Below are 126421 nucleotides of genomic sequence, written 5' to 3' on the forward strand. Positions count from 1 at the left end.
CCATGAAAAAATTCTCCTGAAAGATATTATTAACTATGGGTGGTTATTATATTACTCTTAAAACCTAGGTCTTGCCCAATGTGGCAAATGCACTAAGTGTCATGTGTGTAACACAGTTAGATGTAAGTTAGGAAGTTCTATGCCTAACATAGTGTATGAGTAAATGATCCATCTCAAAATCCAGGGCTTTCAATATAATGATTGGCTTCCAACGTGCACATCTCAAAAAATGAGGTCTAGTTAACTATCTTGTAGAAAACAAGTGATCGAAACATCTGCAAGACATTGTTGACTTACATTACAAAACTTACACATATCAAAAGAACGAAACAAGGTCTAGTCCTGATGTGTAGCAAAATTAGCTATCTTACCAAAAACAGGCGACTAAACCATGTTCAAGACATTGTTGACTTACACTACATAACTTACTATGTTTTGTGCTAGTTTGAAAATCCAATTGAGTGCTAAAACACAAACATCTTAGACTTCTTAATTTGGATATTGAGTTGGTGCTTTGAAAACTATTATAAGAGTGGTTTTCATGTAAGTATAATCCAAAGACCTTGTTGTTGACAAGGACGCAAAGCATGGTAAGGGCCTTTTGCTCAAGCTCGTAGCCTTACATGAAAGAGGCCAAGGGAATTTCCCATGCTTAAGATTTAGTTTTTGCCTTCTATATGACATTTTCACCCACAAGCTTGTAAAGGGCTTAACTTAATGGTCACAAGATAACGTGAATCACCTAGACAAGATGGTAAGGGGGCTTTTGCACAAGCTTGTTAGCCTTACATGAAAGAGACCTAAGGGTGTTTTCACATCAAATATGGATGACTATTACTGGCGAGGGAGATTTCCCATGCTCAAGATTTAGTTTTTGCCTTATGTATGGCATTTTCACCCACAAGCTTGTAAAGGGCCTAACTCAATGGCCTTGATAACATGAATCACAATAAGCCTCATCTACTTGATAACTCACTTAAATATAGGGAGGCTTAAGACGATTATGGGAAATAAAAGGCCCATAATGAAATTCGATATGAGAGAACAAAGATGCTATAAAGGAAAAAGCAACAATAATGAGATTAGGGTGAGTTTCATGTCAAGATGGGCAACAAAAGAGGAAAAAGGATGTTCATTTATTTAAAATTTTACATTCCTCTAATAACCATGTATATTTTTTTGAAGTGAGTTTAGAGCAAGCTTTTCTTGTCTTGACTACCACTCTCTCTCTATACCCATGCCTTCACGCTTCTTCTCACTCTTATTTCCTCCTCCCTCCGCCTCCTAGCTTGGCATGTGGCCTCTCTCTCTCTCTCTCTCTCTCTCTCTCTCTCTCAACCTCCGTATCCTCTCTCCTACTCTTCTTCTCTCCCTCCCTCTCTCATCTTACCGACTGTATATGCAATCACAAAACTCTCCTTAGAGTGCTTCTATCCTCTTCTTCTTCTTCTTCTCTCTCTCTCTCTCTCTCTCATTGTCATTGCAATCACAAAACTCTCCTTAGAGTTTTTCCATCACAAAGAGGATATTAGTAACCATTGAGAGAGAGAACAAGAGAGGCCAACATTTAGTGTTGATTATATGTTCTGCAATTTGATATTAAGCATTGAATGCGAGAAGAATATGATACAAAAAAAATGAGAAAGAGAGGCTAGCAAAAAATTAGAGAGGAGGGTGGGCGGCACACACAAAGAGAGAGAGAGAGAGAGAGAGAGAGAGAGAGAGAGAGAGAGAGAGAGTTATGGAAATGTGAATTGTGGAATTATTTGATATTTTATGTGGTATTTACGGTACGCTCATTTGTCGCACGGTTATGACTGGCTACGCACGAGAGCGTGGAGCAGTGGTCGCATCGTGATGGGCAAATAAGCGAGATTTAATGTATCTTGTGTTTTTAGTAAGCAGATTAGTGCACGGAGTAGCATGGGTGTGATGGATTTTGGCCGATGCGCGGCCGTTGGCTTTTGGTGTCCAATGGTCACCCACCCATAGTTTCATTTAATTACATTGCTACAATTTGAATGTAAATAGCCAAGCTTGGAGACCAAGTTACTTTTTGATATTAATAGCCCAAAGTGGAATGTATTAAGCTATTCTTGAGCACTTGCTTTTTGCTACTACCAAAATACATGCATGAGGATTTCACTCCAGATTTGAAAGAAGACGCTCTTCAATCCGAGGTGAACAACACAGAATCTATTGATCCAGGTATGCCTCCCTCACTACATGCTTTATTATGAATGAAAGGTCATATAAATGGTTCTTAAGTATGTGTTTTACACGACGATGGTAGTTCACATGACTTCATCTTTGAAAAACTTATTACGAAACTCCAACTTAAAACTTCTCCTTCTGCTTATAAAGTTAATTATGCTTTTCAAGGAACTAGGTACAATGGCACATGTGAAATAAAAGATCTCAAAATTTTTATTGGTCCTTATAAGGAAAAATGATATTTTCTTATTGCACCTCTACAATCCACAGATATCATTCTTAGTATGCCATTCAGACACTAGCATAATCGACAGATTGATTATTATACACACACTATGTCTTTAAATTTCAATAATCAATCTATCTCTTTATCCAGTCACTCTTCTCTTGAAATGTTTCCACTCATCTCTCACACCCAAGCACGTCGTGCATTAAGGAAACATGAGAAAGCGTACATGATTTATGTTAATGAAGTGGAAAAGAAAGAATCTGCTCTCTCACCACAACAACACAAATTTCTTACTTCATTTAATGATTGTTTTATGGATGACTATCCTCCCCATCTACCCCCTTCTTGTGGTGACTTAGACCATAAGGTAGAACTTCTTCCAGGCATTCAACTGCCTCACAAAGCACCATATAGACACGCCCTTTGCACCAACAAGAAGTGCAACATCAACTAGCTGAATTGCTTGACAAAGGTCTCACCTAGTAGCTCCCAGTTTGGTGCGCCTGTCTTGCTTATGCAAAAAAAGAATAACACCTTTAGGATGTGCATAGACTATAGAGCACTAAATAAAGTGACTGTTAAGAACCTATTAGATAAATTGAAAGGTACAAGTGTATTTAGTAAAATTGACTTAAAGTATGGGTACCATCAAATCCGTATGGATCCTACTAATATCTTCAAGACTGCTTTCATACACAATCACGACATTATGAGTTCATTGTCATGTCCTTCGATCTCACTAATGCTCCTGCCACATTTTCACGTACAATAAACAAAACTTTTATAGATTATCAAAACTTCGTGATTGTTTTCTTTGATGATATTATAGTTTACAGTCATTCTGAAGAAGAACACAAGGATCACTTACGTATTGTCTTCGATTTATTTACGAGAAAATCAATTATATGCTAACCCTGACAAATGCTCTTTCTTTCAAACTGAGATGGAATATTTAGGCCATATTGTATCGGCCGATGGTATTCGAGTAGACCCTAAGAAAGTCCAGACCATTCAAGACTGGCCTTCTCCTAAAAATGCCCATGAAGTTAGATCTTTTCTAGGACTAGCAGGTTTTTACCGCAAGTTCGTAAAGAATTTCTTGTTCATTGCTTTCCCATTGACTATCTTGCTTTGTAAGAAGATAGTTTTTTGATGGGGTGACAGCCCGCAGAAGTCCTTCGAAACTTTGAAGTACTTATTAACCCATGCATCTATCCTACAACTCCCAGACTTTGACCGTTCTTTCTTTTTAGTTGTCACATATGTTAGTGGATCTGGTATAGGCGCAGTCCTCACATGTAAGATGACCATCCCATAGCTTATGAGAGCCGCAAACTCAAACCCAATGCCTATGACGAGGAACTTTTGGCTGTTGTTCATGCCCTCCACATATGGAAGCATTATCTCATGGGATATGAGGTACTAATAAAGACGAATCAACAAGCTATCAAGCACTTGTTGACTCAATCTTTAATATTGGATCGCCACATCAAATGGGCTTCTTTTATCCAAAATTTTCACCCTAGATCCAATATCAACTAAGCCGCATTAACGTAGTTGCTGGTGCTTTAAGTCGCAAACCTCTTAATGATAACCAAAGTTCTGTTTACAATTCTAATTCATTTGATGATCTAAAACATGCTTATTTGAATAACGTGTCTGCTATTCAAGTGCAATCTTTTGATGCCATGATTGACTCATATGCTGATGATCCTGATTTTTCACTTGCATGGAATGCCATACATGCTAACAATTCTTTGTAACTAAATGATTATTCTTATGCAAATGGGTTTTTGTTCTTTCAAAAGAGACTTTGCATCACTGCACCATTTAGAGAATTAGCCATGACTGAGATGCATGCTTCTGTATATATGGGACATAGAGGAATTCAATCCACATTAGCTGCATGTAAAGAATATTTCTTTTGGCCTAACATGAAGTATGACATTGAAAAATTTGTGTCTGAATGTATTGTTTGTCAAAGAATTATACGTCATCAGGTAAATCTTTCAATGCCCCTACCTATTCCCAAAATGGACTTTATTACTGGTTTGCCGACTACGTCCTCTCATAATTATATGATATGGACCATAGTTGATAGATTTAGCAAGCAAGCATACTTTGTACCTTGCAAGAAGACTCTGTCTGCCCCTCAGGTTGCAAAGCTGTTCATTAAGACTATCTTTCCTCACCCATGGCTTTCCCAAAGTCATTCTCTCTTACCAAGATGGCCACTTTTGCAATCATTTTTGGGTTGCTCTATTCAAGAACTTAGGTTCTAAAATGGACTTTACATCCGCTTTCCATCCAGAAAGCAATGGCCAAACTAAAGCTACCAATAGCACTATTATGGATCTTCTTAAATCTTACACTATTGACCGACCCTCTAATTGGGATCAACATTTTCCTTTACTTTAATTTGCTTAAACAACACCCCCCATTTGGCTATTGGTCGAGCTCCTTTTGAAATTGTCTATGGCAAGAAACTTCCCATTCTGGTCTTCACCATAACTAGTGATGTTCTAGCTATTGACACTTTAGCTCTACTATTCTAGCTAAAGTCACTGAATCTATTAAGTGAGCACAATTGAAATGCACCGCTCAAGCCAACAAGAAACGACACCCAATGAAATTCAAAGAAAATGATCTAGTTTGGCTTCTCATAGAGAAAAGATGCTTAAAGAATATTTCCAAGCATCCTAAGATCAAGTTGGCTTCTAGATTTTATGGACCGTTCATAATTATCCAACAAATCAATGAAAATGCATTCCCATTGGGCATTCCCACTCACTGGAAGGTACATAACTCATTCCACACGAGTTTATTGAGATCCTTTACCCTCCTCTCCTTGAGGATGACTCTAAAGTTCTAGTACCTGAAAGTATTATTGACCACCATGACCAAACAACCACCCGTACTGGCATTGTGTATCATCGTTACTTGGTGAAGTATAAGAATCATTCTATTGAGGAATCACAGTGGATTCCTGAAACATTGCTTACCCCGCACTACCGACACTTGATGCTAGCATACCACTCACATTCACATTGATTCTTTTATGGACACCGATTCGCTGACTGAGGCAGTGTCATAGTTATTCCACATGTTTTGGTGTTGATTCACCAACTGAGGTAGCACATTTGTTTAGTGCTGATTCGTCGACTGAGGCAACACATTCATTTAGTGCCGATTCGTTGACTGAGGCAACATATTCATTTAGTGCTGATTTGCTCTGCGAGGACGACTGAGGTAGGACGTTAGTTTAGTGCCGATTTACCAACTGAGGTAGCACTATAGCATGAGGTTGGCCACCCATGATTTTGTTTATTTCACACAACTGGGGACAATTGCTTTTAACCCCACGGTATGTTATGGAAATGTGCATTGTGGAATTATTTGATATTTTATGTGGTGTTTATGGTACGCTCATTTGCCACACAATCGTGCCTGGCTACGCGCGAGAGCATGGAGAAGTGGTCGCATCGTGATGGGTGGATAAGTGAAATTTAATGTGTCTTGTGTTTTGGATGAGCAGATCAGTGCACGGTATTGTGGCAAGTCTCTTCCTTGTTGCGGTCAGCTCATTTGGTGGAGAATGACACGGCTATATATTGGATAAGGATACTTTGAGATACACCTGTGGTTTGTGATAGAATGTGCAGGAAGAAGAGAAAGTGGAAACACATGAGAGAGAGTAAGAGAGAGAGATGGAGAGAAAACACAGGTGAGAACCTGCTCTCAATATCATTATCAAAAGGAATACACGTCCCGAGCAAGAGGGGAGTAAACCTCGTATGTGAGGGACTACAGCAAACAATGCTAAGCAAGCAATGAAGAATAAGAGAGGCAAGCCAGCTATATATATGCCCATATGTAGGCAGTCAACTAGGGAATAAATCCTCCACGACTTGGAAAAATACCCGACTCCATAAAATGGGGAATAATATGGGAAAACATATGTGAGGGGTGACCAGCCCCTCTAGCTAACATGATCAGCCCTAGAGGCTAAAATAGGAAGCCAGCAAGAAGGAGATGATGTCTAACACCCCCTCTTAGCACATCGATCAACGATGAAAGACTGCAGAAACAGGTACCAAGAAAGCTCCACAAGCAATCTCCTCAGCAACTCAGCTACCAAAGCAATAGAACAAGCTGCCAGGTACACTGCTCCTCTGGAAGAAAACAACCATGTAGGCTGCGACGTGCTGCTCCAAATAATGGTTCCAAACCCAAGTGTAAGAACACTCCCCGAAGTCGAATGTCGTGTATCTAGCCTGGAGAAGGTATGAAAAACCTCATAACCAACCAAGATTAGATCCTATAGATAATCAATCATGGGAGAAGCAAACTGCTCCTCACTGGAACCCTCAAAAGAAATAGAGTCAATATGCTCCAACTTTGTACCAAGAGTAGCCAAATGTTGTACAAAAGTATCCTTTGAAAAGGTCGACATCGTAAGATGCAAAGACTATAGAGACTATAGAAAAGATGGGGTCCATCTGCTCAAACTCCGTACCATGAGCTGCCGAATGCTGTACATAAGTACACGCCACGGAGGTGGGCATCACAAGATGAAAGGACTCCACATCCCCCTCTGAAAAAAAATGTCGTCAAATTGGTACAAGCCCACCTGATTCTGATCCAAATCCCAAAAACTCTGGAAGTACCACTATGCCCCAAGCACGGTTAGCAACCACAGATCCAAAGCATCCCACTGGGTCCAAAAAACCATCCTCCAAAACAACAAACCTGCAGAAGTGGCAGGGGGAGCCATAACACTTATGCAATAACAAAATTCCATGAGGTGATCTCACCACCTCTATGCCCAAGAAATACTGCAGCTCATCCAAATTATTCATCTCAAACTTCTACTCTAATAGAAAAGCTGTAAGAGGGAGAGATAGTGAGAGGGGGGAAAGAGGAGAGAGGAGAAGGCTGAGAGAGGAGAGAGGAGAAGGGCGAGAGAGATAGTGCAAGAAGAAGGAGAGGATAGAAGCACACTAAGGAGAGTTTGGTCTTTGAATAAAAAATTTATAAGAGGGAGAGATAGAGGGGGGGGCTGAGAGAGGAGATAGGAGAAGGGTGAGAGATAGTGCAAGGAAGAGAGATAGAGAGAGAAGAAGAAGACATGTATTATGCAAGGGGGGTGTGTGTGTGTGTGTGTGAGAGAGAGAGAGAGAGAGAGAGAGAGGGTAGAGAGAGAGTGGTTGAAGAGGGGAAAAAAAGAATGATATATTAAGCATCTACTAAAGACCCAATGGGCCTATGAGACCAAAGTGATACAATAATGTCCATGGCATATCTCATCATGGAATGGAAAATAAAACATAGCTATCTCACTAGGGTGATACAGAATTATCCATGGAAACTCATCACATGGAATACTAGGAACATGGAACATGGAACATGGAACATGAGAGAATCATCAGCCTCCAATAGATGGTATACCACTCTCCAAAATATCAAGCATGGGGCTAATGAGCATGGGAGAGAGAGAGAGAGAGAGAGAGAGAGATCTTGGTTTATGAAAATATTCAGTTGGAAGGGTTTTCTTACTAAGACTTTTATGTATGTTAATTTATGCCATCAACTAAGACACTAGATTTTACAAATATTGCTTAAGTTTTTCTTATGTTGGTATCTACTTTTTGATCGAACATAAGATCACTAGCTGCATAGAAAATAACTCAAAGAGAAGATTGGGTCCTCCATTAGTGTGAGATTTATAGAAACCGGATAAGTGTGAGGTAAATCATCAAGGGTTTTGATTTTGAATGAATAAATGATTTAAATAGCAATTTGTGTGCAAGTCTTGACTGAGTGATTATAGCATGGCCCACAAGGTGGAAGAACTTCATTGATTGAAACCCATGAGAAACATATAACAGAAGTAAACATCTAAAGTGGTTAAGGATAACTTGAACCTAGTTTTTGAACTTTTGCGCATGTGTGAAAGCATCTCGTGGTAGGGAGCTTTCACACTTGACAAGGTGCAAACGAGTGATCCATGAGAATAATGTATTCACAAAATGGACTTATCAACAAATCACATCGAGTTGTAGTGGATAGTTAAAGCACAATCGTGTCACAAAGAACATGCAATAGTGCATCGTCAAGACATCTTCGTCTTTCACAACAATACCAATAGCATATTGATTAGCAAATCGCATGCATGGTGCAATCCCTTCCAATACCAACAACTTGAATAAGCTCCTTGATTTGCATGTGGTGTTGAACGTCTCTAAGGGATGTATTTATACGAGCCTATGCGATATGGCTCAAGGGGGCTTTTAGGGCCTCGCATGTGACCTAAGAGCCGTAACATCATTTATGCAAATGTGGTCCAGAGTGTGTGGAGAGGGGCTTAGGTAAAGGAGGGTCTCTCGTGTGAATCCCTTGTCAACTTTGGACATAGATTAACTTCAATCTCTTGTGCCCCATGTGAAGTGCACATTCGAAGATGACTTCTTCATCCACGAGTGTTGTTGCAAGGTTGACTAGGTCTGGACGGGTGCCACGTGGCAGGTGCTAGGGTTTTTTTTCCATGTGAAATATTTAAATTGGCGTCTAAAAATAAAATGTGAGGCGTGAAAAGGCTGCCTCTTTGCCTCTCTTTTCCTCTTTGTCTGCACACGATTCTCCGCGCACCCTCCACACCCACACACACACTCACACACGCGATTCTCTACGCACAACACACTCGCACCGACGCACACACGGAGCTCTTACTCCCTGGCTATGGAGGATTCTTCTCTGCACAGAAGCCCAAGTTTCCATCTCGGCAAGTTTCTTGCTTATATCCGCCTTCGTTTTCTGCACCAATCGACCTAATCATCTGCTGATCGCCTTCATCTTTTGCGCCGATTAACCTAATCTTCTGCTAATCGCGATCAAATTTCCCTTTGCCTCTCCCTTCGATTTCGTGCCGAGCTGCCCTGCCATCGTACGCATTGCCGGCAACGCAATCCTTTAAATGGTTATGGCCATAGATTTCTGAGAGCTCGAATTCCAGTAAGTGTCAGTTTTCGTTTCCTCTGCTTTGCCCTATTTGCGTACACATTCTGTGCAGAAATTTTTCTTCAGTTTTTGGGTGCTGTTTTAATGCACTGACGAACAAGACACTCATGCGGAAGTGGATCGAAGGCATGGTGGAATCACATCGTACGCAGATTTTCCATGCAGTGGCCGGAGCTGGGGCAGGTATTCACACAGCTCTCTATATTTTCATTTTTCTGAAATAGAAAGAATGACTTTTTTCAACGCTCATGCCTTCTTAAACATGATGCATGTCAAAACATGGCATTCTTAAACATGATGCATGTCAAAACATGGCACTCCTCCTTAAACCAGTTATTGTAGCATGTTTAGATGCATCTGATTATCTAACACTTAATTAATTCCATAAATCAAAATGGTACTTATGCTTACTCAAGTCAGATTTGGGTACATCTGTTCATCTATACACTAAATTCATCAATACAATGGAACTGATGCTTACTCAAACCAGCCTAATACACGTCAAAATATTGTGAGTTAGCTCTCTCCTAGATAAATCTAGGAACATGCTTATAAGAAAGTGCAATTTATAACCTCATGGTAGTCATCCACAACTCCATCATGCATAGTATGGACCATACAATATGACATCCCCACTAGCGTCATCAGTGGCCAATAGTGGGTGTGGAACTTGGTATCAATATATGCTCCCACACACACACACCCCCACGCACGCGCACACACACAGAGGATACAATGGTTTATATAAGCATAAATAGATTCATTTGAACATCAAACCAGTCACAATACATGTCTCTAAATTTTCAACAGCTAAATGATACTTAATCTTTATTTGAACCAGTTATGATTCATGTGATGACCTGTCCTGATGCCTATATTTAGTACTTGTGTTCACTAAACCAGTTGTATTTTGCTCCTAATGTCCTAATGGTGCTGAAATTCTAAGCTACTAAAACTAGTTACCAGTAGCTTATAAGGTACTTATGCTTATTTGAACTAGTCCTTAAACCACTTATAAGGTGCTTATTTGCCTGCAAATTAGTGTGCTTATTTTCGTGTAGGGCTTTACAGCTCGGAAGTAGTGTATTGCACAGATGATGATATTGTTTTTGCTTGGTCTCCCTCATTTGTTATGTCTGTGCGCCATGCAGGTGCAATTGCTGCCACTTTTGTCTGCCCTCTAGATGTCGTGAAGACACGCTTGCAAGTGTATGGAAATTCTGGTGGAGCTTATCCAGGTGCTCAAGGTAAGCCAAAATGATGGGAATATGTCCCTTTCCCTCATGTCAACGTGAATTAGGAATACATAAGAGATGGGAGTATGTCCCTTGTGAAGGTGAACAAGGAATACATAAGAGTTGGAAACACACACGATTTATGCACAAACTGATCTCTCTCACACACACACACACACACACACACACACACACACACACACAGGGGAGAGAGATTCACCTAATATACTGAATGTATTAATTGCAGGAATGAGTATTTACAATGATTACGCAGATTTGGGCTCTTAAATGATGTGCGCTAAGCCACTGATGCATGTGACTTGAATTTACTTGCTTATCCAAGCTGTATAGGGCTGCTAAAACCTGCTGTGCTAGGGCTGTTAATGGCTGATCCAAGCTTTGCTCTGCTGCACGGGGGCTTGGCACTGAAGATGTACAACTGAATGCTGAGATCTACGTTTCTAATCCTAGCCGTACTATTTATAGGGCTCATGATTGCTCTAGCTGGCCAGCCTTTTGCAAGTTCAGAAATGACCCCTTGGCCAAGCTAGTTTACACATGCTTAGCTGCCCGAAACTGCTCGTAAACTTATGATTATGTTCACTTGTAACTAAATTAATTGGTGCGCATGACATCTTCTCCTGGGTAACTTAGAGAAGGAAACATAATTCAGCTGTGCTCCACCTCCACCTGGGTCATCCACTCCTTGCTTGTGTCCTCTTTTCAATCTTCGGGTTTTGGATATCATTCTGATCATCACCAAACTTATTGAGATCTAGTCATTATAACATGTGGCTCCAACTTCCAGAATTCTGATTGTTCAAACTGAAAAATCCTCTTTCTTTCAGATCAAAGTGTAGGTACTGCACCATATCTTCAGGCTCATCTTTCGATTGTGGATCTTGCTTTGCTAATTCCATTGGAACTGCTGACATGTGAAACACTATTAGACTCACCTCATTTGCCACTGGAATGAACTTGGAGAATGAAATCTGATGAATTTGGATTATTGATGTTGCCACGAACACTCGGTTCTGTAGTCTCTTAGAGACTGATTTTGATACTTACATTGACTCTGTTGTGCATGGCTATTGTGTGAGTGCCGCAATGCGGCATTCTTTTCTATTAATATCTCAGGATTTGGTTTTTACAAGTACTTGGCCACGTTTACAAGATAGCATATCTGTGTACCTTTTTGTGCTTTTATTTGTCTCTTCTTTTTATATAAACTTGGTCAATCACGTCCACCATTTTCTATTCAACAGATTGCTCTGTTTTGAAGTGCCATTCTTTGATGTGCACAAGGCACTATTGTACATGGTATGTATTGACGTGCTTTGTATCAATAAACTTTCTATTGTCTGATGCAGGAGGCATTATCGTAGGAACTTTGCGGCAAATCTTGAAAGATGAGGGGTTCAGGGGTTTATATCGTGGTTTATCACCAACTATGTTTGCATTGCTTCCAAATTGGGCAGTAAGTTATCTTTAAATATTCTATTGCTATGTCTTGAACCTTCACAACTTTGCTGTAGTTGTACACCATTTTGCATGCTTTTGGAAGAAGTTAAGAATGTGTACATTTTTTTACTTCAATGGTATTTACTTTGTGCACAAGCATTTGTTGTCAATCCCCTTGTGATCAAATTTGAGGTTCGTTTGATTGCAAATGGGGGTTTCTAGAACACAGGAGGAGATGGTGGCATCTCAGGTGGGAAGTGTGGGCTCCAAATAAGGAGGGAATTGAGGGCTCGAAATGCTTGGGCAAGGTTATGAGAACCATTTTGAGTTTTGGAACCAAAGTGGCAAAGTCTTGCTTATACCATAGTTCATATCATACGTTTCATATTGCCATTCTTGAGGGAGAATGAAAGGTATGATTCAGCCTTTGGTGGAGTTCCATATGTGGCCTTAAATTTGGGGCCATATATGCTTTTGGGAGTTCGGACTTAATGACGCTTAGCCATTCACATTGGAGTCTTGGATAATTTCAAAATTGACACTTGATAGTAGTTTGGACAGTGGACTCTGTAGATACATTAAGGCTGAAAACTTTAAACTTGAAAGTAGAAGCCTAGGCCCTTGATGGCCTGTAAACTTTGAAGATAAAAAACTTCAAACTTTGAAAGTTGATACTTGAAACACGAGAGAGGAAAATTCATTAAACTTCAAAGTTTACAGAGATGATTGCAAACATTGTACATCATAAACCAGAAGACAAAATTCACACAACTTCAAACTTCAAAGATTGAAAGGCTCAAACCTCAAGAAGCAAATCCAATGACTAAAGATGCATCATGCCATGACTCCTTTGTCATCATTGTGCTTCCTCATCATCATCTTCTTCCTCCACATGAGAGGGAGATGAAGCATCCTCATTAGCATCTGTCTCATCATCACCTTGCTCTGCAGTGGCAACTTCCACTTCTGCGTTTTTGCCTCCTAGTCTCTCATCCTTCTCAGGCTCTTGAATTTCTTGCAAGGCAATCAGCCTTTCATCATCTTTCTCTTTATTGATCATCTCTAAAGTCACCTCCATCTGGGTATATAAACTAGCTTCTTGGTGTTTGTGGCCTTCAACATGTTTCTTCTTTTTGTATGAATGAGAGAGAAAGTGCTCCGATTTCTCTCACATGGAGAAGCTGTTCTTCCTTGAGAAAGCACACAAATTGCAAGTTGCTTCAATTTGGGAGTACTTGCACCAAATGCCTCCCACCACTTGACTGTCTGATGCATTCTCTTCTCAACTTTGCAAGTGCACGAGAGAAGAAACCCCCCTCTTATTTGTACACATCCAACTCACTTCTTGCTCATTCACATTATATACACAATAGCGTTGTATGAGGGTCATCCATCCATTATGAACCTCTCCATCTGACTCTTGTCCCCTTCCTCTCCAAATAGGATGCAATACAAAATCTGCAACATGCAAGGGAGAGTGCATCATGTCCCACTGTTTAACACACAAATCCTTTATTTCTCCAAGCTTGGCAGCATCAACACCATCCATATTTTGTATCTTCTCTACCATGTGATCTGTGAGCTCATAAATTAGCCACATTGTTTCTCCCTCCGTGTCAACCAAGCGAAGAATCTTTAAGATTGGGGCAAAAAGCTTCACTTCAACTTGACATCTTGCCCTAAAAGAGCTTCCCAATATGATACTTAACACCTCCTCTTCAGCCATTGGGCAGAAAGTCTTCCATGAATACCACACATCACATACCACCAATCTTCTCAAGCCATTGTATACCCTGACACCTGTTATCAAACAAATTTGCAAGTACTATGAATGTGTATGCAAATCGTATTTCAGTTGCCTTTAAAAGTTCCTTTGTGCTATGCTTTCTAAACAAAGCCATAGCTTTTTGCTTCCTAGTAATAAACTTGACTATCTTCTTCCCTTTCTCTAACATTGGAGCAATCCAATCAAACTTGCTAATATTCTCGAACAGCAAGTCCAAGCAATGGCAAGTACAATGGATGAAGAAGATAAATGACGATTCTTCCTCTATGAGCTTTCTTGCATGCACACAATTTGAGGCATATGCATACTTGAACCACATTTGCAGGACCAAGTTCAAGAATAACATCTTTCAAGATGCCAAAAATATATCCTCCTGACTTGTATTGGCCACTGGTATCCACAGACTTGAGAAACACCGTGCCATGGATAGAAGAGGCAAGAACATTGATAATAGGCCTCTTTCTTTTGTTCGACCAGCTATCACACACAATAGAACCACCATTTCACTCTTCTCTAACTCCAAGCAAATCTTTTTCCACGCATTTAACTTTTTCTTTGAGGTCCTTTATACGCAAAGTGTCGTAGAAAGGTGGCTTGAAGCTAGGTTCCACTTCCTCAATGGCTCTTATCATGTCAAGAAAGTAGGGACTCTGGATCTTATAGAGGAGGATATCCTCTACATAAAAGAATCTCTTTGTGGTCATTGTGGCATTTTTCCTTGCCTGTAAGTGGCAAGTTGCAAGATTGCCTTGCATTTGACTGCATTTAGAGACTTTTTGTCTCTTTGCTTGCATGTCCTGCACCGTCGCTCACATTGCAAGAGCCACTTGCTTCTCCCAAATTTGCTACTTGAGCTTCAATATCATGAGCTCCATCTTTTGGCAACAAGCCCACATGCAATGTTCTGGGTATATCTTTGGCATTTTGGGGGGCACTAGTACATTTGTTAGAAGTCATCTCCTGTCTTTATGTTGACACCAGGGCCTTTGTTGTGGGTGTGTGTTTCTCGTTTTTCCTCACTCCCCGTATTTTTTCTCCATTTTTCCCTACTTTTTTGTGGCTTGGGTGGCAGTTCTGTGGTGGAAGAAGGACCTCTGAAGCTGGCCGACTACATTTGTACATGTTGGTGCTGGCTGATTGTGTTGCTTCAGGTCCACGACCTCCCACATGAGCTGGCCGACACCCCTGCGGCTGGCCAACTGGTTTTTGGCTGGTCGTGGAGGTTTGGTGCCAGTCAGCTGCTTCTGAAACAGGCCGACTGCACTTTGGGGGCCATATAAAATGGCCCCCCAGTCCCTTGTCACATTTGTATCACTTCGGGATCTTCTTTGTGTATATAGAGTAGAGTTACACGCCTCTCTCTCTCTCTCTCTCTCTCTCTCTCTCTCTCTCTCTCTCTCTCTCTCTCGCGCTGTTGTTTTTTGCATTGCGTTTGCTTGTGTTTCCAGATTGGTCATCATCTCCGCTGCGCATTCTGACATGGTATCAGAGTCCTAGGCTCTTGATTGTTCTTGGGATTTGTGTGAGCAAGAGGGGGACTGTTGTGTTGCTGATTGGTGGACTGTACGGGACTGTTTGGGAAGAGGAGAAGCAAGAGGACGGCGGGCTGATTTGTTGGATAGCCACTTGCAGGTCTAAGTTCTTCTTTGTTCCCACCCACCCACCCTTTTTCAGAGTACATCCTTGCAATGCCAGATCTGTTAGAGATGGCCAAGAGGCATGTGAAGATCCCTACACTCCCCACGTTTCCGGTGGACCGTCAGTTGGACGGGAACAACTACGGCATATGGAAGGTTATGATGGAATCTGTTCTGGAGTCTTATGACCTCGTTGATTTCATCGTTGTTGGGGTTCCACGGCCGGAAGTAGAGGAAGGGGAGTATCGTTGATCCGAAAGGACCGGGAGGCACATGCACAGATGTGGGATCGTGTCAACACCAGGGTTCGTTCGTTTATCTTCCTCAACTTCACACTGTAGGTAATCAATCATGTAAAGCATATGACGCTGGCCAGAGGTATATGGCAGCATTTGGCTTCTCTTTACAACAGGGAATTGCCCATGAAGAGGATTTCCTTGGAAGTACAAATGCGGGTTATGAGCCCTGCAAAGTCGTTGACGGTGCGGGAGCATATTAACAAGCTGTAGGCTCTTCAGCAAGAAGTTCTTCAGGCTGGGAAGGAGATATCGTCAGAGGACATGGCCATAACCTTGCTGTCGCATTTGCCCTCTCAGTACTTAGAATTTTACTCGTCTTTGATTACCAGTGGCAGGCTCAGCACCATCACGTGGGAGGAGCTTGTGCCCATGGTCTTGGACCAGGAAGAACGATTCACGAACCCTCCTCAGGGTGGAGGTTCGGAGGCCTTAACTGGCCAACAGTCGAAAGGCCGTAACACGGGCAAAGGGAAGGCTTCATTGGGGAAGTCTTCTGAGAAGAAGTCCGTCGCTGACCGCGAGAAACTAAAGGCAGAGAGGACTTGTAATGACTGTGGCAAGAAAGGCCACTATTGGAGGCAGTGTCCCAAGCGGAAGACCGAGAAGGGTGAAGATTCCTCAGTAGCAATCATGAAGACTTCGGCTTTTGTGCACTTGGAGGTGATGGACATCTATGTTTCATTTTCTTCAGGCAAGGAGGAGATTGGAGACTGGAGGATTCTCCGCAACGGATACTCGGGAGTGGATTCTAGACAGTGGTGCTTCCAGGCACATGACTCCTACCCGTTCTGATTTACAGGATCTCTGCAGGTATTCTGGTCACATTCTTATTGGGGATACATCCACTATTCCAGTTCGCAATGAGGGCAGGTTGGAGATAGTTCTCGATGGCAGAGGGGAGAAGCATTCCTCCCAAGTGTTGTATGTTCCGTCACTTGGTTTTCATCTGTTGTCAGTGCATCAAGTTTGCAAGACTGGCGTACGGGTGGAGTTTGATGAGCATTTTGTTGCTCTCCAGGACAAAGCAAAAGGCGAGGTGGTTTGGGAAGGCGGAGTGGAGAATGGAGTTTACAAGCTTTCAGCACTCTCTCTCCCAAGTCCTTAGGTTTGTGATAAGTGGCAGTCTGGTAATGGCCACTTAAGTGTGGATACGCTGCAAGTGCAGGCTTTTCGGGACCAGATGGTGGATAGCTTGTCAGTTGATGGCAGCAATTGGCAGGAACTTTCCAGTACTGATGTGGTGGTTCTTGTGTTTGTCAGCCAGAGGAAACTGAACAGGTAACTTATGCTCTGATGTCTCGTAGCATTTGGGACAAAGAAACTCTTGTAGATGAGGATGTTCTTTCCACGGGGACCTCTCGGAAAGCCAGGCAGGTGGCAGTTGATTACATGCAGTAGGAGGTGGATTCTCCATGCTTTGTGGTTCTGGATTCAGAGGGGGTGGTTGACAGGTTCCAGAAGGCCTTGCGTGGTCTTCAGCAGGTTTCCAGGACTTAGCTTTGCACCGTAACAGGTGTTGATCCTTGTGAGCAGTGTGATGCCTCTTTGACTCGGAAGCAGAATGGTTCATTGATTTGGTTGATGGACACCAGATTGGACGGGAGCTTCCTGATGAGGCAGTTGAGCTCATGGTTGCAGATGACTCTTTGGGAGGCAGGATTGCGTATCTTGTGGTTTCTGCGGCATGCGAAGGATCATGGACTCTTTTACACAGGAGGGGGATTGATTGATGGAGTCCGACTCCACGGTTGGAGTGACTCAGTTTGGGGAGGAGATCCGGACACAAGGAGATCTACTTCAGGCCCAGGAGCAGTTTTATGGAGTAGTAAGAGGCAGTCATCTTTTGCCTTGTTGTCGACAGAGGCAGAGTACTGGGCTGCTTGTGATACTGCTTGTGAGGTGGTGAGGTTGCAGAGGTTGCATTGCAAGATTGGGCTTCCACTGGAGGAACCCATGGTCATCTAGAGGCACTTTGTTCGTGAACAGATCGTTGTTGATGACATCTTGCTGGAGTTTTATTCGACGGAGGACAATACGGTGGACCTCTTCACAAAGTCGCTATCTCAGGATTTGCTCAGGCGGCACCCCTGTGGTTGGTTTCACAGCCAGGAGTTGAGAGGGGGTGTTAGAAGTCATCTCCTGTCTTTATGTTGACACTAGGGCCTTTGTTGTGGGTGTGCCCGCCCTTGTAGGTGTTTTCTCATTTTTCCTCACTCCTCGTATTTTTTTCCCATTTTCCCTATTTTTCAGTGGCTTGGGTGGCAGCTCTGTGGTGGAAGGAGGACCTCTGAAGTTGGCCGACTGCATTTGTACATGCTGGTGCTGGCTGATTGTGTTGCTTCAGGTCCACAACCTCCCACGTGAGCTGGCCGACACCCCTGGCCGACTGGTTTTTGGCTGGTCGTGGAGGTTTCGTGCCAGTCGGTTGCCTTTGAAACAGGCCGACTGCACTTTGGGGGCCATATAAAATGGCCCCCCAGTCCCGTGTGACATTTGTATCACTTCGGGATCTTCTTTGTGTATATAGAGTAGAGTTACACGCCCCTCTCTCTCTCTCTCTCTCTCGCTGCTGTTTTTTGCATTGTGTTTGCTCTCGTGTTCCCAGATTTGGTCATCATCTCTGCTGCGCATTCTGACAACATTTGCCCACACCATGGCCAGTAATGCATAAAATATGGGCCCTTATACGCAAAGGGCCACCGTTTTGCTCATGCCCACAATATTTGCATCTTTATGTAAACATACTCTTGCTTGTGGGTCTCACAATAGTCACGTGCTTTCATTCCAGGCCTTTGGGTCTCGGTCTCTGCAGCTTGAATTTGGAGTTTGTCCCAATTTTACAAAAACTAAAAAAGTCCCAATTTCCAATGTCCAATGTTCACTTTTTTTTTTCCTGGAAACAAGATTCTTCTATTAGTTAACAAAAAACAGCCTTGAAGGGTGAATTGCCTTGTTTCCACCCTCAGAAATGCCAAACCCTTCCTCTCACAAAGGGCCAGAGGAGCATCTCCGAGACAGTCTCGAGTGAGTGAAAAGAGAGACTCTTCACGCCCTGTTCAGTCGTGTGTACTCTTGCAGTTCTGCACCTCCAACAGCCACCTTCAGTGTTGCGCTGCCTTCCACGAGAGAGAGGGAGATGAGAAAGCCCTGCTCGGTTGTGCGCCGCCTTCCACGGGGGGGGGGGGGGGGGGGGAGAGAGAGAGAGAGAGAGAGAGAGAGAGAGAGAGAGAGAGAGAGAGAGAGAGAGAGAGAGAGAGAGAGATGAAATGTTATATTAACGTCTTCAAAAGGCCAAAGTGACCTATGAGACCAAAGTTACAACCATGTGACATCCGATACACTGTCTGGAAAAGAAAAGAAAGAATTGAAGGTAAGTATCTAGTCCTACAATACATCAGTAGGGAGCACCCGGAAGCAGCAACTAGGGAGAGTGGGAAGCTAATGCTACTAGTCAAAATGGGGTACATGAATACATGAATATGGGGGAGTACAAAAGTGTCAGTGAGTACAACAGTATATGGCTGGAGTCGTAATCATCCTAGGAGCTCTAGCAGGGGTCTCTGCCGGATGGCCTGGATATCTACCATAGTGAGATGCCTGGTCGGACGAGCCCGATGCCTCGCAATGATGCTTTGAATCCTCCGGTGTAGGCACCGTCTCCTTTTCCCTCTAAAGAAGTTAGTAATCTGTCTTTGTGTGGACTCCCTGCCAGTCGGGCGTCTGCTCCTGATAATGGACTCTCTGAGCCTGTGGATCTCTAGGAGATAAAAACCCAAGCATCGCTGATCACAATAGTCCATGACTCTAGCCAGTGGTCCAAATCCCTCTCCGAAAAGGCAATGGTAGCGCCCTCGAATCTCATAATATGCTGTGCAGCGACAGATGTAGTGCTCCTCCGTCTTTGGCTCTATCCAACAAATCTGACAAATCCTGTCCCGTAGAGGTATGCCTCTAAATCTGCCTGTCTCCATCTCTAACTGATGTGAAGAGGTGCGGATCTGCCCAATGGTTTACCTCAATCCATGAGACAGATGGGTATCCATGTAGCTCAGTCTAAGTATAAAGCCATCCTCAGTGGTGCGGAGAAGATGGTCTCTATAGAAAGCCATCTTCGTCCCCAACTCTTGTGAGGGCTCTAGCCATGTCCTCCTAGTGTCCAACTGAATGAGGTCCTGTCTGATGACTACTAATCTCAGAATGTGTCAAGGTGAGAGAGGGTGCCTCCAGAGAGTATTGGAAGGGTGGAAGTCCGTCTAAACTGAACCCGTGGAGCTCAAACCAGGATGCTATGTGCGCATACCAACATGAAGTGTCTCCCTCCATGGCTAACTGATGAGAGGACTCTAAAGCAAGTCGTGCATACCTGTGTCGGGGAAGCTCCCAGGTGCTATGAATGAAGGACACTGATCTGGCAAGAGCCTCGACTACGATCGGTGGTGCTCCCATCTCGGCTCTGATAATCTCATGGGGTACCAAGGCCTTAGCCCGAATCATCCTAGGGATCATGGACACAAGTGGTCTCTCCATCGATCTCCATCCATCGTATGTGCGTCCTGATCGACTGTGACGATCTAGGCTAGGCCCCCAGATCTGTACTCCATATAGCATAGCTGATGTGACCAGCGTGTCAAAAAGCCACAGCTTAGTGCGTGGCTCTTGAAATTGTACCTGTGAGCACATCCTCTCTAGACCTCCTAGTGCTGCATATCCTCTAGTCAATCTGGCCTCTTCTGCCCCCCCCTCATGGAAAATGTGGGCCCAGTGAACACCACTCCAAGATATGTGTATGAGTCAATGTCATGGCCCTGTGAAAATGGAGCAGGACAAGTGTGGGCATGGTGGTTGCAGAGTCAGAATATTTTATGATTCACATGGGGGGTGCCCGGACAGTGTTTAAGATGTGTGGACATCCCTAGGTGTGAAGGGGGGAACTAAAAACATTAAGTTTTAATGTTTATTGAAGTTTGCCCCTAGGCCTTAGTGGCCCTAGGAACTTATTAAGTTGGGGCCCTAGGGATTAAATTGAGAAGGAGTTTTCTCTCTCTTCTCTCTCTCTCTCTTCCCTTTTTGGGGAGTCGTGTAGCAAAAGTGGAGAAGCCCTCATGCGCTTGTGTACTAGCGTGGAAAAGCTCAAGAGAAAGGAGAAGGCGGCTGTTTTGCTGTGGCTGTAGCTGTTTTTCTGAGTAGAATCAGCCGTACAGCACTGTACGGCCAGAACTGGGCACTCTCTCTCTCTCTCTCTCTCTCTCTTTCTCCTCTGTTGCTGGCGGCGCACAGGACAGCTGCTGGAAACTCTGCGCAGAAGCCCTGTACAGGCTGTACAGACTGTTTTTCAGCAAGTACACCTTGTACAGCTGCCGTACAGTGTACGGGCAGCAAGGTACAGAAGGTACAGTTGCTGCAGAGGTGTTAACAGGTGCTGGACAGGTGCTGGACAGGCCTGTTTTCTCAAATTCAGGCGACCAGAATCAAGACAGCCAACTGTTTGAGCAAGTACAACGCCTGGCACGTATCTCGAGGCGGTACAGACGGGTACTGTGCAGATTTTCAGATCTGTACTTTCAAGGACAGCATAGGAGTGAGCATCAGGAGGAGGATACAGGCAAGTGCAAGCACACGTGTGAAGCAGGATTGTGGATTCAAGTGCCTGCAGGCACAGATTAGTGCTGTTGCTTCCTCCAGTGTTGTTTCACGAGCTGAACTTGGTAAGCCTTGACTCTGTTCATCTATCTCTCTTTCTATTGCTTGATGTCTGCTACAGGTATGTGTTATCTGGCTCCTTGTGAGAGGAGGAGTATGGCAGATTGACAAGGGATTAAGACAGAGATTGAACAGCATATGTATGTTGAGCTGAGAAGATGTATCATGCTCTTGAGTTATGCCAGATGTATGCCCATGGCTGGCCTGCTTTGTGAACTTGGCTGATCAGAGGGAGGCACAGTGTGTTGCTTGAGGACACAGATCTGTGTGCATAGATCCTCTGTGCTGAGAAGGATTTGTGGGCAGTCAGATTGGACTTACAGGTGTAAACTCTTGGCTGGTCTTTGTGTTGTACTCAGCCATACATATCATTTTAATTGAATAAAGAAATACCGCAAGGGGCGCCAAGCTTTGGGGCCAACAGGTGTCGTTGTGTTTTCAGATTTGGGCACTCTAGCTCCAATCTGTGTTTTGTTTATCATCTAGACTACAAGTGGACGGGTGATTGCTCTCACCGCACTCTGGTTTTCTATCAGAGGGCGGTTTCAAGGTTCCGTTGCCGGGACTAATCATCAACTTTCTGAAGGGGGTGAGCTCGTGGATTGCTTTGGAGAAAGCCATCGCTGAAAATTCAGCAATCATGTCTGATAGAGAGGAAGAGTACTTCTATCAAGAAGAAGAAGAGCAAGAGTCTTCTCCTGAAAGAGATGTATCTGAGGATATTTTTGCAGGAGAACAAGCTGCAGATGTTGAGCCTTATGAGGATGTAACACAGCCAGAAGATGTGCATGGTAAAGAGGATGATGATGCTCGGTTCAAAGATCGCTTGGCTAGTGTTATGGATACTTTTATGCAGCTCACTCAGAGTGAGAGGTTTGCTGAATTTATGAGATCTCGCACAGAGCCCCGCACAGAGCCCCAGAAAAAGAAGAAGAAGGTTCGTTCGAAGAATCTTTCTCAAGGTCATAGTGGTACCACTCCACAGGATCCATCTCCTGCCCAGTTTCCGAACATGCAGCATGCTTTTGGTGCTAACCCACAGAGTTCCTTCTATGGACAGCCACCTATTCCTCAGCAGAACATGCATCCAGGGTACTTTGGTGGTGGCTCGGTGTTCCAATCCATGACTGGGGGTTATCCTCAGGGAGGCATGGGTATGTATGGGCCTTTTGGAGCCAATTTTCAGCCTGGCATGCAAGGGAATATGTATGGTGGTATGCAGTCCGGTATGCAAGGAAATGTGTTTGGAAGCATGCAACCTGGGATGCAAGGCAATATGTTTGGTGGCATGCAGCCAGGTATGCAGCATGGAATGTATGGAAACATGGCTGGGATGTATGGTATGCCTGGTGTTGAAATGGGAAATGTTGACCCAATGATGGGTATGAATGTTGGGGGCAGCAATCTTACGAAACCACTTCCATATGATAATCTAACGCCTATGGGCAAGGCGAAGGATTACAAGGAAGGGGGAGCTGCAGTGAAGTTTGACACTTTCAGTGGAGCCAAGGATAAATTGAAGGCACTTACCTTTTTACAGCAGTTTGATGCTGCTTTTTCTGGTGGGAATTACACAGAGTCCTCTAAGGTGAGGAAAGCTGCCACTTTTCCCAAGGGCAATGCTTTGCAGTGGTGGTCTACTCTTCTTTTGCAGGGCATAGCACCCACCACATGGGTCCAATTCAAATAGGTTTTCTCTTCCGTATGGCTCACATCTACATTTGAGGTGGATGTTATGACCGCATGGCACAAGTTGGATGCTTCAAAGTGTGATAGTTTGGAGGATTATAACAAGAAGTTTTGGGAAGCTCTACTCCCAGTGACTTCTTATCGTGCCGTGCCTTTATCTGAGCAGGTAGAGAAGTATTGTTGTGGGCTGCCCAAGGAGGTACGAGATTACTGTATAAAGACAAGAGTAACGAACATGTCACAGATGATTGAAAATGCTATGACAGCTAATGCGTTACTCACAGGTGGTTCATCTGGATTTAAGGGCAGTAAGAAATTGAGCAAGAAAGCTGAAAAATTTGGGCATGCTTCTCATGATGCTAAAGGGTCTACAGAGACAAAGTATAAGAAGTTGCCAATGCCCAAAAGGACTTCTGAGGAAAGACAGGCTTTGAGAGATGCTCAAAAGTGTTTTTACTGTACTGAAGAGGGGCATATGTCATTTAATTGTCCCAAAAGAACGTCCAAAAAGGACCCTGACAATAAAGGAGAGCCCAAGCCAAAGAAACCAAAGCCTTCTGCAGGCTTAGTTCCTGATCTTGTGGGGGAGCAGCTAAGTGGTGAAGCTACAGAGTTGTGCAGAGCATGGGGCAAAGTGAGAGATCAGAATGCTTTGATCTTCTTTGACACAGGTGCTAGAGCCAATTTCATTTCACCAGATTTGGCTGGCCGATTGGGGATTCGCGCAGAGGACATGGGGCCGTTACATGAGGCAAATATGGCTTGTCCAGGGTATGCAGAACCCGTTACTCCTATCATTAGGAAGCTTCGGCTTCATTTGCAAGGTTATGTGGCAGCGAGGAGTTCTTCATCATGCCTTTGGATGGCTGTGATGTTTTGTTGGGGATGCCATGGTGCCATAGGGTACATGCGGTGGTGGATACTTACAATAGGAAAATTACTCTGACTCATAGAGGGAAAGAGCATGTATTGGATGTAAAACTCAAAGGGGAATCTGTTCCTATTGTATCCGCTTCGGCGATTTCATCAGTAATGAAAAAGCATCTTTCCGCGTACTTGATTTATGTAAAGGATGCACAGGATGATGAGTCTAAGTCTAATTTGTCAATGTTAGATAAGGACAGGGCTGATTTCTTAAGTGGGTTTCAAGACTGTTTTTCCGAGTCATTGCCAGGAGAATTACCTCCTGAGAGGCCAGAAGATCATGCCATAGATCTGATTCCTGGTAGTACTCCACCGAATAGACCGCCATACCGAGTTAGTGTAGCCCAACAGGAAGAGATTATGAGTCAGGTGCAGGAGCTATTGAATAAGGGATTGATTCAGCCTAGCTCATCACCCTTTTGCTCACCTGTGCTCTTAGTGCAGAAGAAGGATGGTTCTTGGCGCATGTGTATTGATTACAGGGCGCTGAATAAGAATACCATCAAGAATCGATTCCCCATACCGAGGATCGATGACATCTTGGACCGCTTACAGGGCTCCACAGTTTTTAGTCGTATTGATTTGAAAAGCGGGTATCATCAGATACGCATTAGACCTGAGGATGTGCATAAGACAGCATTCCGAACCACATTTGGGTTGTATGAGTTCTTGGTTATGCCCTTTGGTTTGACAAATGCGCCTGCCACATTTAACAGAATGATGGACAGGATTTTCAGGCCTCATAGAGAGTTTGTGGGCACATTCTTTGATGATATGATTGTGCATTCACGAACTGAGGAAGAGCATAGAAGGCATTTGGCCATTGTGTTTGCAGAACTCAGAAACCATAGGTTGGTGGTTAATGGCAAGAAGAGTGAGTTCTTTTTGCAGGAGATACATTTCTTGGGGCATATAGTGTCTGGTCATGGAGTCCGTATGGATCCAGCAAAGGTGGAAGCAATACTTAATTGGCCAGCTTTGAGGACCGTGCATGATGTACGCAGCTTTCTAGGATTGTGTTCCTATTACAGGCGTTACATACGGCACTTTGCTGAAATTGCTTCACCTCTTCATGCTTTGACGAAGAAAGCAACTCCGTTTAGATGGGCTGATCGGGAAATTACAGCATTCAAAAAGCTCAAAGAAAAGCTTACTTCGGACCCAGTATTGGTGTTACCGGACCTCCGAAAGGCTTTTGTTGTCCAGTGTGATGCATGTGGAAGTAGCATTGGTGCAGTTCTCATGCAAGAGGGACATGTGATAGCCTATGAGAGTAGAGTTTTGCAAGATGCCGAGAAGCATTTGCAGGTGTATGAGAAAGAGATGTTGGCTGTAATTCATGCTCTTTCTACATGGAAACACTACTTGCTTGGGGCTGATTTCACTGTGCAGACAGATCATCAAACCTTGCGTTATTTCCTCACGCAGACTAAGCTTTCAGAGAAGCATATGCGTTGGGCAAACTTTTTGTCCATGTTTCACTTCCAGATTGTGCATGTGGAAGGCAAAAAGAATGTAGTGGCAGATGCTTTGTCACGCAAGCCACAGGTCTCTGCAGTTTCACTTGCTTATCATCATGAGCTTGATGAAATGAAAGAGCAGTATGCCCATGATGAGGATTTTGAAAGATTGTATGATCAGATGTCTGAGGGTCAGCGGCATGAGCATTATACTCTCAGAGATGGGTTTTTATTGATGCATGGCAGACTGTGTGTTACCAGGCCATTGCGACTCAAGGTTATGATTGAAAGTCATGCTCCACCGTATGCAGGTCATAGAGGGATTGACGCCACGGTCAAAGCAGTGGAGACTTTCTTTTATTGGCCAACCTTGAGGAGAGATGTTGATGCCTTTGTGAGGCAATGCATCGTATGTCAGAAGGTAAAGTTTGACCGTTAGAAGACACCAGGGTTATTACAGCCTTTACCTATTCCGGATAGACCTTGGGAGAGCATTGCCATGGATTTTGTATTTGATCTTCCACGGACACAAACGGGAAATGATGGCATCTGGACTATCATATGCAGGTTCAGTAAGCAGGCTCATTTCATTCCCGTGAGGAAGACAATTAAAGTGGATCATATGGTGAAGTTGTTCATGGCGAACATCTTCAAGTATCATGGCTTGCCTACGTCTATCATTAGTGACCGTGATCCACGGATGACGAGTTTGTTTTGGAGAGGGTTGTTTGACAACATGGGTACAACTCTCAAGTTTTCATCGTCATTTCATCCACAGACAGATGGTCAGTCAGAAGAGGCTAACTCTACAGTGTTGGATCTTCTCAAGTGTTATGTGTCAGAGCACAAGCAACAATGGGAAAAGTATCTTCCTTTGGTGGAGTTTGCATATAACAACACTGTACATAGCTCGACAGGCAAGGCGCCTTTTGAGATTGTAGGAGGAGGGAAGAAGGTTCCACCCATTTTGCATACAAAGGATAAGATTTTTGAGGCTGATCAGTATGTGGAGAGCTTGGATGAAGCTTATCAGAGAGTTAAGTTGGCCCTCCAGAAAACTCAGCAGAAGCAAAAGAAAGCCGCAGACCGTCACAGATGTGATTTACAGTTTGCATTGGGTGATTGGGTTCTTTTGCGCTTTGAAAAGGCTAGACTCAAGAAGATGAAGGGTAAAGAGCGCTTATTCCCTAAGTTGAGTATGCGATATTATGGGCCTTTTCAGGTTTTGGAAAAGATTGGTGAGGTAACCTATCGTTTAAAGTTACCAGATCACTGGAGGATTCACAATGCTTTTCACGTGAGTCTTCTTAGACCTTTCCGTGGGGATGTGCCTGAGGATGTATCAGATGAGGCTCAGCCGGAAGTTGAGGAACTTGATGAGGTTCTGATTCCAGAGCAGATACTGGCACATAAAGAAAGGAAGGTACGAGGTAAAGTTTCCCGTCGCTATCTTGTGAAGTTCAAGAACTATTCACCGATGGATGCGAAGTGGATGGAGGAAGGTGACTTAACAGATTCACCTCAGGTTTTGCAGCTTTATCTCGATGCCTTTGAGTTAGAGCCGACTCTTATTGTGGCTCATTCAGGTTCAGCAGAGCATGGGTCTGGAGCATTACCTGATGCTCAAGAGGGGGGTAGCACCTCCACTCCCTTGATACAGACAGGCTCAGATGACACCTAGAGGTCGCTTGGTGCAGATTTTATCTCATCCGAAGGTACTGAGGCTGACAGTACATCTGTTTATGGGACTTCTATGATATATGTGTACTAGTCACATGGAGATTTTTGGTGGATATGTATGGTTCACAGTGGTATACAACTTGGACTATTACTATGCCATTGGATTGCAGTGAATGATGATACATGTGTATGGCTCAGAGAGATTGGGACGCTGATCTTGCCATATTGTATATTTCACTTTGGATATTTTGATGCATCACCAGAATGCAATCGAGGACGCTTGCCATCTTTCAAGAGGGGGGTATGTCATGGCCCTGTGAAAATGGAGCAGGACAAGTGTGGGCATGGTGGTTGCAGAGTCAGAATATTTTATGATTCACATGGGGGGTGCCCGGACAGTGTTTAAGATGTGTGGACATCCCTAGGTGTGAAGGGGGGAACTAAAAACATTAAGTTTTAATGTTTATTGAAGTTTGCCCCTAGGCCTTAGTGGCCCTAGGAACTTATAAGTTGGGGCCCTAGGGATTAAATTGAGAAGGAGTTTTCTCTCTCTTCTCTCTCTCTCTCTTCCCTTTTTGGGGAGTCGTGTAGCAAAAGTGGAGAAGCCCTCATGCGCTTGTGTACTAGCGTGGAAAAGCTCAAGAGAAAGGAGAAGGCGGCTGTTTTGCTGTGGCTGTAGCTGTTTTTCTGAGTAGAATCAGCCGTACAGCACTGTACGGCCAGAACTGGGCACTCTCTCTCTCTCTCTTTCTCCTCTGTTGCTGGCGGCGCACAGGACAGCTGCTGGAAACTCTGCGCAGAAGCCCTGTACAGGCTGTACAGACTGTTTTTCAGCAAGTACACCTTGTACAGCTGCCGTACAGTGTACGGGCAGCAAGGTACAGAAGGTACAGTTGCTGCAGAGGTGTTAACAGGTGCTGGACAGGTGCTGGACAGGCCTGTTTTCTCAAATTCAGGCGACCAGAATCAAGACAGCCAACTGTTTGAGCAAGTACAACGCTTGGCACGTATCCCGAGGCGGTACAGACGGGTACTGTGCAGATTTTCAGATCTGTACTTTCAAGGACAGCATAGGAGTGAGCATCAGGAGGAGGATACAGGCAAGTGCAAGCACACGTGTGAAGCAGGATTGTGGATTCAAGTGCCTGCAGGCACAGATTAGTGCTGTTGCTTCCTCCAGTGTTGTTTCACGAGCTGAACTTGGTAAGCCTTGACTCTGTTCATCTATCTCTCTTTCTATTGCTTGATGTCTGCTACAGGTATGTGTTATCTGGCTCCTTGTGAGAGGAGGAGTATGGCAGATTGACAAGGGATTAAGACAGAGATTGAACAGCATATGTATGTTGAGCTGAGAAGATGTATCATGCTCTTGAGTTATGCCAGATGTATGCCCATGGCTGGCCTGCTTTGTGAACTTGGCTGATCAGAGGGAGGCACAGTGTGTTGCTTGAGGACACAGATCTGTGTGCATAGATCCTCTGTGCTGAGAAGGATTTGTGGGCAGTCAGATTGGACTTACAGGTGTAAACTCTTGGCTGGTCTTTGTGTTGTACTCAGCCATACATATCATTTTAATTGAATAAAGAAATACCGCAAGGGGCGCCAAGCTTTGGGGCCAACAGGTGTCGTTGTGTTTTCAGATTTGGGCACTCTAGCTTCAATCTGTGTTTTGTTTATCATCTAGACTACAAGTGGACGGGTGATTGCTCTCACCGCACTCTGGTTTTCTATCAGAGGCCGGTTTCAGTCAACATACTCCACTGTCTCCTGCCCATATGTGAAAATAGGTGCTGATCTCCAGACCCACTGAGCTGTAGTGTTAAACACCATAACCTTGGTCTTACCAAGGTTAACTGAGAGCCCACGGTCCTGTGCATAAGCATGTAAAGTATCCAAGTGCCTCTGCATACCCTCGGGTGAGTGCTATAAACACAATATCATCAGCATAGAAGAGTAGAGGTATCCAAGTGCCAGCCAACTGGGCTCCTCTGTCCCCTCGTGTCCCAATATAATGAGAGATCTCATTGGAAATCCTTAAAGCCACAGTAGATCCTCCTCCCATGTGCTCTACTCTCCTCAATGATAGCCCTGAGGGTAAAGATATGATCCAAAGTAGAGAATCTCCTCCTGAAACCGGCCTGTCCTTGAGCTCGGACCCCTTGTCTCTCTGCCCATCTGCTCAACTCCCACTCAAGAATAGAGGCATATAGCTTGGTCAGCAAGTGACCAATCATAATGGTGCGGTAGTTAGTCGACAGGCTCGGATCTCCAGACCTGAGTACCGGCACAATCGTGGAAGTACTCCAAGTCCCAGGAAACCCCTCACACATGGCTCTATTAAACATGAGAGCTAGCAAGTCTGCAATCATATCTCTAGCATGTATGAAATGCTCGGCTACAATGCCCTCATGATCCTGTGCCCTCCCTGTATGTAATCTCATGATGGCCCTCCTCACCATCTCTGCTGTGAAGAAGGTAGAAGTGGGTGGACAAGGCTCTGGAGGGTTCGGTAGTGGTGGCTGCTTTGGTACTGTGTAGAGGGAGGCTGCATACTCGCCTCATGTATCTGGAGAGGTAATGGCCGGAGGCGGGGGGTGCACTCTAAGCAATCTCCAGGCCTCCCTGTTGGCATTATCATCTCCAGATTGGGCATATATGTGCATATTTCATGCTGTATCTGGCCAGATTTATGAGGCCATGCATTCATCTTATTTTAGATATTTGTCTGCTATTTTTGTCTATTTCTTAGACATTATTCTAGTATTTTTTGCATAGTCGGCCAGCCCATTGTTTTTATGCTGGCCAACCAGCTCTTGTCCAACCTATAAATAGTTAGCATCATTAGCACTTCATTATTTAGCCATTGCTGTTGGTTGTATGCACCTACGGGCAGCCCTCGTGCTCTACTTCAGCAGATAACAAGTTTTCTACTTCAGTTCTTTTGCGCATGTGCTTCTTTGCAAGATCTATTTGCTGTTTTTTCTGATTTACAGCCATTCTTTCATGGTATCTGAGCCTAGTGTTGCAAAGGGACCTGCGTTTTCTACATCTACTGCTGTAGGCAAAGATCCACTGCATCTACATCTTCAAAGGAGCTGCGTTTTCTGCTATGGACCTGAGTTTTCCATTGAGGAGCTGCGTTTTCCACTGAGGAGCTGCGTTTTCAGCCTGAGATCTGCGTTTTCAGATCTCAGCCCCGTATTTTGGTGCTACAACAGGGTTTTAACCGAGGGGAGTCATTTCTTACTTCTCCTATTGGTTTCCCACCCTCCCATCCCTTCTTCTCCTCCTTTCTCTTTGCTGCACTCAGCTTTCGAGGAGGAGTTTGTTGATTTTCTGATCAGCTCTTTTGAAGAGGAGGATTTTGCTGCGTTATCGGAGATATGGCTTCTAGTCATAGTCATTCTTCTCACCCGGGGATTCTCTTTTCTTCTCCCCGATCCCAAGCCCCAAATTCACAGGGATCTTCTTTCCAGCTTCTTGTTTCTCTACCTTATTCCCAAATACCTGCTTCTTTTCCTTCCATATTCCCCACCACCACCACTTCTCTTGTTGCTCCCCTCCCACAAACCCTTATCCCAACCCCTTCCATGTGCCATCCTATTCACCCCCTCAAGTGAGTGATTCCATGAAGCTGATTGCTGCCAACTACCATACTTGGTCGTTTTATACGCAATTGCTTCTTGAAGGAGCAGGTGTGTGGCCCTCTGTCACCACTCCTCACTTGGTGGATCCCGCGTTTCGTGGAGTTTTGGATGCACGGGCCTGTCTCATCATCATCCATTGTATGACACCATCTATCCAGGCACAATTCATATCTTCCCGGAGTGATGCCAGTCAGATGCGGAATGAGATTCAGAGGAGGTTCGGGAGAGTATCTTTCGTGAATATTGCTAAGTTGGAGGCGGATCTTGAGAAGATTACCATCAGTGACTCAGATAATATCATTGATAAGATTGGGGAATTCACAAGGATTAATTGTTAGCTTGAGGAGTATGGGAGCTTGATCAACAACCCGATCCATAAACTGCTTGGTAAGCTGCCATCATCCTTTGACCCTTTCAAAGATCACATCTACTTCCGTGAGCCTCTACCCTCTTTGGAGGAAGTTGTGACTTACTTACATGACAAATGTTTATTGAGAGGCAAAGGGAAGACAGATTATGCTTTTGTTGCCCAAAGTAAGGGCAAGTTCAAAGGAGGCAACAACAACAAAAGTGAGAAGGGCAAAAGCAAGGGTTCTAAGGAACCCAAAGGTTCCAAAGAAGAGGAGTGTGCCTATTGTGGCAGGCCTGGCCATACGGAGGCTCGGTGTTTTGCAAAGCGTAATGATTCCAAAGCCGCCAAAGCCAAGGATGCTGACAAAGATTCCAAGGATAAAGGCAAGGATAAGGTTCCAGAGGAGGGCAATGCCAAAGTGGCATACATGTTAGTTACAAATTCTTCCGTTTCTTCACAGGATTCCTTCCTTGTGGTCACAGAGATCACTTCTGATGCAGAGGTGAGTGCCACACATGAAGAAATTGAGTGGATTGGTGATAGCGGCGCTTCGACACATATGACCTGTTGGGGTAAAGGCATAATGCCCACCCTTATAGTGTGTACAAGCCCATAAGTTATAGTACATAGTACACTTAGTACTTTTAATGTACTAAGTGCACTATGTGTACTAGTGCAATATACATGTGTGATAGGGGAGTCACACACACGTCTTGGTGAGTTGACTTATCCCACAACTCTCTCTCTCTCCCTCTTGCTTCTCTGTGTATGTCTCCCACATGAAACTCTAACCCTATCTCTCCCATTCAACTGGTATCAGAGCCTTGAGCTTGGCACGAGCAGAGGAGCTTTCTGGTGCTCAGCAAGGAGCACATGCGCTGCAAACAAACGAGCTTGCTGTCGTGTTGGGCGCTGCAAGACAGTGGAAGTCGCCTGTGTGCAGTGTTGGCCACTAGGCGAAGGCTTTCAAGCGTTGGGCGTTCAACTGGCTACTAGGCGGATAGGCGAAGGCAGCAAGCATGCGTGAGCGAAGGAAAGCACCCGTAGCGCGAAGGGGAACCCAGGCGAACACACGAACCCAGGCAAACACAGCAACGAGCACTGGCGACGTGTAGCGGGCGCTGGCTACCGGTCGGAGGCGGCAACCGGCGTTGGAGTGTTGCGAGACGGCCACTAGGCGGAGGCGGCATCGCATCAACAAGGATTGCCCGCCGTGCTGCCGATCACGCCTGTCTCTTCTCGCCGTGGAGCTCCGACATACAGAGCCCGACGGAACCACGTGGTAGTATATGCAGAAGAGAGCAAGAGTAGTAGCAGTCCCGGTGGCGGCAGCAGCAGCACCTCCTCGTCTGGAAACAAAGAAAGCCCTAACATCGTCCCACGGGCAGCCTGGTATAGAGCTGAGGCTCTAGGCAACATCGTGGCCACATTCTACCCCAAGCCGTCCGTCTCTCTTTCTGACAGCGTCGATGCCATCCAAGGGCCTCTCAGCCGGGATTATGTCGTACAAGTAGTGGTGGACGATTATGACAAAGGGTATTTTGTCACAGAGCATGTAGTCGGGCTTGGGCTGGTCGCAGACGTGGCCCTGTTTGGGTAGGCGAAGGACCAGACGGCACTAATAAAAAGCAATAGGCAGCAATAGCTTTCTGCAGCAGCACCAAATTCAGCAAACCCCCCTTTCCTGCAACAAAAAATCAGAAATTACAAGGTATTCTGCTTCAAATTTTTTTTTTGGGATTTGCAATCGAGCAAGCACAATCATCAATTGAGCAGGTACAGGTGCCGAATTGCTTAATTTTGAGCAAAATTGGCAAAATTGGGTGACATTGGTCACAATCAGGATCAATTTGCAGGAAATTGGATGTCGAAATTTGGGGCTTTTGATGTAATTGTGCAATTAAGCATTCATACATGCTGTATGATGTGAGAAATCGCACATTCGGGCAAAATTGCAGCAAATTGCAGTGCAAATCAAGGGGCTTTTGTGCCGATTGGATTGATTTGCATGCAGGCAATCGCATTTGCTGCTTTGGGCAATGTGTTGATGCCTGACAAGCACTCAATGTGCCTGTAAATCAAGGGGCTTTCATGTATTGGATGTATATGTGGCCAGGGGGAAGCATCACGAAGACTTTGGATGCCTTCATGTGCGTCAATGTACCATGTATGATCAGCAATTGATCTTAAATCAAGGGGCTTTTCAAGATTTTATGCTTGTTGACTTGGCAAAGCAGCAGGCAAGACTCTTATGCCTTGAATCCTCAGAAATCAGCTTGCAGTCAAGGGGCTTTTGCCCAATTTCTGTTCCGGATTGTTGTATGCAGTGTTCGGGACTGTAAAAGTCTGATTTTCACTCATTTGGACAGCCAGGAGAGCATTTATTGCTACTGTACCTGCTGGTACAGATTTGGCACAGCTTTGTGCAAGTTTTGGCATGGCTGAACACTGATTTGAGTGAGGAAAAGGTTCAATTTCAGCGGCTGTACTTGCCAGTACAGGTTTGGTACATCATTGGTGAGCACTTGGTACTGTTGTACAGTACTTTCAACAGAGCACATTTAAGGTGCTGTCCTAAATCTGCAGCAACCAGATTTTGGTGATTTCATCACATAAAGTGGGAGTAGAGTTGCATTCGTGCTTCCGCAGTGGGAGATAAAGCTTGGGAGAACAACTGTGAGCACTTTGTGTGCTTTTGGTGCAGTGTTTGCACATTTTGCAGGGAGTCAGGCATTGACAGGTTGCATATTGCTATGGCAACCACAGGTGAGAGCTCTTCATTGCTTCACATCAAGAAGCTTGAAGGCTCACATAACTATGATATTTGGCAAACCCAGTGCTATAATGTGTTGTTGCTCCAGAAGAAGCAGCACAAGCCTATCAAAGAAAATAATCTCATTGAAATTTGATTGCTTCTGGTGTTTCTAAACACCACACTCTTTGGAGATCCCTCAATTCTAAGGTTCCTTTTCCAAGTGTTCTTTGGCGTTATTATCCCATGTTTTTTACTTCAATGTCCCTCAAATTTGAGCATATATATCATGATTTATAATCTTGATATAGTGTCTAAGATGGGTTTTTATTTGTGGATCAATCGTAAACTTAGCACATTGTTACTATCATATTGAGATTTACTTTTTATTTTGTTGTTTCTAACACCACACCCTTTAGAGAGCTCTCATTTCTAAGGTTCCTTTTTAAGTGATATTTAGAATTCTTTTGGCAAATTAAATAATTCCATGTTTTTACTTCAATCTCTCAAAGTGGAGATAGTATTTAACATTATCTTCTTCATATGAAAGGTGTTGTATAATCTCAATTAAGTTTAGTGTCATGTTTCCCTTGTCCTTCCAATATTGTTGCGTATGTATCTATACAACTACAAACAAATATGCCAAATAGTTGCGTCAAGATATAATCTAATGGCACAAAGACTGCACCAACAAATAGATGTTAGCTCAAACTACACAAAAATACCAAGTTTCCAACCAATCCTATAAGAAATGGGACTCGAATAATTCCCAAAATTCCTAAATTTGTCTTAGAAGCAAAAAACTAGTTTAAAAAAATCCCCTAAATATGCATTCTATGCCTGGGGTTGGTGTTCCTTTTGTTTAGGGCTTTGCTCATCATCAAGGGCAATCTAGCCATCCTAAGGGTGTAAAGCCCGCTTCTCTTACTGCTGAAGAGTGGGAAGATATGGATGAGCTGGCAGGATCTACTATCATGTTATCTGTGTCAGACTCTTTACTTTTCAGCATTCGTGAAGAGAAGACAGCTTGGGGAATGTGGCAGAGATTGCAGGACTTGTATGCCCAGCAAAGTGCCTCAAGCAAAGTGTATTGGTTGAAGAAACTCATAGGTCTTCAGATGAAGGAAGGGGTGTCTATGGCAGCCCATCTAAATGAGTTTAATGGTATTGTCAGCCAAGTTATAAATCAAAAGTTGGCAATGGACGATGAGTTCAAAGCCACTTTTCTCTTATGCACTTTGCCAGAGAGTTGGGACACATTCAGGACAGCCACTAGCAATTCGAATGCTATGCTGTCATATGCAGATGTTGAGGGTGCTCTTCTTCAAGAAGAGATGAACAGGAAAAACAACTCTGTTGGAAAGTCCAATGCAATGAATGCACGTGGGAGATCCCAGCAAAGGGGTAAAAGCCAAGAACGGGGAAGGAGCAAGTCTCGCTTCAAAAAGGACTTGGAATGCCATTATTGTGGCAAGAAGGGACACATTAAAAAGCAATGCTACAAATGGAAAAATGATCAAAAGGAAAAGGGAAAAGGCAAAGACAAAGACAAAGATGAAGCCAAAGATGTAAAGCCAAAGGGCAAAAGTGGAGTCAAGATTGAAGAAATCAATGTGTCACATGCAGGTGACAGTGAGGATGAGGTTCTATTTACGTCTTCACTTGATGCCCATTCACTTCTTATAGGTGGTCATGGTATGCACTCATGGATCATTGATTCAGGTGCCTCCTTTCATGTCACAGGTTGCAGAGACTTGTTTGTCAGGTATACAGCTGGCAATGAAGGAGTAGTTTATTTGGGTGATAACCATGCATGCAAGATTCTTGGCAGAGGTGATGTGAGGCTTGTGTTTTCAGATGGCTCACAGCTTATGCTCCATGATGTCAAGCATGTGCCTGAGATCAAGAAGAACCTGCTTTCTACTGGACAGCTTGATGATGCTGATTATGTTACCACATTTGGTCGTGGAAAGTGGAAAATTAGTAAGGGCTCACTGGTTGTTGCCAGAGGCTCTAAGGTGGACACTCTTTACTTTATGCATGCAGGTGTTTGTCACCATGCTAATGTAAATGCAACCGAGCTGCCGGAAATCTCTATGTGGCATAGCCGATTGGGACACATGAGTGTCAAAGGAATGGAGCAATTGTCTCGTTTGGGTTACTTGCCTTCTCTAAAGTTTTCAAGTTTTCAGTTTTGTGAGCATTGTATATATGGTAGGCAACTCCAGTGTCCCCACAAGAAAGCTCTTGGACAGAAAGATGCTGAGTTAGAGCTTGTGCATACAGATGTATGTGAGATGCCTCAGCTTTCTTTGGGAGGGGCAAAATACTTTGTGTCTTTTATAGATGATGCCACACGCAAGGTGTGGGTTTATCCTCTTCGTTTGAAGAGTGATACATTCTTAGTGTTTCAGAAGTTTGTTGCTCATGTTGAGAATCAAACTGGCAAAACACTGAAGGCTTTGCGTTCCGACAATGGTGGAGAGTATATGTCCAAACAGTTTCAGGACTTTTGTGATGCTAAAGGCATCAAGAGGGAGCTCTCTACTCATTATGATCCTCCACAAAACGGGACAGCAGAGAGGATGAACAGGACCATTCAAGAGAAGGTCCGTTCTATGTTGTCACATGCTGCATTACCTCATGGTTTTTGGGCTGAAGCTGTTATGACAGCCGTTCACCTTATAAACAGGTCACCTAACACGAGGCTTGGTGGGAAAGTGCCAGAGGAAGTATGGACAGGGAAGCCTCCGTCATACAAGCACTTGAGAGTGTTTGGTTGCGTTGTGTACGTGCACATACGCAGGGAAATGCGCACCAAACTTGATCCTAAGTCTCACAAATGCATATTCCTAGGATATGGTGACAGAGGTGCAATGGGGTATAGACTTTGGGATCCTCTGAATAGAAAGATTATACGCAGCAATGATGTCATTTTTGATGAAACATGCATGTATAAGGAGCCTGCAAGGCAACAGGAGCCTGGCAGAGTCATCTTTGATGATGATGGACATATGGACAACAACCAAGGGCTGTAAATCAGCCATTACAGCAGGAAAACCAGCCCTTAAATGGTGCTGAAAATGGTCCAAATGGACAGCCAGAGATGGCAGAAGATATCCCTATGGATATACCACAGTTAGAGGAGATACCGGGCATGATTTTGTAGCCTTATGGCATGGAACAGGAGCCACCAATGGGTGATATGCAGGCTGGACAGCAACCTGCAAATGATCGTCATTGGGTACGGAGGTCCACAAGACCCTCCAGAGCCCATGACAGGTTTGTTCCAGGGGTTGACTACTTGATGCTTACTGACTGTGGGGAGCCCTCATGTTATAAGGAGGCTTTACAGAGGGCAGACAAGGCTCTTTGGGAGCGTGCCATGAAGTCAGAGATGGATTCTCTGCACAAAAATGGAACATGGAAGTTGGTGCATTTGCCTGCAGGCAAGAAGGTTTTGCCATGCAAATGGGTTTACAGGCTCAAAGTTGCACCAGATGCAAAGCCAAGATACAAAGCCAGGTTAGTGGCTAAGGGCTTCAAGCAGGAATATGGTGTGGACTTTGAGGAAATCTTCTCTCCAGTGGTCAAAATGACCACACTTAGACCTGTGTTAGCTTTGGTTGCACATGATGATCTGGACTTGATTCAGATGGATGTGAAGACTGCTTTTCTTCACGGTGATCTCCATGAGGAGATATATATGCAACAGCCAGAGGGTTATGCAGTAAGTGGAAAGGAGAAGCTTGTATGCAAGCTGAAAAAGAGTCTTTATGGACTCAAACAGGCACCAAGGGAATGGTATCATAAATTTGAACATTCATGAAATCCCAGAAATTCAGGAGAAGTGACATAGATCACTGCTTATACACCAAGAAAGCTTTGGATGGCAGTCTATTGATCCTCATCTTGTATGTTGATGATATGTTGGTTGCCGGGAAATCTCGTAAGGAGATGGATGCCTTGAAGCAGAGGCTGCATCAAACCTTTGATATGAAGGATTTAGGTGATGCAAATCACATTTTGGGTATGCGGATACTTCGGGACAGAAATCAGCATGTGTTGTATGTCTCAGAAGGAATACATTGGCAAAGTTTTGCAGAGGTTCAATATGAACGGAGGGAAGAAGACTAGTACTCCTTTGCCTCCATATGTGAAACTCAGTGCTATGGACAGTCCACAGTCAGATAGTGGCAGGGCTGATATGGCCAAGATTCCGTATGCTTCAGCTTGTGGCAGTCTCATGTATGCCATGGTTGCTACTAGGCCGGACATTGCATTTGCAGTGGGAGTGGTTTCTAGATACATGGCCAACCCTGGCAAGAAGCATTGGGAAGCAGTGAAAGGTGTCATGAGATACCTGAAGGGCACACAGGATATGTGCATATGCTTTGGCAAACAGGATGCATTAGTGCATGGTTATACGGATGAAAATTTGCTCCAAAAGTCCCTGGCATACCCATGCCTCCCTGAGGATAACCCCCAGTCATGGATTGGAACATAGAGCCACCACCAAAATAACCTGGATGCATAGACTGCTCAGGAATAGATGGCTGTCCGAAGAAGGAACTCTGTGAGTTAGCACCAAAAGCATGTTGCATGTTAGGAAACTGTCCAAAAGATGGATCCTGTGGGAAGGCACCACTATGACCCTGAGGTAGGTTCTTAGAACGCACCTTCTTCTTCTTCTTCTTCTTTTCAGGCTCAGAACGGGATCTCATAAATTCAGCAAACTTCTCACTTTGTGTGAGCTGCATAAACACATCCATTACTCGGCATATCCTGGCCTCCGCTGGTATACCTCTATATCGGCCAATCTCAATCTCAAGCTGGTGTGAGGATGTGTGAATCTGACCAATAGCACATCGTACTGCATGAGACAAGTGTGCATCCATGTAACTGGGTCTGATCACAAAACCATCTGCTGTGAGTTGAAGAAAATGCTCTCTGTAGAAAGCCATCTTTGTGCCCAGCTCCTCAGTCGGCTGTATCCATGTTCTCCTAATGTCCAGCTGAACTAAATCCTGACGGATGAGTCTGGTAATCTTTGTCCGTGTGAGAGTGAGAGAGGGTGCCTCCAGAGAATACTGGAAGGGAGGCAATCTGTCCATGCTAAAACCATGTGCCTGGAACCAAGATGTCATCTGTACATACCAACAAGCCGTGTCTCCCTGTAAAGCTAACTATCGGGAGGACTCCAGGGTGAGGCGTGCATATCTGTCTCGGGGGAGATCCCACAAGCCATGTATGTAGGAGACTGATCTCGTAAGAACCTCAATCACCAGAGGGGCAGCCGCCAGCTCTGCTCGAATAATCTCATGAGGTACCACGGCCTTGGCTCTAATAATCCTAGCAATCATAGATACCAAAGGCCTCTCCATACCTCTCCACCCGCCTGCGCTGTGATGGCCCACTGAAGGTCCCCATATCTGCACTCCATAAAGCATAGCCGATGTCACCAGTGTCAAAAAAGCCAAAGTTTCGTTCGAGGTTCCTGAAAGTGAACCTGCGAACACATCCTCTCCAAACCACCCAGGGCTGCATGTGCTCTAGTCAATCTAGTCTCTGCTACTCTCCTCATCGAAAACACTAGCCCATTGAATACTACCCCAAGATATGTATATGCATCTGTATACTCCACAATCTTCTGCCCATATGTAAATGTGGAAGCTGATCGCCTAACCCACTGTGGTGTGGTGTTAAACACTATAACCTTGGTTTTGCCAAGGTTGACAGACAATCCACTATCATGTGCAAACTCATGTAAAGCATCCAGATGACGGTGCATACCCTCAGGGGAGTCAGAGATCAACACAATATCATCAGCATATAACAATAGTGGGATCCATGTACCTGCTAGCTGGGCTCCTCTGTCCCCCAATCTCTCAATGTAGTCAGAAGCCTCATCCACATACATACCAAACAATGAAGGAGATAACGGGCAACCTTGCTTCACTCCTATAGTGGAGTGAACCAAAGTAGAGACCCCCTCTGGGGTGTGTACCTGTCCTGCAACAACTGATCTATATAAAGCCATAATCCCCCATATGAGCTCTGTGGGTACCCCCATCTCCTGTAATCGCCTCATCAATCTGGCTCTGGGCACTGTATCAAATGCTTTGCGGAAGTCCACAAAGCTACAATAAATCCGTCGCCCATGCGACCTGCCCTCCTCAATAATGGCCCGCAGAGTCAAGATGTGGTCAAGAGTAGAGAAACCTCTCCTGAACCCCACCTGTCCCTTTGCTCGAATGCCCTCTCTCTCTGCCCATCTACTCAACTGCTGCCCAAGAATGGATGCATACAATCGTGCTAGTGTGTGACCAATCATAATAGTGCGATAATTCCCTGGCTCCATAGGGTCCCCTGACTTGAAGATAGCCACGATGGTGGACCTACTCCAAGTCTCGGGTAAGCCTTCGCACATAGCACGATTGAACATCACTGCTAGAAGCTCTGCCAGCATGTCTCTTGCATGAATAAAGTGCTCAGCGACCAATCCATCATGATCATATGCTCTCCTAGTCTTCATCCTATCAATGGCCTTCCTTACCATCTCTGTGGTAAAGAAAGTACATGTCTGTGGACATGGTGCTGGCGGGTCAGGAAAAGGTGTCTGTCCAGGAACTGTATATAGAGATGCTGCATAACTACCCCAGACCTCTGTAGAAGTGATGGCCAAAGCAGGGGAGGACTCATGAAACAGACGCCAAGCCTCCCTCGAATCCTGGCTCAAGAACAACTGGTATAATTCCTGCTCTAGCTGAGCAAGGAAGGCCCCCTTCGCACAAGGCGTCGGAAGGCAATACGTGACTGTCGGTGAGTAGTGACTCCCAAAGCAACCTCCCGCTGCAGTCGGGCTCTGGTCTCTCTGCACTCCTCATCATACCAGCTGTTCTGGGGCATACATCCAGAACGCTGTCTCTGTCTAGGCTGAGTATGTGGATATGCCTCTCTTGCTGCATCCTGTAAAGTCTCTGTCAGTATATGGGTCAACTCCTCCAAAGGTCTCCCTGGCTCCTCTGTGTACAGACGTCTATAAATCCCATCTGTGTAGACAGCATCAGTCTCTGAGGTAAAAGTATATCAAGTGTGATCTGCCCCTCGTGTCCTCTGAGCTGTGGTAAAGTGAAAAGAGATAGTCAATGTCAACAATGCATGATCCACTACTACCCCAATGGGCCGAGATCCAACTGTGAAGTGCTCAATGCATGAAACAAAGCTCGGCATAGCCATAACATAATCCACTGTGCTAGCACCATGTCTATGTGGAAAGCAAGTAAATCCAGTTGCTGACGGAAACCTCTGCAAGCCATTAAGTATGGCCAACCCATGTGCAGTCCCCATATCTACCAAATATCTCCCATACTCTGTGCACTCCACATCTTGTGAGCGTCTGTCTAATCCCATATCCAGAGTGTCCAGCTCTCTCAGCATCTCCTCCGAGGTATCATAAAAGGCTGTCTGGCGGTTGCCCGTCCGGGCATTAAAGTCCCCTAACAGGATGATGTCTCCATCCCTAGAGAACTCCCATATGTCATCATCTAGCACAGAGAAAGGAGACTGCCCTCTAGGTGCTGCATATGTCGATGTACTAGGAGCAAAATAGCATATGGCAATATACAGGAATCTGCCTGTGTCGGCCCTCAGTCTCACCCACATATATCTGGCCTGATCATCTCTCCGAACGATGTGTAGAAGCGGTTGCAGCTCCTCCCTGAAAAGAACTGCCACCCCCCCTGATCCTCTACTACTGTGTACCGCTCTCCTCCCTACTCTGCAAGCTGTCTCCCATCTGTATCCTGTCACCTGTGGCATCATCTGACCAGGGGCCTGGTGAGTCTCCGAGTAGAAGACTATATCTCCATCTCTAAAGCTGTCCTCAAAGGCACCTACATCAAGTCTGAGGGATCCATTGCAGTCCCAGGCTGCCAGCTTTAATTTGGTCCCATAGGTCTCGCACCGTCATGTAGAGCGTCGCTCCACGATGACCACCCTCCCTTCTCTATAAAATGCTATCTTTCCCTTTTCTCTTGACGCCCTAATCTCTGGCATGACTTCCTTCATATGTGCAAGCTGTGAAAGAGTAAGATCATCACCAAGAAAAATGCCTGTATTCTTTAAAGTGGGTCGTCTCTTCAAGAACTCCTCCTTCGCCTCAATAGAGGGGAAGCGAAGTATGAGAGCTCTTTCCTTTGATGTTTCCCCGTTGCTTCCGCTTTTTTTGCCCACTCTCCAGGCTTTTGCGTGTGCCGGATTGTCAATCCCCATAAACAACATAAGCTCTTTCACCTCCTCTTCAACTTTATCCCCGTCTTTAAGGCCGCCTCCTCACATGCAAAGCACGTGTATGTCTTCGTTGTTCCTCTTCCAAAGTCATGTTAATGATTGTAGGTGTAGGGGTTGTTATCTCCTTACCTTTACCCTTCTTGGCGACCTCTATCCACTTCTCCGCTTCATCCATCTTCTTTTGAGTCTTGGTGATGACTTCCACCCATGAGGAAGTCTTTGCTTCGTGTTGCTTCTCTTCTTCCTTGATTGCCCGTACTTGTTCCTTGATAACCTTGAGCTCTTCTATCATGGATGGCTGAATTTCACCTTCTTCAAGTCCACCATTTGCCTTGGCCTCTGCAAGCTCCCTCTGAAGAGCTGAAATTACGCCTTTGAGCGTGTTGACTTCCCCGTGAAGGTCTTTGACTTTTGCTATGAGGTCCTCCTCCTCCTCTTTCCACCGCTTACCCTCATTGAATACCATTTGGAGAAAGTTGGCTTTCTCCTTCCACCATCCCTCCATCTCTGCCTTCCATTCCTTCATCTCCTTTTCCACATTTGTTATCCTCTTGTTTGTGACCATAAAGGTCGCCTTCGTCGGGTTGCGCAAGGGGGAAGCCATGGAGGAAGCGAGAGAGAGAGAGAGTTATGTTGCTGCCTTGGGGGCCTGAGCAAGGGTGTGTGGAGAAAAGCGGGCCCACAGCCTAACGGATAGATAGGCTGGCCAGCATATTGCCTGCAGAACTGTGCGGCGAACAGCGAACAGGGCAGCGGGCGGGAGGGGGTGACAGCAAGTTCGAACAGAGAGGGGGCGGCGAGCAGGGCGAACAGCAGGCGGGAGGGAAGGCGGCGGAAGCGAGCAGCAGGGCGGCGGAAGCGAGCAGGGCGAACAGCAGGCGGCGGAAGCGAACAGGGCGGCGGCGGCAAGAGACTTATATCTCTTTTTTCAATCCAAATTTAGGGGTACTTGGAGAGAAAGGGAGATGAGAAAGCCCTGTTCGGCTGTGCGCCACCTTCCACCGGAGAGAGAAAGAAAGAAAGAAAGAAAGAAAGAAAGAAAGAAAGAAAGAAAGAAAGATTTTATTAACGTCTTCCAAAAGACCGAACTCGGCCTATGAGACAAATCGGAGTACCTGTATGGGGTATCCTCTGTCATCCCAACAAAATGAAAAAGTACTGAACAAAAAAAGCTGAATCTGGGTGTGCAGGGGATGGAGCTCTACTACTAGGAGAATGCAAAGCTATATGCATGGAGTATACAATCATGATATGCAACCTAGCTAGCGCCATCCTGTACCATACTGGGGGTATAAAATGGTATACATCAGTGAAGGGGGTGTCCACAGCTCCCTGAAGAACATGCCTGGGTGTGCTCTGAAGCGAGCCAGTCGCTCCGCACCCTCTCTGTGAAACTGAGCTCTGATCTCTGTCATCTCGCTCTGGTATAGGCGTGGTGTCCGAAAGCCAGGTGTCCTCTGTCTCCTGCGGGCTCTAAGTGTCTCTGCTCTCTGGAGAGTAATTCCTTGCCGTGTAGGGGTTGGGAGGGGGATGGATCTCTGAAAAAATGTAGTAATCTGTGTCTGTCGCCCCCCCTCTGGAGCTGTCTGAGCGTGTAATAATGTCTCTCTGTGGCGCTATATGTCTAGAATGTATCTCCCCAGTATGCGCTGGTCTGCTGCCTCAAAGATCTGGCATAGGGAATGTGGCTCTCTGAATAAAATGGGATCTCTCTCTCTGATGGCTGTATATGCTCTGCATCTGCATACATAATGCTCCTGACTCTCCACCTCCTCTCTGCACAATCTGCATACCCTCTCCGCTCGGGGGATCCGTGCTGCTCTGCCAGTCTCAATCTCCAATCGGTGTGATGAAATTCTGAGCTGACCAATAGCCACTCGGGAGCCGTGTGGTAAAAAGCCCTCCATGTATCTAGGCCTCTCTATAAATCCATCATCAGTGATACTCATGAAGTGATCTCTGTAGTATAGCATCTTCGGTGGAAGAGGCTGTGTAGGCGATATCCATGTCTCTCGTGTATAGAGCTGCCATAGATCCTGTCTCAATACTCTGTTCCTCTCACTATGAGAGAGACGGATATGTGGTGCATCCCTGTCATACTCGAATGGTGGTAGATGATCCATGTCTAGGCCATGTTGTGAGAACCAATGTGTGACCTGTGCATACCATGATCCTCTGTCTCCTGCCTCAGCCAGCTGTCTAGATGCCTCAAAAGCTCTGTATGACAATCTGTCCTGTGGCATCTCTCTGAATCTGTCTAGAAGGCATATAGTCTGAAATATGGCCTCTACCATCATAGGAGGCGCAGCAAACTCTGCTCGGATAATGTCATGAGGCACTGATGGTTTGCTGCGTATCATGCGTGCCATCATGAGGGCCTGTGGTCTCTCTATCTGTGTCCACCAATGGGTAGCAAGGCCTGGCGCCCATACCGCTGCTCCATACATCAATGCCGGTGTGACTAATGTGTCAAATAGCCACCCCTTCGTCCGGGGCTCCTGAAAATGCGCCTGGTGGCACTGTCTCTCTAGCATAGCCAATGCTGCATATCCCCCTGTCAATCTAGCTCTGGTTGCTGAACCCATGGTGAAGCGTGTGGCTGCTGCAGAGAAGGTAACCCCTAGGTACACGTATGATGTCACCACCTCCACCTGGCATCCTGCGAGAGCGAATGTCAGCTGACTCTTGCCCTGTCTCGATGTATGAAAGACCATAACCTTGGTTTTCCCAAGGTTCACAGTAAGACCCCTCTGTGTGCAGAAATCATCGAGTGCATGTAGATGCTGCTGTAGACCACCTGGAGACTCAGACACTAATACAATATCATCAGCATAGAGCATAATATGTACTGAGGTACCTGCTAAATCAACTCCATCTCCGCCTCCCCGTGTAATGAAGTCAGCCACCTCATCAATGTATAACCCAAATAGCATGGGGGAAAGTGGGCATCCTTGCTTCACACCAATGGTGCTAGCAATAATCTCGGACATACCTCCTGCTCGCTCAGCATATAAGCTAAGCTCTTGCTCCAGCACTGCACCATAGAGTTTGGCCAGCACGTGGCCAACCATAACCGTCCTGTAGTTGCTCGGATCGAGCATATCCCCTGTTTTGTGAATCGGCACAATGGTGTGCATCGTCCACTCCGCAGGCAAACCCTCTGCTAGTGCCCTGTTAAACAGGTGTGCAAGAAAAGGAGCTAAAGAATCTACTCATATATGAGATGCTCACCCTGTAGGCCCATATGGTCGGCGGCCCGTCCATGCTGTAGGCGGCGGATAGCTTCCTGTACCATCGAGTGGGTAAAGAAGCTAGCTGTGGTAGGTCGAGGCTCCTGTGGCTGAGGTATAGGTGGCTGCTATGGGGCATGGTATAGGCCCTCTGCATATGTGTGCCATGTCTGTAGGTCTGCAATAGGTGTCGGGGTCCGGGGCTCTTTGAAGTGACGCCATGAGACAGGGCTATCTCTACTCATGAAGAAATAAAAGATCTCTAGTTCCTGTATCTCTACGAAGGCCCGCCTTTTGCGGCGAGTAAGTCTCCTCATCTCTCTCCTTGACTCTTGCTCTGTGATGGCTCCCAAGGCTCTCTGTATGCGGAGCCGTGAGTTTAGGGCTCTGCACTCATCATCATACCATCTGTTCTGGGGCATAGTCCCAGGTCTCGCAGGCTCTCCTGAGTGTACACGATGTGAGAAGCTCTGTAATGCAGCCGTGTGTAGGAGTGATGCCAGCTCGACTGTAATGGTATCCATAGGTGCCAGGGGATCCATGAGTAGGAGCCCATCCTCTACTCTGCCAGTGTATATGTCTGCCATGTCATGTGTGAAGTAGATGGTAGTGTGTGGCGTCGGTATGTGGGGGGCTGGTGATACTGGTGATCCGGCTAGTGAAAATGCCAAGTATGTATGATCTGCCCCAATAGGACGAGGTGGAATGGAGAATGAGGTGACAAGCTGTGATGCCTCCAAAGACCCCATAATGTAGTCTACCACCATGCTTCCGGTCCGTGTATGACCCCCATGTGGGAAGCATGTCAGCCCTCCTGATCCCGGCCACTGTAGCATCCCGTTATAAATAACGAGACGATGCCTGGCTCCCAACTCTAGTAAGTGGTCCCCTTAATGTCCTCTGTCTGGTCCAGTATCCTCTGATGCCCGACTAGCCCCTATCTCCTCTAGATCCACAGGGTGGAGGATCTCCATGTCATCATAGTCATACACCTCACACTGTCTGCTCTGTGTGTGGGCATTGAAGTCGCCCGTAAGAAATACTTCCCCTAGTGTAGAATGATGCATAATCCCCTCTGACAGACACGAGGCTCCTATCTCCTCCTCCTGTGGCATGTCCTCTGTAATGACATAGGAGGATCCTGATGGAGAAAAGTAACATAAAGCTATGTATATAACCCTGTCATGTGAGAGCTGTAAGCTGATCCACATGTATCTGGCCTCTGGATCCTGTGCTACCACTCTCAGTTTCCCCTGTAGCTCCCGTCTGAATAGGACTGCTACTCCCCCCGACCCTCTCGAGGTACCCTGGCGTGTGGTCCTCCTGTATGCTGACTCCCACTGGAATCCCTCTACTCGAGGTAGTCCTCTCTCTGGGCTCTGATGTCTCTGTGTCAGAAGTATGATGTCTCTCCCCACCATAACATGCTCCAGTCGTCCAGGCTGCACCCATAGTGAACCATTACAGTTCCATACTGCCATGTGTATCTCTGTCAGTGGCCTGGTCTGTGTCCCATAGGCCCCAAATCGCTAATCCATGGGCCGGCCATCAATGATGACCCGACCATCTCTATAGAAGGCCTTCTTGCCTTCTCTCCTCGTGTGTAAGACTCGTGGCATGCAAGTTCTCCTATGCTCAAGCTGCATCCTCGTGAGATCATCATCCAAGAAAATAGGAGCTCCCTCTAAACCCTATAGTATGACCCTCTTCCTCATGAAGGTGACCCTCTTCGTCTCTCCTGCAAACTGTAGGATGAGGGCTCGCTTGCGTGTTGAGTCTTTCCCGGCTCTCCATGCTTTGGTGAAGGGGAGAGGGTGCTCTTCCTTGTAGCCGAGCTTCATGCATAGAAGCTGTCCATCTTTCTCGGGGGTGGAGTCGGGTGTCTCGGCTATACCTGTGACTCGAATGTTGAGGCGGCGGGCATGCCTCATCTTCTCCTCCTCAATGGTGGTGTGAATGATTTGGTGTTCTTCCCTTTGAGTCTCCTCCCTCACTTCTTTACGGATGTTCTTCTTCACCACCTCGACCCATCCTGACTGCTTGGCTTCGAGCTTTCCCTCCATGTCCTTTGTGATCTCCTTGGAGATCTCTTCTTTGATGGCCGTGAGAGTGTTGTCATTGATCTCCCCTTCTTCCTTCTCAGCATTCTTGATGGCTACCATTTCCACTTTCAAGGGGAGGTGATGGGTGGGGAAAGGGGAGGCGAACGAAGGAAGAGGCGAAATGGGAGAGGCGGGGCAGAGGCGAAATGGGAAAGGGGAGGTGAACGAAGGAAGAGGCGAAATGGAGGCGAACGAAGGAAGAGGTGAAATGGGAGAGGCGGGGCAGAGGCGAAATGGGAAAGGGGAGGCGAACGAAGGAAGAACCGAACTGGGCAGAGGCGAAATGGGAAAGGGGAGGCGAACGAAGGAAGAGGCGAAATGGGAGAGGCGGGGCAGAGGCGAAATGGGAAAGGGGAGGCGAACGAAGGAAGAAGCGAACTGGGCAGAGGCGAAATGGGGGAGAGAGAGAGAGAGAGAGAGAGAGAGAGAGAGAGAGAGAGAGAGAGAGAGTTCGGTTGCGCTGCTTGCGGTCTGCCCGCCTGCAATCCTGCGCATGTAGCTGCACTCTTGCAGCCGCCTGCAGTTCCTTGCCCCCTTCCAAAAGAGAGAGGAAAAAACCTGTCTGTGTGTTGCAGCCCTTCCCGCCAGCCTGTAGCCAAGAAAAAGCCAACGTGCTGCAGCCCGACTGCTGCAGTCCAGCCCTGCACTTCCTGTTGACCAGCCTACCGGCCTGTTGCAAAAAGGGAGAGAGGAGAGAGAGTGAACAGACCATCTTTCCTGCAGCCTGCCAGTTACCAGGAAAGAAAAATGTGCAGCTGCAGCCCAATTCCTCCAAAAAGAGAGTCCTCCAAAAATAACGTAGGTCTCCCCCAAATGGGCCACGATGCTCCCCAAAAAGGGGTCTTTTATTTTATTGGGTTTTTAACCCTTTGTCCCCTCCAAACCATCGTCCTCCCCCCACATGGGGTTATGGAAAAAGGGCCTTAATAATACCTCGAGTCCTCTTGACCCCAAGTGTGCACATTTAATAAATGTTTTGCACACTTGTGTCCCGCACACTGACCACCATGCCCAATGTTCGGATACGCTGTACAAATACACAAGGTCGTGACACCCCCACCTTCCTCCTCATAAGCCATGATAACCTCAGCCTCAGTGGCCCAAGCAACAATGTCCCATGTAATAGTGCAGGAAGGGGCCCTGTACGTAGTGAAGATGCTGAGAATCTGTTGCCAAATCTGCTGAGTCTTCGAGCAATCCCAAAGACAATGTCGCTGAGACTCCTGGGGGTGGCCACATCTCGGACATGTTACTGGTCTACCGCCAATGGCCAACCACGTGCCAACCGCCAAACTCCTAGCTCCTATGGGCCAGCAACCACAAGAAGAGGGTGATCTTTCGAGGTCGAAAACTATCCCAGAGCCTCTTCAAAAAATTTGAGAGAAAATGCGATGAGAGGCCTTGAGACTGCCAGTGTCCTGTTGTTGCTAGAGTGTCCTCGGCCTTGGGCATGTGGATCCTATGGCCAAGCCTTACGGTGTATGTGAAAAACAGGGTACCCAGAATCTCCTCCCTGTCTTGCAGGATCACACCAAGTCCACTCCCCTGGGTCCCACTAGAGGCGTGTGATGGGCTCTCCCAAATCCATAAACGCCAGTCTCTCTCCTTGGCCGTCTTGGTCGGAGGTGGGTCAATGCACTACTCACGAAATTCGAACACCCTCACCCTATGTAAGGTGCATCCATTGAAGTCATCCAAGGGGGGCTTTGATCTCTCTAATTTGCCATGAGTTCCAATCGACAAAGTGAGCAAGGTGGAGCTCTCATGTAGCATACGCCAAGCTAGGACCGTGTGAAACAACGAGGCCTTCTTTAAAGCTGGGTTTAGCGAGTCTTTAGCAATCCTGTCAACAACATACATGAATCTGAAAGATGTAGTCGAGACGACACTAGATGGGGTCCCAAATTATCCATACTGAAGGGCCCCCTTTCAAGCAAGAGTATTTGCTTTATTTCTTTTGGAGAACTGAATACAAGCTGATCTGTGTCCACAAGATTGAGTGGACAAATTGACTGACTGACCGCCAAACGCAAGGACAAAGTGACCAAACGTTGGGTAGAACTTTTTTGTTTTTGTTTTTCGAGCCGGGGTTAGAGACGAATGGACTCGTTCTGAGACTTGAACAGAGAAACGTTTTTGTCATTAGCTTTGTCGTCCTCAACCATAGAGACGGTTTTGCTACTTCCTGAAGGCATTACCCCAGAAGACCCATGTTAAGGGCACAACATCAACAAGTGGAGGAGCCTAGGTACTGTGGGACTTGCCACTTGGTGCACCCACTAAAAACTTTGTATCCCCGGTGGATTTCCAGATAGGAATTGCCCTACCCAAGCTGGGCAAAACTTTGCATAAGATGTAGGCAATTGGGAAGCTATCTTCAAAGAGAATACACCGGCCCGAGACTGAGGGTTGGTGTGCTGAAAACTCTGGAAGAGGCAGAGCTTTGATTTGCCTTGGGCTGAAAGCACAAGAATGTAGGCTGGCCCTTGCTATATGAATGCAACTATCATGCCTATGATGCATACTACTCATCCTCATGTATCTACATGAGGACTACTTGCTGAATTCTCCAAAGTGGGTTAAGAGGATTGACCTGACAAGCCTCGAAGACTGGGAGACTGACGTACGTAGCTTGTGCCTGACATGTCCTGGACTGGGCTCACAAAGGGGTCACGGTGTACGATAAAATATCCAAAAAAGGTACATGATTCTTGCATTGTTTATGAGCTAGTTTGTCACTGTGATTTTTATTGCTTGTGTTAATCATCATTAAGCACTCTAGTAGTCATGCTACATTGGAATCATAATGGATATTATGTTGAAGGGTTGTGAGGAAAGGCTGGTAGCATACCAACAAGAGATTCAAGCAAGAAGGGCAACGAGTACAATGATGAGTCTACCCATGATGGAAGTGCAAGTAGAGGGAATGCAAGAGTGTGTTGTGCAACTCTCAAGAGAGGAAGTGGCATCAAAGATAAGAGTTTTTAAGAAAGGAGCAGACTCCAAAGGATGGTCTTGAGGTGGAGACATTACCAGTTTCCAAGTTGACAACCGCATAGACCATGGACAAAGGCACAACAGACAAGGATTCACAAGAGGCTCAAACTTAGCAGGAGGAATTTTCCAAGGATACCATAGAGCTTCCAACATTGGAAGTGGACCAGGAAAGAGTTTCCTCAAGTAAGTAGTGAAGACCAATGGAAGATCTTGAGCATTGTTGATGTCAGTGGCAAAAGATTCAACGGAAGTACCAGATTCCAAGGTAAATCTCTTGAGGAGGTGGATGAGGTTTTAGCATATCCAACGTTCCTCTCCAAATCCGTTGAGGAGGTGGATGCGTGGAGTGCTACAACAGTTTCCAAAGTGTCCATGGAGTCTACCATGCCAACAAAACATCTAGAGTACAGGGACTAGTTCCAGTGCCCGTAGTTTTCGAGGAGATAGTGGCAGAGACTTCCAAGAAGCAAGCAGCTTTGGTAGCCGTGCTACCTGCGTTAGTTTTGAAGATAGTGCAGGTTCTCTTCAGCATCAAAGCTCAAGCATTCTCGAGGACCCATACTAGGGAGGAGCAAAGGTGCATCATGTGCACCCCTGCTCCAAGTTACGTAGGAGGGAATGCTATGTGCACACTCTTCCGAGGTGTGACGTGGACATGCTCATTTCTTGTAGCCGCCTAAAGAGCAAAGTTAGAGGAAGATTATGGGCAGTTTGGAGCTAATTTGGCAGCCCTATAGTTTCCCGGAGGTGCCCAGGACATGCATCAATGGTTGGGACATATTATGGGCACAATATGAACACATTTTATGACATTTTTGATGATTTTTGTGGCCCAAAAGGGGCTGGCCGACCTGATTATGACTTGCTATCAAATCCCTATATTAAGATAAGTCATGGTCATTTCTATTCATTAAAAGACAGAGATTGTAGAGCCAAGACCAAGGACATGCAGTCTAACAGTTTGGATCAGCCAAGTACATCTCCAAATCAGCATTTTCCATTAACGCACAGAGGAGAACAATAAGCATTAGTTCAAGCATAGCTTTCATAGTCTAGATCTACATTGGATCTATGACAATCATTGTAATTACTCATTCATTCAGTAATATAGGTCGATCTTGGTGAAGTACTTAGCACCGTTGAGTCTTTCAAGGTTGTACTCTATCCTTGGCATGGGGAACTTGTTCTTGATTGTCAACTTGTTCAAGGCTCGGTAATCCACACACAGATGTGTGGTCTTATCTTTCTTCTATACAAAAAGAATCGGTGTAGCAAATGGAGAGGATGAAGGCTTGATGAAACCAGAGCTAAGCAACTGTTGGAGGTGGCAATTCTCGTAGCTACTCTCGGGTTATCGCATGACTGGAAGTTGTGGTGGATTATCCCACATGCAAGAGCATGGGTGTGACATGTGAGGGATTGACTGTCATAAACGCAACCTTAGACTGACTAAGCTGCACTTAATGATGCTTAAGAAAAGACAGATAGTGTCAATGCAATGCAATGCAGCTATATTAGATGAATGGGTTACAATGAGATCTGAATAGATCTATGATGCTGTCCTAGATGACTATCCTTCTCGGGATGAGAGGAATAGGCTGAATGCTGATGCTGAGGACTGTTCCTTGCTCCAATGCTGAGGTCCACCCTTCCATGCCGGCTTCTCTCTATGTAGGAGATAGGAATGATGAACTATATGCTGAATATGCTGAATGGACTGCTGTCCCACTGTCTTTCCCTTGTCTCTTGGGAAGGAAACGCTGAAGGGATGGCTTTGGGACTGATGCGATGCTGATGTGATGCTGAAAACGCAGATGCTCTCCTGTTGCCTGGGAAGGAAACACCGAGGAGATAGATGCGTTGGCTGAAGTGTACTGGACTGAACTAGATGAGATGGCTGAACTGAACTGGATGCGTTGATGGCCTGAAAACGCTGATGTCAGATGCGATGATGGACTGAATGGTATGCGCCCCTATGTCTATGAGTGAACTGGTACTGGTCGGCCAGCCTTGCTGCAGTCGGCCAGCCCTGAATGCTCACGATTGCACCTGGATGCCATAAATGCCATCAAATGCTGGTCGGCTGACTTGAAGGCTGTCGGCTGATGTAGATATGCTGTCGGCTGATGCTAACAAGCCCGACTTGATGCACATTAATGCCTTATATGGTCATGATGACTAAAATGCTGATGTTGGTGATGAAACACCTCCATATGATGCTCATCCTGATTATATGCGTGAATGAATATCCTGATTATATGCCTGATGATGCCATGCCACTTGTACACCTGATGGGTGTGCACGTGACAATGGGAAGTCGAAGAGCCATATACAGGGTGTGGTGGCACCTTGTCATAGATATCTTCTCCGGTTGGGTTTTTGGGGGGAGCAACGGTTGGGAGATGGGAGCCCAACCACCGACGTTGCTCAGTGCCCTGCGGTGGTGTGTGTGTTGCTGCTGTGTGACTCTGGCATGGTATCAGAGCTCGGCTTGTGTGGTCCTAGGCAGTCCTAACCTTTGTTTGATCGAGGTGCTCGAATTGAAGGAGGGTGTTGGAGGTGGCACTTATTGTAGCTACTCTCGGGTTATCACATGACTGGAAGTTGTGGTGGATTATCCCATATGCAAGAGCATGGGAAGTCGAAGAGCCATATATAGGGTGTGGTGGCACCTTGTCATAGATATCTCCTCCGGTCGGGTTTTTTGGGGGAGTAACGGTTGGGAGATGGGATCCCAACCAGTGCCTTGGGGTGGTGCATGTGTTGCTACTTTGTGACTTTGACAGTAATTGCGCTAGTTGCGTCTCTAACTCAGCTTCCAACGCCTTGGGAAGACGATACAGAAACTTACTGGGTGGCTCAGCTTTAGCTTCAGGTACCAAATCGATACAATGGTCTTCAGGACGAGAAGGTGGGGGTTTGGGTGGGAGATCATCCCGCAACATGATGTCCTGAAATTGCAAGAGCAGTCTTGTCATATGTGGCTCTAATGGGGTCGCGGTGGATGTCGATATTTGGACATAGATCATCACACACTCAGCTCCCTTTTTGATAGCTTTGGCTTGGAGGTGGGAAATAAGCGGAATACCCTGAATGCTTCGATTCCCGCGAATGATAGTAGGCTCAGGCAAACTTTCGACGATCGTGAAGGTGTCTAGCCTCCAATCAGGAATGGGTGCATACTGGTAGAACCACTGAATCCCAAGTATCATGTCGCACCCGAGGAGGGGGGAGAGAATGAAATCCCTCTGAAACTGAGTCTTCTGGACTGTGAAGGCAAACTGTTGAGCTTTCTAGGTGATATGGATACGCAGATCGGGAGTGAATCCATCCACGTCCAAATGATACGTACTATGGCACATCTCATCATGGTCTCCAACTGTGGAGAGATGGCATCTTCTGATTTTCCCATGTCGAAGTGAACAACAAATGGTTGCCCCTTCATTGTGCAATAAGCTCTCATAAGACCTTTTTGAAGCTCCTCAACTCTGTCTTCCTGCTTATTATCGAATACCATTGTGGGTACTGCATCCAAAGCGAGCAAGAGCTGAACAACATTGGTGGTTGAGGGTGAAGCATGGATGACGGTTGTAGAGGATAAGGCTGGGGTTGTGAAGGATTGAGCAGTGTGAAAGAAGTTACCAGAGTTCGCAGTGTCTGTTGGAACTAGTCCCTCAAGTCTTCTCAGGCCTGTTGCCCGTGGTTTGCCTTCGCTTCGAGCTCTGCCCGCAGTCGCTCCTCTTTGGCCTTGCGATTGGCTCTCTCTGCCAGCTGTTCGGGTAGTCTTGCTTCACCATCTTGCTTTTCTTTTTCGGTCATCCATCGACACCACTACTCCATTGAGAAACTTTGTTCTTTGGGTGTCTCTTGTTGGGCCAAGGTTGCATGTAATTCTGCTAGTTTTTTTTTCCATTTGGACTCTTTCGAGTTTAATCTGGAGTTGCCTTATCTGCCCTTTTACCTTTTGGTTGTCTTTGTCTTCTTTTGTGGAAGCGTTTCTTCGAATGGTTCTTCTTCTTTAGCAATGTCTTCAGAGCTCGATGCCATGGTGGATGGGCAAGTGGTTTTTCCCGATCTCAGCTTTACCATCCACAGGATGCTCTCACCCTAGGTTGTCGGGTTGAATCACGTCCCAGGCTTTGATACCAATGTAGCATATGCCAAGCTAGGACCGTGTGAAACAATGAGGCCTTCTTTAAACTTGAGTTTAGTGAGTCTTTAGCAATCCTTTAAACAACATACATGAATATGAAAGATGTAGTCGAGATGACACTAGATGGGGTCCCAAATTACCACTAAAAAAGGCCCCCACCTCAACACCCCCCCTTCCCCCCCCCCCCCCCCCCCCCCTTCCCCTTGCAAGTATGAGTATTTGCTTTATTTCTTTTGGAGAACTAAATACAAGCTGATCTGTGTCCACAAGATTGAGCGGACAAACTGATTCACTGACCACCAAACGCAAGGACAAAGTGACCAAACACTGGGCAAAATTGTGCAATAACTATAGGCAACTGTGAAGCTATCTTCGAAGAGAATACACCGGCCCGAGACTGAGAAGAGGCTGAGCTTTGATTTGCCTTGGGCTGAAACACAAGAATGCTGAAAGTATGCAAAGGCCTCCATGGGGCCCTAAGCACACATGCTTGACTTGTTTGCTTGAGACTTGATTTGTTTTCTGATGATTTATGGACTGAGGTTGAGGCGCCTTTTTATATGTCCATAAGGGCTGGTCGGCTGGTTCAAGATGCTGTCGGGTTGTAGATTATTTGCCACAATTGGATTTAATCAACATTTAATGTTGGGAAAAGTGTGGGCTTTGGATGGCTGCCGACTGGGCCTACTGAGGTGGCTAAGGGTTTTAACACCCCTTGCAAGGCTGTCCCTTCCTTGGGACTGCTTTGGGGCTGGCCTTAGGGTTGGCATAATTCAAGTAGTCCTCGTGTAGATGCATGCAGATGTCAGCCTTAGGAGTAGTATGCATCATAGGCATGATAGTTGCATTCATATAGCAGGGCCAAAGTGGGTTAGAAGGATTGACCTGACAGACTAGGTTGGGAGACTGACCTATGTAGCTCGTGTGTGACATGTCCCGGACTGGGGCTCACAAAGGGGTCATGGTGTATGACAAAATATCCTAAAAAGGTGCTACTTTTGTGCATGATTCTTGCATTTTTTATGAGCTAGTTTGTCACCGTGTACCACAGTGCATGGGTGCACGTTACATCTCATCCGAGCCATGAATTGCCAGGAGAATATTATGCCTGGTAAACACTCCCAGCCATTGTGGGGGAATAGGGTCAGGAATAGGGGTCGGCCACTCCGAAGGAATAGCAGAGTCGATGTCGCAGTTGAGTCTGTCTTTGCCCCGGATCCCTATCAGGCGTTGCTCTTGAGCCTTTGAGGAAAGTTGTCTGAATGCAAGCCAATCTCCAAGGGACCTAGCAGGTCCTATGCTCTGAGGAAGAGGGGCTAGCTGTTGCTTTGGGGAGATATCGATGTCCACCTGGCATCCAAGATAACGGAGTGGAGTGCCCCTCGGGATCCACTGGAAAGCCTCAACTGGACACCAAGTCGAGGCAGGTGGAGAGCGAACCCAAAAACCTTACGACTTGTGCAAGTTGATCTGAGCTCTTGATGCGTGACAGAGGATCTCTATCACCTCTGCAAATCTTTGAAGATTCCCCACATCCTCGAATAAGTATGCTGCTGTGTCATCTGCAAACTCTGAGTCATGCAGCTCCTCTTGAGTACGGATGGGAAGATGCAATCCTTGGAGCCCAGTCTGCTGAGTTGAGAGAAAATTGCTCATGGCCTTGGCGATGAATAGAAAGAGGTAGGGTGCTAATGGGCAGCCGTGCCGGACCAAGCGAAAAAGGAGAAATCTATCACCTGAATCAGAATTTGACTGTGACAGGCCAAATAGAGTCCGGATCCACTCCACTGGAAAACCCATCCGGTACATTTTGTCCTCGAGAAAGCCCCAGTCCACTCTATCATAGGCTTTCTCGAAATCCAAAAGGAGCACAATGAGGTCTTGTTGCCACATCCTGGGGGCCAATGTCCACTTAGAAGCCCCAATTTTTTAAAATTTGTAAAAGCCCCAATTTTTGTAAATTTGTAAAAGCATTAATTTCCGGAAAATTTCAAAAGACCCAATTTTCCCAAATGTTTTAAAGCCCCAATTTTTGCAATTTTGAAAAAAATTCCTGCAGGCTGGGGCCCTGCATTGTGCAGGGCCTAGGCATTGGGCCAATGGGCCCTATGGCAATGGTTTATGAAGCTTTGGGCCATGGGCAAGGGGCCGGGGAACCTATGGCAATGGCTGCAGCCAGCCATGGGCTGTGGGCCAAGCTGTACAAAGACCAGCTGTACAGGCCGTACACACTGATTGGAAGTTGGAACATCATGGGTGACGGGCATACCTGGCAACTGGCTGACGGCAGTGACGGGTGCAGAAGCGCGCAAGTACAAAGGCAGAAGGCCTCGAAGTCGGCGCAAGCAAGTACACCCCTCAAATCCCAAATTTTTTAAATAAAAAAACCATTCATGTACGAAACCCCAATTTCATTCTCCTTTTTATCAAACGTTTGTTTCACTAGCCATTCACGAATGATATGAACTATGGCTTACACGAGTTAGGCTTGTGTAAGGAGCAAGGTGAGAGCATCAAAAGATCAAGGCTCATACTTCTAACCTGCGACTACAGGGATATAAGAGGTTCCATTTGATGAAAACTTAGGTTATACAATGGGGATAGATAAACACAGCCATGGAAGGCCATGTCATAACATAGGTTACTGCTTTTGTCCCTCATTGCTGCATGTATTTTATCCTACAGAGCGACCAATCTGGCACCACTGCATCATGGCTAGATTGCTCCCTTGAAGCTTGTGATGGAGTTAGAAAAAGGTAGCTGCTTCTTTTGCGTGTTGGGTCTCACCACCTTTGCTCTGAAGGGGAGATTGTTGGGTATTCGGAGTCCCGTGTGTGTGAACCATCCCTTAGATGTGTTAGTGTGCTTTAGTGTGTGAATAGCCTTTTATGGCTAGATTCTATGTGTGTGTGTGTAAGCAACGATGTTATATCTTTTTGCCATGTGTCATTTGCCCTTGTGAGTGTGACTAGGTCAAACATAAGGCTCTAAGCCTATATAAAAGCATTGTACTTGTGTGTTGGACATGTCATCTCCAGCTCTCTTTTAAGCTATTTTATACCCCTTTTTATCCAGATGTTTATCTGATGTCATTAGGGATTTTTCCCATATTTTCCCACTATTTTATAGCTTATTTTTAGGTGTTCATCACTTTTTCTACAGTCATGTGCCTTTTGCTGCTCTCCATGAGATGTATATAAGCATGGCCATTGTGCCTTCATATTTATTCAATACTTTTCAGTTTCTGACTCTCCTTCAGTATCATTTGCTAAATCTTAGGTTAACCCTAACCCTAATCTTGGGTTAGCACACACCCCCAGCCCTAATCCTAGGCATGTTGGGACATAACACCGCCCATTCCCAAAGTTTGCATGTCCATATCTTTTGTGCACATATATGAGAACATGGAAATTTCCAAGCTGGTGATAGTATGCCTAGGGGTGAACTTCATGTTTATGCATGCATGAGAGTGAATGCCATTTTTATTCCAAGTGCATATGCACTTATCTCTGCCTATAGTTTGATAGAAACAATTCATATGCATTTGATTGTTGAGAACTTGCCTCGCTAATCAAAATGCTTGTGGTGTACATTTGCAGGTTTATTTCACAGTCTATGGCCATTTGAGAAGCCGCTTGGAAACAGAACACATTCTAACTGATCGTAAGTAGCGTTGTGGTGCTTGTAGGACGTGTGTTTTTTGTTAAGGATCATCTGTCTTTGCAGCACGTCTTTTGGGAGTGGTTTGATTAAAAGGGAATACTATCGTTTTTTTCTGTGGCTTGGATGCCATGTGTACTACTTTTCCTGTGCAGAAGCAAACGTGTCGTGTTGTTATATGGCCAAATTAAAACAAATCAAGCCAGGATTTGCCTATAGAAAATCCTATACAGAGCACACATTTGGCAAATTTTGTTAACAGTTTGGTATTCAATTCAAAAGAAACAGGGCATGGTTACTGGTGTTAGTTGTTGCAACATGTGGTCACTGATACCATGTTCGACTGAGTGGCAGAACCTTGGTTGAGGAGCCTCATGAGTTGATCCTGGCGTAAGTGCCAAGTGGAAGACAACAGGTTACTGGTGCGCTTCTGCAACAATAGTTTCTACTGGTCTACCATGATGCGGAATAGATTCTTGGATCTTCATTAGATCATTGATCCACGAGGACGGGTTAGGCTTGACTGATTTATTTATTTTTGTTTGGCTCCCCATCACCCTGAACACTGCTGAAGAAAGTCTAGGCTAAGGCAATTGGCATTTTGCTTCAAACCTACACCTTAGATCTGATTTGCTTGAGTTTGTTTAGGATGGCAGTTTCTAGGACCACATCTTCGTGTCTGGGTTAATCAATTCTATGTCTGCATTGTTTCCATGTGAATAAGTATTCCAGTTATGTGGACTTGATTGTTGTCTCATCATGATTGAGTTTCTCTTTTACCTGAACTGAAACAAACAGTGTCGGATAGTCTGGAAGCTTTTTTGACCTTAAGTTCATGCCTTTCAAGGAAGGAGGTGACTGTGAAACTTTACTATAGAGGCAGATGGGTAGGGTTCCATTATTATAGTTTTGAACTGGTGTGAGTAAGATTGTTCCCTAGAAATGTGTGTATACACATGATCAGTGTGACTATCCAGCATGCAGCAGAATCAAGGACGAGTAACAAAGTAAAACTTAAAAAATTGAGTGCTTAATTGGACCTTGTTAGGGTTAACTCGGTTTGTCAACAAATGTGAATTGTGTTTACAAGAACCTTCTTTTTTTTTTTGGTTTGTGTGTGCAGAACAAGGCCATCAGGTGAAAGTCACAAAAATGTCAGTGGGTGCCACATTTTGGCTGCAGCTGGAGCTGGAGCTGCTACAAACATTGCCACCAACTCTCTGTGGGTTGTTAAAACACGATTGCAGGTAGATATGGAAGCAGACTACTTTCCAACTTGATTGGGTGGCATAGTGTTCCACCAAAATATGTCTTGAGTAAGTTCGGCTTTATTATTGAAGATCTAATAGTTGTAGTTAGTGTGGTATCTTTATATCCTTGTGTCATGCCATTGTGCACATACTCTGTAGAAACCATGGTTATGGGAGTTGAGGGGCGAAATAGGGAAACACCACATCAGCAAGGGAGGTGCAAGTAAAAGAGATGATTATAAAGAGGGGAAAACAAAGGACTTGAGAGGACATGAAAGAGGTGAAGAAACTAGCAAGACTGTCAAGCTTGACAAAGATGTTTAAATCCATAGAATTAACACATTAATGAACACAATTAAGAGTCCAATCCAGTATATTACTTGCATTAATCCATTATAGGTGCAACTCACCCATTAATAGGATGGTACATGACCCATTTTAGGAGGTGGTGCCCCTAACATCTAGGATGTAAAGTGCACTTACCCACTCGCCTCCTTGACCCTTGACCCAATGCTAGAGACACTTGCTCTTTTCCCCTTTTACACATTGACCCATTGATCACAAGACCAGTTTACATGAGACTAATGACTATGGGTAATTGTGCATTATTCCCAACACCCTCCCATGATGACAAATTCTACAAGACATACCTTAATAAGTACATGAGCTCCCTCCCCCAAGGTGTTCAGAGCTGAGTGTCACATAGGTCTTCAAAAGGAGGACTAGCCGCCTCCTACTCCTCCTCCTCCTCCTTCTAGGAAGCTTGCTCTATGATAGGCAAGAAGAAGTGATGATAGTCATCTGAAATAGGTGATTCGAGCACCTGGAATCCTAGTTTTCGAGCTTGCTTTGTGGCCAATGATCCTAGTGCCCGAGATCCTAGTTTCACGCGTTCTGATGCGCCAGACTTGTGCCTGGAAATGCTAGTGCTGTATATGCTTCACGCCCGTACATTTGTTTCCGTGTGAACATTTTCGTGTGATTGCTTGCTATGAATGTCTAGTTCACGAGGCTGGGATGCCTACCTGTGAATTGTGCGAATGCCCTGTCATATGATGTGTGTTGTTGCATGTGAACAGGTGGTAAGTGCCCTCTAAATCTTTTAAACAAAGGTGGCTTGTGAACATGCAGTAAGTGCACTCTAAACCTTTATTTTAATCTATTAAAATAAAGGTGGCATGTAAAGAAGTGGTAAGTGCACTCTATTAAAATGCTTTGTAATGTTTATTACCTTTGCAGCTTCACACTCATTAAAAAATGGGAGACACTTTATTAAAGTGTCCCAGGCCCAAATCCTATGGGTACCCTATTGGCCAAGCTATGTGGGTTGGACACCTCGTAAATGAGGGGTGACCACCCATGTGGCACAAGGTAGGCGTGGGTACCTAAAATCCCATGCACGACGACTTCTCCTCTCCCTACAAGCTTAATCGTCATTTTTCACACAAGCTCTTCATTGTTTTTGCTCACACAAGGGGGCTACACTCATCCAATTTTGCAATTCCAGCTGCATATTTGACCCTCATCTGAAGGGCGTCCCTCTCCATGTGTTGGTTGCTGTCCATTTCGTTGCCCAGTTGCACGGGCGCCGCGCCATCAGTCCGTTGGCCTTATGCTGTATGGTTAGCTCCCAGGAAGCCCTTGCGAATTGGCGGCTGTTCTTGGAGAGTCCCCTTGGCTACGTTTTGCCATTTGGAGCTGTAGCAAGCCTTCTACGGGCCTGTTTGTGCTCATGGGCAGTGCTTGTGACCGGTTGCGTCCTCTCAGTACTTTTTCATTTTGTTGGGATGACAGAGGATACCCCACACAGGTACACTGAGTTGTCTCATAGGCCGAGTTCGGTCTTTGGAAGACGTTAATAAAATCTTTCTTTCTTTCTTTCTTTCTCGGTTTTATCTACTCAGCCTACACATACGCCAAACTTGGGTGTCATCATGAGGGATTGGAATGAAACATGAGTTCCATAGAGACCTTTTTTGAGATTAGCCAGGGATGGATTCTTTGAGATCCCAACATGCAGATCCACATGTCACATGCTATGCGTATCGTGATTGGTCAGCTCAAAGTATCCTCCCACCGCCTCTGAGTAGAGACTGGGAGAGCAGAGAACATCCTACCAGAGGAGCGGATATGCAGAGTATTCACCATGGGGGAGGTAGAGGACGAGGCCCACACTACATGTTGAGATGCCCGATGTATTATGAGATACATGGGAGATTTCGTTGCCTCTTCCAGGAGCGGTTCGGGCCACTGGCATGGGTGATGCAGTATGAGGATCAGATATGTCTCCGAATATACCTGATAGCTCTCATACGACATGGGGACGGAGTATTGAGAGGACATACTGAGAGACAAGGCCAGCCCATACAAGACGTTGCCCAAAGATCCAACAATGATTTCTTCACGGCATGGGCATCCATAGCAGCCACCCATGTTGACCCAGCTGCATCGACATCGGCTCATACCAGCCATGCATAGGGGCCATATTCGTGTCCTGGAGGATTCTTGAGCAAGCAGGTGTGCTCCACCGTATGTGCTAGCCTGCTAGGTGCCCCCGACCCTAAGCATCGATGATCTCCAGCACATAGAGACAGATCCATGAGATTCTCTGACGACATGACATGCCCTCACCATAGCCACCATGTGCCATCGGGAGGCTTATAGAGTTCTGTTTCGGTTTTCATGTTCTTTTTCAGTTTTTCCATGGAATTGTATACCCATGGTATCATTGTACTATTCATGGTCTCATAGGCCCTTAGGGTCTTTTCTAGATGTTAATCTCTCTCTCTCTCTCTCTCTCTCTCTCTCTCTCTCCCCCCCCCCCCCCCCCTCCTCCTCCCTTTTTCGAGAGACTCAGCAGCAGGACTCATCTCAGTGTATCGTCACAGATTTCTTTGACATGCACCCCCGTGCGTCAGAGGCCACCACTCAGACACACAACCCCTTGGTCCCATGCACCCAGGGGGTCAATAGTGAGAAGGCTTGATCCATACTGCAGATGAGATGTCCGTGGCCCTGAGCATCACGATCCTCCGCCCACCAGACGTAGATCCAAGCTGCTCTTCGACACAATGGCAGACTCCCATCGTAGAAGCAAGACATCTTTTCAGCTATCAGATCTGTACTGGCCAACGGTGATACCGAGTAATGGTGATACCGTCCTCGGTATCACCCGCAGCTGATCGTATTGCGAGGCTGTACTAACGTGAAAATGAAAACTCAATTGTATCCAAGGCTCTAAGTGTGTATGGTTAAACAAAGAAGAGAAAGGCTGCATGATCTAGATCAATCACTAGATTAGAAGATGGGTTCTTCAAATGTGTGAGGTGATGTGAAGAGAAACTGTAAGAGTGTGGAAAAAACACCACTCGTCCATGTGATGCTTTGTCAAAGGCTCCTTTTTAACCACTCTGAGTTTGGGTTTTGGGGGGGGGGGGGGGGGGGGTTTGAACAACCTGACTATGCAGTAGCTTTTGGAGCCCCCTGGCTAATAAATACGGTCTCACATGACTCACTATCCAGCAGCTTGCTAGTGGTGCCTTTTGTTGGCTAGGCTGTTTATTGTGGTTGTCCTTTGTATTATGTGCAGGGCATACTCAAAGGCTGCGTTTTTTTGTTTTGTTGGTTCTAACAGTTTTTTTAAGAAGTGTATCACGGTCATTTGGGCCACATTCACCACTTGATGCTTACTCTTGAACACATGTTGATGTCTATGGTTTTTACTTGTTCTTGCAGACACAACAACTAAGGCAAGGCCATGTTCCCTACACCAGCACTGTTGGCGCTCTTCATAGAATATATGCTGAGGAGGGTATTCGTGGCCTCTATAGGTATGTTCAAGATATTGCTTCTTGTTTTATGGTCCTTAGCAAAGGGTTTATGATTTTGATACGCAACGGCCAACCTCATGTTGTGTTATCCTTTTCTTGGCAGTGGGATTGTACCAGCGCTGGCAGGAATAAGTCATGTAGCAGTCCAGTTCCCTGTATACGAGTCATTAAAAGAACACTTTGCTGAGAAAAGTAAGCCAACATGTCTGTAAGATGTTGCAATTCATTGAAAGTTGTTTTGTTACCACTGATTTAAGTTTTCTGTTTAAGTGCTGGCATTCTATATATGAGTTGAGAGCAAGGAATACAATCAAGATGCGTGTTTTTAAATAACATCAAGCTTGACAAATTTTGTAAGTGACAATTGAATTAATAGCAAAAGGTGTAATGGCTTACAGTCAAGGACCAAAGGTTCAATTTGAGACATAGGCCTTATAAGTTATGGTCCAGTGTATTGGGTGCTTGTATCCTGTAGATCTTAATTATTTACTTGATCAACAACACAATGCAAAAATGAATAGATGGAGGAGTTGTGCCTGTGTATGAATGCTATTTATCTGTGCTCAATACACCAAGAATTTGTCAAGTTTAAAACTTTGCAAGTACTTGGGGACACTCTTCCCACGGTACTAGATTGTTTGGCCAATGTGTGGCCAATCATGATTGTCCTATAGTTATTAGGATCAAGTGGATCTCCGGCTTTGAGAAATGGGGGTGATGGTGTTAGTGGACCAAGAGGGTGGAAATCCTTCATAAAGGGCTCTATTGGGCATGTGCGCTAGTAGGGTGCCAGGGTATCATCGGCATGTGAGATGTAATTGGCAATGAGTCCCTCGTGATCTTGGGCCTGCCCATCATGTAGTCTATGGATGGCCTTGAGGACCATACCCTTTGTTAAGGTGGAAGTGGTGGGGTGGGGATCTGGAGGTGGGGGTAGAGGTGGCAGATGGGGGATTTGATAGAGGGAGCATGCGTATTTGTGCCATGTGTCCGGGCCGTGGGGGGGTGATGTTCTTGGAGTTTCCTCCAAGCCTCTTTGCAATTCTCGGCCCGAAGACGAGTCAATATAATTCATAGAACTCCCATTTTTTGCGTTGGGTGAGGTGTTGAGAAATCTATTGCACTTGGAGCTTCGTGATTTGCCCAATGTGTACCTCGTGCTTAAGATGGGAGAATGTGGCTCGGTATTCGTCATCATACCAACAGTTATGGGGCATAGAACGGCATGGTGGCTTGGTTGTAGACTGCCCTGTGTAGATGAAAGAAGTGGTGGTGGATGTGGAGAATGCTGGTGAGCTGTGATGTGAGGGTGGGTAGGGGGATCTAAGGATCCACATCCTAGAGGTGGTGGTAGATGTGGTCGGAGTAAATTGAGTGATCAAAATGGACTTGGGTGTAAATTTGAGATGGGGGGTGATGGCGGGGAGACGGGTGGTGTGTAGGTAAGAGTGAAAGAGAGGTAGGCATGGTTGGCTTCAAAGAGGGGTGGTGGAATGGAGAAGTCGGGGAGAAGGTGTGCCAAAGCCGGAATCCCATCAAGTAGTCCACGATGCTACTGTCATGCCTCAAAGGGACTTCGTTGTAGAGTAAGAAAGAGATCCTTATATTAGTTAAAAACAACAGCTAGTGTAGATGCTCAAGACCGTGGTAAGAGGCAATAGAGACAAGGGAGGAGGGTGGTTCCCTCCATAACTAGCTGCTTTCAAATAGAACCCATCTCATGCAAGGGGGAGGGGGGGAAAGCCACACTGGCGGCCTGTTATTCTAAGTGATCTCGCTTGCCTGATTAGAGAGAAAGGGGCCTGGGCACCAAGTGGGCAAAAAAGCCTGGTGCCGTCTACACATGCGATCCGAACCACCCTTGCCTCCTTGTAGGAGAGAGTGGGACCCGGTCTCAGTCACCCAAGCTACATCACCCTAGGTGATGTGCGGCTTGGACCGGTACGTTTGGACCGTACCATCATGTAGAGGCAAAGGGATCCTCTACCAAACATGTTGCACTTTGGGACAAGGGTAAAAACAAAGGAATCCAACAAGGAAATGCACATGGAAGCCCTCCACAACCAGACACAACAACAAAATTGTTCAGTTGGGTAGAAGGAACAATAAAAAAAATCCCACATGGGAATGCAACATGCTCGCTGAAGCTGCGCTCCCCCCCTGCTCGCGCTTGACTGCATGCCTTCTCCCCGCCATCGCGTCTGCTCACCCCCCCTCTCCCCCCCCCGCTTGCACTTGCGCTCCCCCCCCCTTTCCTTGTCCTGCGCGCCCCAGCGCTGCAGCGCCCGCCCCTGCTCCTCCTCCTCTCCTTCGCGCCCCCCCGTTTGTCTTCAGCGCCTCGCCCCCCTTTTCTCGCCACCGTCGCCTTATCTTCCCCCCCGCCCCCTGTTGCGCGCTGTTTTCGCCTCCCCCCTTGGGGGTTTTTTTTTGTCTTCGTCGCCTTGCCTCCTCTTTTTTTTCCTGATTTTTCCGTCCCCTGGTTTTGCCTTCCGCCTTCCCCCTCCGCCCTTTGTGTGCAGCTCGGCTCTTGCAGGACTCTCCGCTTTCGCTCCGCCCTCGACTTAGCTTCAGACACTGATGGAGGCTCCTCCCGCTCCACCTCAGAGGGACTCTCCCGCAGCCCCCTCGCCCGCCCCTGAGGATACCCCCATCAGACTTTTTCTTTCGCCAGAAGAGGAAGCGAGCCTCGCCGCAGAGGTGGAACGCCTCCAGGCACACTCCACCATTTGCCGTATAGTCGGCACTCGCCCCAGGAGAGGGGAGATCCGGGATCTTCTCCAGGCCCGCCTTCTTGCAGATGTGGGCAAGATCCTGGACGTTCAGTTACTGGGCCATGGTCACTACCAGATCGAGTTCAAGACTGCCCAGAGCATGGCCAAGGTCCTAGCCATGAGTCCCCTAGACATCAGGGGAGCTCGGGCATTCTTCAGACCTTGGCAGCATGGCTTTGACCCAGCAGCGGCCGAGCAGGGAGAGCGTCTTTTCCATGTTACAGTTTGCTTCCTTGGACTCCGCCGTGAGTACCTGCCGCTCCTTTCTAGGCTAGGAGCATTGGTGGGTTCGGTGCTAGAGACTGGCCCCACAGCAGCTTCAATGGTGGCCAGAGCAGCTGGGCTACCTTCGGTCAGAGTTTTGGTTCCTGACATCTCCTCCCTTCCGAAGGTCATTCAGCTACCTCGGATAGGGGGGGGATGGATTGATTAGAGAGTGGAGTTCTCGGGGCTCTCGAACCAGTGCTTTATTTGCAGGCAAGTCGGCCATGTGGCCAAGGCCTATCCTCACAGATGCGGCTCGGCATGCAGCCTCCGGGACACTTGCTCAGGCCACAGATACCTCGGAGTGGCAGCTTGGACAGGGGCGCCGTCGAGGGAGACAGCCACAGCAGCACGCCCAGAGACCGATGCAGCAACAGCCACAGTCTCAGCATCACTGGGTTCCCATGAGGAACAGCTTTGCTCCCCTACAGGAGGAGACCCCTGCGACGACTGAGGACCAGGAGATGCCAGCACCCCCTCCTTCACCCCCCCACCCCATCCCCCCCTACCGCCTCGCTTCCACCTTCTCCGCCTCCCGTCCCCGCTCTGGTTTCGGCAGCGGCTCCTTCTCCACCCCCCTCCCCCCCCCCCCCCCCCCCTCCTCCCCCCCCGCCCGCCTCAGCTCCCCGGGAGGCCTTGGCAGTCCCCTGGCGTTCACCTGCAGTCAGGAGGGCTCTGAGCACCGATCTTGATCGAGCACCGCAGAGGAGACTTACCATGCCGATTCGGGCTTCACGGATATCCAGTCGGCTGAGTCGCCTCGGCACTAGACAGCGCTCGGAGGCTTTTGATTACTCCTTCACACGGCTTTTTGGAGCAGAGGCCCCCCATGAGCCAGCACCCATCCGAGTTCATGTAGTGATACCTCCGGGCCGCGGGGAGGAGGCACTTGATTCAGCGGTGGCCTTCTCGTTCCCTCTCTGTGGCCCTTGTGATCGGGAGTGGACTCTGGAGCTCGCTCTTAGCACCTTGAAGACTCAGGTAGTTGAGTTTTCTCACCATGTGAGCGATCTGGAGGTGACAGATGTGATAGGCCGACTATGGGAGTTGGCTCATTTTTTCTTGGATCCCGGGAGTGTGGATGCCTCAGGGATTCGTCATTTGGTCATTCGCATAGTGGCAGACTTAGCACGCGACCCTGGATATGTATGTATACACGAGGTTGCTCTGTCTGAGCGGGAGGCAGTCGCCATGGGTCACAGCCACTGACGCCTGATCCGTGATTCTTGCAGTACATCGGGTGGGCAGATTCGCAGCCGCTCGGATGGGGACTACTCTCCATCCAAGCCGCTTGCGAAGGCCCGCCGTACGACTGAGACAGCATCCACCTCAGCAGGTCATCCATGAGGATCATCTCATGGAATGTACAGGGCCTTGGCGGAGCACATTTTATACGCTATCGTGGTTGCTTGAGGCAGGAGCTTCAGAGATACCTGGTTGGTGGCAGCATTGATATTTTGTGATGCAGGAGCACCACTTGGGTGAGAGCAGGATCTGGAGATATGGTTCGGTGATGCCTGGTAGATGGGACACCTTTTGGTCTGCAGGGTTTGGTCCTTTGGGTGGACAGGGAGGAGTATGCATGGTCATTGCAGATGTATGGCGGCAAGCCATTGTGGATCGAGGGATCATTGTGCCTGGTAGAGCACAGTATGTCATTCTGAGGATGCATGATGAGCTATTGGGCGTGCTCAACGTCTATGCGCCCAACCATGCTAGTGCCAGAGCAGAGTTCTGGACCCAGGTTACGGATGCATTGCCAGAGGCTGCACATTGGTGTGTCGGGGGAGACTTCAACATGCTCGAGGACCCGGCCGATAGGGTGGGAGGCAGTCATGTTACAATGCACGGCACGGAGCTTGCAGCTTGGGAGCGGTTTTGCATGTCACTGAGGATCACTGATGTATGGCAGCATGGGGCCTTCTCCCGCTCTCAGGACAGTCTTAGTTTCTCTCGGTCGGATCGTCGACAGGGAGGGACTAATCTATCACGGATTGATTGCTTTTATGTGGGCGACTGGTTAGGGGAGCGAGGGGGCTCCGTCGGCATTCTCGCTGGCACCTCATTTTCAGATCATGCGCCAGTTATCTTGACATTTGAGGAGAGGACACGGGAGCCCAGCTTGCAGTTGAGGATCCCAGAGAGGGTACTTACAGATCCTAGTCTCGCTGAGGACATTGAGAGAATCTGGCATGATAGTCAGTGCTCTGACCAGGATGCAGCAGGCCAGTGTGCCCAGGGACTCATCGAGCTTAGCTCTTTTCTGCACGCTGCAGCTTTGACACGGCTGGGAGAGATTCGCGAGCGGGAGCATCGGCTGAGACGTAGCCTTGCTTCGCTTCAGCGCCATCAGGAGCAGCAGCCTGCATGTGAGTGCGTGGCATCCCAGCTGAGCCAGGTACGCCAGGAGGTTAGAGAGGCAGAGGAGCAGAGACATGAGTTTTACTATCGTCGCCAGGTCTCTCAGTGGACGCAGCTTGGTGATAGAGTGACTGGGGAGTTTTTTGAGATTACTGGACCCCGCCATGCTCGAGCAGGAGTCCGTCAGCTTGGGAGGCCGGATGGATCGGTAGCTACTGAGCCCGGGGAGATCAGAGCCATTGCCACTGGATTCTATAGAGACCTGCTTTCAGTGGAGCCAGCCACTGAGGATCGGGATGCTAGCAGACAGACTGTGTGGACCCATGTGCAGAGGAGGGTCACAGATCGTATGCGTACAGTTCTTGGTGCGCCTCTTTCAGAGGTTGAGCTTGCTGAGGCCTTGAGGGTCCTGCCGCGACATAGTTGCTAGTTGCCCAGGGGAGGACGGACTGACGCCTGCCTTTTTTATGCTCTATTGGGACCTTTTGGGGCCAGCCCTCCGCAGGGGCTTTCAGTATGTTTTGGACACTGGGGTGATGCCACAGAGCTTTTCAGAGGGCTTGATCTTTCTTATCCCCAAGGGGGAGGGAGTATCAGATGATATTCGGCATTGGAGACCTATTACGATCCTCAATACTGTCTACAAGGTCTTAGCAAAGGCCTTGAGTTTGAGGATCTAGCCCTTCCTGGGGGAGTTGATTCATGCTACCCAGACAGGATTCGTTAAGGAGCGCAGTATCCTTGATAACATCTTCACCTTCTGGGAGGCGACGGCCCGAGCTAGATTTCTTGGTGAGGACTTGGTCGTGATTTCTTGGTGAGGACTTGGTCGTGATGCTTCTCGATTTTGAGAAGGCATACGATAGAGTCGATTAGGGTTTCTTAGAGGGCACTATGCTTCGCCTCGGCTTTGAGCCAGGTTGGATTAGAGGGGTGGCGGCTCTGTATTCCACAGCTCGTAGCCAGGTGTTGATTGCAGGAGGACGGGGGCCGAGTTTTGAGCTGACCAAATCAGTCCGCCAAGGGTGTCCCCTCGCTCCTTTTCTTTTTCTCTTTTTTGCGGAGGCTATGAGCATGTATTCGACGGCAGAGGAGGTTGGTTTGAGAGGACTCCAGCTCCCAGTCCGGGGGGAGGACCTGCTCGATGCTGAGTTTGCAGACGACACGGGCTTATTTTTGCATGGCCAAGAGGCCAATCTTCTTCGGGCAGAGCAGTCGCTCCAGGTTTTTAGTGCAGCTTCGGGAGCATTGATCAATTGGCGCAAGACAGTGGCCTTTTGGATCAGTAGCACTCCCACTCCGGCATGGAGCCCGGACCCCGGTTTTAGATGGATTCCTCCTGGCACAGCAGTGCGGTATTTGGGATGCCAGATTGGACTAGATTTGTCACCTGAGCAGCAGATTGCCCCGCTTCTTCTGAGCATTCGGAAGAAGCTTTTATATTGGAGTACAGCTCGACTATCCTTGGCTGGGAGGGTGGTGGTGGCAAATCAGGTGCTGTTAGCGACCATGTGGTACATTACGTCTTGCTGGATCTTCTTGAGCTCTTGCATCAGCCAGGTACAGAGGCTGATCAGGGACTTTCTTTGGTCAAGGCGGGACGGTCAGCCAGCCCGGGCAAAGGTTGCATGGGCAGTTATTACACTTCCGCTGGCTCAGGGAGGCTTGGGCATTATAGATCCAGTCGATCAGAGTAGAGCCTTATTGGGGAAGCTTATTGTTCGGGGGCTGCTTCCAGGCGCTGAGCCTTGGAAAGAGCAGCTCTTGCAGCGGCTGCAGCCTCGGTGGACACCAGAGATTCGATGGATCTTCATAGAGATGAGGAGGACAGGTCTCAGTAGAGGATGGGAGGATAGATTTGCTTTGAGCATCCTGAGAGCTTGGGAGCTGCTGAGACCGTGGCTCTCTCAGCGACCTCCTTCTTGTGTTGAGGAGCGGGCCAGACAGCCGCTCATCTGGAGCCCGGCGGTTCGCACAGAGCAGGGTCATATGCTGGGTTCTCGGCCTCGTCTAGCCTGGGACGCTTTGGCGGCAGGCCTAGCACGTAGTTTTGGAGACTGGCAGGCCTTTTGCAGTCTCCCAGAGGAGATCGAGGTGGAGAGGTTGAGTCACTTCAGAGGGGGGTTGATTATGAGGGATGACATTCAGGAGGCACTCACAGAGGAGTGGTTCACGCCTATCGAGCTAGTGGCCCCACGGTGGATGGGAGCCTTTACACAGTTGGAGATCTTGATTGCTGTCAGAGCTTGCACTGAGGATGGCAGATGCCTCTACTATGAGATTCAGGATGAGGGCAGACTTCAGAGAGTGGAGGTGGAGTCGCCTTTGGTTGCAGAGTGCACCTTTCAGAGGAAACGGGTAGTGGCCGCCGCTTCTCGGAAGTGGCATATTGACCCAGACCCTGCAGATGTGCTCCCGGATTGGCGCATTTGGGCATATGCAGCGCGTCCCTTGGCCCGGCTACAGTGGGACCCTGGGGAGTACGAGTGGCATGATCCTTATGCATCCCTTGAGGCCACAGAGATCACCTTTTTCCAGTATACTGTTCGGCTGGGGCGGCATATTTTGACGGCGAGGAGGATGGTCTCTCCAGCTGCAGCGGGGCACTGGCGGCTACAGGGACTCTCACAGGAGTTCCTGGAGGATTTTTGGACCTGGCACTGGGCTAGTCGACAGGCCCGCAGGATCTCGACTTTCTAGTGGGCTGGTCGCCCACAGGGGCTCAGCAGTTGGCACCTGGCTTGTCTACAGCGGTCTTCCGGCGGCCTGCGTCCGATGCGGCCACCCTATGGAGACACAGAGACATTGCCTATGGGATTGCCCTCAGGCGCAGCAGATTTGGCTGCGGATGCTGCGTATTCTGGCCCCCCTCTCTCCAGAGGGTATGTTTACGTGGGGTGCCGTTGCTTGGTTGACTTCGTCAGGGCCTGTTATGGGCTATGAGATGGAGCAGGACAGTCAGGCCATCAGATTCATTAGGGGCCAGCCTCGCCTTGTTCCGTCACCGGATTTCTCATCCGCCAGCTGGACACAAGAGAGGGATTTACGATGGGAGCTCCTCAGCAGCCTCATCATCTGGTTCACCTGGAGGGCCTGGTGTTTCAGGGCCTCTGAGGGGATACTGGAGCCACCAGCAGAGACTGTACGGGGGATTTGGCAGGAGTTGATCCACACCCTACGAGGACAGTATGATCGCATCCGGGGCGACTCGGATGAGGCGATCTTGCGGCGCCTTCTATACCCTACACGCGGGATTCCCTCGTTGGCATTACAGGCCACCTGTTTGGCTTTTCCCCCCTCTTATTGTATGATTTAGCCCCTCAGTTCTTTGTACTGATGCTTGTACTTTTTAGCACCTAGGGAGAGTCTCCCGGGCTGCCTTGCTTTGTTCACTACTCTGTTTCTCTCGTGAGCAAGAGAGGATCTTTTGTAGCCCTATGGGCGTTTTTATATAACTAATGAAAGGATCTTTTCTCGGGAAAAAAAAATAAAATTAAAAAAAATCCCACATGGAACAAAAAATGACTACATCAACAAATGACCAAAAGTGCCCAGGTGACCCCTTGGTTCTCATGTGATGACTAACACTTTCACGCGTGAGCGTTTCACGATTAACACTTTCATGCCTAAGCATTTCACGCCAGAGTGTTTCACGACTAACACTTTCATGCCAGTGCGTTTCACGCCTGAGCATTTTCACGGAACAATTCCTTCACCTTCACGGCCTCACCTTTCATGGCCTACACATTAACTGACTATTAACCAACCAATGGATTGCTCATACACTAACACTCTCTTCAACTATACTAAATTATTCCCACTGAATTACTTACCCAAAAAAAAAGAGAAAAAAAAGAGAGAATAATATCAACCCCACCAGATATTCGACTGATCTTATGTGCATGATATACAGATGTCGGCTTCGCAGTCTAAAGCCCACGAGCACCTATCTACCACTCAGGCAAGCATTAGAGAGAGATATTAGCAAGAGGATTAGCAAGAGAAAGAATCTATTGCACAATGGGAGAGTCCTTTATATTATGAGTGATATTCACTTATATAATTGGCCATAAGTGTTCACACTCACCTCTTAAACTGTGTGGCTGGTCGGGCACTTTAGCCTCATAAGAGGCCTAATGCTATTACAATGACCACTCTCATAATATATCCATGAATTACATCACTTGGGACTTGATCCTAACTTACTACCACACACTATTGAAGCAAAAATCATCATAAGTATTCCATTAGACCATTACGGGTACCCGTCCAAGTTGTAAATTTGGACACCATTGCTTCATATCTTGAATGTATAACCTTTTGGTTGTATCTACCTTGACTCATTGATATAAGATAATGGTGGTAGCTCTTGTTAACCCTAGGAATGGGTTAAAAGATTAGCATGATGGAGGCAAAACACAAGGTGATGATGATCATGTTGGTAAATCAAACTCAAGAGGACTAAAATGTGTAGGGGTGATAGCATTAGTTCACATGGTGAACATAGGAATAGAGGTGTGCTTAAGAGTGTGCTAGTGTGAGTGATCTAATCTATGATGTATGGCAGTATGCCCATGTGTGTGTAGGCTAGAATCTAGGAGAGTACAAGTGTGGTGTGGAGAGAATCGTGGAGTAATCAGGGGAGAGATTATAGGATCTGGATTCCATCGTTGTAAAAATCTCTTGCCTATATATTCAGGCTCTCTCATGAATAAAGTATGTGTTTTTGCGTGCCTAATACTGCTTACGTTGCCTCCATTGTAACATGGTGTCTTAGGTATGTTTCCTTAGGCCTTCCGCATCGTTTCCACTCCAAATGGCTTGTAGTTCATCAGGTCGTTAGCCTTTAATCGCTGCCGTTAGGTGCACTAATCACACTTCAGCGGCAGCAGTAGCCCGACATCGTGCTTGACACAGCTGGGCGACGTCAAAACGCAGCTGGGCGACCTCACAACAGCTGGGCGACGTCAAAACGCAGCTGGGTGACCTCACAACAGCTGGGCGACGTCAAAACGAGCTGGGCGACTTCAAAACGCAGCTGGGCGACCTCACAACAGCTGGGCGACGTCTAGGAGCAGCTGGGCAACTTCAAAACGAAGGCATTCAGCACGTATGAACTTCAGAAGCTGAGTATTCAGCCTGCAAATGAAAAAAACCAGTCGTAATGCTGTTCCTGCTTCTTCCCTCCAGCAGGGCGACCTCATTTGCTGCCCATCCATGCCCTTGAAGTCAAACAGTGGACTGATCTTCAAAAGAGAGAAGTAATGCTGTTCTTGAGTATGTCATTGCATTTGGAAAATATTTAATTACTGCTGTATCAAGTTCTTTTCAAATGACAAGCTCCTGCTGTTCATCTAATGAGGCATATGTAAAGAAGACCAAGTCAAAAAGGCGAGCCAAGTATCAAGTCAAGAAGACTCCAGCCAAAAGACTCTGGGAGTATCAGACAAAGGAAACAAAACCATTTGGATATCACTATGCCAAAAGTCTTGGTTTCTCAGAGTTCCTTGCTATGAACATGCATTTGTATGAGGATGGTGATTTCTTCTGCCCCCAAGAAGACTAGTTCTTTCCGTTAATTCTTGGGTGTTTGTCAGGAGCTTTAGACATTGTTTTCTCGTTTCTTTCTGGTCACGATGCCTTCAAAGGATAATGATTTAAGCTTCAAGTTCTCTGGAACTTCATTTCATACATGGCAAACTAGGATCAAGTTGGTCCTCATGAAGAAAAGTTTATGGAATATTGCAAATGGAATGGAGAAGAAACATCGGGATCCTGCTCAAGCCAATGTGTGGGAAGTTCACGATGACAAAGCACAAGCCATAATCAAGCTAGAATTGGATGACACTTACATCCATCATGTGGATGAATGCAATAATGCCAAGGACACTGGGATGTTCTGAATACACTCTTTGGATCCAAGTCAAAGAGTTCTAAGTTTGGACTTCTGGTTGAATTTTTCCGTCTTGAAATGAAGCCTCAAACCTCACTTGCTTCTCATTTAAATTACATGAAAAGTCTCCTGACTCAACTTGCGGGTATTGATTTACGCATTGATGAGGATGTCTCCATTGGTGTATTGCTCAAATCTCTTCCTAGTCCTGAATATGACAATGTTGTAACAACCCTCACCAATATGCCGGATCCGAAACTAGTAGAAATTGAAGCTTCTTTGCTTGAGGAGGAGAAGAAGAATAAGTTCAAGCAAGAATCTCCAAAATCATCTGTAAGAGAAGATGTACTGTACCACAACAAGGGATTCTCTGGCAAAGGGAAATACAAATATAATGACACTATCATTTGTGACTTCTGCCACAAGCCAGGCCACAAAGAGAAGGATTGTTTCTCAAGGAAGAAAGCTCAAAGGGCCTATCTCATGTGCATCCCGACAATGAAGAACATGTTGAAGAAGAACAAGAGCATCAAGAGGTGATAGCATTAGTTCACATGGTGAACATAGGAATAGAGGTGTGCTTAAGAGTGTGCTAGTGTGAGTGATCTAATCTATGATGTAAGGCAGTATGCCCATGTGTGTGTAGGCTAGAATCTAGGAGAGTACAAGTGTGGTGTGGAGAGAATCGTGGAGTAATCAGGGGAGAGATTATAGGATCTGGATTCCATCGTTGTAAAAATCTCTTGCCTATATATTCAGGCTCTCTCATGAATAAAGTATGTGTTTTTGCATGCCTAATACTGCTTACGTTGCCTCCATTGTAACAGATCAATGCCCAAAGAGACGAGGCATTTAAAGTACATGTGCGCATCTTTTGTGTCGTCGTTCTTGCATTTTTAGGCATTGCTCTTTGTGCAACATTTTTGAGGTGAATAGCTCAGAATGAGCTTGAGCGCAACACATTTTCCCTCAGAGGGTGGGGGGGTTTCCTGCGGCTAAGCTTGGGGATAGCATGAATTAAAGTTTCTTCAAGGGCTTCAGCTCTGCAATGATATCCAATTAAGACATCTGTCCCCACCATGGCACAAAACAAACTTATTGTTGCCTGGTAGGATTGGGGAAGATTCCTCTTCTACATCCTTAACCTCGACAGAAGAAGGAAGCATTGAGATTACATCAATCCCAATGCTCCTACTGGGCACCATTGCTCTTCTTGATAAGAGATCTAGCCACAAACCTCCACAAGCCTCGGTAGCGCTTGTTTTGGGTGCGTGCTGGTGGCGAGGGGAGAGCATGTGAGTGGTAACGGAGTCAAGATCTTTCCCTCCAGAAAATAGAAATTTGTTGATGAAGATAACAAGCTCCATCTCCACGGCAACTTGCTTGAGAGGGGGATGCACCACATCAACGGCCACTTCAGTATCAAGATCCTGAGATCAACCATGATAATTATTAGAGAAGGCAATGGGGAGAAATCCAATTGCACGCATAGGGGGAGTCAAGTCATCGATGAAACTAGGAGAAGTCTTTTGATGTCCACATGGGGTTGTGAGAGAAAAGATTAATATTATGAGTAATCTATAACCAAGAAAATCAAGAAAGAATCATGCATGATACTAATCTCTCTTTTGGTAAGACATTCTTAAGGATTAGGCGTTTGACTTCTAATCAAGAGCTTGTGGCAAAAGGAGAAGATCAAAGCTTCTCATCCCATTGTGATGGCCAAAGTGCTAGTATAGCCTTGCTAACATGGTGGCAAACACATGCTCCTACACACACAGCCATGGAATACACATGTACACATGAGCATGGATTAAGAGACATGGATCAAGAGCAAGATAAATATACAAGCAAAACATCATAGTGTATTCCATTGTCACGTCCAATTTGTATACAAGAGGAAATTTATATAGCCATCCAACCATGTGACTCTTGGGATCCCATAACTTCCCCAAGATCCTAACTCCCCACTATCCCTCTTGTAACCACTTCTCGATATGACATCTTTTAATGACCAAATCCCACATCTCATTAGCCTAAGCTAATGCTAGGGGGTGTTCACACCCAAGCTAATGCCAAACTGCTAGGGGTGTTTACACCAGTCTTCAACACAGAGTTCCAAGATTGCTTTGCTTAGAAATACACTAACATGAAGGGTGTACCTCTAGAGGTAGTCAAACACACTATTCCCATTATTGAAGAAAAAAGCCTATTAAATGAATCCAAAGTACTCCAGAATGGTCAAAGACAACATTGAAAAACTCATCAAAGATGGACTCATTTATAAGATAGCACATAAATAATGGCTATCCCCAGTAGTCATAGTGCCTAAGAAAAATGGAAACATCTAGGTTTGTACTAAACTCAAAAAGGTTAATGCAACCATAGTAAAAGACCATTACCCGTTGCCATTCATTAAGCATGTGCTGGAACAAGTAGCAGTCAAGGAGGCCTACAACTTTCTTGATGGATTCTCGAGTTATAACCAAGTGGAGATAGAGCCAAGTGATCAACATAAGACTGTATTTTCCATAGAATGGGGCACTATGCATATAGAGTTATGTCGTTTGGCCTATCCAACACCCAATAGGCACTTTCCAATGGCTCATGTGCACAGCCTAAGGAGACCTTATGGAGTTCTTAGAGGTTTTCATGGATGACATTTACGTCAATTCTACACAAAAGGCACATGTTTGGTGCCTAAGGGGAAGGTACTTGAAAAATGCAGATTATACAAAATATCCCTTAACCCACTTAAATGCCAGTTTTGGGTGATACATGGGGTAATACTAGGCCACATCATTTCAAACCATGGCATTTCTATCAGGGATTTTATATTCACGTGATCACAAGATTTTTTTTGTTAATAACATTTGTGAACATGTTATTCACATGTTCACATGTTTTCATGTTCTTAAAATAGAAGGTCACCAGTGACCTGGTAACCTGCCGAAGTCCGCCGGGCTTTTTGTTTTCCCGGCGGGCCCGCCGGGTAAATCCATTTTCCCGGCGGGAAAAAAAGTTTAAAAAAAATGGTCAAAATATTTTCATGTTCACAGTCATTCCTACCATTTTTGGGCCTTCTGGACTCATTTATGATGTCAAAAGTTCAAAATTCTTTGTACAAAAAAAGTTATCTCTAAATTTATCGCCTTAAGCTCGATTACCATCAATTAGATCTTATTATACTTCCAATTGAGTCTAATTGACATCAATTAATATCCAATTGAGTCCAATTGGTATCAATTAAGTCTAATTGGGTGTCAATTGATCGATTGGGCTCAATTGACATCAATTGACACCCCATTGAACTCAATTGGGCTTAATTAGACTTAATTGCATTCAATCAATTGACACCCAATTGAACACAATTGGGCTTAATTGGACTCAATTGACATCGATTAACACCCAATTGATGTCAATTGAGCTCAATTGACATCAATCCTAGTCAATTGATATCCAATTGATGCCAATTGAGCCGAATTGACACCAATTGCACTCAATTGGCACCCAATTGATGTCAATTGAGTCCTCAATTAACATCAATTAACACCCAATTGAGTCCAATTGACATCAACTAATACCCAATTGAGTCAAATTGATATCAATTAAGTATAATTGGGTGTCAATTGATCAATTCGGCTCAACTGATATCAATTGACATCCAATTGGACTCAATTAACATCAATTGGGTGCCAATTGAGTCCAAGTGACACCCAATTGATATCAATTGCATCCAATTGGGCTTAATTGATATCAATTCACACCTAATTGATGTCAATTGAGTCCAATCAGGTTCAATTCACACCAATTGATGTCATTTGGGCTCAATTGACATCCAATTGATGTGAATTGGACTCAATTGACATCAATTAACACCCAATTGATGTCAATTGAGCTCAATTGACATCAATCGTAGTCAATTGACACCCAATTGATGCCAATTGAGTCGAATTGAGCTTAATTGATATTAATTACACTCAATTGGCACCCAATTGATGTCAATTGAGTTCGATTAGACTCAATTAACATCAATTAACACCTAATTAAGTCTAATTGACATCAATTAATACTTAATTGAGTCAAATTGATATCAATTAAGTCTAATTGGGTATCAATTGATCAATTGGGCTCAATTGATACCAATTGACATCCAATTGGACTCAATTGACATCAATTGGGTGCCAATTGAGTCCAAGTGACACCCAATTGATATCCATTGCATCCAATTGGGCTCAATTGACATCAATTCACACCTAATTAATGTCAATTGAGTCCAATCACGTTCAATTCACACCCAATTGATGTCAATTGGGCTCAATTGACACCCAATTAACTCGGCCCAATTGATATCAATTGAGTCTAATTCAAACCCAATTGAGTCTAATTACATCTAATTGGACTCAATTGACATCAATTAACACCCAATTGATGTCAATTAAACTCAATTAACATCAATTAACACCCAATTGATTTCAATTCAGCTCAATTGACATCAATCATAGTTAATTGACACCCAATTGTTAATTGAGATAAATTAGGCTTAATTGACATCAATTACACTCAATTGGCACCCAATTGATGTCAATTGAGACTCAATTAATATCAATTAACATCTAATTGAGTTTAATTGACATCAATTAATATCCAATTAAGTCAAATTGATATTAATTAAGTCTAATTGGGTGTCAATTGATCAATTGGGCTCAATTGATATCAATTGACATCCAAGTGGACTCAATTGACATCAATTGGGTGCCAATTGAGTCCAATTGACACCAAATTGATATCAATTACATCCAAGTGGGGTCAATTGACATCAATTCGCACCTAATTGATGTTAATTGAGTCCAATTAGGTTTAATTTACACCCAATTGATGTGAATTGGGCTCAATTGACACCCAATTGATATCAATTTGGCTTAATTGACACCTGATTGATATTAATTGGACTCGATTGCCATTAATTAACACCCAATTGATGTCAATTGAGCTCAATTGACATCAATTGTAGTCAATTGATATCCAATTGATGTCAATTAAGCTAAATTGGGCTTAATGGATATCAATTACACTCAATTAGTACCTAATTGATGTCAATTGAGTCTAATTGAGCTCAATTAACATCAATTAGCACCCAATTGAGTCGAATTGATATCAATTAATACCTAATTGAGTCAAATTGATATCAATTAAGTCTAATTGGGTGTCAATTGATCAATTGGGCTCAATTGATATCAATTGACATCCACTTGGACTCAATTGACATCAATTGGGTGCCAATTGAGTCTAATTGACACCCAAGTGATATCAATTGCATCAAATTGGGCTCAATTGACATCAATTCACACCTAATTGATATCAATTGAGCCCAATTGATATTAATTGAGTCTAATTCACACCCAATTGAGTCTAATTGCATCTAATTGGACTCGATTGACATCAATAAACACCCAATTGATGTCAATTAAACTCAATTAACATCAATAAACACCCAATTGATATCAATTGACTCCAATTGGGTTTAATTGACACCCAATTGATGTCAATTAAGTCTAAATAGATACAATTAGGCTCAATTGACACCTAATTGATGTCAATTGAGTCCAATTGGATTCAATTGAGTCCAATTGGGTTAAATTGGATGCAATTAGGCTTAATTGATGTCAATTGAATTCAATTGAATGCAATTTGTCCAATTGATGTCAATTGAGTTCAATTGGATGCAATTAGGCTCAATTGATACCTAATTGATGTCAATTGAGTTCAATTCATACCCAATTATTGTTAATTGTGTCCAATTGAGCTCAATTAACATCCAATTGATGTCAATTGGGCTCAATTAACATCAGTTAACACCCTATTGAGTCCAATTGATGTCAATTGAGTCCAATTGGGTGTCAATTGATATCAATTGAGCCCAATTGATCGATTAATATCCAATTAGACTTAATTGATGTCAATTGGACTCAATTGATATCAATTGGGTACATTCAATTTAGCATCAATTATAATCAATTGACATCCAATTGACATCAATTGACATCAATTAGGTGTTAATTGATGTCAATTGAGCCCATGTGACATCAATTGTGTGTCAATTGAATCCAATTGATGTCAATTGAGCCCAATTGACATCAATTGTGTGTCAATTGATACACAATTAGCTTCAATTAGGCTCAATTGACATCAATTGACACCCAATTGATGTCAATTAGGCTCCATTGACACCCAATTAGACTCAATTTGGCTCAATTGACATCAATTGACACCCAATTAGACTCAATTTAGCTTAATTAAGTCTAACTGGGCTCAATTAGACTCAATTTAGCTCAATTGATATCAATTGACACCCAATTAGACTCAATTTGACTCAATTGACATCCAATTAGACTCAATTTTACTCAATTGACATCAATTGACGCTTGATGTGAACTGATGTGAATTGAGCTCAATTGCATCGAATTAGGCTCAATTGACACCCAATTAATATCAATTGAGTGCAATTGATGTGAATTGATGTCAATTGAGCTCAATTGCATGGAATTAGGTTTAATTGACACCCAATTAATATCAATTGAGTGCAATTGAGCCCAATTCAGCTCAATTGTAATCAATTGATACCCAATTGATGTCAGTTGCATCCAATTTGCCTCAATTGAAACCCAACTGATGTCAATTGAGTCCAATTGATGTTAATTGGTACCCAAATGATGTCAAATAAGGTTCAATTGATGTTAATTGACACCCAATTGATGTCATTTACGTCCAATTGAGCTCAATTGACACCCAAATTATCCAATTGAAGTTAATTAGACTTAATTGACTTCAATTGTGTTAATTGGATATTAATTGATATCAATTAACACCCAATTGCTGTCAATTGAGTCTAATTCGGCTCAATTGACGCTCAATTTACATCCAATTGGGTGTGAATTGAGCTCAATTGTATCATATTAGGCTCAATTGACATCAATTGACACACAATCGATCACACAATTGAGTGCAATTGAGCCGCAATTGAGCTCAATTGATATCAATCGACACCCAATTGATGTCAACTAAGCTCAATTGAGCTTAATTGACATTAATTGTAATAAATTAACACCCAATTGAAGTCAATTGGGCTTAATTAATATCAATTAACATCCAATTATTGTCAATTGAGTCCAATTCGACTCAATTGATACTTAGTTTACACCCAATTTATGCAAATTGGGTGTAAATTGGGCTCAATTGCGTCGAATTGGGCACAATTGACATCAATTGACACCCAATTAATATCAATTGAGTGTAAATCAAGTGTAATTGAGTCTAATTGGGCTCAATTGAGTGCAATGATGTCATGGACAATTGAGTCAATTGATGTAAGTATAGTTAGATTTAATTGGTGTGTCAATTGAACTTAAGTCCAGCAAATTATACAAAACTTTTTTTGTGCCAAGAATTTTGAACTTTTGACATCATAAATGAGTCCAAAAGGCCCAAAAATGGTAAGAATGACTGTGAACATGATTTTTTTTTATTTTTTTTATTTTTTTATTTTTTTATTTTTTTCCCACCGGGAAAATGGATTTTCCCGGCGGGCCCGCCGGGAAATTCAATTTTCCCGGCGGGATTACTGGGAGAGAAGGTTTTTGCAGGTCATCAAAAATGCCCGTGAATATACATTGTGATCACAAGTTTTAATATGTTAACAATAGGTTTTGTTAACGTGATCACGAAATTGTGAAGACGTTAATGAAATCCCTGATTTCTATGGATGACAACAAGATAAAGCTAATTCTTGAGCTCCTACCATCCATGAATTTCAAGGGTGTCTAACGATTCATGGGACACATCGATTACTACACAAAAGATTCATAATCTTATACATCGACATAACTAGACCCTTGTACAGTCTACTCGGCATCTTTGAATGGACAAATGAGTGTTAAAAAGCCTATGACACTCTCAAGAAAGCCTTAGCGCATGAGTACACCAATCCTAAGATCTCCCAACTAGGACATTATCTTCCACATTCACATTGACACTTCAACATTAGCAATTGGTTATGTATTGGCACAACTAGGAGAGAATACCATGGATTTCCTATTATCTTTGCCAACAATAAGCAGCCACCAATGAATGATGCTAAATAAAACTACACCGCCACAAACTAGAAGGTCTCTCAATAGTTTATGCTGCAAAGAAATACCGTCATTATCTTTTGGCTAACAAATTCATATTTTTCGTAGACCGTCAGGTACTTCTTTACTTGGTCCATAAGCCTTGTGCTACAAAAAGGATAGTCCAAAGGCTTTTGATCTTGCTAGAATTTGATTTCATTATGTAGAAAGTCTCATAGCACATGTGCATTGCCTCTCATGGAGACTTGTCTGCCATGCATGATTTGTATCCTATGAATATTGCTGATCTGATGGCTGGTCATGCCATGCCTCATATGTGATCGAAGAGGGTTATCTTATGAAAGATAATTGCCTATGCGGGGTTTTCGACATGAGGCAGATGAGTGCCATGCTCCTCCATACATTGGTCATCGAGGCATAATGCCTACTACACACATGATTGAGCGGTATTTCTTTTGGCCAGGTATGCGGAATGACAGAGAGGCACATGTATGTGCATGTATCACCTGTAAAAGGGTGAAATCTAATCGGCAAAAGACTCTCGGTTTGCTTCAGCCTTTGCTAGTTCCGAACCAAGCATTGCCATGGATTTTATTATGGATTTGCCTTGTACACACGTATGACAATGATGCAATATGGACCATTGAAACCAGTCTCTGGCTGAAACCAAAGTGCGGTAGACTAGCAGTCACCTTTCCAATTGTAGTCTAGACAAATAACAAATGAACAGGAGCTAGAATGCTCCAGAACAAAAAGGAAAACGACACCTGTTAGCCCCAAAGCTTCAAACAGCCATATCCCTCCTCTCACAAAGGGCCAGAAGAAACAACTCTGTAACAGACATAAGCCAGTGGAAAGAAAGAGAGAAAGATATGTTCAGAGTTTACCAACTGTTATGCGCAGTTCTGCACCAGAGGGATTGACTGTACCAGTTTGTACTTGCAGCCGCCTGTGTCAGCGACTCTGCAGCACACGTGTGCACATGTCCGTACAGGTTTGTACTTGCAGCACACGTGTGTATCTGTCTGTACTATTCTCCTTGCAGCCGTCTCAGAACTGTACCTGCAACTGCCTACGTCAGTCAGTCAGTCAACAGCAACCGGACGGAACCTGTCTATACCCGTATGCACTTGCAGCTGTCCTTTTGATGCGTTGCTTGTACCCTTGTGGTGCGTCACATGTACCAGCTGTACAGGACTGAACTGTACCCGCCTGTACCTGTTGGGGACAGGACTGTCAGTACCCGCCTGTACTTGTCCGTACAGGTCAGCACCTGCAACACACGTGACTGATGCGCTGCCTGCATAGCAGGATAGATGTACCCGCCTGTGTGATGCGCCGGCCAGTCTCTCTCCACGCAGCGCAGCCAGATAGTACCTGCAGCACTCGTGTACAACTGTGATGCGCCAGCTGTCCGTACAGAACTGTACCTGCAGCACTCGTGTGTACGGCTTCCTGCAAGCGACCAGTTCCACCCTGTTCTCCACGCAGTCAGTCGACTCCTCCTCCTCCAAAAAGCAAGAGAGAGAGAGATGGAGAGGGAGGCGTGTACTCTAAAAGTAGAGTAGCCCCCCTCCATAATTATCCTAGTGGCCCTCACTTAAAGTTTTTAAAAACTAAGGGCCACCCAAGGTTTATAAACCTTATAAAATTTAATACCTTGGTCCCCCCTTCACACTTGGGGTTGTCCACACATATTACTTTTGTCCGGACACCCAAGTATGCATCTTTAAGAATTTATCTTGCTCACCAACCACCATGCTCACACTTATGCTGCTCCACTTTCACAAGGTCATGACAACCATTGTGGACAGGATTAGCAAGCACTTCTTGCTTGTCAGAAAGACCATTGAAGCTGAGCATATGGTCAAAATCTTTGTCACAGGTGTTCAAGCATTATGGAATGCCCAAATCAATTGTGGGGGACAGAGATCCCACGACAACGAGTCTCTTTTTGTCACAAGTGGGCGCGTGAATACAGAAACTAATTGCCAGAACATAGCATACATTCAGTATCCATCATATCATGAGCGTATACCAATACATCTGTCACAAACATCATAAACATAAACATCGTGAAACACCAAAAGATAATCTTGCACATGACAGAGGACTGGGGGCTGAAGCTTCCTCCCCCCCCCCCCCCCCCCCCCCCCCCGCGCGCTACGAGGTATCTTTATTACCAATAGAGTATTCTCTTGTACAAGATGCGGGTGCACGAGAGTTCCACTCCTCTGCCAGCACCAGATTTATCCAAATCTGTGAAATACAGCAAAGAAAAACAGACCCTTGGTCACCAACCCAGGGCAAAGCAGTCACCAATTGCCTTCTAGAGAAACTAGGCCCTCGGTTACCTAGGATAAACAGTCACCAAATGCTCTCCAAAGATAACAAGCCCTCGGTCACCAACCTAGGGCAAACAGTCACCAATTGCTCTCTTGTTTACATGGCTGTCCAGTGTCCACACAGCTGTTCGCTCAACCAGCTATGTTTCAAGCTTCCTGGCCACCCGAAGGTTCCACCAGATCATACATGAGTTCACTTGGCTCACCCGGGACAACATCCTTGAGGTCTTCTTGACTGAAGAACGCCTACTTGCTCTCCAATAGTCCCAAACAGACCAAAACAGCACTTTGGTCAAATCGTTTAGCAACCAGAGAGCAGAGCAGTAACCAGGCACAACCTGTAATTGTTTCGACCAACAAAAACCTTTATCTTCTGGAATCATGCTGAAAAACAGCACAGCCAGCCTATAGAGAAAGAGGAGAAGGTGTCGACCAGTCCTAGAGAGCTTGTATGCAACTCGATTGGCTTCCTGTGGCTTGTATACAACACGACCAACATAAAAGAAGAGAGAAACCCCATCGACCAGCCCTACAGCAGGTGTTTATGAAGTCGACCAGCCATCCGGCACGAGTAGAAGCATTCGGCCGGCTTCATGTCTCATCTGTCTGCTATCCAACAGCCCTTTTCCCCTTTGAAGGAGTCGACTTGTTCTTTTTGGCTCCTCTGACTTGTTCAGCACACCAGCCTCCCAGAAAAGCAATTCATGTGCTTCAAAAATACCTCCTCATCTTCTTTTAGCAACTCATGGGATTTTGGCCTAGTACCAGAGTGCCCATCACTTATAACTGATCTCGGTACATCAATAAAGTCCAGCCTAATATGAGTACTCTTATAACTTATAAGTTTGTCCGTCCAAACCTTAATAAGTTTGAACTTGCAACCATAAACTTTAGTAGACAAAGGAGTTCTGCTTGTTGCAACCGGCGACTTTCATATGCTACAACATGTCCTCCTTGGTTCAATACTGCATCAATACAATCTCCACATGCATCACATTCAACAGAGAACGGTTTATGTAAATCTGGCACAATAAAAATTGGTCCAGACATGATGGCTTTCTTTAAACCATGAAAAGTCTTCTTTTGTACTTCACCCCACTAAAATACAGCCTTTTTCTTGGTCAAATCATGTAACGGCGAAGCGATTTCAGCAACTTCTTCTAGGGCAGCCACATGGCTGGTTGCTTTCTCCCGGAGCTTGACAAGGCTGGTCCAATTTTTTCTGGGCTGTTTTGGGCTGATTTGAGAGCTCTTTTGGTGCTGATTTTATGGCTTTGTTTTGGGGCTGATTTGGTACGAAATTCGGGGCTGTTTTGGGCTTCGTATCGGCTTGTTTTATGGACAATTGATGAGCGGATTATGGGACTGTTTTGAGACAGTTTGTTAAATGGACTTTGGTGCTATGTTTGTATCTTGGCACACGTGTGCAAGATTTGTGCTGAGGCTTTGTGGAAAATCCGGTGGTGTGCACCCGCACCTTGGTATCTTGTAAAAGCTTCTCTATCTATAAAGAAGTTCCTACAGGGGGCCGGTCGTTCCGGCTCAGTGCGGTTTTATTGTATTGTTTATGGTTGTTCCGCTGTGTTATCATGCACTGTGTTTGGTATCTGAAGTGTTAGTCTATTACTATTGTCGTACCGGGTTCTCGCTAGTTGTGACATAAGGAGTAAGTTTTATAGAAGCGGGGAGCTGAACAGCCCGCTTAATTCATAATTCAATGCTCTTTTTTGTAAAAGTGGCTTGTTCTAGCTTAGAGTAGGGTTTGTTGTTTTAACTTAGAGTAGGCCTTGTTTAGTCTTTTATTTCTTGCTCTAGCTTAATATAGACTTAGTTTGGTTCTTTCCTATGTTTTGTAATTGTTTGTTGTTATACCTTAGAGTAGACTTTGAGGGCTAGTCTCTATCATGGCTAAGTATGCCCATCACCTCCGGAGAGTGATAGAAACTCAGTTCGCTGGTTTTATAACGCATGTTCTTTTGGACTAACCTTATACAAACCTGCACCTACTCTTGGGCACTGATGACATGAGTAGGGATGTCATAGCTTATTTTCCACGCTATGCATAATAGAGTTGATGAACCTACACTTCATGTTTGGACAGGCATTGGAATTAATGGTTGCACTTTTGAGTCGAAGTCTTTTTTAGAGTTTAGCTTAATGTTTGGTTCTAGCTCTTAGTGCTTTAGGTCTAGAGTTTACAGTTCTCTGTTTTGCTTTTTTTTTTGTTTGTTTGTTTGTTTTTGGTTTTTTGTTTTGTTTTGTTTTGTTTGTTTGTTTGTTTGTTTGTTTGTTTTTGGTAAATGTCTTAATTAAAAGTCTTTGCTTGATATTATCTTTTGATTTCCTCTACTTAGTAGCTAGGTTTGTTAGTTTATTTATTTTTGATCTTTCAAATGCTTTGTTTTTGTCTTTATCCTTCTTCACTATTATTTCTTTCTCAAATCTCTCAATTCGTAAGTTCAAATTTTTCTGACCTTATGAAGGTATATATATATTTACATATGAGTCTCTCAGTTGAATTATGTCCTGTGTTTCCGTGTATATCTAGCACAACATTTACATGATGTTTTTTTGTACCACTATCCGCATTCTTTGGTTTCATGAACACTTAGGATATATGTGATCTTTACTACCACATCCAAAACATTTTCCATCACGTGCATACTCCATCCTTTGCTGTCTTGACAGCCCATGATCATTACGTTTGTCCCACGGCTTCTTGAATGAGTGTTCCTTTGTATCCTAGGCATCTTTTTGATCACTTCTTAAGGGATGCCCTCCCTTTTTTTGGTCATAACCAACCCTCTTTTCACCTTGAAAGAATCTGAAAATGGCTTAGATTTGTCGTGTTTTATGTGTAACTTTCTAGCTATAGTAGCCGAATGTGTTAATTGTTGAAGAGTTTGGTTTAGATGACTTCAAGACTCTCTTGAATGATCGGATGCAAATTGGACTCAAACTTTCTTTTCTTCTCCTCATCAGAGAGTGTCATGAAAGGAGTAGCTTTCAGCAATAGCTTCCAATATTTGGCAATGTTAGTTTGCACTGACTCCCCATCCTCCTGCTTAGACCAATCCCATTCTTTGCGCACATTTTTAGCAAAATTTGATGGCAGGAATTGAGTATAAAACTGAATTTTAAATTCAGTCCATGTGTGAGCAGCACTATGATCCAAAAGTTTGGCCATCCACCAATCACTAGCTATTTTTTTTAGATGCATACCCATATGCCTCAGTTTAGACTTCTTCGAGAAGTCTTCATTGCAAGTAGCAATTTCAAATTGTTGAATAAAAGCAAGAGCTTTGGTAATTTCCATCTTTCCAAAGAAATTTTCAAATTTGATGTCCTTATACCTTGACTTGAACTCTTTAGCTTTCTTCCTTGAATGAGATCTACCACGCTCATCAGTTTTGTAGTTAGGGGATTCTTCTCGAGTCCTCTTTCCACTATCCCGAGCGGTACTCGTAGATTGAGTGGAATCAGCATGATGAGAATGCTCTCCGTGTGGAACAATATGATGAGAATGAGACATACCTCTTTTGAATCACCTGAATCTGCATGTGCTTCTAGGCAAGAAGCCCTTCTTCCACTGACATCCTGGGATACATCCTTTCGTCCCTTCAAATATGACATGGCTAATGCACAAGAATCTTTGTATCCCATTTCTTCTGCCATAGCCTCAAAGGCTGTGTCAGCTGGTGAAATTTTCCTTTTTGTACTCAGAACTTTTTGCTCATCAAGATCTTTTCTCAAAGATTGCAACTTTATTGTCTCATCACGGTAGCGTCTAACTTGACACCTCGAGGGCTCCAACTCAGACCTTACATCAATAGCATTTGTATAGGCAGTACCAACAGTCCCTTTTGCATATGCCCTCTCTTGCTTCTGCATATGCCCTCTTCTGCTTAAGAGGAGTATGAGCAGTTCCAACAGATCCCTCAGAATGTGCCCTCTTCTGCTCAAGAGGCTTAGTGTGAGTGCTCATATTATCTGTTCTGTATGCTTAGCCAAATTTTCTGTATGCCCAAAAATCGTCCTTTCTCAAGCAGAAAAAGAAACCGTTGCTTTAATACCAATGTTACAAGCGGGCACGTGAATACATAAACTAACTGCCGAAACACAGCATACATTCAACATCCATCATATCATGAGTGTATACCGATACATCTCTTACAAGCATCATAAACAAAACATCCTGAAACACCAAAAGATAATCTTGCACATGGCACAGCACTAGGGGATGAAGTTGGGCTACCCCCCCTCTTGCCCCCCAACCCCGAGGTATCTTTATTATCAACAGAGTATTCTCTTGTACAAGATGCGGGTGCCCGGGAGTTTCACTCCTTTGCTAGCACCAGATTTATCCAAATCCGTGAAATATAGCAAAGAAAAACAGACCCTTGGTCACCAACCCAAGGCAAAGCAGTCACCAACTGCCTTCTAGAGAAACCAGGCCCTCGGTCACACCAAGGTAGGGAAAAACAGTCACCAACTGCTCTCCAAAGATAACAAGCCCTCAGTCACCATTCTAGGGCAAAGCAGTTACCAATTGTTCTCTTGTTTACACGGCTGTCCACACAGTTGTTCGCTCAACCAGCTATGTTTCAGGCTTCTTAGCCACCCAAAGGTTCCACCAGATCATACATGAGTTCACCAGGCTCACCCGGGACAACATCCTTGAGGTCTTCTTGACTGAAAAACATGTGCTTGCTGTCCAACAGTCCCAAACAGACCCAAAACAGCACTTTGGTCAAATCGTTTAGCAGCGAGAGAGCGGAGCAGTAACCAAGCACAACCTATAATTGTTTTGACCAATGAAAACCTTGATATCTTCCAGAATCATGCTGAAAAACAGCACAGCCAGCCTGTAGAGAAACAGGAGAAGGTGTCGACCAGCCCTAGAGAGCTTGTGTGCAACTCGACTGGCTTCCTGTGGCATGTATGGAACTCGACCAGCATGAAAGAAGAGAGAATCCCCCATCGACCAGCCCTACAACAGATGTTTATGAAGTCGACCGATGATGTGGCACCAATAGAAGTAGTTGGCCAGCTTCATGTCTCATATGTCTTGGGGCTCCTCACTCATTTTATGAGAGAGGCCATTGCCGAGATTATCCGCACCACAGTCCTTGATGAGCTTGATCCAAAGTATATGCTAACAAGGTAAATAAGATTTAAGAATAAGTAATAAACTAAAATGGAATGTTGAATCTAAACACTTGTTCTTTCGTTTTTCTCATATAAGATATTCTTTCTTTATTTTAAAATTCATAGTGATCCCCTTGAGGCTACTCCTCAATGTGATGTTATCTTGGCACTCGTGGAGGAGATGGAAGTGGATGAAGAGGCCTATCCATGGCCTTGCTGCTTTGTTGCATCTTGCCTACAAAGCACTCTCACTTTTCATTGATCAAGAGTTGCTTTCAGCTAGGAATGCTTTCTTACCGAAAGCATTACCCGATGATGAGAATGAGCAATTTCAGTTCTTACAGGAGCTCATCAACTATAGGGGCCCTACATATGCAAAAATGCGGTATGTTGGAGGAGGGATTCTATGGTGAAGCCTCTCTTCTGGTGGGAGGTATTTGCTTACCAACAACCTCACCTACAAAGAGTGGCTTTGAGGATTCTAGCAGAGGTAACCACTAACCACTTGGCACCAAGTTACTAAATTATGTGTAGATACTAGAATCCTGAACATTGTTTATTTTTTTTGTGGATTACGATTGCTCTTCGGGTGCATGTGAGAAGAACTCGAGTTCCTACTCACTTATACACATGAAGTCACACAATCGATTGAGCACGAGACAGTTAGAGCGGCTAGTCTATTGCCGCAATAGCTTGCGCATGGTGCGTGCAATGCACGATATGAGTCAAGCTAGACAGGTATATTGTTATGTAACATGTTAGACTTACATACTTTCAATGTTTTATTATTTAGCCCCTAATCAATTATAAAACTTGTACATAAACGTCGACGCATTCAAGTAGACGGTGGACACTCTTAAAAGTGTCTACAAGGAGCGTAATGCAGAGGAGGAGGCCATATATGCAAAGCTCTACAAAGAACTAGAGGAGATTGATAGACGAGTCTCTCACGCTCGTCGTGGCCACCGAGCAAGAGGTGGAGTACAGGTTCGGCCTATTCTTCTTACTTTTGGCTCTCGAGACTCTGATCGCCCAGTTGCTACCTATGTCAGACGTGGCTCCACGAGTCGGAGCTCTAGCCCCGCAACGATTAGAGTTGAGTATACATCCATTGGGAGTCTTCTTTGGCAGTTCATGGTGATATTAGAGAGCCGGAATATGATGATGAGGGCAACGTTCTTAGCGATGGGGATTTTGGTGGGAGCTTTGAGGTGTCTTCCTCTAGTGAGGATATTGAAGAGCCTAGCGATAGCTCTGAGTCCTGACTCCTGACATAGATGGTGACTTAGGCTTTTAGCCTTTATAGTCCTCTATGGGCTTTTTGCATTTTTGTACTTGCCCATGCGGCATGCCGACTTTTGCGGCTTTATATATATTCATGACTCTTTGACATGTCACATGTACATTTGTCTACTTTCATTTTCTATGCAAGTTGCAACATTCTAAATTTTTATGTTTTGGGTAAGTTGTAAGTTGTAACTTCTCTAAGTTTTGCATCTATATTTATATTTTTAAGTATTTTTTAATGGACCGTACCTCCACCGTATTTTTATTTTCAAAATTTAGTGGTGCGTTCCGAGACCGTATTTGAACGTACTGTACCGAATTGAACTTTTCATACTTGACAACTATGGGGCCTCCTACACAAGCTCTCTAAAGCTTTTAGAGAAGCACTCCTCTTTTGTAGTGGAAGTCCCATGGACATTCCAAGAGACGATCCACATCACTAAGGATGGGGAGAAGTAGGACTTGCTCAGGACACCTTGTCCACGGAGGGTCTTCGGGGTCTGTTTGGAGCGGAAATAATGCCTAATCCTGAAGTTGTCCCCAAGCTTTACATACAACCCTGCTTTTGCTATCATGTGAAGTAAATCATATGCACATTAGGCTTTGGTGCATTTACATTATCATGCTTCTTCTTGTTTGGGCATGCATTTGCAATATGCTCAGTGCTACCACAAGTAAAGCATTTTCTCTCTCGCTCATATATTGCTTTTTCTGCTCTGCAATGAGACCATAGTCTCACTTGGAAGGGACGCTTCTTGGTAGGCTTATTTTCAGCCTTTGGACCATTTTTATCTTGGTTTTGGTCCTTTTTAGGTGACTGTCCACTATTTTGCAGGTTTTGGACAGCCCTCTCTTTGTCTTGGAATGAGGGTTTAGCCTTACTAGATCAACTCAACTTGAGTTCCAATTGCTCGGTGGCGGTGGTGGTGGTGGCTGCGGTTAGTTGCTGCGAGGTGTGACTAGGATACATTTGTATTCCAATTGCTCGGTGGCGGCGGCGGCGGCGGCGGCTGTGGTTAGTTGCTGTGAGGTGTGACCAGGATACATTTGTAGTCCCGCTTTGTACATGGGTTATAATCTCGATGGAAACCTTCTCTTTCTTTCCGCCTTTGGAACATGCATAAATGGAGACACCTCCAAAAGCACTTTCCAAAACTTTTGCACATATGCATTCACCATTTCTCCCTCATTTTGTTTCACCTAATCCCACTTCATTGTTATCTCATTTAATGCATTGGGAGGCAAGAACTGGGCATAGAACCTCTCCTTGAACTCTCCCCATGATCTAACAGGATTTAGTGAGAGCTTCTCAGTAAGCCACCAATGAGCAGCAACACCTTTCATGAACATGCTTACATGCCATGTATCATGGATTTCTAAGAGAAATTCTCGTCATAAAAGCAATATCAAACTGGGCAATAAAAGCAAGTGCCTTTGATGCATCATATTTCCCATGATATGTATCAAACTTCATAGATTTGTCTCTGGCTTTAAAGTCATGAGACGTTGATGCATTAGTCTGCATCTCAACATGTTTTCTCCCATGTATGTCCATTGGGACAACCCTTGTGACTGGGATTATTTTGGGATTATGGCTGGCTCCTCAACACACATTGGTACATTTTCACCCATAACTTCTTCCTCATGAGCACACTCGAGAGCATGAGTAGGATGAGAGAGATGCGGAATACTTGCACCAACAAAAAATTGCAGTCTATGTTGCATGTGTTTGCATGCACATTTTCAGTTGGCAATGGCATTTGACATACGTTTTGAACACTGCCATAAACATTGCATCCTTCACAAGTGCATAAGGTACACCTGCATGGCATGAAGTCACCGATGGTTCCTCTCTAATAGCATGAGGATTCATCCTCTTAAACATATATTCTTGTTCAACCACCTGCGGGGATACCAAGACACGTGGGATAGTTGCCTTTTCTCCTCAGTATGGGCCAAGTATGCATGTCTTGCATCCCTCAGTTGCATGTGCAACTCTTGAGCAATCATTGCCATGGCATTCGAAAAAGATTCAGCTTTCTTGGCCCAGGGCTTGTCACAGATTAGGGTTAGGGTTTCACATAGACACACAGAGAATCAACAGCAGCAGCAAGTACACAGAGGATAGTGATTGATGCTCACACAATGGATTGCATTGAAATGAGTGGAGTTGGAGAGTCAACTCCATAATATCAAAATACAAATAAAAGTGGTGGTGGAGAGTCAACTCCATAATATCAAAATACAAATAAAAGTGGTGGTGTCCTTTTACACTAGATATCCAAGGGGGAAAACCCAAAGGGAGAAAAGTGTCCTTGGTTAGCCCATGTTCACATGTGGCACTACTCATAGCATATATGCCAATAAATTCCTCCTGTAGTGGCAATGTGAACCTGTATAAGAAGAGTAAGCCTTAAGCTTTGCAGAAAGCTTCAAACTTCTCTCGAGGCAACGCCTTTCTGAACATATCTGCAACATTGTCTAGTGTAGAGCAGTAAGATAATGAGATCTCCCCTACACGTATCCTCTTCCTGACATAATGATAATGAATCTCTATGTGCTTAGTACGTGCATGAAACATTGGGTTTCATGCCACGGCTATAGCACTCTGACTGTTAGTGACTATGGTGGTGGGTGTCTGTTGACACTCACAAAGATCAGCCATCAATCTCCTTAGCCATACACAATCTACTATGGCTGTAAAGGTTGCCCTGTACTCAGTCTCACAAGTAGATGTGGCAACAATGGGTTGCTTTTTACTTAACTGTGATATGCATGAATGCCTCAAAAAGAAACAATTCCCACTGGTGGATTGCCATGGATCGTAGTCACCAGCTCAGTCGGAATCACTGTAAGCATGTAATTGCAAGCTGCACCGCCCACCCGGCGCAGGATATACCTCTCCTTCGGTTGGCCGCTTTGTGAGGAGAAGGCTATCTCATACAGAGGGAGGGGGGGAAACAACCACACAAGTGGTATGTAATGCCCAATGGGGTCACCAACCAAATGTGCTAGGTTGTGTTACTACTGCAAATCTCCAGTCTTTGGCATGAGCCTGGTCCCCAATGGTGAGTAGATGGGGCTGTCATTGGTACTGCCGAAATACGATGGTGAGAGACTTGAAGGGATAGCCCTTCCCCATCCTCCTCAAAGGTGTAGAAGCCGCTTCTCTAAGGCTGTCGGAGTTGTCTTCCTAAGGGCCAGCCTGAGGTGATCCCAAGCTCGAAGTAAGGTGGTAGCTTGGTTGCAAATCTGTCCTCAAAAGCTGGGCTAAAACCGTGGGCCCGCATCTTTGTGAAAATCCATCTGGTACTCTGCGGCCAAGGGTCCCCTAGACTCGGGGTGCGAGCTGAAATCCGGGCCAAGTGGAAATCCTTCCAGGGCTCACCACCGGGAAGGAGTCTTCTAATGATTAGCTTGCCCAACAAGGCACGGCTCTAAATAGCGGGGTCACTAAGGCCTAGGCCCCCTCTACGACGTTGCTGAATGATCCACCTTGGTCCTGGCTGGCCTCCCGTCATTGCCGGCCCATAAGAAGTTCCTGATCAATTGCTATACCTGGCTAGTACATGCCTGAGAAAAAGCCTAGCATGAAGTGATGTACCACATGGTGGCAAGAAGAACTTGGTTCACCACCATCACTCTACTTGCTAGGGAGAGCCTCGTAGAACTCCAGTATAAAAGTTTCTTCCGAATACTCAAGGGGCGAGCTGCAGCTCAGGAGAGATGTCAATACCAACTTGGCAACCAAGATAGCGAACTGGAGTGCCCCTCCGGATCCATTGGAAAGCCTCAACTGGGCGCCAAGTCGGGGCGGGTACAGAGCCTACCCAAAAACCACACGACTTGTACCAGTGATTTGTGCTCCTGATGCGCGGCAAAAAACCTCGATTGCCTCCGCGGATCGCTGGAGATTCTCCACATCTCTAGAAAGGAAAGCTGTTGTGTCATTTGCAAACTCTGAGTCAAGCAGCTCCTCCTGTGTGCAGAGGGGGAGACGCAATCCCTGAGGTCTAGTCTCTTGGGCTGATAGAAAAAAACTAATGGCCTCCCTCAGTGACGAATAAGAAGAGGTAAGGTGCCAACGGATAGCCTTGCTATACCGAGCGGGAAAGGGGAAATCTGTCGCCACGGGCTCCTTGACTGAGAACCTGGATGTGGAGGTTGAGTAAAGTCTTGAGACTCCACGAATCCACTCCAGGGGGGAATCCCATCCGGCTCATTGTGCCCTCGAGAAAGCTCCAATCCACCCTATCAAAAGCTTTCTCAAAGTCTAGGAGTAGTACTATGAGAACCTACTGCCGCATCTTGGCCGAAGCTGTCGCCTCTCAGAAGGTGAAAATGTTGTCCAGAATGCTCTAATCCTGAACAAAGCTGGTCTGAGTGTCATGAATCAAGTCCGGGAGAAAGGGCTAAAGTCTCCTGCTGATGGCCTTGGCCAAGATCTTATAGGCGGTCCCTAGAAGAGTGATGGGTCTCCACTGCCGGATCTCCAATTTGTCACCACCCTTCTTAGGAATCAATTGTATCAATCCCTCCGAGAGCCTCTTTGGCATTGCACCTGTGCTCATAATCTCATTGAAGGTAGTTTGAAGGACACCTTCCAAGAGGTCCCAGTGACGAAGAAAGAAAGAGACTAGAAGCCATCCGTAGCCGGGCAGTTGCCCCTAGGTAATGCCGTCACCCCGAAGAGAGGGGGGAACCACCTCTCTCGTGTGCCACCAGTCCCTCTGGCGCGCGTCCATCACCTGTGCCAATACTACTGGGGCACTTGTGAGAAAAGATCGAAAGAAATCAGCGGCACTGGCTCTCACATGGGGGGGGATCAGAAACGATAGCTCCATTGTGGCCACGCAGCCTGCAAATACCGTTTCTCCTCCTATGGGGGCTGGCTATCTCAAAGAAATCCCCTCAGACTCTGTCACGCTTGAGTCTAGAATGAAGCTTTGGCGTGGTATCTGTACTCCACCCTCCTCTCCTCAATGGATCTAATCTCCGTGTGGGGGGCAGCAAGCTGAGTCTCAATCCATGGGTTATCTGGGGAACTCTCCTGAAGTCGCTGTAAAGAGGGCAGACCCCTCCTTAGATTCCGCTCCCGCTCTCGAAATCCCTCCAATCTGCTCGGGGCTGCCTCCTGCAAGAAACCGTTGATCTCCCCTAGGCTAGCATCCAATGTGCACGCAGTAGAGCCTACGATAAAGAGCAGTCCCGCCCAAATCTGCTCTATCTTGCTGCAGATCTTGGGCTCCTGAATGAGGATATCCGGAATCCTAGAGCTTGCATGCATGTCATGCTTCTAGGGGTCCTCTAGGGACAGAATAACCGGGGCATGATATGAAAAATCTAGTACGTGCCTAGATACCAATCATGCCCCAACGGCTGCAAGCCCACTCATCAACGTAAAACTTGCTAAGTCTAGAGAGGTTGGGGCCGGTGCTCTACCTATCCGATCACGTGAAGCTAAGGCTCCCAGGGTTGCGCCCAAACTCTAGAAGATGTCAAGGGTCCTGTCCCCTAAGTAGCAGTATCATCTCCTCCCAGGTATAGTACACTACTCATGAGATTGCGGCGGTGCCTCCTCCAAGTTTGTCCTTTGCTGCCTCTATCATGTTGAAGTGAGCACCCATGCATCAAAAGTCAGCTTGAGGAAGGGCTACTGGACTGTGCATCCTAAGCTCGCCATGAGGTCCTACAAGACCGGATATGCGGTATGACTGATCGCTTTACTGACAAAGCAATCAAAGCCATCGCTTGGGCATCATGAGTATCCCATCTCTTCTGCTCCTGTGGGGGAGAAGTAGGTACTGCAACTTGTTGAACACCACGGCTAGGTGTGCTAGGTGCTATGCGTACATCTTCTTTTGATACATAACTCCATAAGCCTTTGGCTACAAGAAGGTTTCAGACCATGAAACTCCAGAGGGAGGAGTTATTGCCATCCAATTTGGCCTCTTGGGACAAAAGCTTGAATATATCGGTTGTATTCCTAGACACAATGGTGAAATCTCTTTACCAAGAGATACGCAAACACATGCAACCAAGTATGCTGTAAAAAGCAACTGCAGGCAAAATCCCAACGCACTGGAGTGTAATGCGAGGCAACCACAAGGTCTTGTGCAAATGTTTTGTCCCAAATACAAGGCTGCAAATAAAGTTTCTAGTGTCCTAACGACACAAACATTGCAAATCTTTGCTCAATCACTGCATAAATGTGCAAACAAGGCTTGCAATGCAAAAAGGCCCAAATTTTTGTGCACCAATAAACATGGACTAACCAAAGGCACTTTTCTCCCTTTGCATTTTTCCCTATGGATATCTAGTGTGAAAGGACACCACCACTTTTATTTGTATTTTGATATTATGGAGTTGACTCTCCAGATCCACTCATTCCAATGCAATCCATTGTGTGAGCATCAATCACTATCCTCTGTGCACTTGCTGATGATGTTGATTCTGTGTGTGTTTGTGTGAAACCCTAACCCTAATCTGTGACAAGCCTTGGGCCAACAGTGGTATCAGAGCCACTTTTCCTTGGACGAGTGTTGTCCGCCCGTGCCTGTCACGCGCGACGTTCTGGCGTTTATGTTTGACGTTCCGACGTTTATGCTCACAGGGTCCGGCGGTTTTGCTTGACGTTCCAACAACTAGCCTATTCCGCCTTGCATTGCTTTTGTCGCCCTTGGTTGTCGCGCCCCCCTCCCCCCCGCCCTTGCTGCCACCCCTTTTTGCCTCCAGACTCGGTGGCACTAGTGCGTAGAGCAGCACCTTCGCCCGACCAGTCGCGGCGGTGCTTGCAACACAGTGGGCGGCCCTCTACCCACGTTGCGCCTTACTTGGCATTCGACAGAAATCCAAGTTTCCTTGGGACCCTTCCATTTGGCATTGCCGCTGTCCGTCAGCCTCCGCTCCAACACAGTTAGCCGCCGTTGAAGTTTGAAGTTGCAGTTCAATGTCGCCCTAGTTCGCCGTCGCTTGCCGGAGTTCATTGTAGCCAACTGCACCACAATCCGCCATCACCGCCGCCTGCCGAAGCTGCCTCGTTGCCGTCTTTGTGCTTCGTTGCTGTCCTTGACTGTCGCCGGCCTGCTGTTGTCAGCTTGCTCCATTGCTAACATGCAAGGCGACCACCCGTGCATTGTGCAAGACGACAACTCTACAGTGCTCTACATGGCTTACAGTTACTTGTTTCTTGGTGCTATTCTTGGGGTTTTTTGTGATTTGCATACTTCATTGCAAACCTATAGGTGCAATCAGTAGTACAAGGCAAGATTTGGTGTAGGGTTTTAAAAAAAAATGGAGAATTTTTATAAATTGGTGCTTAATTGCACAATTGCAGTTACAGGACACATAAATTGGTGCTTAATTGCACAATTGCAGTTACAGGACACATAAATTTGGGACTTTCCTAAAATCAGTTCTTAATCGCACAAATAAAGCTCATTGGTATACATATTTTTAGGGCTTTTGTGATTTATGTGTAATTGACAACATGTGGCACTACTCGTAGCATATATGCCAATAAAATGATCATGTACCAATGGATCCTCGTGGTAGAGCTTCAGTTCTTCTTGTTGTGCATAAGGAAGAGTAAGTTCAGTCCTTAAGGCTATGGACTCTTCTTTTTGCATTTTCTCTTTACCACGGTACAGTTGTCCCACATGTTCCTATTCCTTGGTATACACCACATGAGTTTGCTCTTCTTGTAAAGCATTGGAAGCATGCATTTTATTGTCTCAACCTCTTGTGTTGGTATCTTCAACATTCACTGTATGGCTGTCCATAGTGTTCTAAGTGTAGAGATGGCTAGTGTTCACGATGATCGTCTTTCATGATAAAAATGAAAGAGAACTGTATGCTCTAATACCAATGTAATTCCACTAGTTGGTCTGTGGAATACTTGGTTGAACATGATGCTAATAAATACACTTAAATACACCAAGATTTAATGGACAACAAGCTCAACACAAGATGTAATTTGCTGAATTGGCAAGAGACGCACAATGAGCTGGGACGGCCAGCCCCTCCCTCAAATAGAGTATATTAATCTTGGGAGAATCAAGTACATGGTGTTGTAGGCATTTTTGACTAGATTTCCATACCAATGCATATAATTTCAGTATTGCAAACAATATGGTTGCTGGTGAAGGTTTGCGACTCACACTACTCTCTCAAGTGCCTATGTTCCCTACCACCTGCACCCTATTGTTCCACCAACACACGGTAGTAACAATCTGTAAGAGAGCATGTAGGACAAGAGAACACCACACATGGTATGTGAACATGGAGTCGTGCTTCTTCCTCGTACTCTTTGCTTCTATAATTAAGCATTAAAGCTTATCAATTGCAAGTAGAGGCGATGATAGTGGAAGTCTTCGCGATAGAAGCGTTTGGAGTGTTGAAATCTTCAATCTGTTGCGACAGAAGTCTTCAAGAGGATGAAGGGAACCTTGGGAAAGCTTCCCCTATGGTTCAACTTGGGAAAGGAAAGCTGAAATAAAAAGACTAGAAATTAAGCAAATATAAGAGTCGTTTTGCTGACATTGGAAGTGTGTAGGAGAGTGAAAACCACATGGAAACACTCTTGGAAGCTTGGGAAACACACTAGTAAGCTTGGATATGGAGTTAGGAAGGAGAGAGTGTAAAAAATTCAGCCAAAAGGCCTCATGAAGGAGGGTGCCAACTTCTAGAGAGAAGGAAAGATGTCTACCTTGGGTGTTAGGCAGAGAGGACAAGTGACTTGTGGTGCAAGCTGGGATGGACACATGGCTGGTTGCTCTCTTTGAACAAAGGGGATAAGGTTTGGGCGATGGGCATTGAGCTTTCTCCATCTCGATACATCAGTGTGTGGCATGGATGCCAGTCCAATGTAGAGACATAATGAGAAAGCACGGGTGAACTGGTTGGGTGTGTTGGAAATAATCCAAACATAAACCCAATATTAAAGCCTAAGGTTCAAAGGTTATTTGTCCATGTAACTTCAGCATTGTAAAGGCATAAGAATCCACTCAAAGGGGTGAGAAGTAGGCGCCCTCCTCTGTAGAGAATCAAGGAGATATATGAAGGCAGTGCCCAGCTACATTCTCTCCACCTCTTCTACAATCACTCCACCTCTCCACATTCCTCTCCACCTCTCCTAAAATCAAGCCACCTCTCCTATATTCAAGGATGTACTCTTGGCCTATAAAAGGCACCTTTGGGAATGAGAAATCAGTACAAGTGTTTTTATCCATACCCTCTTCATGCTTGTGTAATTAGTTTAATCATATCTTAATCATATTTTAATCATCTTCTAGTGATGGCATACATATGCTTTGATCCACCATAGTTACATGATCCTTTCTATTTTCTTTCATGGTATCAGAGCTAGACCATCCCTTGGTACCTTAACACAATATCATCACTAGATTATTGAGTTTTTATCATAAACTTAATTTAGCTTCTCTTCCCACAGCACATACAGTCCTAGGAGGCCTTAGATCTCTAGGTATACTTGATCATTTGCTGATCTACAACTTGGAGCCTCTTCCCCACATCAAGGCGCACAGGCGTGATACGTCAATTGGTGTGATTCCTCGCGCGGCGCTGCAGCATGCCACGTTTTTCAGAATTCGCCTTCGCCGGTTTGCAGAGTCAATTACTCTCAAAGGTGTGAGCCAATCAAGGAATTGATTGAGGGCTTTTGTAGCCCTAAGAGTCAGCTTCAAACCCCTAAAAGTGTTCTCAAAAAGATCAACTACACATGCTACACAAGGCAAATCTTCAGGCGTCTCTTTTCTGCAGAATACCACAATAAGAGAAAACTTTCAATTTCCTCAATTAATTCTTGCATAATTGGTTTTTTGAGACATTCAAGCTGCAAATTTTCAATTCATGTGTTGCTAAAGCCTCATGTAGCTTCACATCAAGCTTTCCCTCTTATTTGGTACTCCAAATCAAGGTACCCTTTGCACATGCCAACAGTGAGCTTATCTCTGAAAAATCAATAATTAATCCTCATAATTGAAGTGTTTGGTGACCATTGCTTAGTCCAAACCAGCATTAGAGAGTTGCTATTGATGTTTATGCAAATATTTTTGACTCTCACTCTCATTCCATACCCTAATTGTACCCACCAAAAAAATATAGTTTTCTACATACAAAACAAGATGCTTATCTCAATGTAATTGGGGTTCTGGGATAATTAATCACAAATTGTAAGAGATTAGACATTGCCCTGGGTTCATCTCAGTGGTAAGACCTTCTCATGGCTTTATCTAAAACTCCAAGGTAAGTTTAATGGCCAAGGTTTTCACACCTGGCAAACCAAAATTAAGGGGTATTTAATGAAGAAGAATCTATGGAGCCTTGTCAAACCACAATCTGATGGAGATGAAGCTTCTGCTGTTACTACTAGAGAAACCACTGTTGCATTGCAAGCCAAAGATGAGCAAGCATTAGGCATCATAATCACTGCACTTGATGATGGTTACATTCATTACATTGATGATGATGACAGTGCTGCAAAGGCATGGGACACACTTGAAAAGATCTTAGTGCTAAGTCTAAACACTCCAAAATTAGCCTTAAAATGCAATTGTACAAGCTCAAAATGGAAGATAGTGAAGGTGTGGCTTCACTAATCAAGAGACTTAAGAGTCTTATGACTCAACTTGTGTATGTGAAGACTCCAGTCACTAAAGAAGATGCCATTGCCATACTTTTAAAGGCTATGCCTTCAAAGTTCAATCAAATAGTCAGTGTGGTTAAAGAGAAGAAACCCATTCCTCCTTTGGAAAGTGTGATTAACTCCGTGCAGGAAGAAGAGAAGAAGTGGGTCAAAGATGATTTTGGAAGTGCCTATGTTGTCTCCTCCAACAATGTGAAGAAAAAGTGTGCAAGCTGTGGAAGAACAAATCATCTTACTAAAGACTGCTGCACCAACAATCCATGTGTGTATTGTGGAAAGACAAATCATTCATCTCAAAGGTGCTACCTCAAGGACAAGAAGAAAGGAAAGGAGAAAGTCAACATTGTTGCAGAAGAAACCAACCTTGTTCAAGCGTGTGAAGATGTGGGTGACTCTTATGTCTTTTAAAACATTATCTAAGTCTTGTTTTGGCTATGCCTTATGTTTGTGGGAACACTAGTTGTTGAGTAAGCCTTGTGTTGATGGCTTAACTCTTTATTGTGTATACCCACTAGTTGTTAATACATATCTTGAAGTTTGTAAGGGAAGAGTACACACACTCTATGTTGTGATTAAGGGGGGACTCTATCTCAATGTATCAAGGAGGATTTATTGTTAGGCAAAGTCAGTCATAAGTCGTCGTGTTCATGTTTGGCTTATAGGGGGGTGTTGGAAATAATCCAAACATATACCCAATATTAAAGCCTAAGGTTCAAAGGTTATTTGTCCATGTAACTTCAGCATTGTAAAGGCATAAGAATCCACTCAAAGGGGTGAGAAGTAGGCGCCCTCCTCTGTAGAGAATCAAGGAGATATATGAGGACAGTGCCCACCTACATTCTCTCCACCTCTCCTACAGTCGCGCCACGTCCCCACATTCCTATGAGAAATCAGTACAAGTGTTTTGATCCATACCCTCTTCATGCTTGTGTAATTAGTTTAATCATATCTTAATCATATTTTAATCATCTTCTAGTGATGGCATACATATGCTTTGATCCACCATAGTTACATGATCCTTTCAGGGTGGTGAAATGGTGATATCTCCCTTGGCTTTTAAACAGTTTTGCGCAATTGGAAAGCATCCAAGTACGTCTGAAGCAAGTGTAGGTAATCGCTAAAGAACTCTTCATCTACCCATTTAGCATCAATGGGAAGGAAGTTCTTCACCTTTACAAGGTAACACCTGACAACTTTGCCTGTAGCAAGCTTGCGTTCCTTGTGAGACACAATCTGTTCTGATTGCAAAATTTTCTCAAGCTCATCCACTTCTTGTGGATCCTTAATAACCGGTTCACCGGGCTCTGGCTCTACATACTTGCGAAGGAGACTCACATGAAAAGCATTGTGTATGTGCCAATGACTAGGCAATGTCAACTTGAAAGCCACTTCATTGATCTTCTTGATCACTTGAAAAGGCCCATAGTACCTGGTTGTAAGCTAGGGTATGCACCCTCTTTGCCAGGCCTCTTTTCAAGTCTTGCTTTCTCGAATTTCAGCAATACCCAATCATTCTCTTTGACAAGCCTAGTTGGTATTCTTGATTTTACCCAGGGTTTTGGCAAGCCTTAGACCCCAAAAGCTGTGCATGGTGAAAGGGTCAATATCAATTTCAAATGGCCACCTCCAAAAGCGGAGATTCACATGCCTTGGGAAAGGGTGGGAGCAGGAGAACCCAGCACAGGAGGCAGTCTATTTTGTTGAAAGCGAGCAAACTAAATTTTTTAAAAGCATGTTTGGGTTAAGAGGGTTAGTGAGAGTAGCTAAAATACATACATACATATGTATGTGTGTAGCTACCTTCGTACCTATGAGAGTGAGAAGTAACAGTTTTCCTGAATGCAGTTTCTTGAAATAAGTAGTCATCCAATGCAAAATGTTTTGGTCTGCTGCTATAAAGCTTTTTCAGAAAATCATAAAGCTGTTTATTTTTTGGAAGGATTTGCTAATTTCTCCTTTTCTGCTAATCAGAGGGAATCAGTTCAGGAATGCTAAGCAGTGGAGATGTTGCTCTGGCATCATCAATATCCAAGATCATAGCATCAACTCTAACTTATCCTCATGAGGTAAACCATCCTTTTCCAAGCAATGTTTGAATTTTTCAATTTTAAGCGAACACTGGCATATCCAAAGTGCTGCAAACATAACCAGTTATTTCCTCGAATCATTACTCAGGTTGTAAGATCCAGACTGCAAGAGCAAAGCCACTCCAAGTATGCAGAAGTTCGGTACAAAGGTGTCATTGATTGCGTCAGAAAGGTTTACCTGAAAGAAGGCATTGCAGGTTTTTATAGTGGCTGTGCAACTAATCTCATGAGGACGACACCTGCTGCTGTGATCACATTTACCAGTTACGAGCTCATCCGAAAGAAGCTGGAAAAGATGTTTCCACCTAAATCACAGCCCACATCAAACTCATCAGAGAGTTATTCTGGAGTTGAGCACGCTTCACCAGTCGCACTGGAGAAGGGAGCTCTGCATCTGCAAAAGTGAAGCCTTTGCCTTTGCGTCAAAAAGATCACTTGCATGCCTCGAGCCAGTAATAACCCTTTTCACACCTGAAAGTTTCATGCCCATTTTTTGGGGTGTGCAAGATCTACCAGGGTCACATCACAACATGTGTGTACATCATTATAAAACTGCAACTGGTGTTAGCTAACTCTTTAGAGGGGGTTGAGGGCTATTGAGCTCTGCTGTGATAAGCCAAGCAGGAAATTTTTGCATTATATTGATTTAGCACAGCCAACAAAATTGTTGGCAACTTATTTTTTCCAAACAAAACGGAGAAAGAACATCATGTACTCATGGCCGGGAAGCAGGTCGTGGATTGCATCAAGCCAAGTTGCTTGACCCATGTCGTGTGTATTATTTATAATCCTCATTTTCTTCTAGACAAGCAGTGTTCTTCTGACATTGGGTCGTAAGTCTGCATTAAGATCAAAAGACAGTTTGCATCGGGCATTGGTGTTGTCTAGGTAAAGAGGGACAGCAAAACACATGTATATTGCTCAGCACGTGTCTTTAATATGGTGTTTTGGTCTTATTGAACGACTCTTATGTGAATGGGTTGATTTGTATCACTTTTTCTAATGCTTGGCACATTTCTACACAAAGCATAACTGCTTTTATTTACCTCCATGCTTATGTTCATGGCTCCTGATGAACCAGAGGAAATATCCACAAATTTGCATGAATGATGAAATGCTTTGTGCTGATGCACACATTAAACTTAGTGTTTAGTTACATCAACTCATTATAGAGTATTTGAGTTATGGCTATAACATTGTTGTCTTGTGCTTATGAATTCATCCAGCCAAGCTTATAAGGTGTTTGTTTTCTCTTTGCAAAGCAAATATATGATCAACAATAACGTAATGTGATACTAGAGTATCTCTTGCTAATCCAAGGAATATATCTTGAACTAAGTGTGAAGCAATAGCTTGTCACACTGGTGTCCAAATCACCAACCTTGTTTGAGTCATAAAGCTCACGAAGAGTTTTATTTGTAGTGTAGGTCATGCCATAAGCTGGTGTTCCATGGACATAGCATAGTATCTCTGCATCCCTAGTTTTCAATGGCTCTCTTATGGCTGGTTGGAAAACTTGCTTAAGACACCAGCACCAAAGATGATGAATGGCCTAGTATTACATAAGAAAATAAGACTTCTCAGAGCTCTCATCTACGAGTGGTAAAATTTCCTCCATAGAAAGCTTTGACCCCACCGCCATAGAAGGCACAACTGTGCAATCACAACCAAACACTTTGAAATGAGAAAGTGAAGGCTTGTTACTTGTGTATATACTTGTTGTCATCCATTGGCTTTGTTGCACTTATATTGAGGAGGTAAACTGTTGTGTTCATTGCTTGGGCCCAAAAAGAATTTGAAAGACCTCTCTTTGCAAACTTCTATTGAGCATGTAAATTGTTGTGTTCATTGCTTCGGCCCAAGAAGAGCTTAGAAAACCCTCATCATGAGCATACTTTGAGCCGTCTCCACAACAATTGTCCAATTTTTTGGGCTTGACAGCTCCATAGTAAGCTATGCCATTGAATGCTACTCTCTTACCAACAAAATCCGACTTGGTGATCTGTCCGACTTTGAAATGAGAAAGTGAAGGCTTGTTACTTGTGTATATACTTCTTGTCATCCATCCTTGTTGCACTTCTATTAAGGATGTAAACTTTTGTGTTCACTTCTTCGGCCCGAAAAGAATTTGAAAGACCTCTCTTTGCAAACTTCTATTGAGCATGTAAACTGTTGTGTTCACTGCTTCGGCCCAAAAAGAGCTTAGAAGACCCTTCTCATTGAGCATACTTTGAGCCATCTCCACAACAATTGTCCCATTTTTTGGGCTTGACAACTCCATTATATCGTTGAATGCTACTCTTACCAACAAAATCCGACTTGGTGATCTATCCTTAGCTTCTTCACCTTCATGTTTTGACCATTGCAATCTTGAACTATGCAAAAGCTTTCTTGAGGAAATAAAAGACAAGGTGGAGAAAGCACCTCTTAAATCCATTGTTTGTATCTTCCCACAGAGATGTGCATGAATGAGTTGTAGAGGAAATGTAGACTTAGTATCAGACATCTTGCAAAAAGGGTTGTGGGTGCTACTTGTCCATCATGTAGGCTTCGTAATTTTCTAGTATGGCAACGATTGAAGGAAAGATCCAACATCATTCCCTTCTTTTGAATTTGTAGAAGAGTTCAAGGGTCAATATGGCTAAAGTTATCATGCCACAATGTGCTAGCTTTCACACCCTGCTCGCAATATGAGTGTTGAAAGCTCATACGGATTGTTTCTTTGTAATGCCCCGTCCCACAATCTTGTCTTGAAAATCCATGATGACTACTTGTTTTTCGTTGAAGAGAAATTGTAAAATCACGATCGTTGATGGCTGAAATGAATAGGAAGTTCTTGAACTTTACAAGGTAACACCTGACAACTTTGCCTGTAGCAAGCTTGCGTTCCTTGTGAGACACAATCTGTTCTGATTGCAAAATTTTCTCAAGCTCATCCACTTCTTGTGGATCCTTAATAACCGGTTCACCGGGCTCTGGCTCTACATACTTGCGAAGGAGACTCACATGAAAAGCATTGTGTATGTGCTAATGACTAGGCAATGTCAACTTGAAAGCCACTTCATTGATCTTCTTGATCACTTGAAAAGGCCCATAGTACCTGGTTGTAAGCTAGGGTATGCACCCTCTTTGCCAGGCCTCTTTTCAAGTCTTGCTTTCTCGAATTTCAGCAATACCCAATCATTCTCTTTGACAAGCCTAGTTGGTATTCTTGATTTTACCCAGGGTTTTGGCAAGCCTTAGACCCCAAAAGCTGTGCATGGTGAAAGGGTCTATCAATTTCAAATGGCCACCTCCAAAAGTGGAGATTCACATGCCTTGGGAAAGGGTGGGAGCAGGAGAACCCAGCACAGGAGGCAGTCTATTTTGTTGAAAGCGAGCAAACTAAATTTTTTAAAAGCATGTTTGGGTTAAGAGGGTTAGTGAGAGTAGCTAAAATACATACATACATATGTATGTGTGTAGCTACCTTCGTACCTATGAGAGTGAGAAGTAACAGTTTTCCTGAATGCAGTTTCTTGAAATAAGTAGTCATCCAATGCAAAATGTTTTGGTCTGCTGCTATAAAGCTTTTTCAGAAAATCATAAAGCTGTTTATTTTTTGGAAGGATTTGCTAATTTCTCCTTTTCTGCTAATCAGAGGGAATCAGTTCAGGAATGCTAAGCAGTGGAGATGTTGCTCTGGCATCATCAATATCCAAGATCATAGCATCAACTCTAACTTATCCTCATGAGGTAAACCATCCTTTTCCAAGCAATGTTTGAATTTTTCAATTTTAAGCGAACACTGGCATATCCAAAGTGCTGCAAACATAACCAGTTATTTCCTCGAATCATTACTCAGGTTGTAAGATCCAGACTGCAAGAGCAAAGCCACTCCAAGTATGCAGAAGTTCGGTACAAAGGTGTCATTGATTGCGTCAGAAAGGTTTACCTGAAAGAAGGCATTGCAGGTTTTTATAGTGGCTGTGCAACTAATCTCATGAGGACGACACCTGCTGCTGTGATCACATTTACTAGTTACGAGCTCATCCGAAAGAAGCTGGAAAAGATGTTTCCACCTAAATCACAGCCCACATCAAACTCATCAGAGAGTTATTCTGGAGTTGAGCACGCTTCACCAGTCGCACTGGAGAAGGGAGCTCTGCATCTGCAAAAGTGAAGCCTTTGCCTTTGCGTCAAAAAGATCACTTGCATGCCTCGAGCCATTAATAACCCTTTTCACACCTGAAAGTTTCATGCCCATTTTTTGGGGTGTGCAAGATCTACCAGGGTCACATCACAACATGTGTGTACATCATTATAAAACTGCAACTGGTGTTAGCTAACTCTTTAGAGGGGGTTGAGGGCTATTGAGCTCTGCTGTGATAAGCCAAGCAGGAAATTTTTGCATTATATTGATTTAGCACAGCCAACACAATTGTTGGCAACTTATTTTTTCCAAACAAAACGGAGAAAGAACATCATGTACTCATGGCCGGGAAGCAGGTCGTGGATTGCATCAAGCCAAGTTGCTTGACCCATGTCGTGTGTATTATTTATAATCCTCATTTTCTTCTAGACAAGCAGTGTTCTTCTGACATTGGGTCGTAAGTATGCATTAAGATCAAAAGACAGTTTGCATCTGGCATTGGTGTTGTCTAGGTAAAGAGGGACAGCAAAACACATGTATATTGCTCAGCACGTGTCTTTAATATGGTGTTTTGGTCTTATTGAACGACTCTTATGTGAATGGGTTGATTTGTATCACTTTTTCTAATGCTTGGCACATTTCTACACAAAGCATAACTGGTTTTATTTACCTCCATGCTTATGTTCATGGCTCCTGATGAACCAGAGGAAATATCCACAAATTTGCATGAATGATGAAATGCTTTGTGCTGATGCACACATTAAACTTAGTGTTTAGTTACATCAACTCATTATAGAGTATTTGAGTTATGGCTATAACATTGTTGTCTTGTGCTTATGAATTCATCCAGCCAAGCTTATAAGGTGTCTGTTTTCTCTTTGCAAAGCAAATATATGATCAACAATAACGTAATGTGATACTAGAGTATGTCTTGCTAATCCAAGGAATATATCTTGAACTAAGTGTGAAGCAATAGCTTGTCACACTGGTGTCCAAATCACCAACCTTGTTTGAGTCATAAAGCTCACGAAGAGTTTTGTTTGTAGTGTAGGTCATGCCATAAGCTGGTGTTCCATGGACATAGCATAGTATCTCTGCATCCCTAGTTTTCAATGGCTCTCTTATGGCTGGTTGGAAAACTTGCTTAAGACACCAGCACCAAAGATGATGAATGGCCTAGTATTACATAAGAAAATAAGACTTCTCAGAGCTCTCATCTACGAGTGGTAAAATTTCCTCCATAGAAAGCTTTGACCCCACCGCCATAGAAGGCACAACTGTGCAATCACAACCAAACACTTTGAAATGAGAAAGTGAAGGCTTGTTACTTGTGTATATACTTGTTGTCATCCATTGGCTTTGTTGCACTTATATTGAGGAGGTAAACTGTTGTGTTCATTGCTTGGGCCCAAAAAGAATTTGAAAGACCTCTCTTTGCAAACTTCTATTGAGCATGTAAATTGTTGTGTTCATTGCTTCGACCCAAGAAGAGCTTAGAAAACCCTCATCATGAGCATACTTTGAGCCGTCTCCACAACAATTGTCCAATTTTTTGGGCTTGACAGCTCCATAGTAAGCTATGCCATTGAATGCTAGTCTCTTACCAACAAAATCCGACTTGGTGATCTGTCCGACTTTGAAATGAGAAAGTGAAGGCTTGTTACTTGTGTATATACTTCTTGTCATCCATCCTTGTTGCACTTCTATTAAGGATGTAAACTTTTGTGTTCACTTCTTTGGCCCGAAAAGAATTTGAAAGACCTCTCTTTGCAAACTTCTATTGAGCATGTAAACTGTTGTGTTCACTGCTTCGGCCCAAAAAGAGCTTAGAAGACCCTTCTCATTGAGCATACTTTGAGCCATCTCCACAACAATTGTCCCATTTTTTGGGCTTGACAACTCCATTATATCGTTGAATGCTACTCTTACCAACAAAATCCGACTTGGTGATCTATCCCTAGCTTCTTCACCTTCATGTTTTGACCATTGCAATCTTGAACTATGCAAAAGCTTTCTTGAGGAAATAAAAGACAAGGTGGAGAAAGCACCTCTTAAATCCATTGTTTGTATCTTCCCACAGAGATGTGCATGAATGAGTTGTAGAGGAAATGTAGACTTAGTATCAGACATCTTGCAAAAAGGGTTGTGGGTGCTACTTGTCCATCATGTAGGCTTCGTAATTTTCTAGTATGGCAACGATTGAAGGAAAGATCCAACATCATTCCCTTCTTTTGAATTTGTAGAAGAGTTCAAGGGTCAATATGGCTAAAGTTATCATGCCACAATGTGCTAGCTTCCACACCCTGCTCGCAATATGAGTGTTGAAAGCTCATAGAGATTGTTTCTTTGTAATGCCCCATCCCACAATCTTGTCTTGAAAATCCATGATGACTACTTGTTTTTCGTTGAAGAGAAATTGTAAAATCACGATCGTTGATGGCTGAAATGAATAGGAAGTTCTTCGACTTTACAAGGTAACACCTGACAACTTTGCCTGTAGCAAGCTTGCGTTCCTTGTGAGACACAATCTGTTCTGATTGCAAAATTTTCTCAAGCTCATCCACTTCTTGTGGATCCTTAATAACCGGTTCATCGGGCTCTGGCTCTACATACTTGCGAAGGAGACTCACATGAAAAGCATTGTGTATGTGCCAATGACTAGGCAATGTCAACTTGAAAGCCACTTCATTGATCTTCTTGATCACTTGAAAAGGCCCATAGTACCCGGTTGTAAGCTAGGGTATGCACCCTCTTTGCCAGGCCTCTTTTCAAGTCTTGCTTTCTCGAATTTCAGCAATACCCAATCATTCTCTTTGACAAGCCTAGTTGGTATTCTTGATTTTACCCAGGGTTTTGGCAAGCCTTAGACCCCAAAAGCTGTGCATGGTGAAAGGGTCAATATCAATTTCGAATGGCCACCTCCAAAAGTGGAGATTCACATGCCTTGGGAAAGGGTGGGAGCAGGAGAACCCAGCACAGGAGGCAGTCTATTTTGTTGAAAGCGAGCAAACTAAATTTTTTAAAAGCATGTTTGGGTTAAGAGGGTTAGTGAGAGTAGCTAAAATACATACATACATATGTATGTGTGTAGCTACCTTTGTACCTATGAGAGTGAGAAGTAACAGTTTTCCTGAATGCAGTTTCTTGAAATAACAATGCAAAATGTTTTGGAAGGTAGTCTGCTGCTATAAAGCTTTTTCAGAAAATCATAAAGCTGTTTATTTTTTGGAAGGATTTGCTAATTTCTCCTTTTCTGCTAATCAGAGGGAATCAGTTCAGGAATGCTAAGCAGTGGAGATGTTGCTCTGGCATCATCAATATCCAAGATCATAGCATCAACTCTAACTTATCCTCATGAGGTAAACCATCCTTTTCCAAGCAATGTTTGAATTTTTCAATTTTAAGCGAACACTGGCATATCCAAAGTGCTGCAAACATAACCAGTTATTTCCTCGAATCATTACTCAGGTTGTAAGATCCAGACTGCAAGAGCAAAGCCACTCCAAGTATGCAGAAGTTCGGTACAAAGGTGTCATTGATTGCGTCAAAAAGGTTTACCTGAAAGAAGGCATTGCAGGTTTTTATAGTGGCTGTGCAACTAATCTCATGAGGACGACACCTGCTGCTGTGATCACATTTACCAGTTACGAGCTCATCCGAAAGAAGCTGGAAAAGATGTTTCCACCTAAATCACAGCCCACATCAAACTCATCAGAGAGTTATTCTGGAGTTGAGCACGCTTCACCAGTCGCACTGGAGAAGGGAGCTCTGCATCTGCAAAAGTGAAGCCTTTGCCTTTGCGTCAAAAAGATCACTTGCATGCCTCGAGCCAGTAATAACCCTTTTCACACCTGAAAGTTTCATGCCCATTTTTTGGGGTGTGCAAGATCTACCAGGGTCACATCACAACATGTGTGTACATCATTATAAAACTGCAACTGGTGTTAGCTAACTCTTTAGAGGGGGTTGAGGGCTATTGAGCTCTGCTGTGATAAACCAAGCAGGAAATTTTTGCATTATATTGATTTAGCACAGCCAACAAAATTGTTGGCAACTTATTTTTTCCAAACAAAACGGAGAAAGAACATCATGTACTCATGGCCGGGAAGCAGGTCGTGGATTGCATCAAGCCAAGTTGCTTGACCCATGTCGTGTGTATTATTTATAATCCTCATTTTCTTCTAGACAAGCAGTGTTCTTCTGACGTTGGGTCGTAAGTCTGCATTAAGATCAAAAGACAGTTTGCATCTGGCATTGGTGTTGTCTAGGTAAAGAGGGACAGCAAAACACATGTATATTGCTCAGCACGTGTCTTTAATATGGTGTTTTGGTCTTATTGAACGACTCTTGTGTGAATGGGTTGATTTGTATCACTTTTTCTAATGCTTGGCACATTTCTACACAAAGCATAACTGGTTTTATTTACCTCCATGCTTATGTTCATGGCTCCTGATGAACCAGAGGAAATATCCACAAATTTGCATGAATGATAAAATGCTTTGTGCTGATGCACACATTAAACTTAGTGTTTAGTTACATCAACTCATTATAGAGTATTTGAGTTATGGCTATAACATTGTTGTCTTGTGCTTATGAATTCATCCAGCCAAGCTTATAAGGTGTTTGTTTTCTCTTTGCAAAGCAAATATATGATCAACAATAACGTAATGTGATACTAGAGTATCTCTTGCTAATCCAAGGAATATATCTTGAACTAAGTGTGAAGCAATAGCTTGTCACACTGGTGTCCAAATCACCAACCTTGTTTGAGTCATAAAGCTCACGAAGAGTTTTATTTGTAGTGTAGGTCATGCCATAAGCTGGTGTTCCATGGGCATAGCATAGTATCTCTGCATCCCTAGTTTTCAATGGCTCTCTTATGGCTGGTTGGAAAACTTGCTTAAGACACCAGCACCAAAGATGATGAATGGCCTAGTATTACATAAGAAAATAAGACTTCTCAGAGCTCTCATCTACGAGTGGTAAAATTTCCTCCATAGAAAGCTTTGACCCGACCGCCATAGAAGGCACAACTATGCAATCACAACCAAACACTCTGAAATGAGAAAGTGAAGGCTTGTTACTTGTGTATATACTTGTTGTCATCCATTGGCTTTGTTGCACTTATATTGAGGAGGTAAACTGTTGTGTTCATTGCTTGGGCCCAAAAAGAATTTGAAAGACCTCTCTTTGCAAACTTCTATTGAGCATGTAAATTGTTGTGTTCATTGCTTCGGCCCAAGAAGAGCTTAGAAAACCCTCATCATGAGCATACTTTGAGCCGTCTCCACAACAATTGTCCAATTTTTTGGGCTTGACAGCTCCATAGTAAGCTATGCCATTGAATGCTACTCTCTTACCAACAAAATCCGACTTGGTGATCTATCCGACTTTGAAATAAGAAAGTAAAAGCTTGTTACTTGTGTATATACTTCTTGTCATCCATCCTTGTTGCACTTCTATTAAGGATGTAAACTTTTGTGTTCACTTCTTCGGCCCGAAAAGAATTTGAAAGACCTCTCTTTGCAAACTTCTATTGAGCATGTAAACTGTTGTGTTCACTGCTTCGGCCCAAAAAGAGCTTAGAAGACCCTTCTCATTGAGCATACTTTGAGCCATCTCCACAACAATTGTCCCATTTTTTGGGCTTGACAACTCCATTATATCATTGAATGCTACTCTTACCAACAAAATCCGACTTGGTGATCTATCCTTAGCTTCTTCACCTTCATGTTTTGACCATTGCAATCTTGAACTATGCAAAAGCTTTCTTGAGGAAATAAAAGACAAGGTGGAGAAAGCACCTCTTAAATCCATTGTTTGTATCTTCCCACAGAGATGTGCATGAATGAGTTGTAGAGGAAATGTAGACTCAGTATCAGACATCTTGCAAAAAGGGTTGTGGGTGCTACTTGTCCATCATGTAGGCTTCGTAATTTTCTAGTATGGCAACGATTGAAGGAAAGATCCAACATCATTCCCTTCTTTTGAATTTGTAGAAGAGTTCAAGGGTCAATATGGCTAAAGTTATCATGCCACAATGTGCTAGCTTCCACACCCTGCTCGCAATATGAGTGTTGAAAGCTCATACAGATTGTTTCTTTGTAATGCCCCATCCCACAATCTTGTCTTGAAAATCCATGATGACTACTTGTTTTTCGTTGAAGAGAAATTGTAAAATCACGATCGTTGATGGCTGAAATGAATAGGAAGTTCTTCAACTTTACAAGGTAACACCTGACAACTTTGCCTGTAGCAAGCTTGCGTTCCTTGTGAGACACAATCTGTTCTGATTGTAAAATTTTCTCAAGCTCATCCACTTCTTGTGGATCCTTAATAACCGGTTCACCGGGCTCTGGCTCTACATACTTGCGAAGGAGACTCACATGAAAAGCATTGTGTATGTGCCAATGACTAGGCAATGTCAACTTGAAAGCCACTTCATTGATCTTCTTGATCACTTGAAAAGGCCCATAGTACCTGGTTGTAAGCTAGGGTATGCACCCTCTTTGCCAGGCCTCTTTTCAAGTCTTGCTTTCTCGAATTTCAGCAATACCCAATCATTCTCTTTGACAAGCCTAGTTGGTATTCTTGATTTTACCCAGGGTTTTGGCAAGCCTTAGACCCCAAAAGCTGTGCATGGTGAAAGGGTCAATATCAATTTCGAATGGCCACCTCCAAAAGTGGAGATTCACATGCCTTGGGAAAGGGTGGGAGCAGGAGAACCCAGCACAGGAGGCAGTCTATTTTGTTGAAAGCGAGCAAACTAAATTTTTTAAAAGCATGTTTGGGTTAAGAGGGTTAGTGAGAGTAGCTAAAATACATACATACATATGTATGTGTGTAGCTACCTTCGTACCTATGAGAGTGAGAAGTAACAGTTTTCGTGAATGCAGTTTCTTGAAATAACAATGCAAAATGTTTTGGAAGGTAGTCTGCTGCTATAAAGCTTTTTCAGAAAATCATAAAGCTGTTTATTTTTTGGAAGGATTTGCTAATTTCTCCTTTTCTGCTAATCAGAGGGAATCAGTTCAGGAATGCTAAGCAGTGGAGATGTTGCTCTGGCATCATCAATATCCAAGATCATAGCATCAACTCTAACTTATCCTCATGAGGTAAACCATCCTTTTCCAAGCAATGTTTGAATTTTTCAATTTTAAGCGAACACTGGCATATCCAAAGTGCTGCAAACATAACCAGTTATTTCCTCGAATCATTACTCAGGTTGTAAGATCTAGACTGCAAGAGCAAAGCCACTCCAAGTATGCAGAAGTTCGGTACAAAGGTGTCATTGATTGCGTCAGAAAGGTTTACCTGAAAGGAGGCATTGCAGGTTTTTATAGTGGCTGTGCAACTAATCTCATGAGGACGACACCTGCTGCTGTGATCACATTTACCAGTTACGAGCTCATCCGAAAGAAGCTGGAAAAGATGTTTCCACCTAAATCACAGCCCACATCAAACTCATCAGAGAGTTATTCTGGAGTTGAGCACGCTTCACCAGTCGCACTGGAGAAGGGAGCTCTGCATCTGCAAAAGTGAAGCCTTTGCCTTTGCGTCAAAAAGATCACTTGCATGCCTCGAGCCAGTAATAACCCTTTTCACACCTGAAAGTTTCATGCCCATTTTTTGGGGTGTGCAAGATCTACCAGGGTCACATCACAACATGTGTGTACATCATTATAAAACTGCAACTGGTGTTAGCTAACTCTTTAGAGGGGGTTGAGGGCTATTGAGCTCTGCTGTGATAAGCCAAGCAGGAAATTTTTGCATTATATTGATTTAGCACAGCCAACAAAATTGTTGGCAACTTATTTTTTCCAAACAAAACGGAGAAAGAACATCATGTACTCATGGCCGGGAAGCAGGTCGTGGATTGCATCAAGCCAAGTTGCTTGACCCATGTCGTGTGTATTATTTATAATCCTCATTTTCTTCTAGACAAGCAGTGTTCTTCTGACATTGGGTCGTAAGTCTGCATTAAGATCAAAAGACAGTTTGCATCTGGCATTGGTGTTGTCTAGGTAAAGAGGGACAGCAAAACACATGTATATTGCTCAGCACGTGTCTTTAATATGGTGTTTTGGTCTTATTGAACGACTCTTGTGTGAATGGGTTGATTTGTATCACTTTTTCTAATGCTTGGCACATTTCTACACAAAGCATAACTGGTTTTATTTACCTCCATGCTTATGTTCATGGCTCCTGATGAACCAGAGGAAATATCCACAAATTTGCATGAATGATGAAATGCTTTGTGCTGATGCACACATTAAGCTTAGTGTTTAGTTACATCAACTCATTATAGAGTATTTGAGTTATGGCTATAACATTGTTGTCTTGTGCTTATGAATTCATCCAGCCAAGCTTATAAGGTGTTTGTTTTCTCTTTGCAAAGCAAATATATGATCAACAATAACGTAATGTGATACTAGAGTATCTCTTGCTAATCCAAGGAATATATCTTGAACTAAGTGTGAAGCAATAGCTTGTCACACTGGTGTCCAAATCACCAACCTTGTTTGAGTCATAAAGCTCACGAAGAGTTTTATTTGTAGTGTAGGTCATGCCATAAGCTGGTGTTCCATGGACATAGCATAGTATCTCTGCATCCCTAGTTTTCAATGGCTCTCTTATGGCTGGTTGGAAAACTTGCTTAAGACACCAGCACCAAAGATGATGAATGGCCTAGTATTACATAAGAAAATAAGACTTCTCAGAGCTCTCATCTACGAGTGGTAAGATTTCCTCCATAGAAAGCTTTGACCCAACTGCCATAGAAGGCACAACTGTGCAATCACAACCAAACACTCTGAAATGAGAAAGTGAAGGCTTGTTACTTGTGTATATACTTGTTGTCATCCATTGGCTTTGTTGCACTTATATTGAGGAGGTAAACTGTTGTGTTCATTGCTTGGGCCCAAAAAGAATTTGAAAGACCTCTCTTTGCAAACTTCTATTGAGCATGTAAATTGTTGTGTTCATTGCTTCGGCCCAAGAAGAGCTTAGAAAACCCTCATCATGAGCATACTTTGAGCCGTCTCCACAACAATTGTCCAATTTTTTGGGCTCGACAGCTCCATAGTAAGCTATGCCATTGAATGCTACTCTCTTACCAACAAAATCCGACTTGGTGATCTGTCCGACTTTGAAATGAGAAAGTGAAGGCTTGTTACTTGTGTATATACTTCTTGTCATCCATCCTTGTTGCACTTCTATTAAGGATGTAAACTTTTGTGTTCACTTCTTCGGCCCGAAAAGAATTTGAAAGACCTCTCTTTGCAAACTTCTATTGAGCATGTAAACTGTTGTGTTCACTGCTTCGGCCCAAAAAGAGCTTAGAAGACCCTTCTCATTGAGCATACTTTGAGCCATCTCCACAACAATTGTCCCATTTTTTGGGCTTGACAACTCCATTATATCGTTGAATGCTACTCTTACCAACAAAATCCGACTTGGTGATCTATCCCTAGCTTCTTCACCTTCATGTTTTGACCATTGCAATCTTGAACTATGCAAAAGCTTTCTTGAGGAAATAAAAGACAAGGTGGAGAAAGCACCTCTTAAATCCATTGTTTGTATCTTCCCACAGAGATGTGCATGAATGAGCTGTAGAGGAAATGTAGACTTAGTATCAGACATCTTGCAAAAAGGGTTGTGGGTGCTACTTGTCCATCATGTAGGCTTCGTAATTTTCTAGTATGGCAACGATTGAAGGAAAGATCCAACATCATTCCCTTCTTTTGAATTTGTAGAAGAGTTCAAGGGTCAATATGGCTAAAGTTATCATGCCACAATGTGCTAGCTTCCACACCCTGCTCGCAATATGAGTGTTGAAAGCTCATACAGATTGTTTCTTTGTAATGCCCCATCCCACAATCTTGTCTTGAAAATCCATGATGACTACTTGTTTTTCGTTGAAGAGAAATTGTAAAATCACGATCGTTGATGGCTGAAATGAATAGGAAGTTCTTCAACTTTACAAGGTAACACCTGACAACTTTGCCTGTATAGCAAACTTGCGTTCCTTGTGAGACACAATCTGTTCTGATTGCAAAATTTTCTCAAGCTCATCCACTTCTTGTGGATCCTTAATAACCGGTTCACCGGGCTCTGGCTCTACATACTTGCGAAGGAGACTCACATGAAAAGCATTGTGTATGTGCCAATGACTAGGCAATGTCAACTTGAAAGCCACTTCATTGATCTTCTTGATCACTTGAAAAGGCCCATAGGACCTGGTTGTAAGCTAGGGTATGCACCCTCTTTGCCAGGCCTCTTTTCAAGTCTTGCTTTCTCGAATTTCAGCAATACCCAATCATTCTCTTTGACAAGCCTAGTTGGTATTCTTGATTTTACCCAGGGTTTTGGCAAGCCTTAGACCCCAAAAGCTGTGCATGGTGAAAGGGTCAATATCAATTTCGAATGGCCACCTCCAAAAGTGGAGATTCACATGCCTTGGGAAAGGGTGGGAGCAGGAGAACCCAGCACAGGAGGCACTCTATTTTGTTGAAAGCGAGCAAACTAAATTTTTTAAAAGCATGTTTGGGTTAAGAGGGTTAGTGAGAGTAGCTAAAATACATACATACATATGTATGGGTGTAGCTACCTTCGTACCTATGAGAGTGAGAAGTAACAGTTTTCCTGAATGCAGTTTCTTGAAATAAGTAGTCATCCACCCAATGCGAAATGTTTTGGAAGGTAGTCTGCTGCTATAAAGCTTTTTCAGAAAATCATAAAGCTGTTTATTTTTTTGGAAGGATTTGCTAATTTCTCCTTTTCTACTAATCAGAGGGAATCAGTTCAGGAATGCTAAGCAGTGGAGATGTTGCTTTGGCATCATCAATATCCAAGATCATAGCATCAACTCTAACTTATCCTCATGAGGTAAACCATCCTTTTCCAAGCAATGTTTGAATTTTTCAATTTTAAGCGAACACTGGCATATCCAAAGTGCTGCAAACATAACCAGTTATTTCCTCGAATCATTACTCAGGTTGTAAGATCTAGACTGCAAGAGCAAAGCCACTCCAAGTATGCAGAAGTTCGGTACAAAGGTGTCATTGATTGTGTCAGAAAGGTTTACCTGAAAGAAGGCATTGCAGGTTTTTATAGTGGCTGTGCAACTAATCTCATGAGGACGACACCTGCTGCTGTGATCACATTTACCAGTTACGAGCTCATCCAAAAGAAGCTGGAAAAGATGTTTCCACCTAAATCACAGCCCACATCAAACTCATCAGAGAGTTATTCTGGAGTTGAGCACGCTTCACCAGTCGCACTGGAGAAGGGAGCTCTGCATCTGCAAAAGTGAAGCCTTTGCCTTTGCGTCAAAAAGATCACTTGCATGCCTCGAGCCAGTAATAACCCTTTTCACACCTGAAAGTTTCATGCCCATTTTTTGGGGTGTGCAAGATCTACCAGGGTCACATCACAACATGTGTGTACATCATTATAAAACTGCAACTGGTGTTAGCTAACTCTTTAGAGGGGGTTGAGGGCTATTGAGCTCTGCTCTGATAAGCCGAGCAGGAAATTTTTGCATTATATTGATTTAGCACAGCCAACAAAATTGTTGGCAACTTATTTTTTCCAAACAAAACGGAGAAAGAACATCATGTACTCATGGCCGGGAAGCAGGTCGTGGATTGCATCAAGCCAAGTTGCTTGACCCATGTCGTGTGTATTATTTATAATCCTCATTTTCTTCTAGACAAGCAGTGTTCTTCTGACATTGGGTCGTAAGTCTGCATTAAGATCAAAAGACAGTTTGCGTCTGGCATTGGTGTTGTCTAGGTAAAGAGGGACAGCAAAACACATGTATATTGCTCAGCACGTGTCTTTAATATGGTGTTTTGGTCTTATTGAACGACTCTTATGTGAATGGGTTGATTTGTATCACTTTTTCTAATGCTTGGCACATTTCTACACAAAGCATAACTGGTTTTATTTACCTCCATGCTTATGTTCATGGCTCCTGATGAACCAGAGGAAATATCCACAAATTTGCATGAATGATGAAATGCTTTGTGCTGATGCACACATTAAACTTAGTGTTTAGTTACATCAACTCATTATAGAGTATTTGAGTTATGGCTATAACATTGTTGTCTTGTGCTTATGAATTCATCCACCCAAGCTTATAAGGTGTTTGTTTTCTCTTTGCAAAGCAAATATATGATCAACAATAACGTAATGTGATACTAGAGTATCTCTTGCTAATCCAAGGAATATATCTTGAACTAAGTGTGAAGCAAGAGCTTGTCACACTGGTGTCCAAATCACCAACCTTGTTTGAGTCATAAAGCTCACGAAGAGTTTTATTTGTAGTGTAGGTCATGCCATAAGCTGGTGTTCCATGGACATAGCATAGTATCTCTGCATCCCTAGTTTTCAATGGCTCTCTTATGGTTGGTTGGAAAACTTGCTTAAGACACCAGCACCAAAGATGATGAATGGCCTAGTATTACATAAGAAAATAAGACTTCTCAGAGCTCTCATCTACGAGTGGTAAAATTTCCTCCTTAGAAAGCTTTGACCCAACCGCCATAGAAGGCACAACTGTGCAATCACAACCAAACACTTTGAAATGAGAAAGTGAAGGCTTGTTACTTGTGTATATACTTGTTGTCATCCATTGGCTTTGTTGCACTTATATTGAGGAGGTAAACTGTTGTGTTCATTGCTTGGGCCCAAAAAGAATTTGAAAGACCTCTCTTTGCAAACTTCTATTGAGCATGTAAATTGTTGTGTTCATTGCTTCGGCCCAAGAAGAGCTTAGAAAACCCTCATCATGAGCATACTTTGAGCCGTCTCCACAACAATTGTCCAATTTTTTGGGCTTGACAGCTCCATAGTAAGCTATGCCATTGAATGCTACTCTCTTACCAACAAAATCCGACTTGGTGATCTGTCCGACTTTGAAATGAGAAAGTGAAGGCTTGTTACTTGTTTATATACTTCTTGTCATCCATCCTTGTTGCACTTCTATTAAGGATGTAAACTTTTGTGTTCACTTCTTCGGCCCGAAAAGAATTTGAAAGACCTCTCTTTGCAAACTTCTATTGAGCATGTAAACTGTTGTGTTCACTGCTTCGGCCCAAAAAGAGCTTAGAAGACCCTTCTCATTGAGCATACTTTGAGCCATCTCCACAACAATTGTCCCATTTTTTGGGCTTGACAACTCCATTATATCGTTGAATGCTACTCTTACCAACAAAATCCGACTTGGTGATCTATCCTTAGCTTCTTCACCTTCATGTTTTGACCATTGCAATCTTGAACTATGCAAAAGCTTTCTTGAGGAAATAAAAGACAAGGTGGAGAAAGCACCTCTTAAATCCATTGTTTGTATCTTCCCACAGAGATGTGCATGAATGAGTTGTAGAGGAAATGTAGACTCAGTATCAGACATCTTGCAAAAAGGGTTGTGGGTGCTACTTGTCCATCATGTAGGCTTCGTAATTTTCTAGTATGGCAACGATTGAAGGAAAGATCCAACATCATTCCCTTCTTTTGAATTTGTAGAAGAGTTCGAGGGTCAATATGGCTAAAGTTATCATGCCACAATGTGATAGCTTCCACACCCTGCTCGCAATATGAGTGTTGAAAGCTCATACAGATTGTTTCTTTGTAATGCCCCATCCCACAATCTTGTCTTGAAAATCCATGATGACTACTTGTTTTTCGTTGAAGAGAAATTGTAAAATCACGATCATTGATGGCTGAAATGAATAGGAAGTTCTTCAACTTTACAAGGTAACACCTGACAACTTTGCCTGTAGCAAGCTTGCGTTCCTTGTGAGACACAATCTGTTCTGATTGCAAAATTTTCTCAAGCTCATCCACTTCTTGTGGATCCTTAATAACCGGTTCACCGGGCTCTGGCTCTACATACTTGCGAAGGAGACTCACATGAAAAGCATTGTGTATGTGCCAATGACTAGGCAATGTCAACTTGAAAGCCACTTCATTGATCTTCTTGATCACTTGAAAAGGCCCATAGTACCTGGTTGTAAGCTAGGGTATGCACCCTCTTTGCCAGGCCTCTTTTCAAGTCTTGCTTTCTCGAATTTCAGCAATACCCAATCATTCTCTTTGACAAGCCTAGTTGGTATTCTTGATTTTACCCAGGGTTTTGGCAAGCCTTAGACCCCAAAAGCTGTGCATGGTGAAAGGGTCAATATCAATTTCGAATGGCCACCTCCAAAAGTGGAGATTCACATGCCTTGGGAAAGGGTGGGAGCAGGAGAACCCAGCACAGGAGGCAGTCTATTTTGTTGAAAGCGAGCAAACTAAATTTTTTAAAAGCATGTTTGGGTTAAGAGGGTTAGTGAGAGTAGCTAAAATACATACATACATATGTATGTGTGTAGCTACCTTTGTACCTATGAGAGTGAGAAGTAACAGTTTTCCTGAATGCAGTTTCTTGAAATAACAATGCAAAATGTTTTGGAAGGTAGTCTGCTGCTATAAAGCTTTTTCAGAAAATCATAAAGCTGTTTATTTTTTGGAAGGATTTGCTAATTTCTCCTTTTCTGCTAATCAGAGGGAATCAGTTCAGGAATGCTAAGCAGTGGAGATGTTGCTCTAGCATCATCAATATCCAAGATCATAGCATCAACTCTAACTTATCCTCATGAGGTAAACCATCCTTTTCCAAGCAATGTTTGAATTTTTCAATTTTAAGCGAACACTGGCATATCCAAAGTGCTGCAAACATAACCAGTTATTTCCTCGAATCATTACTCAGGTTGTAAGATCCAGACTGCAAGAGCAAAGCCACTCCAAGTATGCAGAAGTTCGGTACAAAGGTGTCATTGATTGCGTCAAAAAGGTTTACCTGAAAGGAGGCATTGCAGGTTTTTATAGTGGCTGTGCAACTAATCTCATGAGGACGACACCTGCTGCTGTGATCACATTTACCAGTTACGAGCTCATCCGAAAGAAGCTGGAAAAGATGTTTCCACCTAAATCACAGCCCACATCAAACTCATCAGAGAGTTATTCTGGAGTTGAGCACGCTTCACCAGTCGCACTGGAGAAGGGAGCTCTGCATCTGCAAAAGTGAAGCCTTTGCCTTTGCGTCAAAAAGATCACTTGCATGCCTCGAGCCAGTAATAACCCTTTTCACACCTGAAAGTTTCATGCCCATTTTTTGGGGTGTGCAAGATCTACCAGGGTCACATCACAACATGTGTGTACATCATTATAAAACTGCAACTGGTGTTAGCTAACTCTTTAGAGGGGGTTGAGGGCTATTGAGCTTTGCTGTGATAAGCCAAGCAGGAAATTTTTGCATTATATTGATTTAGCACAGCCAACAAAATTATTGGCAACTTATTTTTTCCAAACAAAACGGAGAAAGAACATCATGTACTCATGGCCGGGAAGCAGGTCGTGGATTGCATCAAGCCAAGTTGCTTGACCCATGTCGTGTGTATTTTTTATAATCCTTATTTTCTTCTAGATAAGCAGTGTTCTTCTGACATTGGGTCGTAAGTCTGCATTAAGATCAAAAGACAGTTTGCATCTGGCATTGGTGTTGTCTAGGTAAAGAGGGACAGCAAAACACATGTATATTGCTCAGCACGTGTCTTTAATATGGTGTTTTGGTCTTATTGAACGACTCTTATGTGAATGGGTTGATTTGTATCACTTTTTCTAATGCTTGGCACATTTCTACACAAAGCATAACTGGTTTTATTTACCTCCATGCTTATGTTCATGGCTCCTGATGAACCAGAGGAAATATCCACAAATTTGCATGAATGATGAAATGCTTTGTGCTGATGCACACATTCAACTTAGTGTTTAGTTACATTAACTCATTATAGAGTATTTGAGTTATGGCTATAACATTGTTGTCTTGTGCTTATGAATTCATCCAGCCAAGCTTATAAGGTGTTTGTTTTCTCTTTGCAAAGCAAATATATGATCAACAATAACGTAATGTGATACTAGAGTATCTCTTGCTAATCCAAGGAATATATCTTGAACTAAGTGTGAAGCAATAGCTTGTCACACTGGTGTCCAAATCACCAACCTTGTTTGAGTCATAAAGCTCACGAAGAGTTTTATTTGTAGTGTAGGTCATGCCATAAGCTGGTGTTCCATGGACATAGCATAGTATCTCTGCATCCCTAGTTTTCAATGGCTCTCTTATGGCTGGTTGGAAAACTTGCTTAAGACACCAGCACCAAAGATGATGAATGGCCTAGTATTACATAAGAAAATAAGACTTCTCAGAGCTCTCATCTACGAGTGGTAAAATTTCCTCCATAGAAATATTTGACCCAACCGCCATAGAAGGCACAACTGTGCAATCACAACCAAACACTTTGAAATGAGAAAGTGAAGGCTTGTTACTTGTGTATATACTTGTTGTCATCCATTGGCTTTGTTGCACTTATATTGAGGATGTAAACTGTTGTGTTCATTGCTTGGGCCCAAAAAGAATTTGAAAGACCTCTCTTTGCAAACTTCTATTGAGCATGTAAATTGTTGTGTTCATTGCTTCGGCCCAAGAAGAGCTTAGAAAACCCTCATCATGAGCATACTTTGAGCCGTCTCCACAACAATTGTCCAATTTTTTGGGCTTGACAGCTCCATAGTAAGCTATGCCATTGAATGCTACTCTCTTACCAACAAAATCCGACTTGGTGATCTGTCCGACTTTGAAATGAGAAAGTGAAGGCTTGTTACTTGTGTATATACTTCTTGTCATCCATCCTTGTTGCACTTCTATTAAGGATGTAAACTTTTGTGTTCACTTCTTCGGCCCGAAAAGAATTTGAAAGACCTCTCTTTGCAAACTTCTATTGAGCATGTAAACTGTTGTGTTCACTGCTTCGGCCCAAAAAGAGCTTAGAAGACCCTTCTCATTGAGCATACTTTGAGCCATCTCCACAACAATTGTCCCATTTTTTGGGCTTAACAACTCCATTATATCGTTGAATGCTACTCTTACCAACAAAATCCGACTTGGTGATCTATCCTTAGCTTCTTCACCTTCATGTTTTGACCATTGCAATCTTGAACTATGCAAAAGCTTTCTTGAGGAAATAAAAGACAAGGTGGAGAAAGCACCTCTTAAATCCATTGTTTGTATCTTCCCACAGAGATGTGCATGAATGAGTTGTAGAGGAAATGTAGACTCAGTATCAGACATCTTGCAAAAAGGGTTGTGGGTGCTACTTGTCCATCATGTAGGCTTCGTAATTTTCTAGTATGGCAACGATTGAAGGAAAGATCCAACATCATTCCCTTCTTTTGAATTTGTAGAAGAGTTCAAGGGTCAATATGGCTAAAGTTATCATGCCACAATGTGCTAGCTTCCACACCCTGCTCGCAATATGAGTGTTGAAAGCTCATACAGATTGTTTCTTTGTAATGCCCCATCCCACAATCTTGTCTTGAAAATCCATGATGACTACTTGTTTTTCGTTGAAGAGAAATTGTAAAATCACGATCGTTGATGGCTGAAATGAATAGGAAGTTCTTCAACTTTACAAGGTAACACCTGACAACTTTGCCTGTAGCAAGCTTGCGTTCCTTGTGAGACACAATCTGTTCTGATTGCAAAATTTTCTCAAGCTCATCCACTTCTTGTGGATCCTTTATAACCGGTTCATCGGGCTCTGGCTCTACATACTTGCGAAGGAGACTCACATGAAAAGCATTGTGTATGTGCCAATGACTAGGCAATGTCAACTTGAAAGCCACTTCATTGATCTTCTTGAT

At 44.4% G+C, this 126421-nt stretch overlaps 3 protein-coding genes and 1 pseudogene across 4 annotated transcripts; all 4 read left to right on the forward strand.

Moving 5' to 3' along the window:
* Positions 1 to 9033: 9033 nt before the first annotated feature.
* On the forward strand, positions 9034 to 105501 carry LOC147639941 (nicotinamide adenine dinucleotide transporter 1, chloroplastic-like; annotated as a pseudogene). Its single transcript, XR_015262198.1, has 10 exons — positions 9034 to 9454; positions 9527 to 9643; positions 10612 to 10707; positions 12066 to 12172; positions 58456 to 58519; positions 59640 to 59763; positions 63502 to 63596; positions 63700 to 63788; positions 104432 to 104526; positions 104636 to 105501. The product of XR_015262198.1 is annotated as a nicotinamide adenine dinucleotide transporter 1, chloroplastic-like (transcript).
* A 1855-nt stretch (positions 105502 to 107356) lies between these two features.
* On the forward strand, positions 107357 to 109107 carry LOC147639942 (nicotinamide adenine dinucleotide transporter 1, chloroplastic-like). Its single transcript, XM_086775525.1, has 2 exons — positions 107357 to 108282; positions 108392 to 109107. Exons 1-2 carry the CDS (start codon positions 108205 to 108207, stop codon positions 108707 to 108709), a joined length of 396 nt encoding a protein of 131 aa, XP_086631651.1. The 5' UTR covers positions 107357 to 108204; the 3' UTR covers positions 108710 to 109107.
* Positions 109108 to 111930: 2823 nt separating this feature from the next.
* LOC147639943 (nicotinamide adenine dinucleotide transporter 1, chloroplastic-like) lies at positions 111931 to 112863 on the forward strand. The gene is made up of 2 exons (XM_086775530.1): positions 111931 to 112038; positions 112148 to 112863. Exons 1-2 carry the CDS (start codon positions 111961 to 111963, stop codon positions 112463 to 112465), a joined length of 396 nt encoding a protein of 131 aa, XP_086631656.1. The 5' UTR covers positions 111931 to 111960; the 3' UTR covers positions 112466 to 112863.
* A 2795-nt stretch (positions 112864 to 115658) lies between these two features.
* On the forward strand, positions 115659 to 120409 carry LOC147639944 (nicotinamide adenine dinucleotide transporter 1, chloroplastic-like). Its single transcript, XM_086775532.1, has 3 exons — positions 115659 to 115794; positions 115904 to 115987; positions 119760 to 120409. The coding sequence occupies exons 1-3, from the start codon at positions 115717 to 115719 to the stop codon at positions 119991 to 119993; spliced, it is 396 nt and encodes a 131-aa protein (XP_086631658.1). The 5' UTR covers positions 115659 to 115716; the 3' UTR covers positions 119994 to 120409.
* Positions 120410 to 126421: the final 6012 nt, after the last annotated feature.

Source organism: Cibotium barometz, chromosome 3 (genome assembly GCF_041138505.1).
Source record: "Cibotium barometz isolate CiBa-2024 chromosome 3, ASM4113850v1, whole genome shotgun sequence".
Lineage (NCBI taxonomy): Eukaryota > Viridiplantae > Streptophyta > Polypodiopsida > Cyatheales > Cibotiaceae > Cibotium > Cibotium barometz.

What these genes read in the sequence shown, in the direction of transcription:
- LOC147639942 (XM_086775525.1), top strand. Translation starts at nt 108,205, where the DNA reads ATGCTAAGCAGTGGAGATGTTGCTCTGGCATCATCAATATCCAAGATC. An exon ending in CTCTAACTTATCCTCATGAG is followed by an intron (nt 108,283 to 108,391) that starts GTAAACCATCCT and finishes ATCATTACTCAG; the next exon opens with GTTGTAAGATCCAGACTGCA.
- LOC147639943 (XM_086775530.1), top strand. Translation starts at nt 111,961, where the DNA reads ATGCTAAGCAGTGGAGATGTTGCTCTGGCATCATCAATATCCAAGATC. An exon ending in CTCTAACTTATCCTCATGAG is followed by an intron (nt 112,039 to 112,147) that starts GTAAACCATCCT and finishes ATCATTACTCAG; the next exon opens with GTTGTAAGATCCAGACTGCA.
- LOC147639944 (XM_086775532.1), top strand. Translation starts at nt 115,717, where the DNA reads ATGCTAAGCAGTGGAGATGTTGCTCTGGCATCATCAATATCCAAGATC. An exon ending in CTCTAACTTATCCTCATGAG is followed by an intron (nt 115,795 to 115,903) that starts GTAAACCATCCT and finishes ATCATTACTCAG; the next exon opens with GTTGTAAGATCTAGACTGCA. An exon ending in TCATTGATTGCGTCAGAAAG is followed by an intron (nt 115,988 to 119,759) that starts GTTTACCTGAAA and finishes TGTGTCAGAAAG; the next exon opens with GTTTACCTGAAAGAAGGCAT.